Consider the following 144,179-nt stretch of genomic DNA (forward strand, 5'->3'; position numbering starts at 1 on the left):
ATGTGAGCCATTAACTAATAATACACTTTTTGTGCCAAAGCACTCATTGCATGTTTGAAATTGCTTGTTCTATGTCTAATCATTTTCTTTTGCTGACAGTGCCAGTATCTGAAACAAGTTTCCTTTGTGCAACTGACACAGATTTTGAAACGCATGCATATTTCAGCCAATGTATGCTATTCAGTCAGTTGAATAAAAAAAGAAGTGTACATTCTTCTCATTTGATCCTCTCCCTAACTGAACTGTGATTTAGTCTTGCTTATATGTCAGTATGATGAATAATGCAATCTTAAGGAGCTTGGTGACTAACCTATATCAATTTCAAGTAAATAAAATGGCTTTTTCAAAAGAAAGAGGTACAAAATCAAAGAAAGTCCAAAACATTATCAGCCAAATGTACTGTCCCTCTTCCATGGAAGAAGCTATTACAACTACAGTAGCAGCAACAACAAACTTTATTCTAAGAACAGACTTACTGGCTTGGGTGGTCCCACACCTTTAAGACAACGTTTTACACATTCTGAAATCTACTCTTCTACACAACTCTTGTTTTGTATCTGGCCTAATTACTAGGTCTGGTTTATAGTCATCCTAGGCTTGGCCTACACCCTATTGCAGCCAACAGGCAGGATATCATAGGACAAACATGGACAAAGTGGTGTCCTCCCTACAATTCCCATCAGCTCAAACCCAATGGTCAGGGATGCTGGGAGTTGCAGTCCACAATCTCTGAAGGAAACCACATTGGCTATCCCATCATAAGAAGTGCGCAACACTACAGTATGCTTGGGAATACACACTCTTTAGTCCTTGCCAATCATGCACAACTTTAAGTAGTCTGAAGCTGAATACAGAGCTGAGCCGTAAGAGTGCAAGCCTGTGCATGACTCTGCAAAAGTATAGTAAATCCCACTGAGTTCAATGGGCCTTATTCCTGGGTAAGGGCACATAGGATTAAAGCCTAAGGCTGCCATCCTAAATATACTTACCAGGGAGTGTGCATAAGTGTTATTGGGCACAGTGGAATTTTGCTACTGAGTCATATGCATCAAAATATTATGTAATCCTTTAGACAATACCCAGTATATGCAAATCATTAGCTAATAATGCACCTTTTGTGCCAAACTACTCATCAGATGTTTGAAGTTGCTTGTTGTATGCTTGCTCATTCTTATTTGCAAATCCTGTTGCTCATTCATATTTGCAAATGTATCTCTCCTAACTCATCTCTTTTCTAGATAAATAACTCCATCTATTATATTTTATGGGGCAAACAATATATTATACACAGTTGCATGCAATGTTTTCTCATTTTTTAAAAACACACACCAGAAGGCTGTCCTGGAATCTGTCATGATGCAGTACTTTCCTATTATGGGGTGACTTGGGTAGTGGCTGCTTGTATCCATGATTTGCTTTGATCAGTAGGAAGTCCCAATGTGTTTTGAGACCCAGATAGAAGAGCTTTACAATACCCACCCCCTCAACCCCATTAGACCGCTTGTTTCAGTTTCAGCAAGGCTCCTATATGGCAACTCTTGCCTTCCTTTATTGAAGTGGTGGTGACTTTGGACAGGCATCACATCTGGTCTTTTGAAGTTTATTTTCACTCTGTACACTAGCACCTAGTGTAAAACAAGGAAAACCAGTCCTGGATGGGGCTGACAATCAGGTCCTCCAAAGCTACTGCTGCTGGATTTTGCTGCCGTCAACACTTCCTTTAAGTCTGCTGCTGGGAATGCATCCAAATATATGTGAGTGGTGGAATCAGAAACTGTGCATTTCCAAAGAGGATCTATTAACTCTCAAGTGGCAGATGATTGTCTGGTTCAGTATAACTGGAAGCTTTCTTACAGTGCAATCCTAAACACATCTATTCAGGAGTAAATACCATGAGACACAGTAGGAACCAATGTCCCCAGTGTGGAAGAACGTGTGGGTCCAGAATTGGCCTCCACAATCACTTATGGACTCATTGTTATAACCGTGTTTATGGAAGGCAATCTTACTTGGCTACGAGTGATTCCCAAAGAAGAAGAATACATATTTAGGATTGCACTGTTAGCGTGGGTAGTATTTTGATATATTTTTGTGACACTAGATTGTAGAAGACTATCTAATGTTCACCTTCATTACAATTGCACCGGATAGTAACAGCCACTGAAGAATTCAGCCACTCACATAATCTGCACACAGGAATGAAAGAAAAAATAACTCATGAAGCAAAGTGCAATGAATCACACACTCTGTTTGGAGGTTGTGATTAGTGTGGATGAAAGCTGAATCCAGCCCAAATCATATATTTTTTCAGACCCTGCGAGAAATTAATTTACCTGTGTGAGAGATGAACTGGCGAGATCTCCATCTCAACAAGTTAGGAGCCTCAGGGTATTCCTCAGCCTGATCTCAGCTTGGATATTTTAGAAGCTGGCTGCTGAAATAACTACAAGTATTTCCTATTTCCTGCTTCATAGGAGTCATCCCTTTCTGGCTCAAGAAATACTTGTCATGCCAATGTACGTAACCTCTGAGCTTCACTACTGCAAGGAATGTTACTTAAGGCTTTCTATGTAGTGGTGATTCAAAAGCCTCAGGAGGTACAAAACACAACTGCCTATTTTGTGATGTATGCAAGTAGTGCATCAATTGCACTGGCTACCAAACGTGCCTTCAGGCTCAATTCAGTGCTGCTGTTGACCCACAAAACTCCTCACTGCATGGGATCTGCAATCCTGAGGAACCACATCTCTCTGTTCCAGTCTGCATATGTGTTATAGTCCAATGATCAAGCCCTTTGCCCTCTTCCTCCCTTGTAAAAGGTTATCATCCTGATAGTAGAAAACATGATTTCTAATGCAATGCCCCACAGGTTTTGAAATGACCTGTTTCTAGACATCATAAATTTTACAATAAATCACCTTTGTTGTGTTACCTGTATAAAAGTGTTTAAGCTTTTACTACTGTCTTCTGTCCATCCAACATTGTTAAAATAATATCATTTCAGGTGCTGTTATGTTATACTACAGTGGTACCTTTGGTTATGAACTTAATTCGTTCCGGAGGTCCGTTCTTAACCTGAAACTGTTCTTAACCTGAGGTATCACTTTAGCTAATGGGGCCTCCTGCTGCTGCCGTGCCACTGCCACACGATTTCTGTTCTCATCCTGGGGCAAAGTTCTTAACCCGAGGTACTACCTCCGGGTTAGCAGAGTCTGTAACTCGAAGTGTTTGTAACCCGAGGTGTTTGTAACCTGAGGTACCACTGTACTCATTATTCTGATTGGTGATGGAGGGGAAAGCAATACAGATCCTGCACCCATCTCCTCCTAGGCAGGGCCTATAAAATGAGATGGCCTACCTTTTGCAGATTCTTCAAAATAGTAGTGATTGACACATATGAGACCCTATGGGGTGGGTCAGCAGTTTTCCAATTTCCAATTCCAATTTCACTCATACAGTATCTAGCAGAAAATTAATGACTTTATACATTTGTGAAATGGGTCAGCGTTTGGTGAACTTTTCTCACAATATTTCAGTAGCCACCGCTAGAGGGATCTTTGTCTAGCAGCTGGCTTATCAAAACCAGAACCTACAGAGTGGAAGAACCTATATTTTCTAATGAGGGTTTTTGTTTTTTTTTTTTTTAAAAATGGAGATAACATGCACAACAAAAATGAAACACAGCATTGAACTGTTTCCATACAAGGATGCATGCAACTGTTAAATTATTTATGTTTTATATAATATACAGTGGTACCTTGGTACTCGAATGGCTTGGCTCCTAAACAAATTGGCTCCCGAACGCAGCAAATTCGGAAGTAAGTGTTCCAGTTTGCAAATGTTTTTGGGAAGTCAAACTTCTGACATGGCTTCCGCAGCTTCCGCGGCTTCCGCTTGAGTGCAGGAAGCTCCTGCAGCCAATCGGAAGTCACTCCTTGGTTTTCAAATGATTTCGGGAGTTGAACAGCCTCCCAGAATGGATTAAGTTTAAGAACCAAAGTACCACTGTATACCCTGTCTTTCTAATGCACATAGTGCATCCTATAAATTCAAACCATGATATAAAACTATAAGAATATCAGCAATATAAAAATAACACTACAGTGATAAAAAAAAATTTCTTTCGGCTATTTATGTCCTGCTCTTAATCTGATGCTCTCAGGGTGGGCAGCAATAAGATTTAATAAAACACTATCAAACAATACAAACACCAAAATACAGAACAAAATACTTTAACCTGGCATCTGGGGGCAAATTTGTCCATCAGCATGATATGTGTCAATCAGCACAGTGTGCTTGATGGCTGCCTTATCACCCCTGGCTAGGAGCAAAATTCCTGTTGTATGACACCGATTCCTAGCCAATGCCGATTTCAGAAACTAGATACGAGAAAGGAAAAGGCAGCTCGCAGAAGTCTGCATTTCTCAGTATGCATACAAATGGTAACCAGATTTCTACGGAAACCAAACTGAATGGGAAAATTAGGTCTGGGACTCACAACCTTTGCTTCTATTTCTACAAAACCAATGATGGTAAAATTTTGTACTTTTATAATTCGCCACCATTTAACAAGGAGTGTTTCCTTTTCAGGTTTAGCTATCCCTTCTTCCTAACAGATACTAAGCTGCAGGAAGCTGGAGCAGGTAATTCCATTTCCCCTTTCCTCAATTTTCCATTCTTATTTTTCAACTGACTCACACTGTCCTCATTAGGCTGTTTTTTTGGTTTTTTTTTTTAAACCCATGTGTGTACCTTTGCAAACTCAAGCATTCCATTCCCTGTTTTGGCTCCATTCCCACTGACACTCACCCCTGGCCACTGCTGCTTATTTAGAGAATATTACCAGGGGAGACATTCCAATACTACTACAGCTGAACCTGAGAGATTTCCCAATTTAAAAAAACAGGATATATATATTCCCTTAAACAGTGCTATTTTTATAGAAAAAAATGTGCTGGTACTCACCATGAAGTTATTATAGTAAGTGCCACACTTTCAACATTTTTTGTGGGGGGGAGATGGCGTGTAGTGGCTGCAGGGGAGGAATCACTATGCAGATCAGCTCCTACTTCTCAGAAATGCCTCACAGACACTTCATACAAGCAACATTTTTTTCCTTCCTGGCCTCCCACTTCAGCTTGTCATTTGAGGTTTCATTCAGCCTGGTGTCAGGTGATTCATGTCCCTGAAACAGAGTGATGTATGTAGGTGGATGTCTGTGGAAAAAACAGAGGGAGAAAAGCACAGAGATAAAAATCCTGGAAAGCTACTGCCCAGCCTGTGTGCTTCAAAGGGAAAGGGATACCTGACAGGCTCAGCTCTTAAGAATGGGGAACTCTAGCCCCAATGCTTGTCTTTTTAGCTCTCTGCCACTTGCATATTCTCATGGCCTATTCAACCTATGTGTGAATAGACTAGGAATATACTGAAGAGCATAGCAGACCCTCCAAGTATCCCTATTTTCAAGGAACGTCCCTGATTTGGAGAAGCCATCCCGGTTTCTGATTTGATCCTGGAATGTCCCACTTTTCCTGGTGAAATGTTGGACGGTATGGAGTTATCCGACCCCCGAGCCATCTGAAAGCAATCCTGTAGATGGAAGTCTTTTAAATGTTCGATTATGTTTTTATATATGTTGGAAGCTGCCCAGAGTGGCTGGGGCAACCCAGTAAGATGTGTGGGGTATAAATAGTAAAATTATCATTATGGAGTGGGATGTCCCTATTTTCATTAGAGAAATGTTGGAGAGTGTGCGATAGGCCAGGTTTGGAGACGGGACAAATGCAGATTAATACCCAGCATCTGTAATTCCCACTTTCTCTTTCTAGTTCATGAAATCAGTAGGGTCTACTTAGTACCCATTAGGATTTCATCCGAGAAGTCATTTCCCACCCTGTGTAAAATATTTCATGTGCATCAGAAATGAAGAATAAACTAGGAGGTCTGCTGGCAGAAAAACGATGCGCTGGGCATCTCTTTGGACCATCTGCCAATCTTAAATGCTTATCTTCATCAGTACCCATGGGCGTTATTAGATGAGCATTCAGGCAGATATAGTTGGCTGAATTCAGAACTTGCCAGTAGATAAAACTGTAGCTTCACTGGCTCGCTAAAGCTAACAGCATTAGGCATGTTATTGCCACACCATTTGGCATTTTCTATTGCACATAAATGCTCTGACTGGTATGGAGACTGCAAGCAGCTATCTCCTACCATAATTCCTAAATGCTACAACTATTATTGTTGTTAGGATCAGAAAAGAAACCTATAAAAGAAAAGAAAAAACCTAAGCAATCTCCCCATCCCGTCACCTGACTTCCATTCCAGCGGATCCCCTGCCATGGCTTCCGCTCATGGACATAGCACCTGGACTCTTTGCATGGTTATTCCTAAAGGTTTTATTCCAAAAATCAACACATGGCCTAAACTTAGATCAAGCTACAAGTTGCACAGTTCAAAAGTCTGATTGTTCCATGCCTTAGTCTGCCTTATTCTGCAGGAGAAAAGTAGACCATTCACTTGTATTTTATCTTGTGTTTTGGTAAATCAGCATGAAAACCACTAGGCAAGTGGGTCAATGATACGAGAGATGCACCATGTTTGGAAGATTCTGCCTCCTTGTTGTAGAAAATTAACAGTGTAGTATGGCCTGGGGTAAGTATTTTATTTTATTTATTGCAAAATGAGCTACCAAACTCATCCAGGCCAGAAGCCCTGAAGTAATAGGCAAAGAAAGCTTTTGTAACCTGTTTTTGATCCTATGCAAGGCTGCCTCCATCCTGTTTTATTTTTTATTTTTTAAAAATTCTCTACATCCTGTATCTTTTTCAAAGCATTGGCCGGGAATTTTGAATTCCACTTACTCACCATAAAATCTTTGGTTAACGTTTATTAAAGATTTAGCAACCTTAGGTGGATCTAGGGCCTGTTGGGGTCCTCCCCCCCCCCCCAAGCTATATTGTTTCCATGGATGCTGCCGTATAATCTAATTATTCCTGATGGGTTGTCTATTGTAGCCTAGGATTCTTCAAAGGAAAAGAAAACAGCAAGGTAGATCATTTCAGCAAAATTTTTTTATTTGTTAGGGACAATGTGTCACAAAAGCTCTAGCTGGGAGGGGACAGAAATCTCTTCTGAGCCTTTTTTCTTTGAGAATCCAAGTTTCTATACTCATGTAAAGCAGCTCTGTGTACAGTATATTTTATTCCTTTCTTTTCCTGGACGACAGAAGACAGTCCTCTCTCTCACCCTATGAAATATTTAGGCCCTTGTATTGTAAGATTTACTGTAGACCAGGCGGAGTTAAAACAATCTCAGGCAATGCAGCCCAAGCCTTACACCTGCAGCTTGTGAAAGGGATAACGCCATTCATCCCAGTAGGGTATCTTTTCTTGAGAAAGACATGCAGGGGTTGCAAGGGAAGGGATGTACACATCCACCTCATTAAAGTTAATCAGCTTTCTGTTATTAACACTGGGACCTCAAAGCCCTGATGAAAATCAGTGCGGAAATCTTCCCGATCTAAGAGTTACCCCACTGCTCTGTTGTTGACCTCACCCATTGTGCTGGCTGGTCTTAATGCCAGCTGGATACATAAGGCAGTGTTCTTAAAAACACAAACTTATTCATTTAAAATATTTATTTGCCACCTTTTAAGGTAATCTCTCCCCCCAACCCCCCCCCAGCTTTTATATACAAGATAAGATATGACATTACAATCTCATATTTCATTAAAATAAAGTCACTGAAAGTAGCAGCAACAAATCATTTCATGATCCAGCCACACACTTGAATAAAACTAGTTCAAACCATTTAAGACAAATGGAAAGTATTCAAACCCAGAAATTCTGCTTGGCATCTTAACTAAAAGGAGCTAAAAATGTAAGTTTTTGACGCCCAGTGTAAAGCCGATTCAGATGTAGCTACACATCTATTCCACAGATACAGAGGCACCATAAAAAAACCGCATTTCTAATGGTTGTCTCTCTGATTCATTTTGAAGGTGGCCTATGAGAGGACTTCTGAAAATGATATCAAAGCCCAGGCTAGCAGTCACATAAGCACATTTTGAACTTTCGGTACCATGGCAGCATTAGTAAATATCTGTATTGTAGCTGAACATATGTAAATGCTTTATACTGAGGGTTTCATGTTGTTATTTATAAGGTTGTCGATGTGGTTGATATCATAAAGCTAATGAACATGGAAGAGACTTTGAGGCTGCAATCCTATACACATTTTCCTGAAACAAGCCTCACTGGGACTTACTTCTAAGCCTGCTCTGTGTGGGATGTAAACAGATGTATTATACTGACAGAGTCTCTGATTTTAACAAAAGGACCAAATTGCCAAATAACCAAGTTGTTAATTGATTCCATTTGTTTGGCAGACTTTGAATCACAAACCCACAGAACAAAGAAAACTCTGAGAGAAACTATCTGATTAGCAGATTATATAGCTATATCTAAAATGATTACTTAATGTGCATCCTAAGCTTTACATATATGAAGAACCATATCTGGAAACTTTCTAAACCATTCCTAGCAGTTATGTGGTTTGTAATCATAAAGCTATACTTATTTTGATACTGTGCATCAAAATATTACATAATCCCCAGTATACACAAACCATTATCTAATAGGACACATTTTGTATAGATATCCATAGAGCCCTGTACTTTGTGCACACATACATACTGTGTCCATCTTTCCATAGGCAGCACCTGTAAAAGAAGTTTGAGTCACACTTTGCCAGGGTTGAAGGGCAGTGTCTTAAAATACTGTTTTATTCTCTTTTCTATAGGAATATGATAGCATTGAAATGCATGGGTGTAAATTGTTCCTTGTGGGTTTGCAGTTATATTACATTCTTAATCCAAATTTCTCCTGTAACATTTACATTGTAATAGAAGTATCTGGTTGAAAATTCATAGATACATAGTATTTGTGAAATGGACCAACATTCAGTGAACTTTCCTCTTGACATTTCATTTTCTGCCACTAGAGGGATCTTGCCTAGCTTATCAAACACAGAAGTTTCATTTTCTACTGAAAGGGAATGGTTATTTATTATTTTTTTGTAAAGGTGTAAGATGCACAACAGAAATGAAACACAATATCAGATTGTTTTACATACAACAACACAGACACATGTTCAAATATTTTTTTAAAATAATTTATGCTCTGCTTTTCTAATGCACTTGGTGTTTCATGTCAATTAAAATCACAAAACAAAAATGTAATCACTTTACATGATGTCATATAACCTTCCTGCAAGCAAATTCAAATGTCCCGTTTGAAAAGCTCACAGAGGTTGTCTAGAAACAGCCTCTTTTTAAAGAGTTCCTAGAAGTAACAGGGGTACGGGCACCCTTGCACTTAGATGGGGATTGCGTTCTGGGGGCCCCATGGGTATAAGTGAAATTACGTAAAGTGGAGGGCACCCCACTTTAACAGGATGGGTGCATGGTGAGGAGAGGGAGGGAGAAAGAAATTGTTAGGTTTCATTCCCCGTGCTGCAGTCATGGGATTGTTTATATCACATGACGGTGTATGTTTTCATTCCACATTGTGGGAAGTGACAGAGACAGGATATTTGTATTACTGTGTTTCCGTGATGTGCGATTTTTGTCCTTTGTCCTTTCTCTTTCCTGTTTGATGCTGATGGAAGGAGCTGAGTTAGATTGCTCCGAGTGTATTATATGTAAATAAAGTAGTTTAGCCAAAATGCTGCACTACTGAGACTATTACACTGACTGCCTCTACTCTGCTAATCCTGGTGTGCTGATGCCTCTTGGTATCAGTCGCTGTGATGTTTGGGCTGGAGAAAGCTTTTGAAGCTCCTGAACGACTGACTAGGAGGGAGAGAACACGCCAGTCGGGCATGTGTCTCTGCCGGACGCCACTCGTGTGTAGAACCTCCTGACAGTAATGGCCCTCCAAAAAGTGTTGGACACCAACTGTCATTGGACCCAACTAGTATGGCAAGTATTCAGGAATGATGAGAGCTGCAGTCCAACAATATCTAGAGGGTCATGGGTTCACCATTGTCAATATACATAGATGAAAAGGAAGGAGAGATATAAAAAGGTGTGTTTCAAATTGCTGTTATCTCATGCCTGTTGTTAGGAACGGCATGCTTGTTTTTCTAGGATAGGAAAGGGTATGACTTAAAGTGTGGTTTATTTATTTTTATCTAAAATAGTATTTTTTACAGGTGCCAGAAACTGACAATTGCTGTAAAGGCATACTCATTTTTCTAGTGTAGAAAGGGCTCTGAAATATTTATTTTTAGGTCTCTGAAAACCTTGTTCTTTACAGGTGCAAAAACTGACAGTTCTTGTAAAACAAACGGTACATTTTGTGCTGCTTACAAATATATTTTTGGTAGGCAGCTGATGCCAGGAGGCTGATAGAGATGTCCTGAGCTGCGTGAATGTAAGATACTTGAATACAGCATTCATGAAGTGCTTTATCAGTGACGCTACAGGCTTTGTGGCAGGGGCCCTTCTCTCTTCCTTTGTTCTGCTTGCTGAATAGAAGCCTCTGCTTAAATGTGACTGTCCATGAAGTGTCTTCCCATGGCGTGTAGTGGCTGTAGGGGAGGAATCACTATGCAGATCAGCTCCCACTTCTCAGAAATGCCTCACAGACACTTCAGACAAGCAGCATTTTTTCCCTCCTGACCTCCCACTTCAGCTTGTCATTTGAGGTTTCAGTCAGCCTGGTGTCAGGTGATTCATCTCCCTGAAACTATGGGTGTAAAGGTAGATGTCAGCGAAAAAATGAACAGAGTGGGAAAAGCACAGAGATCAAAATCCTGGATAGTTACTACACAGCCTGCGTGCTTCCAAACCTGACTGGCTTGGCTTCTGAGAGTGGGGAGCTCTCGTCCCAATGCTTGCCTTCCTTCAATTTTTAGTTCCCTGTCGGTTGTGTTGCAGCAGATAGCTTGGCATGCAAAATGGATAAGATTTTAAGAATTAAAATGAAGCACCTCTCTACATCAGCTCTTCAAAAGCACTGGAAAAACAGATATCCCTTTTGAGATGTCTTCAGGTCCCTCATTCAGTCTTCACCTAGTAACCTACTCCAACCTGTACCTGCTGCAGTTTCTGAATAGTCTTCTAGGATAACCCAATATACAATGCAGAAAATACAGCAATTTGTCCCTCCTGAAGATGTTACCTATAAACACTATGTTTACTGACCTGGTTTTTAATATCTTATTATTCCACAGTAAAATTCACTGCTGCTTAAATAAATTTTTTTTGGGAGGGGGTGTTGCCCCTCATTCACTCCTGCCAGATTGCTGGGAAACAAAGCCATAGTCAAGTCATCTGAACTCCAAACAAACCATGAATACAAAGTGAACAACAAACCCTGGTTGCTTGTAGAGAAACATACTATGAAACTGGGTCTGTACAACATGACAAACCAGACCATAGTTTTTTTTCTTAGTAGCATGACGATAGAGGAGTTTATCTTATCTATGATTTAATAATGTGATGTGTGAACCAGGCCAGTTTGTGCATGCTTCATTTGCAGAGTACATGTCACGACTTTTGGCTTTTTTGGGGACCAAGCTTTGGAAAACCAATCTTTGGGATCAATCTCTGGAAAATGAGAGATTTGGCAGAAGCCACCCCAAGCACACTTAACCAGTCTATTTGTCGTCCTTTGCCATCTGCAATCATGCATCTTAGGTATGCTTTGAAATCCCTTGCACAATTTTCAGCCAAGAATTCTGAACAATTTGATCACAGGCAACATGCTATTGATATCTTTGCCTTATAAAATATAGCCAGTAGGTGGCAATACTATCCTAAACATTATTGTTAGAATGTGTTCACAAATGAAAATCGAAATAAATGCATGAGAATAAATACAATTGATGGTAATTTGCTACAGCAATCAGCATTAATACGTCCTTGTGCCTTTGTTTCACATTAAATGCCTCTAGCATTCAGCTTTTTATCTGGCTATTTCTATTTAAGGGTATGATAACAGCTGCATAACAACATACAAACATATAAAAATAGCTACATCAACAGTGCTGGTCTACAGATGTGTCCTCTTAAATGCACCAAAGGATGGATGCAAGAGCCAATCACGGCACTGGTCATGTATCATTGTTAGCATTTCACTCAAGGGCAATGCTGCTCCATAATAACAATTTGTTCTCTGCTGTGTGAATGTACGTATATGTTTATTCACTCATAAACAAGTAGTGGCCATAATGGTGGACAAAAATCTCTTCTTTGTTGAGCATGGTGTAATGCACAATGGAGATAGTAGCTGGTCCCTTAACAATCAGCTGTAGAAACACTTTGCCTCTTTGTATGTGAAAGCTACCTGAAAGTCTAGTGTACTTTGTAAAGCGTATAAGCTGGCAAAGGTGTTTTGCAATAGAGTTGGAAGCCAACGACTCATGTTTGTTGTTCCTGAAAAGTAGTGTTATGAGTTTGGCAGGGAATAGGCTGTATGCTGAGGCCTAGGCCTCGCTTCTAATTCCAGGAATAGCCAAAATTGCTTCCTGGTAGGGTGATGGGTAATTCAGGGGACCAAAGAAGGAGCTCTGTGTAAGATGGCAAATGGGCGAGACCCCCTCCCCCAACTCGTGGGAAGTTAGAAAGTCAAAACCAGAGTTGAGAGCAGAGAGGACAGTGATGTGAACTACAGTGGAACCTCGAGTTGCGGACGTAATCCATCCTGGAGGTACGTCCGCAACTCGAAGCATTCACATCCAGAAGCACTGCGTCTGCGTACACATGTGGCACAATTTAGCACTTCTGCGCATGCGCGAGTGGCGAAACCCAGAAAGTGTGTTCTCATTAAAGGAGAGCACGTGTTGCGGATGGGGCCGAGCAAAGCACCCCATAGTTGCCAGGCAGGATAGATTGATGGGGCTTGGATCGGATTGGTGGTTGGTGTTACTGGGGTAAATTTGATGTTGCCAATTTAGGGGTGGGAACAGAGGTTATTTAAACAAGGCTCACAGCATGTTCCTTTCTTTTTCGCTGTGGGCACCGGATCACCCACCCGCCTTCCCTTGATTGGGCTTGTGCTTTGACCTTGCTATGCCTGTCATGGGGTCGTCCGCATTGGTGTGGGGGCCTGGTAGGAATTTTTCCTTTTGGCTGATTAGTGTGTGCCAATTGGTTTTTGTCTACTGCGTAGCAAATCATCACAACTTGTAAGGTTGGCGGTTAGGCATTGGTTTAAATTGGTTGGAGGAAGGGTATGGATTGGCTGTGCCTGCCCCTCCAATGCTGCTGCTGCACGGGAATTCCATTAAAGGAATTCAGGGGCTTACCATCCTCTCGTCCAAACCCCTGGAATCGGGTTTGGGCCGCGTAAGCTCCTGGGAGCATGCGGGGAGAAGCTGAGGGTCTGTGTCACGGCTCCAGTTATCCCTGATCTTGTTCCTCCACACTGGCTCTTGCTGGAATCCGGGAGTCAGTGCTGTCCCCAAGGTGGGGGGGACAGCTAGTCATAACCAATGCCTAAGCAACCACTCACAATTTGTATTTTAATAAAGTTGTGGCCAAAATTATGCCAAAAACCTTAAACAAAAATTATTTGCGATGTGTGAGTTATTGGGGTAGGGGTGTTTTGGGGACCTCAGCACGCAAGTAACTATTATGGTACTTCTGGGTTGCCACGGGACGCAACTTGAAAAGATGTAACCTGAAGCAGACACAACACGAGGTATGACTGTAGAAGCAAAGCAGCAAGCTGGAGAGGAGAGAACAATGCTTGATTTCTGTTTGAATCCAAGGCTGCAGCTATGGAAGAAGCAAGACCTTCTTGGGAGGTTAATGCTGTGACTCCTCCATCATAGGCGCAGGTTGTATATATGTGTAAATAAACCATGTATCATAAAGACAGCATAGTCTCCACTATGCCTCATTCCAAAAGAAAACACAGAGCCTGGGTAAGTGCCTTGAACTCCTGGAATCTTGCACTGCTTGGAGATTGGGGTGGTGGGAAACAGGCTACAGACAGGGTGTACTGTATAACCAATACATTTGAAGTGCATGCACAGAGAGAAAGAGAAAGGGAGTGGGGAGAGAGGGTGAGGAGAGAGAGAGAATGCAAAGCATCCTGAGAACTGTAGCGTGTTAAGAGTGCTGAGAACTGCAGCTGCCAGGGAACCAGGCAGAAAGCCTTCTTGGTTGTCACACCCGCCTTGTAGAACACACTTCCATCAGATGTCAAGGAAAGAAACATCTATCTGACTTTTTAAAGACATCCAAACCAGGAAGGTTTTTAATGTTTGAAGTTTGTTGTGTTTTCATATTTTGTTGGCAGCTACCCAGAGTCAGATGGCTGACATAGAAATGTTGTTGTTGTTATTGTTGTTGTTAACCACAGTTCCCAGGATCCTTACGGGCAGATGTGCTTTAAATGTGTAGTGGATATACCATGAAACACAACTTTAATGCTAAACCATTTATGAAGGGGAAAGCTATGCAGCAGGTTGCTGCTTGCAATGCAAAACTGAAACTAAAAACATGGTGTGTGACAGCTGACTAGGCCAGTTCCTGGTATGGCAAGCCAAGAAGTCCAATACACTGTGGTTCCTAAGAGTGAAGAAGAATCTAACTTCAAAACATAATAAGGATCCTTTTTTTTACCAATAAGTTCCTCTCTCTTCTCCCCCGCACTTGTTGCCTAGCCATTCCTCACCACCACCCCATTTCTCTTCAACTTGCAAAAATGGCCTGGTCTGGCAATCATATAGAATTCATGAAAGGAAAGAACTTGGATTTTGCTAGGCACATAGTTAATAGGGAGCTGATCTGCAAAAGGCAAATGAGCCGCAGATGCTTGAGAGCTAACTTTCCCCGCCCCCACAAAGCATATAGCCACTGGGCTGGGATATTTGGGAACTGAAAATTGTCCAGCTGGGAGCCCCTTTCCTGCTGATACTGATCTGAGGAAAATGAAAAAGGCAAATGTCCGTTGCTGCATTTCAATCATTCAGTTAAAAAAGAAAGAAAAAAGAAGTCAGAAGAAGCCATCATGGATATGCTGCATGAAGTTTAACCTCCTACACCAGAGCTTTCCAAACTGTGTGTTGCGACAAGTTAGTGTGTTGGTTGCAGTGTGTAGATGTGTTGTGTGAATGCTCCCCATGCTCCCACCAGGGCTGGAAAGAAGTTAGTTTAACCACTGGTTTACTAGTAAAACTGAATTATTGTATCACAAAATGATGCATGTCTAAAAAATGTGTCACCAGCATGAAAAGTTTGGAAAGCTCTGTCCTACACTAACAAATTTTGGTGTGGTTAAAGATGTTACCATACATATTTTGAATCTTTTGTTCTCGATATCAAGATAGCAATAGCTGCAGAAAATTACCTACATATTAATTTAAGAAGAACCTGCTTGATCAGGCCAGTGACTCATCTAGTCCAGCATGCTATTCTCTCAATGACCAACTGAAAGCTTGTGGCAAACTGGCAAGCATGACGTGAGCACAGGACCCTCTATCCTTCAGTAGCTTCCAGCAACTGGTACTCAGAAGCATTACTGCCTCTGACCATAGAGGCAGAGCACAGTCATCATGGCTAGTAGCCTTTGACATCCTCCATGAATTTGTCCAATCCTCCAGTCATCCAAGTTGGTTGCCATCATTACAGAGGCAAGGGCCATATGTAGGTTATTATTCAGCACATGAAAATCCCAGGCTTTCTTTCTAGCTGATGGAATCAGCGGGTCTACTCAGTACACATTAGGATCTTGCCCTAGAAGTCATTTCCCAGTCCATCTTAAAAACATCTCATGAAAGATGAACCAGGATGTTTGCTGGCAGGAAAATGATGCACCGGATGACATCTCTTTGGACCATCTGTCAATCTTAATTGCTCATCTCCATCAGTACCCATGGGCATTATTGGAGAAGCATTCAGGCAGATAGAAATAGTTGGCCGCATTGAGAACACGCCAGCAGATAACACTGCAGCTTCACTGGCTCGCTAAAGCTAACGGCATTAGGCATGTTATTGCCACACCATTTGGCATTTTCTATTGCACATAAATGCTCTGACTGGTATGGAGACTGCAAGCAGCTACCTCCTACCATAATTCCTAAATGCTGCTACTGTGTGCAGGGAGTGAACGAGACTAGACAATAATAGCTGATGTGACATATTATCTCATGTTTCGTTGGGGGGGGGGAACTCTGCTATTTAAAAGTCACACAATAAGGATGCCTTAAGCAAACGAGCTAATTTGCAAATTGACGGAATTCAACATTTTGCACTTATTTATTTATTTATTTCTAACATTTAAATCCTGCCCTTCAATGGTCGATCAGCATTCTTAGAGTGGCTTAAGAAAGATTAAAAAGAGGGAAATATTGCAAAACAAATGAAATAATAAAACAGGAGCACAACACAGGATGAAAATTCCAATCATTCCTATCACCGGCTGGCCTGAGATAAGGAAACCAATGATACTCAAACACATATCACTCCATTTCCATGAAATAAATGTTAATGATATTCAAATGTCCAAATATAATAATATGTCACTGATTCGTACCTTCATCACACTGAAACATGATTTTGAAAACTCCAGGTTGTAATGGTAACATACAGAAGCACAAAGTAGTCTCATTGCATGTCAGCACTCCTGACAGAGATGCAACATAGCAGTTAACCTGCACAGTTACCTATGAATATGTTACTATTGTGATGTAGAGACATCACTATGGGAGCATTTTTATTTGCAACCAATGGTATTGGGCTATGAGCAGGACTTGATGGCATGCTAAAGTCTACATTACCAGAGAATCAAAATATCCAAATTCTAAATCAGTAGCCAAATTAAAACACACAATTCTCTAACTTAGAATTACTGGATGACTATATGTCGTTTTCCAGATGTAGAATACTCTTCTAGCTGCTTCAGAGGAAGCCACTGTTTGCTCTATTATGGCTACAGTTAAAGATGTCCCCAAGGCAATATCTTCATTGTTGTTGTTGTTGTTTAGTCGTTTAGTCGTGTCCGACTCTTCGTGACCCCATGGACAAGAGCACGCCAGGCACTTCTGTCTTCCACTGCCTCCCGCAGTTTAGTTAAACTCATGCTGGTAGCTTCGAGAACACTATCCAACCATCTCGTCCTTTGTCGTCCCCTTCTCCTTGTGCCCTCCATCTTTCCCAACATCAGGGTCTTTTCCAGGGAGTCTTGTCTTCTCATGAGGTGGCCAAAGTATTGGAGCCTCAGCTTCAGGATCTGTCCTTCCAGTGAGCACTCAGGGCTGATTTCCTGAAGAATGGATACGTTTGATCTTCTCGCAGTCCATGGGACTCTCAAGAGTCTCCTCCAGCACCATAATTCAAAAGTATCAATTCTTCGGTGATCAGCCTTCTTTATGGTCCAGCTCTCACTTCCATACATCACTACTGGGAAAACCATAGCTTTTACTATACGGACCTTTGTTGGCAAGGTGATGTCTCTACTTTTTAAGACGCTGTCTAGGTTTGTCATTGCTGTCCATGGAGTTTTTTGGGCAGGGATACTGGAGTGGCTTGCCGGTTCCTCCTCCAGGTGGATCACGTTTGGTCAAAACTCTCCACTATGACCTGTTCATCTTGGGTGCCCTGCTCGGCATAGTTCATAGCTTCGCTGAGTTATTCAAGCCCCTTCACCACGGCAAGTCAGTGATCCATGAAGGGGAATATCTTCATTACCATACTTTTAAAAAGTTCCCTTCATTCTGAGGCAGCCATATACCAAGTCAGACCACTGGTCTATCCAGTCATTTACACTTAACTGGTGGGAGATATTCAGGGATTCAGACAGGAGTCAGTTGAACTTGGGATCTTCCACACAGAATGCAAGTACTCTTCCACTGAGCTATGTTGCTTCCAAGGTTTATTAATACAGATTATGTTGAGGAATGCAGTTACTTAAATAAAAGCAAATTCCACTGATTGGCTTATCATGAATGATAAATAAAGAGGCATTCAAGGCCATTGTTCCTTTTCTGATTACTTCTCTAGATTTATTCTGTGTATTAGTTTCCAAGCAGGCTGGATTACTAGGATAATCCATGCAGGCCGTATGTTCTAAAATTTCAGCAGTTGTGCATTTTAATCCCCTACAAATATCTAAGAGAACGATAACATGCCTCCACTCTCCCTCTTTTATTGTATTGCTTCCTTTAAGCCATGAAAATGAAGGCAAATATTTTCCAGCTGGTCCACATAGAATAATAGAGTACACATGTGTTATAATTAAGATAATATATATTGGGTGTCAACAGTGTACTGTGCGTTATACCAAACATTAAAAACATTCTGATTTGTGCCACATTGGATTGTTGGCATCTGTCTGTCTCGAGAGACAATGGAGTGGAGGGTGAAGTCAAACTGCTGGGTAAGCAGCACTGAAGTGACCTCCCTGGGGAGCAAATCTAAGCAATGTGTATGGAGATTCTGGGCTGCCAGACCAGACCTCCCCCCCCCCCCCCGTCTCACTGATGTGGTTGAAAGAAAAGCAGAGCAATATGTTTGGCACTAGCTTGACTGCAAAAATTGCTGGCAAATGAAGCACCATCCATCCGTTTTAGGGACTCCAGTCTGGATTATTGTTGGTTTTACTCCTTGGGCTTTTCTTCTCCCAAAGATGTCCCACAAGGCAGCAGAGGCTTAGGATCAGAGTTTTCCTTCCAGATGGGCTACCTTCCCAGGTTGACAAGCCCTACCTGCCCCTTACCTCCCTCTACAGCATGTGAAGGAACCACCTTCTTAACTGTTGGACCCACTATTGGTCTTGTCCGCTCAATCTGCCGGAGCCTATCTTCACATGCATGGGAACTCCTTAACTCACTGAGAGTTTGAGACCCATAGGCTACCCTCACCTTGTTTAGCTGGCCAGATGAAGCCATTCCTGAGGTGTGGTTCCTGTCACATGCTGATAGCTTCTAGGAGCCACATATGGAAGCTGAAAGGTGCTGAAAGCCTACATCTCAACAGGAAGTGATCTGACCATAACAAGGGATTGATGTCAACGTCCCCCACTTCCAGATCATCTTCCTGTCCAGTCTAGAAAACATGGTCCAGAATGTGACCTGCCACATATGTTGGACCATTGACATGTTGGGACAGCCCCATGTCATAATGACAGCCATGAAGTCCTGAGTCCACCTCAAAGCCAGTTGTCTCAGCATGGATGTTGATGTCTCACAAAACCAGGAGTCTGGGAGTCCTCAACATAGCCTTCAAGACCAGCTCTGTCAGCTCACGTATGTAGCAAGGCAAGTGGTGAACCATCAGAATCCCTGACCTTCTGCCCTGATCTGCACCAAGTACCAGGTGGGCACAGCTAGGTCAGACCAATTCCACCCAGCTCATGCACCCAGGTCTCAGAGATGCAGACCAGATTGGCCTCCTCATACACAATCAGATAAACAATGTCTTATTCAGAGCTGACCTATCATTCAGCAGCAACAACCACAGACCTGAGGGTTGCCTGATACGACAACCACAATTCCCCAGGTTGGAGGAGGAGCTGGCACACAGCAGTCACTGCCTTCCTGTGCTGTATGCCTCTTACCTGGCCTGCCCCACCTGTCACACCATACCTCTCCTTACTTTGAACTATTGCAATTTCATGCCCTATTATCCCCAGCTTCTCTCCTCCCAGACAAATCTCTCCTTCCTCAGTAAAAACAACAACAATCCACACAAACGAAAAACAGTTAACCCGCCAACAATACCCAGCTCTACCTCTCTTTCAAATCAGAACCAGTGAAGGCGGTGAAGGTCCTGTGTGAGTGCCTGGAGGCGGTTGGAGGATGGATGGCGGCTAATGGATTGAAGTTGAATCCTGACAAGACAAAAGTACTGTTTTTGGGGGACAGTGGGTGGGCTGGTGTGGAGGACTCCCTGGTCCTGAATAGGGTAACTGTGCCCCTGAAGGACCAGGTGCACAGCCTGGGAGTCATTTTGGACTCACAACTGTCCATGGAGGCGCAGGTCAATTCTGGATCCAGGGCAACTGTCTTCCAACTCCACCTGGTACACAGGCTGAGACCCTACTTGCCCGCGGACTGTCTCGCCAGAGTGGTGCATGCTCTAGTTATCTCCCGCTTGGACTACTGCAATGCACTCTACGTGGGGCTACCTTTGAGGGTGACTCGGGAACTACAACTAATCCAGAATGCAGCAGCTAGACTGGTGACTGGGGGCGGCCGCCAAGACCACATAACACCGGTCTTGAAACACCTACACTGGCTCCCAGTACGTTTCCGAGCACAATTCAAAGTGCTGGTGTTGACCTTTAAAGCCCTAAACGGCCTCGGCCCAGTATACCTGAAGGAGCGTCTCCACCCCCATCGTTCTGCCCGGACGCTGAGGTCCAGCGCCGAGGGCCTTCTGGCGGTTCCCTCATTGCGAGAAGCAAAGCTACAGGGAACCAGGCAGAGGGCCTTCTCAACCTAAGATTGTGAAGCTGGAGTCAGTCAGGGCCCCATCCTTCAGTCAGATGGGAAAAGGCATGCAAGACAAGAAGGAGTTCCCTCAGGACTCATAGCCAAGATGGTCTCCAACCTCTTCCCAGAAGTATAGTTTCCCAGCTTCCATTATAGTACCCTTTTTCAGCTCTCTACTTGTAAGCTGGTTTCATTATACTGTCATACTTCAGGATAAATATGCTTTAGGTTGAGCGCTTTCAGGTTTCACTCCGCGGCGACCCAGAAGTAATGGAGCGTGTTACTTTACTTGCGCATGGGCAGACGGTCAAAATGTTGTCACGCGCATGCGTGGAAGTGGCGAAACGCGACCCATGCACGCGCAGACGCGCTGTCGCGTCTTACATTCTGTTCAGGATGCGAATGGGGCTCCAGAACAGATCCTGTTCGCATCCCGAGGTACCACTGTAGATGTCAAAACCACTGTTGTTAACAGTCAGAATCTTGATCTCTTCAAGTCAGACCTTTGCACAAACAAGTCCCATTAAATACAGTGGGGTTTACTTCCTGGCTGTCATATTTCACCAACAGTGCCCATGTAGAAAATGGGTTAATTTATTGTTAAATCAATATGCTTCCTAAGGGAATCTTCCAAATCATTTACAGATAATGGCTGCGCACCTTCAATCAGAGATACTGCACACAAACTGAATTGACGTTATTGATTTCAGAAGTCCTCCTCCAAATTTACTGAGAGACAGATTTGACCCTATTGCTCAGAAACTGCTTATGCTGGAGATTAATGCTTAATACCCCTCGATTGGATGTTACTTTTTGCATATGCTTCAATGATCTGTTCCCTGGTTGTATTAGACTATAAAACCCACTGTATCTGAGCATTAAAAAGGAAATACCAAGGCAACTATGGTACATCTGAAAGATTTTATATTAAATAAAACACTGTCTCCAGGTTTTGTTAGTAGAAAACCTTGTTTGTAGTCACCAACCTGATACCCACTAAAAGGAAGCACAAAGTAGGTTATTTGATACTGTTTAGAATCATCTGTCTAGTGTCAGTAGTTGATCCAATAGCAAAAATGATTTTGCTTACACGTGTCTCCCCTGATGGCACTATATATCTCAAACTTCTGTTCCCATCTATTGCCTTGCTTTCCCATTCCCAAACTACATATTTGTCCGATGGCCAGGTATATTCCAATCACTTCTCTTTTTCATTAGATTCTGGTGAACCCATGTAGATCCAAAAATGAGAGATAGACTGGATGGGAGCCAACAAACTACAGCTCAGGTGCGCAGAAATAATTGTAGAAGGCATGCCTGTTCTGGGAGGTATCAACCAGAAATTCAGATCTGTAAAATCCTTTCCCCTATTTAGAGCCTAATGTAATACCATGTCATAAAAGCTCGTTCCTGATTCTGCTAATTGTATACATTGGTCCTGTCACTGAAGTTTCCTTTATATCCAAGAAATTCACCACATGCTGTTTTGCACCACTGTGTAAAATCCTGTTCTAGCTAACCATGTAGATCTAAATATCAACCAATGGAAAATTACACTTCATGTAGCTAATGGTGGACTGTAGTCCAAAAGGGGAAGGGCACGATAAATCTGTTAGTCTTCAAGGGAGCCCTTTATAATAACAGCCAACCCTTTGAAATAATAATGAAAAACACAAATCAGCTCTCAGTGCCCCCCTTCACCATTATCCAACTGCAAGCAGTGATTTTCCACTGCTGTGGTGCATGATTAAATGTAAAGAATCCATTCAACACACTATACACCATTTCAGTCTCTCCACAGGGCACGGAAAATCCCACCCCATTTGTTGTCTTGATACAGATATGAAATAGTAGGTATCTTCAACAATTGTATCTTCTTTGTGCAGACAGGGAAGTTCAGTGGAGTCCCATGACTGAAACTACTAGAGCTTTGAAGTTACTGAATTCTACGCTTACCTGAAACATTCTAGCTTTAATTACTTTGGAACTCATTGAAATTAGTTTGTGCAGTTGACACATAAAGAAACCATAGAATTTTGCAGGGTGGTGAACTTGCTGCTTTTTTCATCTGTCTCACTGCTAACAGTACACTCAATAAACAGCTTGGTGGCCCTTCAGCTCAATGCCCAAGGCTAGCACCCAGCTCTGCTACTACTGTTTCCTTCTCTCACTGTTCTGATGCAGAAATACCGTGAATTATCCATCCTTCCTAACAGTATATATAATACATAATATCAGTCTCCACCCCCATTGTTCTGCCTGGATACTGAGGTCCAGCGCCAAGAGCCTTCTGGCAGTTCCCTCACTGTGAGAAGTGAGGTTACAGGGAACCAGTCAGAGGGCCTTCTCGGTAGTGGCGCCCGCCCTGTGGAACTCCCTCCCATCAGATGTCAAAGAGATAAACAACTACCTGACATTTAGAAGACATCTGAAGGCAGCCCTGTTTAGGGAAGTTTTTAATGTTTGACATTTCAATGTATTTTTAATCTTTGTTGGAAGTCGCCCAGAGTGGCTGGGGAAACCCAGCCAGATGGGTGGGGTACAAATAATAAATTATTATTATTATAATTCACATTTCAGAAAAAATCCAATTGCTTAGTAAGTGTGAACACTGTTGAATTTAGCAACTGTCATTTCCTTAGCAGCAGCAATTATTAAACATTAATTGCATTTAAACTGCATCACTTTAAATTAAGATGTGTCTTTCTGAGTTTAAGTCCCTATAAAAATTCTGGCATTGGTTTTAAGTAAGCTTTTCTCCCCCTCTTTAAAAACCACTTTATTTTCTTTTTGGATTCAATTGATAGCCATGTGAATGGCTACTAGTGCAATTCAAAGTGCTGGTTATGACCTATAAATTTTCGTTCAATTTTTCATTTCACTTTTAATTTGTATACTGCCTTTCTATATTACTATACACAAGGTGATTTACAAGCTGAAGAAACAGCAACACATACAACAAAGATCACACACCTTATAACAATCTGCATTCATTTTGGCTCAGGTCAAGTTATCTGAAGGACCATATTCCCTCATATGAACCTGCTTAGGCTTTGAGATATTTGGGGAAGGTCCTTCTCTCGGTCCTGCCAGCCTCACTGGCACACTTGGTAGGGACATGGGAGAGGGCCTTCTGAGTGGCTGCTCCCAGACTTTGAAACTCGCTTCCTAGAGAAGCTAGACTGGGTCCCTCCTTGTTGTCCTTCCGTTGGCAGGTGAAGACCTTATCTGTAAGGCACCTTGAGTCCCAGTCAGAAAAAAAAGCAGGACAATAAACAAATAAATACATAAAGTGAGTGATGGTAAAGAATGGATCTGTGGCTCACAGAGATTTGTGCAACTTGAGATAAATTAATATCAATTCATCACTACAACTCCAGCAGCCAGTGATTGTATTCACATGTAACATTAAGCAATGGTTTGGAGATATAAGGGTGAGCTTCTAGAAGCTCAAGAGAAGCCTCTGTCTGTCATGTCCCCTCCTTCCCTCTTCTCCTTTCACACAGCTGGGAGGATTCCTGCTGCGTTTAGTTTCACTTTTAATGAATATTGGCTTAGCATTACATATGAACCAGGTAACCTGGTTTAGAACAAAGCATTTATTTTTGATTACTAAAGAAACCAACTTCAAACAATAGATTCTGAAGTCGGCTGGCATAACTATCATTTGTTTTAAAGCATGGTCTATTGTTATGTGGAAACCACATCAATAAATTGCACAGGATGAAGACCTCACTTCACAACAGAAGCAGGCAGCATGGTAGGGTGCTGCTCCTCACCGGACCTCCAGCTGATCATGTTACTACTGCTTACCAGGAGGTAGAGGGGGATGGGTGAAGCAGTCCTGAGACTGGAGCAGTGCAAATATACTGGTAAGCCAATCTAGTCCTCCCAACTGCAAGTGCAATGGCACCATGCCTGACTTGTGCTACCTCACCCCTTCTTCTTCATCGTCTGGTAAGCAGCAGCAACACGATGACAGCCAAGTGAGCAGTGCTGCCTCATCACACCAACCGATTTCAAAACTCTGTCTGAGGAAAATCCTTGTTCCAAGAAAAGTATCTGGCATCATTCCCAGTACATGGATTTAGAAGAAGACAAAACTAACTTTTTCTTTTTTCAGCTCACACAAATTTGGTTTTCTTAGGACATTGAGTTGTTCATAAAAAAATATCAGAGTATTGTTTGCAGTTCATGGGCTATTAACCTCACTGTTCACAATGTTTTCGTTTGTACCCAGACAGCTGTGTTTGCAGATATGTGTATCTGCAAACTGAGGCTATCACCTCATGCATCTTGTCCATGAAAGCTTCTCTCACAATAAAGCTGTTTTTAAAGTTCCACAAGATGACTTCTGTGGAATTGTACAAAGAAAGGTACCTCTTTAGAACTAATCTAACATTATCTCAAATAACTCTCTGCTACTTTCTGCTAGCTTGATTCTTAATGTCATAATTATTATTTTTGAAGAGTTGTGGCTGATTCAAGAATACTTTGTATAATAATTTCTAATCTTATGGTTATGACTCATCAGAGCTGTACATAAATACTCAGAATAACCCTAAGGCTTTTTTCTCTACAGTAGGAGCAGAAAACAATCATTATTATTTTCAGAAAAAACATGGTATAATTTTAAAGAAACCATCATACTATATTTTCCGCCCTGGTACACTTCTGTCATAGTCAGCACTTCTATGTGATAAGCCATGTGGTTCAATAGGGAGCCATTTGACATCTGATCTTGATCCATATGGAGAAGAAGTACTTGTAGCAATAGAATGGATTTCATGAAAAGCTACAATGACCCTGAACCAAAAACAAAACATTAATCATCACCCGTTTGTCTGTTCTACAGAACTGGATTAATATATATGATACTCACAAAGAACTTCACATTTTATTAGGCTTATGAAACAAAGACTAATTTGCCAGGGGCAAATTAGAAAGAAAATATAAGCTTCATTAAGGGAGATTAATTCAGAATAGACAAGCAGCAGTGCTGGAAACCTCTCAAAGTAGAGAATGAATTACTGTGTTGTCAGCAATAAGCCAGCTGTCAGATCTCCATCATCCAAGTCAGTAAACAAATGAAAACATACATAAGGGCTTCCATCAGCTAGCTGACAGTGATGTCTGAGGCATGTCTTAACACACCTTAAATCCCTAAAGTTAGCATATGCAAATCCATAGAGAGTTGCTTAACATTCACATTCCTAAGCAAGGATATATTTAAAACCACCGCAAGGGAGGGGTAAAACGCCTTATTACCATAGAATCATCAGTGCACAGGGTTTATTACAGAGTAACATAAAGACCATGAAAGCTGATTCGTATAGTCAAATTTACAACCTAAGTGGGAGAAATATCAGAGGGAGAGACAAAGGATATAAGAGAAATGAATTGCCATGACTAGAATTACACTCCCTTTGGTTTCATGTAAGGCTGCCTCATGGGATGAACATGGAACATTTTTCTGTAAGTGAAGCATTATTGGCCTCTGGACTGGCCCTGCCCATCCAGGCAGACCGCTGGCCCCTCAAGAACAGGAAGGGGGTGGGTTGTAGCTCAATGGTACAACACATGCTTCCAGGCAAGGTTGGGAAAGATCTGAAACCCTGGACACAACCTACTTCCAATCAGTGCTGAACTAGATAGGCAAATTGTCTGACTTAGTATAAGGTTCCTTTCTACGTTTCTATGTAGGGGCAATAAATGGCTCCCTTATGGACTGGGACCTTTCCTAACAAGTTCTTACTCGGACTAACGCATCCCAGTGTGTTCCTCGGTGCTGAGCCTTGACGATGTGTAAAACAGGCTTTCTTTTTGTTTACAGTGATAATGCGTGCGATCTTTTGTTGTCATTTGTCCATGTTTTCCTAACTCTACAAATGACAATATCCTGGAGGAAATGTTGGAGAAAGATGCCTGCAACATCTATAGCTCTGTTGCTTCTTGAAGCCATAATCTAAAGTGCATAGAGATATACTAAAAAAAAACCAGGTGCCAACATGATCCTTTTGATCTTCATAAAATGGCATCCTTCCACTGTTGCTCTTTGAATGACACCTATAACTACCTTCAGGAGATGGCTTTCCTATTAGAGTGAGGCATCTGCCTCAGTGGATGCTGAGGAGCAGCAGCAAAGTGTTGGAGGACAGACTATGTGGACTGCCATTTGCCTCCTAGAACTGTTGACCTTAGGTGCAATGAAGGATACCGTCCTGCCACCAGTTTTGAAGTTTGATTCAGCTGCCAGTCCAGTTAGTTTCTTAATATGAAAGGAGTGCCATCTTCTCCTTCATTTCAGGCCACAAAATGCCTTGGGTTGGACCCTGCCTACCTCTGCAGCACATGCTGATCATCTCATTGGTTTGGCCCTTCCTCCTCCGATGCTTCTGGTGAGTTGTGTGCCAATTGCTTGTCGGTTCATTTATGTTATTATACAAACATCTTCTGTATAATTAAGGGTTGTTTCTAATTCTGCCATTCTGCTTGTGGAATAGATTTGTGAGTGCGCAACAGAACTTCTGCTCCACGCGGCTCCTGCAGGCTTTTCTACAAGGAGGGAGAAGGGACTGACTGGCCGCATCAGTCCCTTCTCCCTCCTGGGGAAAAGCCCGCAAGAGCTGCACGGAGCTTGTGTGTGGCTCTTGGGGGCTTTTCCTGCCTTCCTCCCCCCTGCATTCGCTCCATAAGATGCACACACATTTCCCCTTACTTTTTAGGAGGGAAAAAGTGAGTCTTATGGAGCGAAAAATATGGTAATATCGAAATTTGGATTTTGAATTGTGTTTTTTAAAAAATGTATGTTTATATTTTTAAAAAATCAAATGATAAAAATTATAAAAAAGAATGTGATGTTCTGTCTCTGCAATTTGTGTATGATAAAAAAAGTATACAAACCTATTTTTGCACCTGCATGGTTGGCATGACTAAGCATCCAATCCTGGGAGTATCCACTATATTTGTGCATACTCAGAGGTTGCTAACTTTCATCCTTTGGTTATCCCAGGCCTATCTAATCAGTTTGTAAGCAAAACAGATTAAAAAATGGTCAGTCAGAGAATGATGCTTTGTGATAAATGATCCTGTGGGCACATGGACAGAAAAGGAATGTTGCACCAAAAAATAAATAAATGAAAGTTCCCCAGGTGCACTTCAGAAGCATGTATGTGCTAAAAAAAATGGCAATGATTTGAAAGCTTGGAATATAGGAGACCTATTTGGTTCCAATTTTTCATTCATAAATCTCACTCAGTTCCGAATTGCAGTGGGGCCATGCCTCTCATCATTAATTTAGATTCTTCCGAAGATAATTACCTCATGTTAAATTATACTCACTGTAATTGTCTGAGCAAAATTGGTAATTGGGAAACTTGCTATACTGTAATTGTAATGCATCTCCCAAGGTATGTTAAAAGTATGCTTTAAGCTGTCACAAACAAGCAACACCTTTTCTTACCTTTCAATCTCTTTGATGTTTACATACCTGCTAGAACTTATGCAAATCTCTGTTTAAAGACACACATCCTGGCAACACCCCCGAAAGCTGTTATTAGTTTTAAGCATCGATTTAGAAAATGACTTAAGACTTATTAATATGCTCAGTATTACACAAATAGTTCATGGCAGCAAAAGGAGTTAAGTTTAGTGATGTAATTTTGGGGAAAGAGATCTAGCTTTCAAGCTTTCACTGGTTTTGATCATATCCCTCTCTCTATTTAAGTCACTGTTTTTAGGCCAGCTAATCAAAAGTAGCAAATGTTTGAATGTGAAAAAAATGTCAAAAAGACAATAAGTATTGTGGGGTGTAATGAATATACTCAATTATTTTAGATAGAGCTTTGACCAAAAATCCACATCAACTATTGGCTGTAAACAAAAAGTTATCAGTTTTTCATCTTTTAACAGTCCTGTTGTCTGCCAAAAAAGTTGAATGGTACAAGGACAGAAGTAGTCAGTGGGGGCTTCCTGTAATTGAATGGATAAGCAGAAATGGGATGCAGTCAGCATTTCCAAGCTATAGAACGTGTAATTCAGCAGGCAATACTATGTAACTTCTGCAATGTGCCTCTAGCACTACTACTTGCCTGCATTTTGTTTCTTTTAATCATTTAAAAATATTTTTGTTTTGCAATTTTAGTATTTATAATTTGTTAGATGTTTTGAATATTTTACATGGAAAAGAGTGATGGAGTAGCAAATATCAAAAGCTATCCCAGAAACATTACACCAGCAGGTACAAGGAAACATATAACCAGGAAACATATCATCTGGCAGAACAGAAATATTTTTAATTTATGTCCAAAAGTGGCCAAATAAAATGTCGTTCATATTTTGTAGGGGCGGGGGCTAGTAACAAAATCATCCAAACAAACTCGAATTATTCATAGGGGGTACTACTGGTGGACCGACATTTGGGGGGGCTGAAAATTGAACTGTTATGAGGCGCCCTTCGCAACCAGCAATGAGTTCTGGGTAACCACTGTTATCTTCTTCAATGGAATTGTTCCATGACGGATCACCACACCTTTACAACATCTGTGCCACTGAATCTCAAACTATGATATTGTTGAAATCTATACAACAAAAAATTGATCAATTTCAATTGTGCAACTAAAATTGGGTCTACTAGACCCAATTTTGAATCTTAAGCTTCATTAGTTTCATAGTAGATATGCCCCCCCGGGGGGGGAGGGTACTTGACTACCAACAAACTGATAAGTGAGAATAAATGAGATCACATAACTACCTACAAAACAAAACCTCTCTCCCTCTCCCCAGGCAGCAGCCTAAAATTCTCCAATATAGGTAAGGAAGGAGATGAAGGAATAAATAAAATCACATTTGGCATCCCCACTCCAAAAACAGAATCTGTGAACAATACCCAGTATCAGAGACAGCAGTGATTCCTTTTTTTAGTACTTTTTTAAAAAAACAACAACCCTCTGCCGATTACAGTTGTGTAATTACTCTCTGCAGCTCCCTGTTCCTGTAACAGAGTTCGTGGTACAGTTCTGCTTCTGAACAGTGTGTGAATTGAGCATGTCAAAGTTCATTTTGATAAGGGGGAGGAAGGGGGGTGCGGTCGGCTGTCATCCCTGAGGGGGGTGACATCGCCGCCCCGCCCCCCTGGGACGTTCTCCCTGTCCCTGCAGGTGGCTAGCCCCGCCCCCGGGTGCACAGCATGTGTGGCGCTCCAGGTGCCGGAGCAGCTAGCTCCGCCTCTGCTTACATCACACACAAAAAATGTCAAAAATTAAATTAAAAACATGAGAAAACCATGGCATTTGTTGTCCTGGTAGCTGAATCCAGTGCATACTCTTTCCACTTGATGGTTATGCCAGGTTGTCTGTGGATGTTGCATTAATGCTACTGGACTCGGTTAACTTTGGGCTCCTTCCCACTCTATGATGAACATGAGCAACTTAAAATGCAGCTAGGTCATTCTTTTTCTCAGTTCAGATCGAACCTGCTTTGGGGCGAAATGCGTCAAAATACAGTATTTCATAAAGAACCCAACAGGATATATATGGATTGTGCGGCCGACCTCGTGTGTAAACTGCTTCCCAAACCAGTGTTGGGAACACTGTGGGTGCAGAGAAAACAGGACTGTGTACACAGCCCAGGTAAATGATTATCTTGATTAACCAGGTAAATGATTATGTTAATAGAATTAAGCAATTATAACTACCAATGTTTCCAGAACACTTTAGTAACGATTGGGGGAAATTTATAGTATAAATCAGAGTCCGTATCAAATCCTATTTTCAGTGTCACTAGAAACATATTATGCAAACAAGTCTTTAGCATTCTGAATTTCAGTATGAGGCAGTAGTTTCGCTAGATAGTAGTATTTTGGAAGGCAATGACGTAGGTGTCTGTTCTTTTTTTGGCTTGATCAGCTTTATCACATGCCATTTATGGAGCTTTCCCGGAATTCCTCTGAAGGTTCTTTCTGAAAGCGTGTGGTGATACTCGTCAAGAACAGTTTGGGAAATGACTCAAAAGCGGCACACAACTGATGCCTTGTTCTAGCAACAATGTTGGGACACACTTCGGAATCTCTCCAGTATTCTGCCTTGATGACTTGCTTAATTCCAGTTATTTAGTATGTGAGACGTGTATGACAAATACGTCATGGACAAAGTTCATTTTGCTAATTGTTTGTCCTTTGACCAAACCACACACACAAGTGAAACTGCAAATCATTTGGCAGCGTCAGGTTTCTCTTTTATGGTATGTTTTCTTTGGATTTAGGTTTCCTGGTGGAATAAGAAGTACAGCTACACCTTCCTTCTAGAGTCTGTAATAAATCCTTTGTCCCTTTGCTTTCATTCTTCCTGGGTTCTTTTTCAGCTATTGTTTGGCTAGCTAATTGACCAGACTAATTTCAATTTTTTTTGTGGGAAATGAGATCCCTCAATGCCAATCTTTGATACAAATGATGTATTTTAAGAACGTATGTTGTGTATGTGATCATAACACTAGATTTCCCTTCCTTTACCTTGCACCATCCAGATGTTTTGGGCTCCCATAAGTTGTGTTGCCTGAGTGTGATGGAAGTTGGGAGTCCAAAACATCTGTATTGGGCTGGGTTGGAGAAGGCTGCTGTAGATAGAACAAAACAGGGTCAGAGTTCCAGAATACAGTGGTGGGTTACAAACACCTCAGGTTACAAACACTTCAGGTTACAGACTCCGCTAACCCGGAAGTAGTACCTCGAGTTAAGAACGTTACCTCAGGATGAGAACAGAAATTGCGCGCCAGCGTGGCGGCAGCGGGAGGCCCCATTAGCTAAAGTGGTGCTTCAGGTTAAGAACAATTTCAGGTTAAGAATGGACCTCTGGAACGAATTAAGTTTGTAACCAGAGGTACCACTGTACCAGGTACTGTATTTTTATTTTTTTTATGTGTGCAAGGCCTCTAAGTAACCTTTGTGCATACTCAAAAATCCAACATTTACCGGTTGGTGGAATGACGAAACGGAAGGGGTGGGACTATAGGCACATAACTGTTCTCAATCTGAACACTTCATGTCATTGGCATGATGGGGAAAAGTGCAAACACTCTCTAAAAAACAGTAACATGTGATTGGTATGTGGATAGTCCTCTATAATTTCATTATAGGTTTTCATTTTACAAAAACATCATTAAATATAGCACCTATAGCACTATAAATGGAAGGGTCCATGGTGACAGCACTAGAAGAATAGGGAAGAAAAGAGCAAAGTCAGTTCTGAAGAGGTTTGATGCTGGACCTGACAGGGAACATATACACGCTCTAGTGAGAGGCAAAGGATAAACAACTGCTTGGATCCATTCTGATTTGGATACTATAGTTGATATACATTTGGTGGATGTAACTTTGGCCTCTGCTTGGGCATGTTTAATGGATACTTTTCAATTTGTACAGCCTAAAGATGTGCATAAGGTCCTTGGTAATGCGAGAGCTACCTTCCTGGCTCATCGAAAGGGCCAGTGGAGGTGTCGCTGAGTGGGTGAAGGGGGTGGTCAATGACTCCTTACAACAAGGCAGGGCTCTGGTGAGCCCAAAAGCGGCAGTTCTGTAATAGGGGCTGGGAACCCTTAACTGGGTGCTCTTAGTACTCATACCAGTCTATATTTCCTAGGAGGAATTTAAGAAGCCCTTGCAGTTAAACTGATAGAGTTCTTTACAGTAGACATACTCAATGTGGGAACCAGGACATATTTGGAAGTAACTGCTAAGAGAAGTATTCTGCTTCCTCACCTATTCTACTTTGCAGAATGGTCTCTTCCATTGTTCCAAAAGCAAAATATTTGCATAAGCCAGGGTTCCCTAATGTGGTGCTCTTGCATACCCTCCAACATTTCTCCAATGCAAAAAGGGACATCCTAAGGAAAAGTGGCACATTCCAGGACCAAATCAGAAACCAGGATGGCTTCTCTAAATCAGGGACCTACCTGGAAAATAGGGACACTTGGAGGGTCTGCTCTTGAGGTTTTTGCCTGGTTCCTACAAAGCTCCTGAGCCCCCCACCCACTCACTGCCCCCTAAGCATAAGATGGTGAAGGTCATTATCTTCCTCTCCCTTGAGAAGCACATAGAGCTGAAGCAGGAAACGGGAAGACTGATACCTTTTCCCACTTCATTTTTCAATTCTGTTTGCTTTCCAAGGCTCAGATTAGTTCTTCTGGAGTGCACTTTTATCAAGATTGCCTGGAAAAGCAAAGTACTGTATAATTGTGTATTTGCATTGGGGGCTGACCTAGTGATGGAGGAGAGAAGTGACCAGAGAGGATGGTGCCCACAGCACTTGCTCAAAAATCGAAATCTGCCCATGGGCCTAAAAAAGGTTAGCCACCGCTGGTAAACTTTCAAATTGTGTTGTGCTCTTTAAAACCCCTGTTTTAGATTTAATGCAGGGAAACAGGGGACCTTCAAAGAAGGACATTCCTTAAATAAACCAATCTGAATATTTAAGAAGGAATCCTTATTGCTCAGCATCTCTGTGACTACTTAAAACAATTGAGCTGGCATCCATGTTGACTCAAATGCAAATGGTCCCTGCAGGCTATTTCAGTTAAAGAGCTGCTTGTTTTATTCAATTGCACTTTGGATTTTTATTTAGTTCCTCCCTAGGGGATACTGGGTTGATGTATGCTTGCTTTCTCAACTCATTATATTCAGCTATTATACATTCACTAATCCTTGTGTTTTAATTAGTAATTGCGGAACTTGGTGTAATTGATTTTTATTGTATTTTTCAAATCATTGTAACTCTTCTATTTCACATTTTTATTTTGTGAAAATGGTTTTGAAACTAGGTGGGGCCTGCTGACTTCTGACCCTAGAAACTCATCCACAGATAGCGTTCTTACACACAGGAGTTAGCATGTTTGCTGGCTGTCATAATCCACCAATGCTATGACAGTCCCAACACAGAAGAATCTGAAGAAGGGTATCTGAAGAAGGGTATCTGAAGAAGTGTGCATGCACACGGAAGCTTATACCAAGAACAAACTTAGTTGGTCCCTAGGGTGCTACTGGACATTTTTTTATTTTTTAAATATATTTCAGCCCCAACACAGTAAAACAGTATATTTTGTGGAGATTAGTCTAGCCTGATTGAGGCCTATTGCTCATGATGAACATTTTAAAACCAAGGAGTCTGACTGCATTTCTTCAATATATGGTTATTTTAATAGATATTGCTCTTATTGTGCCTGGTAATGAATAAATATCCAAAATAATGTGCAAATTGAATTGGTTTGGAAGAGTCATTCATTTATTTCATCACAAAGAGCTTTCTGATGACGAATGTCTTGAACACTCTTTCCAAATAAACTCTTCCACTAGTCATGAATTTTAGGGGCTGCTTATTTATATTTGTAAGAGCTTTGATTTCAGCTTCAAGGCCCACAATCATGTGCATTCATATTCTTTCTGTGTTTTTCTTGGAATTGTGGGAATTGAGTAGCCCTGAGCCACTTTTTTTCATTTTATCATTGAAGCATCACAGGGACAAAGCAAATGCGAAAGGCTTGGAGCAAATATCCTTCGACATATATTATCATTTTTTAGATTTTCCAAACAACCCTGTAGCATCTGATATGCCTTTGGTGTGGTTATGAGAATGGGTTTTTACATTAGATGTACAAGAAAAGTTGTGGGACTTTAGGACATACTATACAGTACAGCTTCTTGCTTAGGTTGGTAGAATTGGAGTAGTTTTACAAAAGCATTGTTGAATGTTTGTTGCTTGCTGCCACACAAAAAGGCACATGAGCAAAGCTAGCTTGTACAACTATTTTTATTGACTCAGGTCTTCATACTGCACTAGAAACAAACTGTCATTATCGACTGGAATTCTAAGACTAAGAAATCATAAAAATCATAGAAGAATAGACTACTTGCCGGAACAGTACTGTAGTCTACTTCTCTAACATAAGCCATGGCACACAGCAATAAGGAACCATATTGTGCTGGATTCTTCAGAGGCAGGACTAAAGAGCTGTTATCTTAACACATGCTTGTACAGTTTCCCAGCTGTGCTGCTATTATGAGGCAAGCCATTTTGAATCTGCATCCATTTCATTGTAAATTAACAACATGCTGCAGGAGATATGCTTGAGAAACCATCTCACACAATGCAAAACAATTCTGGAAAGTGTCCACAGTATTAAGTGAACACCCATAACATCGCACATTTGATCTTCTTATGTGAACTACAAAGCTAAACATATATAAGGCTTGTCATTTTGAGGCATCTTGGAAAATAATTGATAACACTATTACTGATGATTGTAAAATATTTGGGTGAAATTATTAATTTATTCATCATAATTTATAGGCTATTTAATAATATCTAAGTGCTTAACATAAAATAGCAAAAACATAAAATAGCAAAAATACTGTTTGTTAGAAAACAGAGAGGCATGCATGCCATTGTATTGGCTGGAGAAATCAGTATTCCCAACTCCAGTTTTCAGAGCAACTATGCTAAAGAGTGACTTTGCTTCATTCCTGATGCAATCAGGATTGTAGAGCCTTTCGTTTTAGATGGAGCAGAGGCTATGGGAGGAATCTGATAATTAGGTCTGACTTCCTGCCCTGAGGCATGATAACTTTGCCCAAAGAACTTGTTTTCCAAACTATTTTAGAATGTTTGTAGCTCTCTTCTGAATCTTTTCCACTATAGGCTCTATAGGTCAAAACCAGCACCTCAAATTGGGCCCAGAAAACAACCAGCAGCCAGTGCAGTCATGCTCAAACTGTTTTGTCCTGGCTGCCAAACTCTGCACAAGCCAGTTTCTGAACTGTCTTCGGAGACAGCCCCACACTCTTAATTCTGTCCTATCCTTTCATTTTAAAGATAAGTGTCTGTAACCTGGCTAGAATGAAAATTTAGCATAATGAAACTTTGCAGCTCAATGTTGGAAATAACAAGTTAAGCCGTAGCAAGTGCTTGGCAACCAAATAGTAGAAAGGATACATTCAGGTGTGTATGTTTGATTGGCTTTTGCTTACAGAGACTGAGAGCACCAGCTGAGAGCACGGAAGTATAGAATCATGAGTATTGTAGAGTTGGAAGGGATCTTGAGGGTTATCTAGTCCAACTCCCTGCAATAAAGGAATCCTGTCCTGAGTGGGCTCAAACCACCAACCTTCTGGTTAACAGCCAGATGCACTGAGCCATTGTGCCACAGGAGTCTTAAGGTTGGTGGATATGAGCTTTGAAAATCAAGCTGGAACAAGCAACCTGAAATTTTCTATTTTAATACCATATATGGAGACTCTGGGCCTACATAACTCATGTTCCCATGTTTGTGAAGTGATCAATACTGAGACCTTTTTTGATAGCTAGAAAACAGATTTTGGCAATGCCATTCTCGATCCTGTTGGGTAGGATTTTGCTCTCCAACCCATGTACCTACAAAAGGAATTCTTTCTCTGTTCCAGTTCAGAGAAGTCTATGTGGTGAACTCCCAAAGAGGAAATGTGTCTGCAGTACAGTGGACGCTTGGGTTGCGAATGTGATCCGTGCGGGATACACATTCGCAACCCGCAGAGTTCGCAACCCGCAGCGGCGCATCTGCGCAGGTTGCGATTCGGCACTTCTGCGCATGCACAAAGCGCGATTTAGCGCTTCTGCAAATGCGTGACCACCAAAACCCAGAAGTAACCCGTTCCGGTACTTCTGGGTTTCGGCAGTCCGCAACCCGAAAAAACACAACCTGAAGCGCCTGTAATCCGAGGTATGACTGTACTTCCTTCTCACACCTCACCCTTTTCCTATTTTTGCTTGCTACAAGGATTCCTGACCAAGATAATTGGTGTGACCATCACTCCATCCTTGCTCTGTGTGTGGGGGGGGGGGGAGGTGTTTAGGGTTAGTCTTCTTAGATAGGATAAATCTTTTCTACAATGTCTATTCCCCTTTTCATAAATATAACTTTGTGTTAGGGAAAGGATACCCTAGCTGTGTAAAACTTTGATTAGGAAATAAAACTTTTAAACTTTCATTTTTGGTCTGGTTATTTGCCCATATATTCCAATGTGAAGAAGGACCTCAGGCTGTTGTTATTTGTAAAGAAATCTACTGGGCTGTGTCTCAGACCTGATCACTTTGGCACATACAGCAAGGCTATTGTTTAATAAATTAGCAATCCAATTCTGGCCCCAAACCTGGATCCTAACAAGTAAACTGAAGAGTGGCATATATACTGTGATCTATTTTGAAACTCATTTGGGCCTTGAGAATTATGAAGGAAAGGAATGAAACATTTTTGCAGAATTGATGACACATCTATTTACCATTCGTTTTGAACTGTGGATTGGTTTCACTTCCTTATTACTAATCCACTAAAAATGATTCTTCCATGTGTCATTTCAGAAAATATAAAATTATTAGAATGCACAAAGAAACCAGCAATGAGCTATTTTAAATGTGGGATTCACAATTCAGTTTGTATAAAAAAATTATCTCCATTGCTTTCTCATTGCCTATCCTCAATAACTGCTTGAACAAAGGTTCACTGTAAAGGACTATGCAACCCTTTAAAAGGAACCTTATCTGTCAAAATAAGGTATTGTTTAACCTTGCAGTAGGCTTTCCAGAGTTAGCATAATACAGCAGACTGTCGAAACCTGCCCAACCTGTTTTAAATGTTTTGAAAGCAGTTTGCATAGCTTGCTCTTTAAATACACATGTTGTAAAGGGTTTCAGAAGGTGTTATTTCAGAAGACAGGTGCAGCAGCTTAAAGAACAAGGTGTCTTAGGCTATACAAACTTATCTGAAACTGCCATTGAACTTAATAGTATTTATTTCTGAGAAGATTTCTTAAGTAGACATGTATAAGATTGCACTTATAGTCTGTTCCTGATAAAGTAAAACAAGTGAAGTGACACTCTTGAAAGAAAATGGGTGATCACAAATTTTAAAAGTATGTGTGACATTTAGATATAGCTAAACAGTTTTATTATTCATATACCCACTTATCTAAGAATATGTACCATTGAACTCTGGTGCAAAAAACTACTCATTGTGGTTTATATGTTGTAACACAGGTTAACATTTAAATTCTATAAAACAATTACAAAAAAGAGAAAGGGTCCACATTTTTTTTTTAAAAAGCATAAAACATTTGTCTGCCCCGTAAAATAAAAGCCTACTGTAATAAAAAGGTTTTTATGTAGCTAGCAAAAAATAGGGAAGGAGAGGGGAGCCAACCACACTTTATGGGGCAAGGTGTTTCGCAATCTGGATGCAGTCGTAGAAAGGGCACTGTATTGTCCCTCCCACCAGCTGTACTTCCTCTCTAGCTCACAGTCCAATTCTAGCTTGTTTCCTTGGCCTGAGACTTTAAGTGAAACCTACTTCCTATTAGGGACGCGGGTGGCACTGTGGGTTAAACCACAGAGCCTAGGACTTGCCGATCAGAAGGTCGGCGGTTCGAATCCCCGTGACAGGGTGAGCTCCCATTGCTCGGTCCCAGCTCCTGCTAACCTAGCAGTTCAAAAGCATGTCTAAGTGCAAGTAGATAAATAGGTACCATTCCGGCGGGAAGGTAAACGGCGTTTCCGTGTGCTGCTCTGGTTCGCCAGAAGCGGCTTAATCATGCTGGCCACATGACCCGGAAGCTGTACGCCGGCTCCCTCAGCCAATAAAGCAAGATGAGCGCCGCAACCCCAGAGTCGGCCACGACTGGACCTAATGGTCAGGGGTCCCTTTACCTTTACCTACTTCCTATTAAGTGCGCATAGGTTTTCTTTGCCTTGTGGCCTACAGTCTCACTTCTGAAACTATGATCCACGGACTATTGACTTGTTTATTTCTGCTTCTTTCAGCCGCACTGTTTGACTGATATATGATCACTTCACTTTCTTACTACACCTTTGGCTTTTATGAAATTATGTAATTGGGGAGTCATTAATCTCACACTGAATTCTTGTAAAGTATTCATCAGATTCTAAAGATGTTTCATCATAATCAGACCTGAGCCAAGTATCATTTATTCTAACCACGTGATCCTTTCCTTGGAATAGACAAGTTGTGGTTTGCTTTCATGCCTATTCTTAGGTACGGAGTTTCGATAACTATAGTTCAACTGCAGAAACACTGTGGGGTTTATTTAATTAATGCTTGCTCCATGCTAATCACCACGGTGCCTTACTGTGTATATCAGGCATAGACAAACTCTGCCCCCCAGATGTTTTGAGACTACAACTCCCATCATCCCTAGCTAACAGGACTAGTGGTCAGAGATGATGGGAGTTGTAGTCCCAAAACATCTGGAGGGTCGAGTTTGCCTGTGCCTGGTGTGTAGTATTGCAGCCAATATTAATGGAGCTGTGTTCTCCTGAGAGATGCTGCTGCTTGTTTCTCTCTTTCTCCCCCCTTTCCTGGGAGAGTAAAGAAAGACTCTCCTCTTCAAAAGCCTAAAACTAAGTCATTCCATTTCTTCTTACCTCAGACTCTTACTTTCTTCTTTTGCTTTTTGGCAGTGCAGTGCTGGAAGGCACATCTCCCTCAATATGACAAGTACTTTTTCCTCCACAGGACATTCATACTTTCAGGGGATGGGGGCAGGATGGACACCTGTGTTTCCACTGCTGTTCCTCTCAACTGTATGACCAAGTATAAGCAACCTGTCTGTGAATCAGAAGTTCATCAAATCCCCCAAATATGTACCATGCAGATGTGCCTTTATCCACTCATGGCTTCCCATTAGGCATTAAAAACCATTCAGACACCTTTCTCTTCCAGTAGTGTTCATCATTTAGCCAGTCAAAAAAGAGAGCAGGAGAGCCAATGCCTGTATCACACACTTGAGAGTAAACTGAATAGACATGAGAGTAGACTGAGTAGAATACAGGTGAGTAATCAGACCACAGGCTCCGAACTTCATTTTATGCAACCCACAAAGCTCCTATACCTTCATTTCCCCATTTTCCTTACTTGTGTTTGTCCCTTGTTTTCTATGTAGAAGTTTGTTTTAAAATGTTTCCCCTTGTTGTATGGCTTTAGGAATAGAAGTTTTCTTTTTCTCCTTCAGCTGTGTGTGTGTGTGTGTGTGTGATATCGAAGTCAGAAAGGAATTACCTTCACTGACTTTCCAGAGCAATGGCTGTACTGGTTCGTCAGAGAACAGGGAAGCAATAGTATTTCCCCTTTTCTTGAACATGATGTATAAGTGACCATGATGGCTACAATAAGCAATTTAATAATGAACAATGATGTTGATGTTTAGGTTCACATAATTTTACAGATTTAAGCCCCCTAAAGATATCTTGTCTAAACCATTTTGTAAAGAAGAAAAGACTGCACTAAATTCAATTAGCTTTCATCTTTTTTCCATAAAGCCTCTTAATTTTAGCGACTTGCTGAGATACAAAGATCTCATTTCAAGCCAACAGGAATATCATTTCCCATTCACTCCTGGGAGCAGATCTGTGAAGTCTAAACACAAGAGTTTCAGTTTCCAAAATGCTGTATAGTATTACATAAAATTACTAGGTGGTGTTATGTTGCATAAACATGAAGACCACCAATCTAACAAAGATAGCTTTTTATTTTTCTGTGCAGGGTATAATTACCTGATTAACTATTCCATCATGTACAATTTATGTCAACAGGCCACGCAACCAGGTTTTTCACTCATCTAGTCTATAAAAACAAATTTAGACTACTACTGGTCTTCAGAACATCAAGGAGAGTGATGTATAGTCAAATGTATATTTCCAATCATGTATGATCACTCATATTAAATAGAAAAATACCACTGCAAATCTGCCTAACGTAATTCGCCCCCACTCTCTAAACACCCAGGCTCTCACCCTGAGTGGTGTCACAAGCATCCATAGCAAATGACTCTCATTTCCTATCCACATTCAGAATGGAGCACAATACATACACAAAGGAAAAGAGAATGGCAGTATGCCATAGATTGTGTTCCTCTCCCCTTCCCAGTCCTGGGGAAGCTCAGGAACCTCAACAAGAAACATGCAGATGGCTTTACTGGCTACCCGCATCTCTCTTCTCCTTAGCAGCTGACACAAATAGTGTTCAAGGTCCTAGACTGTATGCATATAATCATTTGTACTGGGAAATCAATGTGTCTTGCCTCCTAGTGTTCCCACTGTCCAAGGACTGATCTGAACTCAGAGCACACCAATTATTAAGGTAAGGTAGCCATATTAGGCTGCAATGCCAAAAACAGCAACAAGTTTTATTGCAACACAACTATAAAATTTTTTGATTCTATGATAAAGACTAGCAAATGTCTCAAACCAGGGATAGCTGCCCAGATTTTGCTGGACCACAGCTCCCATCAGCCCTGATCATTGGCCATTCTGGCTGAAGCCAAAGGGAGTTGCAGACCAGGAACATCCACACCATGTTGGCTACACTGTTGTAAATTTAATCTGATGGTTGGCACTAATCAACTGAAATTTATGCTATAGTAAATGTGTTAGGGTTGTAGTCAGCATTAGTTCTGCTCAGAGTAGACACTGAAACTAATGGACCTATGTTAGTCGTGGATACAACTTTTACTCTTCAAGGTGCCACAATAATATCTGTTGTTTATCCAAGTTAAAGAGATTCATGTTGTTTCTAAAATGGCTAAAAAGACGTTGGCTTTAGGGCTTGCTTAGTAACAAAGACTCATGATCAGTCTAATTTGGCAAGCCACAAGTGCTTATTGTAATCTACCAGACTTTTCTTTTGGGGAAAAAACATACCTTTTAAAAAGCAATGCTAAATATATAAATAACCCCTTACACAAACATTTGTTTTGCCTGATCTGGAGGAAAATCTGAAGAAGCTGTTAAGCACAGTGATTGCCTTTGTAAAGGGTAAACAGTACTTTCAATTGTACTCTCAAGGAAAAAATGACATGCATCTACTGCGTCCCCTGTAATTTTACCAGGAAAACAGAGACTCAGATTTGGCAGGTAAAAGCTGTAGCTTTATCTATGGTAATATAACTAATGATTTCAAAAGATATAGGGCACATTTACATATTCATTATTTCAGCAGAAATGGAGGCATCATGATTCTCATCAGTGGGAGCCATCTACCACAGCAAGTGACTAATAACCACCTTTTTGTTAGCAAGAAGAAAATACACCCTCTTAGGTAACAGCCCATAGGCTCTATTAATGTCCATAGAACGCATAAATTAACTTGGGTTAATAGGGCTAGATTGATACTACGAAGGAATACTCTCAGACTCTGCCCAGTCATTAAAACTCACTTTAGTAACCACAGTCACATTGTTCTCTGTACAATGCTGTTTCTCCCCACTGCAATTTAACTAAAACCCCATTCCTGAGACACTTGCATGTTTTAGACAAAGTCCCATGCCTTCAGCAGAAATACAAAATGATGCTTGTGAAAGACAATCCAAATATATGGAATTCATCAGTTGTGATACCACTTCAGTTTTTCAAAGTGCCATGCTGTTCAATTGATTTTTTGCAGCTTCAGACTATATATTATTATTTTATTTACTTTCCCTGAACAATTGTGTCTCTTTTTTCACCATGCTGTCTGTAATTTACAATTCATGAACTCTGTGTATTGGGTAAATCCTCCTTTAGTGTATGCGTAATTTAATTCAGATCTTTCCTCTTCATAGGATTTCTTCCATGCAGGGACCTTATTGGGGATGGCCCCACAAGGTCTTTTGCACCATAGCCCACATTTCCTGGTCCGCTCTCTGCCTTTTAAAAAAACATATTTTAAAAATAGTTTACTTGCAGAACAGTTGAGCATCCTGCGAAGCACAGTACAGTTGAACCTTGGAAGCTGAACGGAATCCGTTCTGGAAGTTCATTTGACTTCCAAAACGTTCAAAAACCAAATTACGGCTTCTGATTGGCTGCAGGAAGCCAGTCAGAAGCCGTGAAAGCCCCGTTGGATGTTCAGCTTCCAAAAATAGTTTGCAAACAGGAACAGTCACTTCTGGGTTTGCGACGTTTGGGAGCCAAAACCTTCAGGAACTAAGTTGTTTGAAAACCAAGATACAACTGTACTAGTGAGACTCCAGCTACCTGTCTTTTTCATTTGCTCAGAGACATCTATCCATATAAATTAATATATGGGTATTTTATACCAATTTGTGTCATGCCTGGGCCCTTAAGTACCTAGCTATTCCCTTACTCCCATTTCCTCACAATAGCTTTTCTTTTTAAATTCTGTGAGGATTTTTTTTAAAAAAAGACACTGTATATACAGTGGTACCTCGGGTTAAGTACTTAATTCGTTTCGGAGGTCTGTACTTAACCTGAAACTGTTCTTAACCTGAAGCACCACTTTAGCTAATGGGGCCTCCTGCTGCTGCTGCGCCGCCGGAGCACGATTTCTGTTCTCATCCTGAAGCAAAGATCTTAACCTGAAGCACTATTTCTGGGTTAGCGGACTCTGTAACCTGAAGCGTATGTAACCTGAAGCGTATGTAACCCGAGGTACCACTGTAGTTCAACATTTCGCCATAAAGTAGACCCAATCAGCCTCCAGAAATCAATCCACGTAGACAGTGGGCCACCCCAAGCAAAGAGCATTCTGTGAGGGTGTTTATAAAGGAGTAGTTGCAGGTGACTCTTGACAGCAAGCCAAAGCACTTCCAATTAACCATAGCACACTGTTTCATAATAAATTATTACTGGTTGAGGTATTCAGTTTTGTGGGTGGATTTTGGCATAGTTAAATAATCAGTCGCTTGAACTACAATATGAAATTGTTATAGGAGAGTTAGGGAGTTCGCAAACATGAATTTAAGGAGTTGCTGTAGCTGAGGGACTTTTTCAGCTGAATGCTTTATAATTGTTCAAAACATATCACAATTAGAATAGGGTTTGACCCCCTGTGACAGAATGAAGAAATCTCTTCAATTAATACACAATCCCATAGCTGTCAACTTTTCCCTTTTCTTGCGAGGAATCCTATTCGGAATAAGGGAATTTCCCTTTAAAAAAGGGAAAAATTGACAGCTATGCAATCCTTCCTCCTAATAAACTATCCTTCTCAAGCAAACTCCTATTAAACTGTTTCTCATAACATTTTAAAATACAAATACACTTCAAATGTTCAAGGTTTAGTTAACAATGTACCATCAGCTATCTCTATCTACTTGTCAGCAAAATTATATTTGCCAAGCTCAGTGTCTATTCTGAGAATGGAGATAACTGGGCACATGCAAACACATTCCAGTCCTAATCCTTCTTTCCAATGGACATTATCATCCTTCTTTTGTTAATGTAGTGGCTAATGTTGGCCTTTAACCTTATTCTTTTACCTATTAGATTTCTTACCTGCTCTTTACTATCAGGTCCCAGGGAAGGTTATAATGCTGAACTATACAGACAGACAGACAGACAAACAAACAAACAAACAAACAAACAAACAAGTTACAACCATAACAGCATAGCCTGACACAAGTCATTGCAGCTCAATCTGTCTAGCTCATAGCACTGCTGTTAAGGTGAAAATGACATCCTGAGCTCTATGGAGAGAGCCAAGACTTTAAGTAAGTAAGTATGTAAGTAAGTAATAATAAAGGCTTGTAAATAGACCACACTGCTGTATAAAATCCTGAAGTCCTGATCAGAGTTTAGAACTGTTCAGACAAATCAGCAGCTCTAGTTTTTAAACGTTTGAGTTCTCACAATGAGTATGATAACATTTCTAATGCACTGTTACTGCAACTGTTTAACACGAGTGTTGGTTGGCTCTGCAAATCCACTGAAGTGGTTAACAAGTGCAAGTGTGTTGGGGTTTAACAGAGCAATCAAAGCTCCTCTTATGCTGGCTGGGGAGGAGGGTTGGATTGGGTGGACGTTTCCCTCCGCCCAGTTCTGTTGACTAAACAGACCTGTTGGTGGAGCAATGCAGGTGTCATTCTGCCAGTGCAGAATGTGGGTACCCTATCTGTGGGTAGGAGTGCTGTTGGTAGGGTAGGCAGCAGAAACCCCCCCAAATGAGGTGTTCTGGAGCAAAGAAGGAGATGCTGAGCTGGCCTGGGATCCACTGGTTCTGTGGGCCCACTTGCTGTAGTAGTAGCATCTCTGCACTGATTATTCAGCCCCTTCTTTCCCTCCTGGCCACTATGAGAGGTAGAGCTGTAGATGCAGCAGTAGCCATGCGGCTCTCTTAAAGCCCCAGCAGTAGGAGCAGAAGATCTGGATTGCTCCCTTAGACCTGGAATCTTTTTTCACTAAACAGGTTCAGTGAGGAAATGTCTAACAGTTCCTTAAGGCAGGGATGGGCAGAAGGTATTTTGGCATCCGCTGGTAGATCCCTGATAATCTGCTATAGATTGGGAAGGGTTTCTGACTCCCAATTGCTTTACAGTTGCAACAATACAACTTTTTTCATCTAGGCTGCTGAAATGAAGAAAGCCAACAAGGCTGGCCTTACCATTAAGCAGAATGAGACAACTGCCTCAGGCAGGAGATTTAATGGGGCAGGTAGCATGGGCAAAGTGTTGGAAGGTAGAGCTATACCCTGCCCTGTGTCTCTTTAAACTAATCAGCTGTCTTCAGGTGCTGTGGAGATGTTGTCCATAGCCAGTGCTGGGGTAAGAGTCAACTATCAGTATATCAGGGTTCCATATGTGGAGTATCTTTCCCCCCCCCCCCTTTGCCTAGGGCAGGAGTCTGCAACCTTTAAGACAAAAAGAGCCACTTGGACCCGTTTCCGAAGAAAAAACAACTGGGAGCCGCAAAACTCGTCATAAATAACTTTTTTTGTCACTTTTTTATTATTTCTTTGTTTGACCAGTCAGAATTACTCCTCCTCATAGAAATAAACGTTAAATTAACAAGTTACCTTTTTGTGTGTGTGTGTTCTTCACTCCCCTTCAAAACAGTGACCAGCATACATGCCCCCTTTCAATGCAGTGACCAGCGTACATGCCTCTTACAATGTAGCGGGCGGATGGGCGGGAAGGTGACGTCGGGACGGTGCGTGACTAACGCACGCACCGCCACCATGCGACGTCACAGCCAGTACAGCGCCCGCCACAGTGGGGAGTGTCGGGGCGCACAATGCGCCTCCTCCCCTCACTAGTATCCGCCCTGGAGCCGCGGCAAAGGTGTAAAAGAGCCACATGCGGCTCCGGAGCCGCGGGTTGCAGACCCCTGGCCTAGGGGTACAAAGTATCTTGGGAGCAGAATTATGTGCAAAAAACCCAAGATCTTCAGTCATATCTGGGGCTGAATTCAAACGCCAACATGTGCTCAGAAGACCCTGTTCCTTAATTTATGGTCATACCCACACCATACGTTTAAAGTACTATTATGACACTTCAATAATTATGGCTCCTCCCAAAAAATCATGGGAACTATAGCTTGTTAAGGGTGCTGAAAACCCCTATGCACCTCCCAGGGCTACAGTGCCTTATGTAAATTTAGTTAAAATGGTGTTGAGTGTGGGTCTTTGTGCTGTTTGGTTGGGAGTGTTGCTGTAGCAACTGCAGCTTAGTTAGAGCATACCTACCTGAGTGTCACATGGGCAAAAAACAAAACATGGGGATTCTGCGGGAAATAAATCGAACTCGCACTCCGTAATGGAAATTGGAATGGCCCCACTTCACTCATAAACAAGATATCGAAAAGGGGCAGGGGAACTCACACCGTTTTCTTTTCTTTTTAAGGTGCTAAGGAGCAAGCAACCCTAGGTATGTCTACTCAGAAGTAGATCTCATTGAATTCAACGGGGCTTACTCCCAGGTGAAGAAGCAGCCGCGCAGCTCTTGCAGCCATTGTTGAGAGAAGAGGGCGCGCGCTGAAAGTGCCCGCAGGGGTGTGCGCGGCGCTGCCTCGCCCGGCGGGCATTGCTTGCTCGGTGGGAGGCTGCAAGGTAGGTGGGTGTGAGCTCAGCCCAGTCAGACGCGCAGGCGGGGAAGCCCGTCCTCCGCGGCGAGTCCAGCGCCTGCTTCAGCCTCCCATTTGTGCCAGCGCAGCGGAGCGGGCGGCGGCGGAGCCGTGGTCAGGCGGAAGTGACGGCCGCTTCACCTGCTGGGCTTGCGAGGGTCGGGCCGCAGAGTGTCCGCCGGGAATTTACTCGGGAGTCGCCGCTGCTGCTGCTGCTGCTTCTCCGGCTGACTTGTCCCCGCCATGGAGTCGCTGCTGCTGGCGCGCTTGCTGTGGAGTCTCCTGTTTCTGTGCGCAGGTAAGGAAAGGAGGCGACGGAGCCGGCGCCCTGAGGGGAAAGAGACCCCGCTTCCTCCCCCCCCCCGCTTCGCTTCGCTTCCCCGGCACTGTTTTCCCTGCGCCCCGCTTCGTGGCGGCCCCCGCCCCACCTTCCGCGCGCGCTTCCCGGGCGCTTCTTCTGCCGGTCTCCGCGGGAGGAGGTGGGGGAACAAAGAGTCGGAGTCGCGGTGGGCAGCACGCGCGCGCGGGGGGGGGGCTGATTTTCGCGAAATATGACTGGAGGTCCTCAGTCACTCAGTGCTTGGGCTGCTCCAAAGTATTGCCTACAGATACCCGCGCGCACTTTCTGAAATAAAAATGTTTTCGGAACTATGGATAAAAAAGAGAGATACGAGCGTCTGAGCTTGGCGCGAAGTACTTCGCCTGTTGGCGGCTTCCCACGTAGCTATAATGTTTTAAAATGTGATGTGTGCAACTTCTCTCTCTTTTAAAACCTTTTTTGTGGGCTTTGTTCCTTGGTTGGGGTTGGGGGGGGGGGCGAGGGCGCGCTCAAACCGGACTGGTCTCAACCTGGGCTGGCCGAGCTCCTCTCTCTGTCTCTGGTGATTCACCCGGGCTGAGGTCGAAGGCTTTGTTGTGTGTGCTGAACGTCCCTCCGCCGCCCTTCCCTTCCCCACGCCCCATAGCGAAGCCCTCCCTCCTCTGGACTCGGCTGCCAGCCGGAATTTGTGTGTGTTCTTTGCGTGGGATGACTTCTTCTCTTAACAAAACAAATAAAAGCAAGGCTTCTTCCAGATCCTAGCACCGCCATCTCAATCCGCAAAATCCGAACGCGGCAGACTGGCTGTGCCTTGGAAGGTGCAAGGCAAAAAAGGAAGGGAAAAAAAGATTTTGCCAAACGTGGGCTCTTCGACAAGCAGCCAAGCCGGCAGCGCCAGGAGGGCTCAAGGGAGAGAGGGAGGAGGGGCAAAGCTCTCCCTGCAATCTCTGTGATCTGGGCAGCAGCGTGGTCCTTTCTTCTACTCTCTTCCCCTGTGTTTCTGGGAAAAAAAGAAAAAGACACCGAAGAGCTTTTTAAAAAAGCAAAATATTGTGCTCTTCAGTTTAGGATTAATTTTTAGCCTCTCTTCAGAATTGGACTCAGTGACTGTAGATTGGGAAGCTAGTTGAATACTGGAAATAAATAGGATTAATAGCTGCATGTAGAGTAGGTACATTATTATTATTTTTTTCCTTAAAGGCTGAGGCTGTTTTGCGGCTTGAACATGTGAACTTAAAGGCTGCCTTCACCACAGTGATTTTTTTCCCCTTGGTATCTCTAGGAAAGAAAACCTGTATTACCGGCTGTACTGAAATAAATCCATAATGCATGGCGAATGCATGTCTTTTTACTTTGGCACAATTCACAAAACGGGCAGGACTATTTCTTAGTGGTTTGCTACGACTGTTGTATGTAGAAGATTTAGTTTCTGAAATCTGCAGGAGGAACAAGACTGGCTGGAGTGTCTATGAAGAAGTCTGGCAGTCTTGAGGCAGTTGCACAATGCACAGATATTAGTGCACATATGGTTGGTTTGTTTTTAAATGGAAGTCATATCCATAAGAAAAGTGAAGTGGCTTTCTTCCAGTGTGTCGTCTTGTATTGAACTTGAGATACTGATGGAGCATCTTTGGAAATGAATTGATGTAGATGTTCTGCTCCATGAAAAATGCTTTGCCCAGCAAGTAGGGGCTGGAGCATAGGATGGTGGGAGTGTTGTGTGTGTTCTCCAAGTTGTAAATATATTTGGAATGCTAACTTTTAAATAACCACAAACTAAATTATAAATGTAAGTTTGCAATCTGGATACCTTTGAAAATATAAAAGCCTTTTTGAAGGTTTTCATAGAACTAGTAATGTAATAGTGGACAATTCTCTTCATTTTGAGAAATTGCTTGTAATTATATCCTCTTCTCAAAACCTAGCTATTAATTTGCATGCAACAATCAGAATTCAATGCATGCAACACCTGTGGGGTTAAAAGCTATGCAAAATAAAAGCTTTTCAACACTTTTCAGCCCTTTGTTTCCTGTTGAAATGTTTTATGCTATTGTTGATGTCATACATGCTTTGGAACATTACTCATGGGATAAAAATCCTGTCCAGTCATCAAATAATACTTTGTTCAAAGTACATAGAAGTAAAAAACTGATTCAAGTTTTAAATAGCAGCCTAGAATCAGACACCTGTTTTTACTGTGTGGTAATAAAAGTGACGATTGATTAAATCTCATTTATAAGAGATTTTAACTTTGGTCTGATGTCAAAAAATGCTTTCATTTTATCCGGAAAACCAGTACTTATAAAATAGATGGTTAAGAAATGGATTTCTTTCCCAATTGTCACAGAATTATACCATACACAGATAACTTAGGTTGCTCATCAAGTGCTGCACTGAAACTTAATCATCATAATTCCTCATGTAACAATGAAGGCATATAATAACACTGACCACTAGTTTATAGTTTGTTAGCTGGTAATTAAGAATTTTCAGAATTGAAAACAGGGTTGTACAGTTGAAGGTTTGCAAATTTTGACTTGGATTACTAGTTAAATTATTGTTTGTAATCTTCATAGAACTCTCCCTGTAACAGAACTTTGGAATTTGCAGATACATTTAGGAAGAGCAAGTGCTTGCTTTCTCTTCTGCTAGACTTTTGCAAATGGAGAAATGGGTTCTGGCACTGCCAGCTTCTGCAAATTTCTAATGGGGAAAGGGAGGGAATCCATGTCTCCTTTTCTTCCTCCCAATTCTCTGTGGCGGAACAGGAAATGTTGGTAATCCTATAGTAAGAAAAGCTGCAAAATCCTATAGTAACTAAAGCTGGGGATATAAGGGGAGGGGAAAGGAGTAGTTTTCTGTTTTTTTACTTACTACAAAACCCAGAGGTGGGACAGAACTCACAGCTTTTGCTCATTAAACTTTTATGGGGAGAAAAGGGCAGGGTAGTTAATGTCTCATGAATGGAAAAGCAGGGATTGATTGATTGATTGATTGATTGATTGATATTTATTAAATTTGTATACCGCCCTTCATCTGAAGATCACAGGGCAGATCACAACATTAAAATACATAATAAAAACAAAAGCAAATCAATAACCCCTCCTCACGCAACACATTTAAAAGGCCAAATTCTGAGCATTTGTAAGGTCTTACTTCAGTGTGCATTCTTTTATGTTTAATAAGATCAAATGGAGAAGTAAATCCCTTGTCGCAGTCTGAGTGTTCTTATGTCCTCTCCACTTCATGGGTTCTGTGGTGTGCGATAAGCTGTGTGCTGCTCTGGAAGCCCTGCTCACATTCCAAGCATTTATAAGGCCTCTCCGTGATGTGGATGAGTTGATGTCTAACAAGGTTTGATTGAGAACTATACCCCCTACCTCATTCTGAGCACTTGTGTGGATTTTCCCTTGTATGTCTTCTCTAATACACTTTAAGTATGTTCTTCAATAGAAGCTCTGTCCACATTCTGAGCATTTAAAAGGCTTCTGTTTAGTGTTGGTTCTTTGATGCACAGTAAGGTTGGAATGAAAAGTATACCTCTTGCCACAGTCCGAGCATTCGTATGGCCTCTCCCCTATGTGGGTTCTCTAGTGTGCTTGAAGGCTGGTGCTGTAATTTAAGTTCTGCCCTCGTTCTGAGCATTTATAAGGCCTCACATGGGTTCTTCCATGTTCAGCAAGCTTTTCCTTGTAACAAGCCTTTCTCCCCACATACTTGGTACACGTACGGCCTCTCCACAGTGTAGGTTACTTGGTGTAAAGTAGGGCTTTGCATGAAGCTTTTTTTCACACAGTTCACATTTATAGAGATGCTCTTCAGATGTGGGAGGGTGGTTGCTAGTAGCAAGCAAGTGAGTTAATGTGCGGAACCTTATATATTAGAAAGAAATTAAATTGGGAACACCTAATAAACAGTTAAAGTAAGTCAGAGCAGGCTTTGTAATTGTCCTTGTTACATCTGTTTAATGCAATGGCTCTCAGTATCTTAACCACATTTGATTTCTGATTTCCACAGTTGAGGGCTCGACCACATGTTGCACAGATTCTTGTTCTGCATCCTTCTTACTAGTCGAGTCCCTGGAGCATTTCAATGCGTGGAAATGAACAGGATAGTCCATTGGAGGTGAAAGGGTGTCTCCCAGGAAGTGCAAAGCATTCCACTTCTACTACAATGCGGCTCACTTGTGGCCAAAGCACCTGTCAGTTACAGGTGGTTGTGATTGGCAAGGAACCTTCTTTTTGTGGGAGGAAGGATATATGTGAAGACAGATTGTGCCTACTAAAAAGTTGTGAATTGCTGGATTGAATGATTGTTGGCTTCACTTTAATTATTTAAAGGATTTTTATCCTGCCCATAAGCTAAGACTTCCCGAGCAGCTTACAGATCATTTAGTTAAACCCAACAAGACAGTCCCTGTCCTCAGGCTTTCAGTCTTAACTTTGGGCCTGTACAGATAATGCAGTGCAAATCAGATCTGATCCCATGTGATTAATCCTAGACATTCAAACTAAAATGTGCACACAGTTTTCAGATGGAAAAAACACATTTCTCAGCAATAATAATTTTAAAAAAATTAAGATGTACACAAACTGTTCACCAGTCTTTGTGTCTTAATTTTTAATTTCATTATTTGTTAATTAAGGAAGAATGCTAAAATTCCCATTTTTGCAGTTCTTGTCTGGCAGGCATAGCATTTCTTAAGTATCTGATAGCTAAATATTTTATTAGTTTTTGAATTTTGTTCTAGCCTTATGTGTCTAAAATAACGAAAAGACGCTGCAAGGTTTTGTTTTAGAGTTTGTCTTCTCTCTCTAGCATTAGAAAACAAAAATTTAATTGAGTGTTCTATGTTTTAGAAACTTCCTTTCATTTCCCTCAGTAATAGTCTCTAGAGGTCTCTGGAAGTAATTATATATTACAAAGGGAAATGTGGTGGTCTTAATTCTGTGTTTTCTTGTAACATCAAAGCAGTGACAGGGTTGGCAGTTGCAGTGGTGTGGAGATGGAAGGAGGTGCATAAGCTTTCTGCTTCCTACCATTCTCACTGCAAATGCCCAGCCCAGCAAATGTTTACTGGTTTTCCAAAGATGTGGGTAGGATGTTAACTAGCTACCGTGTAGTTCTGCTCTCTCATTGTTAACCACTTTCTAGGTAGTGTTTTCTAGGCAGGCACTGGGCAGCCAATCTGTAGTGGCAAAGGTTTGTGGCAACACCTATATAGGAGCTGGCTGGTGTGACTACAACATAGTCTTCTCTAGGACAGTCCAGCCTCTCAGGCCAAGTGGGTTGGGCTGCAAGAGTACTTTGACACAGAACCTGCGAGCCGCACACTGAGTTCAAATTGTAATACAATAAAATACAATATATACAAAATAAAAGGAGGAATTATAATACAGTTGCACCTTGGTTCTCGAACGCCTTTGTACTTGTACGTTTTGGGTCCCAAACGCCAAAAACCTGGAAGTAAGTGTTCTGGTTTTCTAATGATTTTTGGAAGCCGCGTGTCCGACGCGGCTTCCACTTGAGTTCAAGAAGCTCCTGCAGCCAATCGGAAGCCGCACCTTGGTTTTCAAATGGTTTCAGGAGTCAAATGGACTCATAGAACGGATTAAGTTCGAGAACCAAGGTTCCACTGTACATAACAGCTTCTAACACAGCACATTATTAATGTTTACAACAACCAGAAAAATCATTAAGTGGTCCACCAAAGACCCTCAGCAATTTTCAAGTGGTGGTGGTGGGGCGAAAGTTGGGGAACTACTGGTATTGAAGATTTACTGAGGAGAAACTACTCAGGAAGAAGACTAGGAGCTTTAGTTGACTGGAAGTTTTAGATCAGAAATAGCAGCAGTGGAGTTTGTTAGCACTGTCTCGCCAACAATTGACTAAAACATCCACGGATGTAGATCTATTTTCTCCTTATTTAACTGATACCGCAGCTCCCTTCTTTTCTGGGTGCAAGAAGCTTGTATGTATAGTAGTCACCTTCTCGGTAGTGGTGCCCACCCTGTGGAACGCCGTCCCATCAGAAGTCAAAGAAATAAACAACTATCTGACGTTTAGAAGACATCTGAAAGCAGCTCTGTTTAGGGAGGTTTTTAATGATTGATGTTTTAATATATTTTTAATCTTTTGTTGGAAACCGCCCAGAGCTGCTGGGGAAACCCAGCCAGAAGGGTGGGGTATAAATAATTACTACTACTACTACTACTATCACCTATTGTCCAATCCTATAATGATGATGATGATGATGATGATGATAATGATGATGATAATAATAATAATAATAATAATAATAATAATTTATTTATATCCCGCCCTCCCCAGCCAAAGCTGGGCTCATTGCCATGTCCTTTCTGCTTCCAGAAAGGTAGCAAATATCAAGTGTTGCTCAGTTAGCTCCCTTAAGTGCAGACCATTTCCTATGTAGGATTGTTTTAAGGATTGTAGCATGGATTTCTATAAAATCTGATTGAGGCAGCCTAACATTTCTCTAGTATTTTGTCCTATGCTCATGATTCCACTAATGATATGCTCAGTGCCAGAAAACTCTTGACAGTGTGGATGCCGTCAAAAGAGTTTCACATATGGTTAGAATTCACATTGAAGCAAAGACTTATGCTGGCCACCACTGATCTCCAAATGCCCACACTTACTGCCTCCACCAATTCCATAAATGAATAAATGCATACTTCCTAAGGGCAGGGTCATGCAGCTAAAATACTTTTTTTAGGTCGTTATCATCATCATCCCTTGTCCTAATTTTCCATGTGTAACATTCTCTACTTAATGGTAATAGGGCATTGTTAGGTATCTATTTTTTTTAAGGTGTGGGAGGAGAGAAATGTCGCCCTGCATGACTCTCTAGTAAAGTGGCTGTTACTGCCCAATTGGAACTGCTACAGCTTGCACTGCGACATGGGGCAGTTGGCTTGCACGGTAGCGACATGCAGAGTCTTCAGCTACTGCGAGCCAGCTTGTTCGTGCAGTACCACAGAAGCAAAGCCCCCCCCCCCCCACAGCTGTCAGAGAATGGGGAGAAGGCAGGTCAGCTGATGAGGGAGGGGAGTGTGGACAGGAGGCAATGGCAGCACACAGTCTGGAACTGTTCCCTGGTGCGTTGCAGAAAGGATACTAGGAGGAGAACTTCCCAACCTCTGCTGCAGGTTTGGCTTGGCTGTCCCCTCCCAGTCTTGCCCACTTAATTCTAGAGTGGGGGTGCCCCCCTTTCATGCGGACGCCACTCTGTATACTCCTTCCCATCTCTCTGAGTCCCTTCCTCCTTCCCTCTCACCTGGCTGCTCTTGGCTGGCCCAAAAACAAAGGTAAAAATAACAAAACCGCAATCCGAGACCAAAAGAACCTCAAACCAGCAACCACAAAAAGGGGCTGCTTGGGAAAGCCATCTCTTAGCATTAATAATAAGGACGATAATGATTATTATTATCCTATTCCAAGTACTTCCACAATTGGGCCTTTGTTTTTTATTATTCTGCTGAAAAGTGTGAGTACCTAGGATTTCAAGAACTACGCTGTCAAGGCAAGTTTTCCTAATCTGCAGAAGTTTACATTTGCAGCTAAACTAAAAAAAAAATCTTCTCTTTACCTGTCAGGTTGCTTAACAAATACAGAGACTCTCTTTGGGAGCTGCAACTATATTTAACATAACTGCAATACAATCCTCCTCCTCATAGAGGTGTCATATGTCCTTGGGAACTGCTGTTAAGAGAGTTGCCTTAGAAACATCTTCAGTCTCTCCCAAGTGGCACAATAGTTGCCTGGATTCTGTTTGGCTACTATATTTACTTTTCCAGCCAAGAAGGGATGGAAATAAAAGCATGGTCACACAGAAGTATATTATATCTAATCATCCATCCCAGGTTACTTCATAATGTATGTAAAGTATCAATTTCATTTTTTGGGGGGAAACCCACTCCATTTATCCATTCTACAGTGCTGGCCAGTATCTTCAAAAATACCTTTAAAAGCTTAGTGAAAGGAGGTTTTCAGCTGGTGCCTACAGTCAGATGATATCAGTGGCAGTCAAAGCCCCAGGATGGAGGATGTTCTGTAATAAAGTTGTCGTTTCTGAGAAAGCCCCTGTCAACTAGACCTGCAGATTACAGAAAAAGGGGGTTCCTCCAATTGATTCTCAAAGCACCAGCAGTACAGTATGGGAAACACATTCACTCAGGTAATTTGGTCCTAAGCTGTTCAGGGCTTTTTTATATGTCAAAACCATCACTTCTAATAGGGCTCCATATGAAAAGGCAGACAGTGCAGGTCTCCCAGCACTGTCATTCCACAGTCCCAAGTTGTTAGGCCTATTAGACCTCCAGCAGCTGCCTTCCTTATGCACTAGCTGCAATCATTTCAAGGGCAGCTCCACATAGTACAACAAATGAAAATGGGTAAAAGCCCTGCTAGATCAGACCAAAGGTCCTTCTAGTCTAGCTGCCTGTTCTCATTGTGTCTGTTCACAAGCCAGAAAATGAGCACAATAGCACTCATGATTCCTAGCAACTGCTTGTCCTTGAAGTCATGATTAGTAGCCACAGATCACCCAAACCTCCATGAATATGTCTAATTCTCTTTTAGTTGCTGGCCACCACCTCATCTTGTAGGAGTGAATTCCATAGTTGTACTGTGCACAGTGTAAAGTAGCACTTCTTTTTGTTAGTTATTCAAGAGTCTTTGGTGAGAAATTTTATTAAAAACTTTGACTTAGGTTGTGCTGCGAACTGCATGTCTTGCAGTAGGGTGCATGAAAGACATTACTTTTCCCACAATCCAGAGAAACCTTGTGAATATCAGAGTCCTCCATTCTTTCTGGACAACCCATAATTACTCCAATTTGTAAGTGTCCTAATGGGAGATAAGACAGACTTTTCCTTTCCAATAGAGGCACAGCAATGTACTATTTCAAATGCATCTCAAGAGTACAAGCAAAGTACCATTTCAAGCAATGAACTCCTCCACCTTGATGCAAGACTTGTCAGCATCAAGACAGGGACTTCAAATCAGTTTTGGACGATATATTACTATATTGCCGAGCCCTACACTCCAAAACTCAGGAAAGGCCGTGACATTCTAGGGGCAGGACAAAAAATGGCCGGGGCAGCAAAGCACCAGTCACACTGTTCTCAAGTCAACATGTTGTGTTACAAATATGATGTTGAATTTCATGCACTGCAGCACAAACTAAATCTTAGAACCACAAGAGAATGTGAAGTCAGTACACAGGGGCCAGAGTGTTGCATCAAACAGTCAAGTTGGCAAACATGCATTGCTGCACATGTCAGCAACTGGTGAGATAACAAATAATGCTGATGCCATAGGCTCCCTCATTCTGTTGATAATTCTTTTGACCACAGGACTGACTGGCTGGTGCTCTCTTTTACTGCAGCTGAAAGAAAACACATGTTTTCTGAATTTGATAAATGTGTCTCAGTAGAGCAAGGCCATCAACTGTTTGTTGCTAGGAGAAATGTTTGGTTAACTTTTAATTAAATTAGATTCTGTATTTGTTCAGAAAATGCTGTGAACACACTAGTTTTTAATAATGGAGATATATTTTTATTTATATATTTATAGTTTTATTTTTTTTATGAGAACCAGGAGTATATCTGTTCAACTGCAGAAAACATTAAAGCTGTTCTGTGGAGTAACTTGTTAAAAAGTATTTGCTATGACATAATTTACTGTGAGGACTGTACTGGTAAGGACTCTATCAAACAATGTATAGTCCCTGGTAAGGACATACATCAAACAGTGTATGTTTTCCAAGTAAAATAGACAACAGCTCATGCAGTAGGATTTGACTTTCCTTGCCTCTGCCCAGTAGCAGGTTTTCGGTGTCTGCATTGGAAGGTTGCTGGGGTAAGTGTGGGCTCTCTGAAGCAGATTTTGGAGATCCCCATTGGGTTGCAGAAGGTGAAGTCTTCTTGCATAAGTAATTCTTCTCTTCCAACGTTGGATTCCTCCCAAAACTTATACATGAAATTTCAGTTTTAATTATGTGTTTGATTTATTTATTGCTATCTTGACTTTAAAGATCTATGAAGATGCTGAAAACAACACAGTTTGGTTCTGTCCATGCTAGCTTAAGAAAAGAAATAGATATTTGTAGTGTAGACTATGAGCTTGAGTTAATTACAGGCAACAACTGTCTGATGCACGTCTGTGCATGTGTACATCACGGCGAACTGGAAAAGGAGGTGGGGTGGTCTTATGTGTGCTCCGTTGTTGCACGCATTGGCCTGGAATGCAACCTCCACACAGATTGGCTGTTGCCTGTATTAGAATGTGGTTCTCTGAATATTTTACTTTTTAGTAATTAAGTAGTACCCTAATTTTACATGAAGGAAACTAGTGTGAAAGCTCTTGTGGTGGTATGCTTTTTCATGTCTACCTGGTTTGCTCGTATATCTAGCCCAGTGTGGTGCCCTCCAGTTGTTTTGGACTACAATCCCATCAGCCCTAGCCAACATAACTGCTCTGACTGGGGTAGTGAGAGTTGTAGTCCAAAACTTCTGGAGGGCACTAGGTTGGTAAAGGCTGTTTCCTATATAGCTATTAGAATTATAGAGTTAGAAGGGACCCCGAGAGTCACGTAGTCCAACCCCCTGCAGTGCAGGAATCTTAACATGTGGTTCTCCATCCAAGTTGAAAACATACAGGACCCTGCTTAGCTTTGGAATTGTGCCAGCAGTTCTATTGCTGCAACACTAGGGAGATGAAGTCTATAGGGAAAGTCAATGCATCACTTACCTTGAAAATTGCCCTACACTGGTGTTCATATGACACTTCTGTAAATCATGTAGACTGAAAACAGAGCCTGGTGAATTCTTCATTGTGACCCTAGTGCTTCTGCAGCACCGGGCGTATTGATCGTTGCATTATAAGCACGAGTTGAACCACAGCTCTGGCACAAAACCAAGAAAATGGATTTGGTGTTTGGGCTTGCATCTTTCTAAGATGTGCATCCTGTTCAGCTCTAACATTGCAGGAGGGAGCTTTAGAACTGCAAGATTACATTTCATGTCTAAGTAACACATTCTGTCTACAGAAAACCCACACTTCCATACATGTGAAAGCTCATGTGAGCTGTCCGAGAGAATGAGAAGAGCACCACGGTACCACCAAAACACTATGGAAGAATTTCATGTTGGAATGTTGGATAAATTTGAGGGGAGGGGAGGGGAATAAGATTTCTATATATATCTAAAAGGGCTTTTATCCCAGATATTTCTGGCAATATATCTGTGTTTATGTTTTATTTCCTATCTTGTCATACCTTTGTAGAAAACAGTATTGGACAAACAAAGATCTGTTTTAAATATAAATATATATGTTACAGCATATGTTATGGATTAGTGGCATTTAATAACTCTAGTACTGTATGGTGGTATAGCAATTCTTGCGTGACTTATCCTTTGTTACTTGGATGTTAATGTAAAAACAGTAGAAATCTGTCATAAAAATCTAATTGGTAGCAAAAAACAGTATAGGAACAAGTTTGTTTCTTTTTTAAGCATTGCAGAACACACCTCACCATTTATATGGAATAATTTTGAAAACTACTTTTCACTTTTTTTTTTAGAGTTGAGAACGTATATTCTTATTTAGAATCCCCAAATTTGTACAAACATTTCTCTTGGTCTTTACTTAACTATCTCTGAAAAAGTTCTTTGGCCATTATGCAGATGTTGTAATCATTTGCTTGCCTAAATGTGTGTGTCAGAAATTTATTGTCCTTCTGAGTATAGCATGCAATTGAGGATTATGCTGATGTTCCAGGAGGAGATGAAGCAGAAAAGGCTGCCAAAAGCATTAGATCTGAAAACTCATTTGGGATTTTATGAAAATGCTAAACTACACAGTTGTTTAAAATTAAGCTGTCTTTGTCTGAAAATGGGGCTTCATGATATGGCTGTAGATTTACTGTGTTCTCTTTTGAAGAACGATGTGAGAAATGTCATATGAATTCACTGAGAAATAGCAGTCATATGTTGATAGTCCTACACTTAAAATTATATAACTTTTGTGAAAAATAGGAGGAATGAAGTAAACGTTTCCTGATTCTGGTGAATTGTTTATCAAACAGTGGCCTGTTTCTCGTGTTACATCAAGCCATAGTTAAAAGAAACGATGGTTTAATGTGAAGAAGCTGCATGTACCACTGTCCAAAAGTCCACACTTCACTCCTCCCCTGCTCCTGCTGTGCTGTAAAATAAACAAGCCAGAATCTCGCCTTTTCATGAATGAAAACATGAGCTTGTGGTTTTTTTTCTAAGCTAGGTTTGTTTTGGGGGGAGAAACTAATGATAAGTCCGTGTTCGCACATGATGACAAGCCAGACTGTGGCTTGTTTCATTTCCAGCAGGGGAGGAATTGAAGTGCAAATAGAAGTGCATACAGCATGGCCACATAACTGGTTTACCATGTGAATTGGGCCAATATGTCAATACTAGATTATTGTCTGAATTTGGACACATGGGAGTCTCAACATTTGACATTACCAACTTACGCCCCCCCCCCCATTTTCGTGGGAGAGGGGGTAGTTCAGTAATAACACACAGAGAGTATTATGTACTGAAGTTCTCACCCTGGGCCAGCAGGGGGATACTGTAGATAGTTTTCACTCAGGTCCACATATGCAAATAAGAGATTGAAAGTGACATTCAGTGATTGGGTAGTTACAGAAAATGGTTACTGTTGCGTTCTAGTGGAGCTCTATATAAGCAGGCTGGCTGAACCCTTCAGTTCAGTTCTTTTCTGGCCTGCGAATAAACAAGAGCTATTTGAAGAATCGCTGTGTCGTCTGATATGCTCACCCACAACTTAACAGAGAGAGATTTATGGCTGCTCAGAATGACTCCATGAAGTTATTGCAATACAAGTGCTCAACTTTGCCTTCCTCGTCCCTTAATTTTATAGCGTGTCTCTTAGATTGTAAACCATTATTGTAAAATGGAAACTACTTTTGCTGTGATAAAAGGAGGTAGATAGTATACTGTTACATCATCGTTACGCAGGTACCGTGGTTGTAGAATTCAGTCCTACTTGCTTTAGCCTGCACAGCATTGCACTGGCCTTTAAGTATAGCAGAGTAATGAAAAAGGCATGCAACATCTATTTAACATAAAAAATTCTTCAAAAGATATGAGTAATGTTTTTGTCCCTAAGGGCAAATAGCTAATGTAATCAGTGTGTCCTTTGTACCTTGCAATACATAGAAATGCTAGAGGTTTGCAATAGTTGGTTCCAAGTCATGTGGTTTATTTAGATGTCTAAAAGAGAAGCTATTCCTATTTTCAAAGTTGTGCATACAATATGTTTTCATACTTTTTAAACTTCTAAGGTGTTAAAATTTTGGTTTGCTTCTAGATCTCACTGAGGGTGTAACAATAACATCAACTGAACAGACGATGGTAACAAAGGCTCTAGGAGAGAAGGTTACTTTGCTCTGCCAGTATACTCTTGCAGCAGGAGATGAAGGACTACTTGACATTGAATGGGTTGTCTTGGAGCCAAAAAAGGAGCAACCAGTAAGTGAAAACCTTTATTAAACTCCTAGGTCTTCCATATGTTTCACTTCCATTTTGAACGTAGGTGAGCCCAAAGCTGAGACTAAGAATTCAAATGTTTAACCTAATGTCCTTCCAGAAAATAGTTCTAGGACATATTTATTTACTACTGGGAAAAATCGAAATCATATTGGATAGAACATACATAACTGTAGAGCATGAGACTCTTAATCTCAGGGTTATAGGTTTGAGCCCCATGTTAGGCAAAACACTCCTGCATTGTAGGGGGTTGGACTAGATGACCCTAGTGGTCCCTTCCAACTGTGATAACTCATATACAAGATAGCCATCTGTCTCTTTTCCTTTCAGGTAATTATGTACAGTCAGAACACGGTTTATGACAAGTATCATATGGCTGGGCGGGTACAGTTTGTTAATCAGAACCCAGCTGATGGAGATGCGAGTATTGATATCCTGAACTTACAGCCGGCTGATAGTGGCACGTACCAGTGTAAAGTGAAGAAGGCTCCTGATATGCAGACCCACAGAGTTCAGCTGATTGTACTTGGTAAGATATTTCTAGTTTTGCAATTGCATAAACTGTACATAGTGCAGGCTCGTGACACTCTTTTCTGTTGAGAGCTGTATTTGCTTGGAGATACGTGTTTGCTGCATGTTGGCAGGGGGCAAGGCTGCAGCAGCAGCATGTGGAAATGGGGCCAAAAGTAGGCGTGTCTCTCCCCCCCCCCCCCGCTTTCATCCCTTTTCAGCAGTCTGCGGAATAGGGGGAATAGATAACTCTTTGCTTGCAGAGGTCTTCCAAAATTCTGAGCTGCAGGTTGCCCTGCTTTAGTGAGTTATTAAAGGTAAAGGGACCCCTGACCATTAGGTCCAGTCGTGGCCGACTCTGGGGTTGCGACGCTCATCTCGCTTTATTGGCCGAGGGAGCCGGCGTACAGCTTCCGGGTCATGTGGCCAGCATGACTAAGCTGCTTCTGGTGAACCAGAGCAGCACACGGAAACGCCGTTTACTTTCCCGCCGGAGCGGTACCTATTTATCTATTTGCACTTTGATGTGCTTTCGAACTCCTAGGTGGGTATGCATACAATTAATATTACTTTTTATCTGATTTTATAAAGTGGCTGTAAGTATTGGATGAATAGTTGGAGATTTGCTAGTATTTATTTTAATTCATATAATTTATATATCATCCTTCATCCGAGGATCATAGGGCAGTTTATAGTATTAAAACACAAACAGAACAATACCACCACCCCTCCCACACAGTTTAAAAGGCCACAGTCTAAGCATGGTAAAGAGGAGTTGTTAGATGGACAGTGTTTAAATCAGCCCCCATATTATCTTGCATTAGCTGGGCCAGGAAATAAAGCATTTTGCATGCCATATTTCAGATTAAAGGGCACCATGACTATAAGTTTGTTACATTTTGAAGCAAGACATAGTACAAACTGGTGGGTGGGACAAATATGTGGTGTGATATGCTAAGAAATGGCTCTGTAGTTGGTCTCATGGAAGAAGTAGCTTAATCTTTTTGAAATTGTAGTAACAATTTGTTGGCAAACTACTGATATTTGAAAGAAAATAAAATATGTGTATAAAATGTCTGTGATGTATGTATAGTTTATGTTGCGGCTACATATACCATTTAATGAGTACATAGTTCTAAGTTTGCATTCATAGTACAATAATATTTTTTTAATAGAAAAACCTCAAAAGACCAAATGCTATGTCGAAGGATCACAGGAGATTGGAACTGATGTTACTCTGAAATGTAAATCCCAAGGAGGCACTCCCCTTATAAGCTACCACTGGGGGAAGATGGGTAAAGAAGGACTTCCAGACAGATCATCACTGAGTATGCTTCTATATTATTACTGTCTTTTTCATATTTGAACACGAGTGTCTGTTCCCTTCTAACTTCAAATGCTAAACTAATTACAAGCAGAGCTTTGAATTTTAAAGAGTTGATTTTTAAAAAATTGAGTCTGCTCTGCTGAGTTTCTTTAAAGAATTTTCCAGAGATGTTTCCTTGGGCCATGAAGGTAGTTAAAAAAAAAAAAAAGCCCCCTGGTGAGCTCTGGAACTTGCTGAAAAGAAGAGTTATACAGTGGTACTTTGGTTTAAGAACAGTCCTGTTTATGAATGATTCAGTTTACGAACTCTGCAAAACGTGGTGTTCCGGTTTGCGAACTTTACTTTACTCAGTCCAAGAACGGAATCTGAATGGTGGAAGGGCACAAAAATGATTTCTATCATGCATTTTACTGCAGTGATTTCCAACCTTTATGAGGATGCTTTTTTAACCTCAAAAAATTAATGGTCCCCCACATGCTAATTGTTGTAATTTTATGCAACTTTAAGTCGTATAATGAATAATGAGCAAAAAAAGTATGAACACAATAATAATAATAATAATAATAATAATAATAATAAATTTTATTTATATCCCGCCCTCCCCAGCCGAAGCCGGGCTCAGGGCGGCTAAGAACAATAAAACAGTACAAAAGTACAGCACAAACAACACTCTAAAATCATTCATTATAAAATTAATTAATTCAAGCCACTGGCAACCATTGGGCCAGAGCTCCGCAAAGATTGCCGAGGGAGGGAGTCAGGCTGTGCCCTGGCCAAAGGCCTGGTGGAACAACTCTCTCTTGCAGGCCCTGCGGAAAGATGTCAAGTCCCGCAGGGCCCTGGTCTCTTGTGACAGAGTGTTCCACCGGATCAGAGCCACGGCCGAAAAAGCCCTGGCCCAGTTGAGGCCAGCCTAACTTCTCTGTGGCCTGGGACCTTCATGATGTTTTTATTTGAAGGCCGTAAGTTTCTCTGTGGGGCATACCAGGAGAGGCGGTCCCGTAGGTACGAGGGTCCTAGGCCGTATAGGGCTTTAAAGGTTAAAACCAGCACCTTAAACCTGATCCTGTACTCCACCGGGAGCCAGTGCAGCTGGTATAGCACCGGGTGAATGTGATCTCGCAGCGAAGACCCCGTAAGGAGTCTCGCTGCAGTATTCTGCACCCGCTGGAGTTTCTGGGTCAGTCTCAAGGGCAGCCCCACGTAGAGCGAGTTACAATAATCCAGTCTGGAGGTGACCGTCGTGTGGATCACCCAAACCTCCATGAATATGTCTATAAGGTATTGCATATCAATTTATCTATAAATTCATTTATTTCTTCAATATGCCCCTTGATGAACCCAATGAATACATTCAAAAAGGTATGATAGACACAAGATAAAATTATTTATTTCCCCAGCACACCCAGTGATCAACAACATAACTAATCAATCAAATTGAACCAAATATTTATTTCTGAGTAATACCCAAAAGAATTATAAAGAAAACTTTAATTGCCACCAATGATATATATGGCAATTTATAGAATCATGACTCTCTTGTATTCTTCGGTAAGTTTCCTAATCACTGTAAGTAAATCTACTTATATATGCAGTTAATTTGATTCTATTTCATTTATAGTTTTGTTTGTTTTGTTTTTTTAATAAGGTGGCAGGCATGAGCAGCAAATGCTGATCAGAACAACAGGCAACCCTAAAAGGTCTGATGCCCAAATGATCTCTAAGACAGAAAACTCCCCCAAATCCACTAATTTTATTCTTTAATAAAGCACCAAAAGTAATCTCCACTGCTGCCGTAACTGAGGAACTCAAATGCAGCCAATAATTAGTAGGCAGAAAGTCCACAGCATGGAGATCACTAAAATTAAATTGAGGGTCTACAGCCCTCTACAACTGTGTATTTCACCTTCTACAATAAGCCCTAAGTGTTGTGCATCATAAAAGGCCCGAAAACGCCAAATGCAACATGCCTCTGCTATGTTCTTGCAACTTGCCACCAGGTTTTCCCAAGTACACCTCACAGCAACAAAGGAAAGTAAAGAAGGCATAGACCAATGCTGTTGAACCATGTTCCCACAATTTCCAGCGGTCACAGTCTCCTCAGGGATAACATGGCACTCCTGGGAATGCTGCTGCAAAGAGGTACAGCAGCATAGGAAATCATCCGACTGCAGACTTGGAGGAGCGTTACCCATGGATCCCTTGGGGGTTCCTGGCCCTAAGGTTGGGAAACAGTGTCCCAGTTCCTTAAATATTTTGTTAATTTTTCCTATTTATAAAACTATAAAAGCAGGCTGTTCTCAGCAGTCAGTTAATTAATTTTAATAGAAATTTTCATCGGATAATACTAATAATGTGAATTAAAAGCTTGGAAGAAAATGGTATTCTCTTGTAATACAGTGGTGCCTCGCAAGACGAAATTAATTTTTCGTCTTGCGAAGCACGGTTTCCCAAAGTCTTCAAAATCACCAAAGTCTTCAAAAACCTCAAAAAAGGCTACCACACCGCGTGCTATGAGTTGCTCCTCGAAGTCACCCTGGGTATTAACGGTTTTAAGAAAAAGGAAACAAACTTGCAAGACGTTTTCGTTTTTCGTCTTGCGAAGCAAGCCCATAGGGAAATTCGTCTTGCGAAGCAACTCAAAAAACGAAAAACTCTTTCGTCTTGCGAGTTTTTCGTCTTGTGAGGCATTCGTCTTGCGAGGTACCACTGTACTATGAAGCTTATCCAGGCAAGGTAGAAAAACCCAAATCTCTAGATCAACCTAGATTAAATGGGTGAGTAAATACGTGGAGGCAGGAGTTTTTCCAGACACCTTATGAAAAGTCAGTTTAAGTTATAGCTAGTAAACATCTAAATAGCAGTAGCAGATTTGGTTGCTAATCAGTTTGGTACCTCATAGCTACTTCATCTTGATTTGGAGGGTGATTATAGCAGCAGCCCCAAGACTATTCCTAATAGGAATGGGGTGAGTGAGTTGGCAGAGTGAGTGTCTCTGAATATGTTTGGAAACCAAACTTCTTCTGCACCTTAGCTGTGTTGAATTATTTTGTGTAAGTAATATGCACAGTCAAAAGTTAAACACGTAAGAACATAAATCCATGCTTTATTGATTATTCCTACCAATGCTACTTTTGACAAATTCTAATGAAGTTTATATGTATATATATATTTACAGATTCAGATACAGGTGATCTTTTGATTAAAAATGCTTCTCGGGCTTCCTCCGGCACATACAAATGTGTAGCTTCCAACAGAGTTGGTGCAGATGAGTGTTCTCTTGTGCTGAATGTCACCCCTCGTAAGTATTATGTTTTGAAAGCAAAAACATAGAAATAATAATTTGGTAAGGCTTTATCATTAAACTGAAGAATTAATTCCTGCCATCTCATACATCATTGTTCTCTTTGTTTTAGCGGTGAATAGAGCTGGAACCATTGCTGGAGCTGTAATAGGGACTCTTTTAGGACTCTGTTTATTAGCTTTTATCATCTTCTGTTGCTGCAAGAAACAAAGAGAGAAGAAATATGAAAAAGAAGTGCATCATGATATAAGGTGTGTCACTCTGGCATGAGAAACTAGGCATGAGCTCAAAAATTTAATTGTCAATTTTACAAAATGTTTTGACAAAGGCATATAGTTTAACCAACTTGCATGAAATACCAGAAACGTTGACATCTACTCATGTACTTCTTTGACTTCATACTTTTCCCTTGTCCTGCCCTCAGTTTGAAAGCTCAAAGTTACTTATAACTTATACAAACAATTTAAAGAATATTAAATATATACAATAGTGTGTATTGGGTTTATAAGACTAAAATATCCTAACAACTTGCCTGGGGAAAGTAGTACATAAGCTACCAGTTTGAACTATTTCACTAAAAAATCACCACCTTGCTTAATCTATACGAACATCCTTTAAATGCAGGGGAGACTATGTAGTGTACGTGCCAAAGTTGGCCCCTAAGAGGCAGTTTCATAAATGTGTAGTCATCCCTTGGATCAAGCACCTGGTATAGTAATTCATGCTTCAGCTATTTAGTGGTAGCGACAAAGAAAGTTTCTTGGCCATCATTGCATTCACAAGTATCCATCCAACACACCATTGCAGAGTTACCTGACCAAGAGAGCCTTGCTTTGACACCATTGAAGGCCTGCTGTAACAACTCTGCGAGGCACTTTAGGGACAAAATCACTTAGATTTCAGTGGCATTGGATGCCACAATAAGAGCAAATCCGACTGAGGGGTCTGCAGCTCCATCTATACTGGATCAGTTTAGGTAGTTGCAGCTTGAGGATGATGTGGACAAGCTGTAGGGGTTGACTGGGTGAGTCCAGAGGGTGATTAATCAGCAGTGGTGCTCCCTCTCCTTAAGAAGATATCCCTGGACAATTATCACCCAGTGGCAAATGCCCCCTTCCTGGGCAAGGTGCTCAAGAAGGTGGTGGTGGTCCAGATTCAGGCCTGCTTGGAAGAAGTTGATTATTTAAATCCATTCCAGTCTTGAGTTCAGGCTTGGTCATGGCACTGAAACTGCCTTGGTCTCCCTGGTTGATTACATTTATTGGGAGAGAGCTGGGGAGAGTGGAACTCTGCTTGTTTTCTTCAATTTCCTGGTAGCTTTCAATGCTGTTGACCACAGTATCCTTCTGAAGTGTCTCAGAAGGTTGGCACACTGTTTCAGTGGTTCCACTCTTATCTCCAGGGCCATTTTCAGAAAGTAATCATGAGAGGCTACTATTCAGTGCCATGGGAGTTGTCTTGTTGGATGCTGCAGGGTTCAATCTTAGCACCCCACCCCATGCTATTTAGCATCTTTTGCAAAACCTCTGGGAGTTGTCATCAGGATGTTTGAATTGTCATCAATATGCAGTTGACTCCCAGCTCTGTCTCTTTGTTCTAGTTGTGGTGTTAGATTGGTGCTTGGATGAGGGGATATGCTGGATGTGGGCCAATAAACTGAAGCTGAATCCTGAAAAGACGGGTGTTGTGTGTTCCAAGTTCTCATGTCCAGGAGGTGGGGAGATGGCCTGTCTGGACAGGGTTGCCCTCCCCTAGAAGGAGCAGGTTCACAGCTTGGAGGTGCTGTTGGATCATTGCAGGCTCAAGTGGATTTGGTGGCTAGGAGTTCCTTTTTTCACCTCTGGCTGGTTTGCCAACTCTGGTCCCTTCCGGACACAGATAACTTTGCTCCTGTACTCCATACACTGGTAACTTCTAGATTGGATTGTTGCAATGTGCTCCTTGTGGAACTGTGCTTGAAGGCAACTTGGAAACTGATTGGTCCAAAATGCAGCAGCTAGACTTTTGGCTAGGCTTCTGTTTATGTCCCATATAACCCCTGTTTTGAAACAGCTGTACTAGTTTCCAGTTCATTGCTGGGTCCAATTCAGGTGCTCAGGATGGTGCTTAAAGCCCCAAATACCTTAAAGACCACTTTCCCTACAGACCTCAGGTGCCAGGATTGGCAGAGGGGGGCCTTGAGGCAATGTTTCATTGAAATAAATGGTACCAAGTCAATATGGATAGGGATGTTTCTAAGTGTTTGGGTTTTCCTTCCTACAAGACTCTTAAGTAATTTTAAAAATCTGCTTAATTTTTCAGAGAGGACGTTCCTCCTCCGAAGAGTCGTGGTTCAACAGCCCGAAGCTATATAGGGAGTAATCGCTCTTCTTTGGGATCAATGTCTCCTTCCAATATGGATGGATATGCCAAGACTCAATACAACAAAGTACCAAGTGAAGACTTTGAGCGTACTTCTCCTCAGAATCCAAATTTTCAACCACCAAAGGTAGCTGCACCTAATCTAAGTAGAATGGGAGCAATTCCTGTGATGATTCCAGCACAAAGCAAAGATGGTTCCATAGTATAGTACAGCATTAATTTATACTTTCTGCAGTTCAGTGCATTAACTTGTTCCAGTTCTACACTTTTAAATATGCACAGAATTGATCTCGAGCATTGACAAGTGCGCTTTGTTTACCACCTTTGTACCAATTTTGACCATATACACTAAAAACTGAAACTTTTGAAGAAAGTTTTGTCATCTCTGAGTAAACATGAAACACTAGCAATATTTAAATTCTGTATGGGTTGTTAAATGAACCCTTTGCTCTGAATTTTTGATAATATTAGGAGATATTGAACTGTATGACATGAATTGTTTGTCCTTACATTTTTAGAGTGAATGAAATATATTCAGCATCTGTTACAGTGATGGAAATGTCTTGTGTAAAAAATGGACGTAAATTCTTGTAATATAGACCCCAGAATATTTTTATCAACAACTTTAAACTGAATGAATTGTCAGTTCCAGCTAGACACAACCAGCTTGGTTGATTTTTGATCTCAGTTGTTCAAATGGCACTACCACTGGTCTCTTTCTCTTGTAGGAAGATAGTAATTTTCTATGACCATTCAGCCACTAAATATATCTTGTACTGCTTGCCCCATGAGCATAAACCTCTTTATTTTTGGATACATAACACTGTGTGTGTTTGCACAATAAGCACCTGATTTTTTAAAAAAGAAAATTTAAAACTGAAGTCTTATTTCTAAATTAACACTTGGCATTCTGTAACCAATACTTGCTGCATGTCAGACACTCTGAATTTCTGCGGATTTGTGTGTGCAGAAGTCTAAATTGCGGGTTGGTTGGTTCGTTTTTTTAAAAAACCCACTATCACTTGTGTGTTCTTGGGATATTTAATATTGCTCTTTATGTTTATTAATAATAATTTTTTATTAACCGACCAATCACATCAAATCAAACCAAATTACATAAATTCCAAATTACACAGCCGAATTTAAAATTTTTGTTGGGGGTACCCATATTTCAAGTTCCGAAGGGATCCAATCAACTTCTTGCTTCTTACTGCTGTTTTAATGCCCACAAATCTAACCTTATGATGTTCACAGTACTATCCAGTCCTTTCTTATTATTTTTCCACATCTCTTGTTGTTATTTTCATATATTTTTCCTTTCTCTTTGTGACCTCTGATATTATTGCTCTTTATGTTGTGTAACGATAGTGAAGGACTTAAGGATTTTGTCCCCTAGCTTTTCTGCAGTATTGATACCTTCAATGGCTCTTTCCAATACCTTCTGATAATATTTTTTGGTTGTTCCTCCCATCTGTGTTCCTATTCTATTTTAATTAGAAAACAGAAAAGAAAAACCTAGAAGGCCATAAAAGTGAAACCTCTACTTAATTTATAGTCTTTTATCTGTTTATTTAAATAACCAGATGAATTACTAGGAAGCCATTGATACTGAATTTGTATAGAAATGTTCCCTGTCAGAATTACATGAATTTAAATATCAGCAGATATTTAAACTGCCATTGCAGTAAGCTATATTACTGTGTATTATTTTCTCTGATGTTAGTAAAATACAATGTCTGCATTATCTGCTCTTCCAACTTGAAGAAATTTGGATTACCTCTGTGTGTAGCTATGAAAACTTCAGATAAAAAACCAATGTTGTAAATATCTATGATTTTCTTAACTTAGGTAGATCTGATATTTTCATGTATTATAGTGAGTATTGCATAACTTCACATCAGGACTTTTATGTGAAGTACATACGCCCTGATGAATTTTGGTAGTGAATAGATTGTAAGTGTGTAAATAGTATTCATATACTGCAATGTTTTAGATTATCTGATGCCGTTGGATTGAATATCCTTTTTTTTTTCATCTGTGCCTTTTCAATAAACTTTACATCTGATTGTAAGTTAAGTTTCAATTATGGAATATTCTGGTGCCTGACTTTACTTTTCTTAAAGGTGCTACAAGATGAAGGTATAGTTTTCAACACAACACTGTGACTTAATTCCTTCTTACTTGATGTTTAATTTTTTTCCCTTGCCAGTGTTTTGGATGTTGCTCAATTGCCTGCATAATGTCATAATGTCCTGTATTTCAAAATGACTCCTTTTTGTTTGTTGCTGTGTCTATAATACCTTCATGGGGATTGTTACTATTTCCTGTAAAACCTGTTTATCTACTGTGTTGCACCAGACAGATGGATGATTAGGAATTTAACATGTGGCTTTTGAAAAGAGGAGGCAAATAATGATGATGATGATGATGATGATGATGATAATACCTAAACATGCAATATGAAAGCAAGCCTCCTTTAAATATGTAACATGGTATATCCATTTTTTTTAGAGGGCGGGGAGCACACACTGCTACTTAAAGTCAGGCTTGACATTATACACAATAGATTGGTTGAACTCTGGACTCTTTTGCTTCAGACTGAAGGCAAGCTATTGTATTTTTGCATGCTTTCCCACTCAAACAAGAAATACTAAGTGTGATAAACTGGCACATCAGGCAACAACTAATAAATCTATGTCCATGATCTGCAAATTTAGTACATACAGAGGGAGCATTTGTAGGAATATTCGAAAAGGTTACCCTACTGCACTGTTTCTGAAGTAATACAGTCCAGATTCTAGAATTCTGCCACACTGCTAAAGCAGATTAACTCTCACTGAACGATTTAAAAATGCTGTGTTGCACAGTTGATGAACATGGGGTATATTCATATAGCATTGTCTCAGTACTCTCTACTTGTGGTATAAATGGGCAAAAGGCATAATTGTGTGGTAGCACACCAGTCAGAAGAATTTCTGCATATTTATTAACTTGTCATCTCACATGAAAGTAATAAATGGGTAGAATGAAGGATAGCACGATGAGCCTTCAAAACATAGCTCTTAGGCTTTGGGACCTTGACAGTGTCTGCTTGTTTATAAAATTGCATGGAGATTGTAGTAATAGGAACTGACAAAGCAGATCTATATGTTTTAGGTAAGAAGTGACTTGGGACAGACTTTGCTCTAAGCACTTAACTTCTAGACCCTACTGAATAACCAAAACACCAGTCTGAAGGACACTGCTATTATAAACATGATAAGGTCCGAAAAAGTTTCCCGTGGTAAACTGTCGGATTTTCTTTAGGCTGTGTGTGTTGTTGTTTTGACAAACCAGGAAGCAGGAGAAGGGAGAGAGGTCATGGCCTGGGATGGCACTGTGCCCCTGCAGACCAGTAGTCAGTTCATTATTGTACTAATTTACCATCTGGATGCTGATGATCTGTAGAGAAGTTGTGGAACAACAGGACAATCAGTGTTTGAGAGGGGGGAAGCTGGTATGTAGGGATTAAGGTTAATATGGTCTGCATTGATTTGACATTTAAAAAATAGATGTCAGATACTGAATTATGTAGAAGAAAAAATAATGGCATCCCAGTTGCTAGATGGGAGGAGGTAGCAGAATAACCTAAGTAAATGTCTTCAGATGGTAACAGTACTTCTGCTAAACCCCTCTCTGAAAGGCAGCAAGCAGTTAAATAAAAATATTAGGGCCATCTGTAAGTTAGTTCATTCACAGCAGTTTTGTATGTTGTTGATTTTAAAATGGCAAGTCTTTTAGCTTAAATATAAAATGGCAGTCTTCATGAAATACATTTGCTTTCAATCAAAAGATGGTACCTAGAATGATTTAATAATTTTAATGTATTACCATACATTTAAGCAAATAAATATTTAACAGTATCTCTGATTGGTACGCCCTCATAAGATTGAACTGATAATAGTTTTTAAAAAGGGATTATTTTTAAAAACGTCAGTAACAAAGTTTTGAATATCATCTCCTTGGGTTTGAGCCTCCTCACTGTTGATAGAGGCAATCTTGATATTGTACCTCTTACGAAATAATTCATTTTTCTTGGCATGTACAAGTTGTTGTCGCAGAAAGGGTAATTCATTTGTTTAAAGGCAATGGGATAAATGTACTTGTGGACCTTCCTAGTTTTTGCTCATGATTAAAAATGCTTAGGCCCATTTGGTGTTAGTGTATAACTCAGCAATTGAAGCAATAATACAGGACATTAATGAGGCACCGTGATAGGTTTTGGATTTGGCAATGAATGCAGTTTGTATGCAATTCGCTTTTTCAGACTTCTGAAGTACAAGCACTGAAATTTGTAGGACAAATCCCAAATTGTTGTAGTTTCATGACTTATGTATTACTTGAAATAAAGTTGTTAGTGAAAACCATTATTCTGATACAGTGTCTGAGTGTGTGTTCTCTCTGTACCTGCCCCCATCTTCTCCTGTAAGTAATTTTGAAAGGATAATTCGTTTTTGTGAAAGCTGTTAGTGGTCATTCTTAATATTCTGCTTCTTCCTTTAAAAATTAAGATAAAAAGTAAAACCATGTGGAAAGCTGGGGCAGTTGTCCTGTTTATTAGCATCTAACTGTTGAGGAATAATTTGTGTCAGCATGAAAGATGTCAGCTTATCCACAAGCCTTTTTGCAAATGTATTCTAACACATCAGACAGCAAACTAGAAGGAATTGTGGGTTTAGGGTGGCTGTAAGCTATATTGATGCACACTTTCTACTGTGCTAATGCAGTTGCCTTTGCATCCAAGGGACAGTGAAACATGGAATTAAACCTTAACACTTCCCAAGTAGGTGCCTAAGCATAATTTGGACCAGACGCACCACGAAAGCAGCCAACATTAAGCTTCAATCATGCCTGGCTGTGTGTGGAACTTCAGCTTTCAATCTGCACGTAGTCCAAAAGGGAAAATCGTAATAACTGCACACTCAATATGGCCAGCAACCTTGGGTTTTTGTTTTTTTATCTTAAGTATTTATACTCCTGCATATTTGTATTCCTGAATATGCTCAAGACTTAGTTGATGTGTGCTTTCTATATATTTAGTAAGTTTTATGTTCTCCCTTTCATGAAAAGGAAAATCACATAAAATATTTTTAACGCAATGCAAATCACATGAACTTCGTATTTCCAGAGGATGGCGACATGTTTTATGAAAACATAAAGATGGCTTGTAAAAAGTAATTGCTTTGTTATTGCATATCTGTTCAGCCTTGTGCTTATTATTGGATTTTAGATATTTTAACTACAGTATAATGTATGTTGTCAGACAGATGATTGAATGAGTAGGTGTGTGAACATTGAAACTATTGAGGTTTGGTTTTTTTTGGTATACTGTACCTTCATTATATAGAAAGAGCAGGACTATCAAGAATGGAGTCTGTAGTAAGTGTCTGGATGTTATTGTGTATATAGTTTAATTATATTTTGGTTTTTTACATTTCTGTTGTGCAAAGCGCTTGGAATCACTTCTTGGGAAGCAGTTTATAAATCCTTCATTAAATCTCTTTAGGATTTTCAAAAATTAGTAGCAGGCATGATAGTTTATTTTTTTTTTCCAGGTTTTCCACAAATAAGAGTCTGGATTCTTGAAAGTAGCTAACCCTTTTCATTGGTGTAACTGGAAGAGAGCTTGGTACATTATTTGCTTTCAGGATTTATAAACTGCTTCCCAACAAGTGTGTCTGTAGGAAAGACATGTAAAAACAAAAATCCATATGGAATAAAAATAAATTGATACATAACAATCTAAAACCACATAGTAAATGCATCAAATCATACAGATTCCACTTGCTAGTAGTATAAAATGGCTGAGCCTCCCCTAAGGGAAAGTTTCAGTAACTATCTAAAAGCAAAATACTAATATTTGTTCACAACAGGGGTTCCTGTGGTGTTTAAGATTGGGGTGAAACTAATGATAAGATACTTTCCCACCAGTATTACAGATATTTGGAAAACTAGAGAACATGAGAAAACCCTAAACTCATTCATTTTTTTGTAATATAGTTTTTATTCATTTTCATCTGTTTAACATTGTTGCAATGAGATATATATCCGCTTACATTAGAGCAACAATTACCTAAAGTTAAAAATAAAACAATAAACACCCAGATAAACATTTCTGAATATATTCACAAAGTTAACAATTGTTACAAATATTACAGATATGAAATGTTTACTCCAATTTAACGTTAATAAATTGGAGACCATAAGCAAAAGGTACTTCGTATCAACAACAGTTAGAATTTATAGGGAGGAGAGAAGGGGAAAAAATTAAAATAGGCACTTCGTTCATGCCAGACTCTGCTGTAAACTATGGGTACTGTTCCCAGACTGCATACAAATTCTAAACTCATACTTTTAAAATTCTCTTTGTGTGTAGAAATTTGTGTAGTTTTCCCATTCAGGTTATGATTGCAAAAGTTCTACTTTTGATTTAAAGAAAAACATGTCGTCGTAACTTCTGAAGCCAATTTTAAGATTATGGGTTGAGATAAGAATTCACAAAGCCCAGAAAGGCTTGCCTTCAAAGCATACAAAGGATAGTTAATGATGCTCAGAAATCAAAACCTGAGAATACTATAATTGTTATACTACTGGTCCTGTAGTATAATGCAGCTCTAATAATAAATTATATCCCACTCTTATTCTAAAAATATGAAGAGTAGAATTTTATTGTTGTCGTGTGATGCCTGATAAAATTATAAATCAATTTAGGACTTTCATTCCCTTTCTGCTTATACCTTTCTTCTGTTACTTTTATCTAATTCACCATACTGAATCATACGGTGCCAAGTTAATAAAGCACAAAAGCTATGCAAGGCTTTGGACTAGTGAATGATTACTTTTGAGGCTGAAGCAAGCTGAAATCTCTGGGCACAGCTGGTGAATTGAAGAACTTAGTTGAGAGCCTGTGTTGTAGCTGCCAGCTTTCTCTGTGCTAGATGCTACTGCTTTCTGGTAGTAAATAGATTGCCCTTTCCCATCACCTCTAATTCTATAACCATCCATACTGTAGTATTTCCAGTAATACAATATGCTTAACAAAACAAACGAAAGTATGTGTGGCAAGAGGTAGTGCAATTTGTTAGTCATGGGCAACTTAAAACCATCAGGAGCGACGCCTCATGCCTTTCATATGGACTAGATTTTGGGTGTCACGTAGCAGTACAGAGTTTCAAACAAATATGTGCTCTCCCACATTCCAAGCATGTTTGCACTCCTTTCTCAGTGACACCTATGCTGGCTTGGTCGTGTCCACAGAATGGAAGATGGCAGGATCCCCAAGGATGTGCTCTATGGGGCTTAAGGCACCAGGTTCATTGGCAGACCAACTGCGTTACGAAGATGTCTGCAAATGTGACATGAGGAATGGCAACATCAACCCTGCTGTGTGCAGGCAACCACAGTGCCTGGAGACAGTCAGGTTGTGTGTCCATAGCAGTGACCAGAAAAGGAATGACCGCTGGGGGGAGCACAGAGAGAAGAAACACCATGATTCATCTGCAGCAGCACAACTGGGTGCCTTCATTTGCTCCAGCTGCAACAAAGCAGGTGTCTCTATTATCTCTCTCTACAGCAACAGCAGGCGCTGCAACCTTCCAACAGTTCAAAGGAGCAGTCCTCCAGTGTCTCCTGGGACAGACGGATGCCAACAAATATTTGTGGGACTTAACACCTCTCTGGCAATAGGAGTAGAAGCTTCAGGGAATGGAGTGACAAATGTTGGAAAGATTAATACTTTCCCCATTGAACTGCAAGTTTTATTTAACCTTGGGCTACACTGGTTCTTCCAGATCTTAACATAGCCTAAGCATTGTGGCTCATGCACTGGTAACCTTAAGGTTGGATTTTGGCTGGGGCGGGGAACTTTCTTGTCACACCAAAGGCCCCATTCCCATCTGGGCATCCTTCTGTGGCCTCCATGCCAGAAAGGGCCAAAGGCTAAAGTGGGCCAAGCAACTAATGCAAGTTTTTCCTTGGTACAGAGAGTTGGTTTTTACACCCACCAGCCCTCTTCTCCATCCAGACCACAGAGAGGCAGAAGTTAAAGGACACATTCCAGCCAAACAAAAACATTCCAGCCAGACAAAAATCCCATCCAAAGCAGGAAATTGATCAATTATCCAGATCAATTATCCACACAGCACTTCTGCCTTTACCATAAGCTTCAGTTTGGACAACAGAGTAAGGCAAACTTTGGCTTAACTCAGAACAACAGAGAAGCAAATATGTTGTGAGCCCACATGTTTTCACAATCTCACTAAACCAGTGTTTGGCTTAAGTGTGTCATGCAAACCAGGCCACCAATAAGTACCTGGACTGATGTTAATAACCAGAATTAGAAAGGGGTGGAGAATGGAGGAGAATCTGAATGATGATTGAAAATGAATTTCCCAACATGAAGTAAATGTTCTTGTGATCTTGCCTGTTCCGTTTCCAGGTATAATATCACAAAGAGTAGGCTGAAAACTGGATCTTGGGTTGACAGCCTAACTGCAAAATATTTTTTGCCTGGGGGTAGGGGGAACCAAGCCGTGCTGCTTAGTTTATATATATTTATATAAAATACAAGTAGACAGGTACTTTCTTTTAGAACGGGGTGGCCTAAATAAAATATAAACCAGACACTTGACCTCTGTAGTAAAGTAAGTAGCTCCTCATTGTTGCAGTAAATGTTGCTTAATATTGGTTAGAAACAGTAGAAATGCTTTTTAGTTTATACTGCTTATCTCTCACACACGTCTTAAAATGGTGAAAAGTTTAGATATATGACATGACCCATTTGTATACCCTAGTGTCTTGATTCCTTTTGACTTTGGTAAATGTGTAAAAAATTCCCTTCGGGGGGGGGGGTTGGTATAAGACTACTCAAAGACTACATAATCTCATAAAAGAGTTTGTCTATACAACATGCACCAAACGTTTCCCAACTCAGCTGCTCATAGCATTACTTAAAACGCTTTGTGAAATACTTAATAAGTGGAGGAGGAGGGGTGCTTTGCAAATGCATATTGTCCTTTAAATAGGCTGACACTGCCATACCTGAATAATAAAACTGCATTGATAGAGAAAATAATTCATTCACCCTTGTGGCATAAATTTCATTGTTTTACTCTTTTTGTAAACAATTTTGAGGTATTTCTTACAATCAAGTGGTATATTAATTTTATGAAAAGATTTTTCTTTTAGTGATTGCATATCGCATTTTTGAAGCATTCTATACCACTGCTAAAAGTTTTGATTTAGGAAGCATTTGGCTTGGATCAGCCAGGATTTGTTAATGTGTAACAGACTATCTAAAATGTTTTATTCCCCTTCATGATGATAAAGCTTTGTATTTTCTTCCTCTGAGTGATGATACTTTATAAACTTTCTTTTAAAAACTGCATTGGTTCTATAAAACCAATTTAAGTTTCATTTCCTGTTCATCCCTATGGAGTTCCTTTCAATTCCACATAGCAAATTTCTGTATCTTGAATATGGAACATCCTTGGTTAATAAAATATTATAAGACGTAATTATTTCACAGCATTGAATTTTGAAAGAGTTTTGGCATGCAGCTGTTCCCATAGTGTGTGTGTGTGTGTGTGTGTGTGTGTGTACATACATACATACACACACTATAATGGAACTAAAGGGGCTGATATTTCACCCTGCCATTATTGAGAAGATGAGTAGTTCAGTTGAAAACATACTGTTCACCAAACCCCTAAAATTCCACTGTGTGAAGTAAGGGACATTTGTGTTTTTTGCATGAACTGATCTGTTGTTCTCGCTGTGTTAATATAAGCTTTCCTGATATACCAATAGCTATAAAGTCCAAAGTTAAATTCCTTTTATAGCGAAGCTGACATGTCAGTTCATCAAAGACCAAACTTATCTAAGGCACTTGGAAAAAATCTTTTTTGGTTCACTGCCCTTCTAGGGAGATATAAATTCCTGGGACAGGTCTTAATGCATCAGATGAGAAGACTCTGGAAGCAGGAAAGAACACTTCTCTAGAGCAGAAATAGTACACCCTGATCATGCCAAATCATACAAAAAGTTGAGACATCAATTCTCCCTTGTTTCCAGTGATGATGTGCTTATAAGGGAAAGAGGTACTTTTGTTGGCTGAGAAAATCCCTTGGTTTAAGATTCCTTGTGACAGGTAGTCTGTTAGTAGACCTAAATTGAGCTAACCAGGGCATTCTGCTTTATTTGCTTCCAGTACTTCTAATGAATACTTGCAACATTAATATCCTTTAAAAGTCTGTTATGTATCAGACAGAGGTTCCCTCTCTTATATTTTTTATTCCTGCTGAAGGCCTTCCTTTTCCAGCCAGTATTTTAAATGACTATCTGTATTGTACTTGAACTTGTAAAAATACATCTTTTTATTGTAGATGTTTTTCTTTTAAGATTGCTTTTAAATGCTTTATGGCAAGCAGTTCATAAATGGAATAAAGAAAGATTTGTGGCTATTTCTGCATATCCATTGTTTCTTATGCTATGTAGTTCCTGTACGAAGTAAAAAATTCCTTTTCCCTTAACTGGCATCTATTTCTGAAATATTTATCATCTATGTTTTTCCCATTACCACTGTTTTGCACCTGGCTCTGGTTGAGGAATTTGGGTGTTACAGAAGAAAACCCCCCCACTAGATCCCACAAGCCTAAATTCTGCTCACCCTTAGGTCAATGAGTTCCTGCCCATACTGAAACCTGGGACATTGTAGCATGCAAGTTAGTTTTATGTTAGTGGGCTCTCATTAACTACCATATTTATGCAATTCTAATGCGCCAGTGAATGTAATGCGCGCCTCAATTTTTTAAAAAAATATTGAAACCAAAGAAGTATTCTCTGGCGCCATCAAATCTAATGCACACCCTAATCTTTGTGACGTAATTTGGTCCAAAAAGGTGCGCCTTACATTCGAGTCAATACAGTACATATCTATTTTTTAAATCCTAAGTCAGTTGGTAAATATACACAAGGAGGGTTTAGGACTCACTTTGCATATATGCAAGGGATTTAAGCTGTAAACTACTCTTGAGAGCACTGCAGTGTTGAAGGTGTGAGATACAAATAAAATGTTAAAAGTACTGAATTTAGGGGAAAATAGGAAATGATTTTGTGCAAATGGTTCGGCAAGTGCTTGCATAATCAGAAAAATATCTTCTGGATAGTCATTCTTCTGTTCTTTAGCTAAGCTGGATGCGTCCCTCCCACAAGTGGAATCTTAGATCCAGACCATTGTGGCAAATTCAGAAGGTTTTAAGGCTTAATAAAAGACTGTCTGAAGCTTATAACACTGATTCCTCTGGGTTTCCCCCCCTCTAAAACAGTTTTTTTTTAAAAAAAAAAGGAAAAAAGAATGATCATTAAAATGATAACAGACTTAGACCTAGAGATGAAAGCAGAATGAATAAGAATTAAAAGAAGGCAACAGCCTTGGACACAGTTATGTGAATAATGTAAATGGAACATCAGCTTGCAGAACTTGATAAGAATTTGGAGTGAAAATTTGGGAGGGAGATGCAACAGTCGGAGAAGGAAAGGTTTAAACTAAGATACCTACACAAATTAAAAGTAGGGGGTCAAAAATGTCAATTGTTTTGTGTTTTTGAATTCTGCCTCATACTCGTAACCTTGAGTTCTACATCTTGCTTCCCACCTGCTCCTTCAGTCTTTAGAATTGGGAGTCAGAAGTACAAGCGATTCTCCAGTGTTTCTTACTTTTGTAATGTGCACCATCTTGTTCAGAATGATTTGATTATATGTAAAAAAGAAAATTCATGTATAACATATTCCTAATCTGGGTTGGAAAGAGTAGTAGCACTTGTGTTTGTGAACTAGGTTTGAGGTACTCTATATAAAACAAACATACAACAGAAAGAATCCTAAACCACTTAGCTTGATTCTTTTTGAATAAGTAGAACTGGTTTTATTGAAGGGGAAAATTTGGATCCTAGAGCATTTACACAATTTTAATTTCATTGACTTTACAATTTGAATTAGACTTGCAGTTATCCAGCCACGACAATTTTACAGCTCAAGGGTGTCTGGATTAATTTTTTTATATTCCAGTTCAAATTGATTATTTATACTTGAATATACTAGAGCTCTGTATTGATTGATAATATTTTCTCTATTTATAGTATGGCCACGCAAGCAGGATGGGTGACATAACAGTGGTATAAACTTGAAGAAACAACTTGTTTGTCATGAATTTCAAGTTACGGAACAAATGAAGTACTCTGTATTTTGTCATAACTTTTAGAATCTACAGACAAGATGGTAATGTAGACTAAATTTATATTGCAGGTAGCATTTTGCCTGCTGAATGTTTACAACATGTTTTGCTTTAAAGATTTCTTCCATTGTAATAGTGCTAGACATGAATATGTGGGAAAATATGAAGGTTAACACTGGATCTGCGTGCAAATTCAAAAGATCAACCCAGATAACAATGTAGCTCATATTTTTTGTGGTTAATTAATTCAATCTGTTTCTTAGATTTGTATGAAATTACACTTAGCAATGAATTAGTATGTTTGAAGCAACATGTGCCTTCCATACTGTATATTTTGGTGCTGTCTTTTTTAATCTTCTGATTTTTTAAACACAAACACACCTTTTTTTAAAATACTTGTGCTTTGTAACACTTAATAAAATTTTGTACGATGATACCTTACATGTACAGCAGATGTTTATCCATTGAAGTTGGGAATTGTAATCGCCATTGATTTCTATGATTTGCATGGTGGTTCAGTAATTTTAAGTGTTGTGCTCTTAAGATTTTTTTGCAGTGAACCTGCTGACTGCTTCTTAGATATTGTCATTACTAGCACTTCGATTTGGGTCTTGAAACAAATAAGAAGCCATTGCAATTGAATAATATGTTCACCACCAACTTTCCTTCTCAGGAGGGGGAGTCCACAGAATTCTGTATTGACTGATATTGTGATGCAGGAAGAATAGGCTGGAGTGGAGAACATCTGGCTTACAAGACATATAAAAGCCACCCATTTACTTCCATTGAGAAGCATTTTTCCCAAGCCTAACGCCCTCCCAGAGGGCTATTTAGGAGGGTTACAGCTATAAAGGCAAGGCTTAGTCCAGGGGTTGGCAAGGTTTATCTCACCTGGGCCAGTTCACTCCAGTGGAGATCCCTCCATAGGCTCCATTGTGTGTGAGGCCGCAATTTCTGGCGTCTGCATCTGCACAGATGCAATTTCCGGCACTGTGGAAGCGAGTCCCTGCACTGCACTGTGCTGCTTTAGCACAGCGCGTGGGGACTCGCCGAGCGGGCAACTCGGTTCGGGGGCCAGTTAAACGACCCCCGTGGGCCACTTGTGGCCCATGGGCCTTAGGTTGCCTACCCCTGGCTTAGTCCTTCCCTCCTTCGTCCATAAAGATCGCACCGCCCTCTGGCAAGACTCCTAATACAGTTTTCAATACTTTGTATGTATAAGAGAATATGAATGGAGGGGAATGGAGTCACATGATGTGTGGATGTGTGTGAATTGGTGTGGGGGGGAATAGAGGAGAGAGAGAGATGGTAGCCCTGCCCATTTTAGTACCATTGGCATGCAGTCCCAGAAGTTCATCCATAAGGGAATTTGTTCCTGAAAGATGTTTCCACCACACTTTGTACCTTGCACATTCATCTAGATGGGTAGATCTGTTGACTCTCTATCCCTACACTGACCCACTACTATAGTTTCTGTCTTGCCTGGATTAAGCTTCTGCTTCTTAGCACTTAACAGCACTTAAATTAGCATTATGTGCTAGATGTTGGCCTCTGTTAGCTTTTAGGGGCTAAAGCTCAGATTGAGATGGAAACAAGACCTCTGCTGGTTCAGTCTTATCTAAATTGCCTTTAAACTTTTTTATTTATTTATTTTTTGGTAAAAAAGTGGCAGATACATTTAATTAATAAATAATGAAATCTAAAATTAATTTATCCCAACAGACCTTTTTGTGGGATGTTAATGACTTGGTCAGATTCTGATACTGGTTTACTGGTACTACTGACTTTGCCATAATTTTTTATCTGTTTCTGTTTTATTGTTTGTTTGATGATTTGTAATTGATATTTTTTTCGCTTTAATTTCTTGTACCTTGCCCTAGTTTCACTGTGTGAAGAAAGGCGGGCTAGAAACATTTTTTTATTAAAAATTAAAATAAATAAAATAAGATTAAAATAAACAAATTCTGTTCTTTTAAATAGCTTCTGTAAATAATAACAAACTGAAGGACCACATCTCAGTGGTAGAGTATCTCTGGCTTGTATGTAGAAGGTCTTGGGTTCATTCCTTGGTAGCCCCAGGTAGGGCTGCCTGAGATTCCTGTCTGAAACCCTGGAAAATGACTGCCAGTCACCGTCTTGTACGGTGTCCAAATCGATAGAAGGCAGCTTCATATGGAGTCTCAGATTACGCTTTTAGCAATTTGGATGCCCCTGTACACATTTTCTATAGTTCACATAGCAACATGATGTTATCTGCTACTAGACCTTGGAACTTGAAAGATGTTGTAGGAAACTGAAAATGAACTCCTTTTCAGTGCCTCTTCAACACTTGTATCTTCCATCATACTGAGATTTCAAGCATTTTTTTGCTCATTTTATTTTACTGTAGTAGTAATATTCCAGACCCTGAGCCGATATAAACTAATTTTAGCATGACCTTTCCATCGAATGCTGGGGGGATGCTTCTATTTAAGCTCATAAGGTATCTCACCATTCTCTCCCATCCTTCAGTACCAGTAGGGACATTGAGGTGTTGCCAGTTTGCAACATTGTTAGGTTGATTTACGTTTAATTTAAATCCAGGTGATTAATGAAGGGAGGAGGAAGATTGGCAACCTGTGCAATACTTCCCTTGAAGCTCTGTGTTGGGAAGAGGTTAGAAATAAACAAGAAGTTCTTGGTATGTGAAGCCTGCTGTGTGGAACAAAAAGTGCCTTGCTGGCCACAATGTTCATTCTGAATAACAAATAAAGAGGTAGTTTGACATAGCACATAATTTGACCCTAACATTTCTACTATAACATGTAGGTGCTTGGAATGGTTTATGATGATGTGCCGTCAGCAAAGCATCACTAAATGCTGTTAGATCTGGGTTTTGGAGAAAGGAATATCAGTAAGAATATTTCAGCTGGGGTGTTAGGGCCCTCTCAAATATTACAAAGCTAACACGGGTCACTAAACTTGAGTGCACTGTGGGCTGATTTTATGATTGTGTAAAAGCAACAGAGAAGTCAGAACAATATGAAAATATCAGAATAAATACATCCACTGTGGTGATCAATACCTCCTGAATTTTGAGGGATGAAATTAGTTTCCCAAGGAGGCTTTAGGCAGCTTCTAAAAAAAAATAAAGTTTTGTATGACTTGCTGAAGAAGCAGGAGATTTTGATCGAATGTTATATTATGGAAAGTATAATTGAATATTTGATGCCATGTACAAAGTATTGAAAATGACACTTGTAGTTTAAAAATTATTTTGGGATAATTGCTTTTATTGCTCAATCTCAGATTTCCTGAAATAGATTGCTACACCAGCAGGTCAGCTAAGACAACATTCTTTCATTCTGTTAAAAACAACTGGTAGTTGCTCTTTCTTCCTGCAAACGGTGTGTGTTGCTCTTTCAGGCAGAAAGCAGTAGTTTATTACCAGGGATTATCTCTTTCTGTGGGCTGGCTGACTCACCCACAGAAAATGTGCTTATTCAGGAAGTCTGCAATCCTTAAACCTCTTGTTTGGAAACAGATCTCTTGGAGGTAATTGAACAGCTCTGACTCAAGAGAATTGTGGGTGGCTGTTGTAGTCTGGAGAGGATGGGGGGAATGTGAAAACTAAAGAAGTCAAAATAAATGGTTAATGCGGAGAATTACAACAAAGATCACTCAGAGACCTAAAACATGGAGCAATTTGGATCACAGATAATGGTGCTGCAATTGCAATTAACTGTTCACACCCTGGGACCTTATGGTGAAGGGTGGCTAATTAAGAGGTAAAAAAGAAGGTAAAGGGACCCCTGACCGTTAGGTCCAGTTGCAGACGACTCTGGGGTTGCGGCGCTCATCTCGGTTTACTGGCCAAAGGAGCCGGCGTACAGCTTCCAGGTCATGTGGCCAGCATGACAAAGCCACTTCTGGCAAACCAGAGCAGCGCACGGAAACGCTGTTTACCTTCCCACCGGAGCAGTACCTATTTATCTACTTGCACTTTGACGTGCTTTCGAACTGCTAGGTTGGCAGGAGCAGGGACCGAGCAACGGGAGCTCACCCCATCGCAGGGAAGGGTGGCTAATTAAGAGGTAAAAAAGAAGGTAAAGGAAAGGACAGGACCCCTGGACGGTTAAGTCCAGTCAAAGGCGACTATGGGGTTACGGCGCTCATCTCGCTCCCAGGCTGAGGGAGCCAGTGTTTGTCTGCCCACAGCATTCCGGGTCATGTGGCCACCATGACTAAACTGCTTCTGGCACAAGGGAACACCATGATGGAAACCAGAGCACATAGAAACGCCGTTTACCTTCCTGCCGCAGCAGTACCTATTTATCTACTTACACTGGCATGCTTTCAAACTGCTAGGTTGGCAGGAGCTGGGACAGAACAACAGGAGCTCACCCTGTCACAGGGATTTGAACCACCGACTTTCTGATTGGCAAGCCCAAGAGGCTCAGTGGTTTAGACCACAGCGCCACCCTAAACAACACCACACTAAAAACCTACATACCAAGACACAGTGTGTTCATGACCCATCATACATGTATCATGAACTAACTCTTTTTACTTCACATCAGCTGACTCCAGCTTCCTCCCCAAATGTGTTTTAAGTTTATAACTATTTCTAACAGTAGTATGAGGCTTTGAGGTGGAAGCTGCTTGAAGGCTATCTGCTAAAGGAAATTGCTGCTTTTGCAAAGGAGTTATTTCCTCGTCTTCTTTTCCCCCCAGCAGCACCTCTATCTAAACCTCCTTTTTAAACTTGGAGAAGCATATGCTTCTTCCAAAACATGTGGCTCTCCAGTAAATATAAGTCCACAGTAGAAAGGAGAGGACTGTACACGCTTGGCAAAAATGCATAAGCTGGATCAAAAGGTGTGGTTAAAGGCCCATCCAGTACAGTAATTAGATATTTGGAAAAGAATCAGGGAAATCCAAGTTCCGATCCCCACATGGCCAAGAAGCTAGGTGACCTTGGTCTGCTTGCTGTCTTTCAGCCTAGCTGCCTCGCGACAAGCAGGGGTGCTGTGCTGAGCTCTTAGGATAAAAATGTAATAAATGTGCCCCCTCCCTTGGATCCTTTGACCTGCTGTTTTGATTGTCAGATGCTGAGGAATAACCAAAGGAGAGATTTCTCCCACACTCTGCTTGCCACTCTGCGGCATTTGCTAACTGTCACATGGAATATTTAGCTAGCTAGATCATTGGCATACTTTTACATTCTTAAATATTAGCAAATGGTGTTAACCCAAAGAAATCACAGTTTGCCTCTCATATCCAATTTGTTTTCAGCACAGCCTATGGCTAAGGTTTACATTTGTGTGCAAATGACTTTTCTGGCTGTTTTCAGAGGTCATGAAATGGGGATATTCAGAATATGGTTCATTTGTCTGAACTTTTGTAACGTCCTTTGCTTTTAGGCTGAGCTGACAAGTAAATATTTAAAGAGTTTGTCTCATGAAATGTAATCTGCATGCATGGAAAGTGTTGAGAACAACTCAAACAAGACATGGGGGGACGCTGGGGATTTTGGATAATTGACTGGGGTGTGTCTAGGTTGTCATTTTGACTTGCTCTTCAGTTAGAAGTAGCTTAACATTATGTGAAGTGAATTTCTGAGTTCTAGTATTCTTTCCTAAGTGTCTATTCAGGGTAACTGAGACATGGAATTATTATAAGAAGAAGAATAAAAAATACCCCAAGCCCAAGTAGTTATAATGTTAGTGAATAGTCCACGACATGAACTAGTGTCTGAAGGGGGTGGCAGGCTCAAAGAAGACTGACAGCTGATAACAAATGTATAACAAGGTGGCAGAGCATACATAATTCATCTTATCAAATTCACTAAGAAGTATAAAGATAGAATTCCAAATATTGAGTTGGAACAACCTAATTAATCTCAAATGCGTGTCATATGGCTAATACCCTGGGATCTGTGCTGATATACAGGATAATCACCTCATTAATAGTATTTAGCCAATAATGTAATGAGATAAAATGAGTGCTTAGAGCAACTAGATACCAATCAAAACCAAGAAGAACCTAATTCCCTGTATTTTTCTCATACCCTTCGTTTATTTCCTAGCTGCTACAATGGGTATTTAGAAGAAAACCTTTTATTAAATTAGGCCAAATGCTAAGTAATGCAGGCTTGTAATTTAGGATTACAATTAAATGTTCGTTAATGTTTCCGCAAGTCTGTTGATAAAGGGGGGGGGGCAAAGAGGCGAATAATAAAAATGTGCCTGTGTCTCTACTGAGGTGAACAGAATTATTTTTCCTGCTTGTCTGATCTAAGTGGAACTGAGCTGTAGCAACAACAACAAAGAGATCCATGCACAAAGGTACGCAGTGTCTCAGTTGTCATGATGTGGTGTAGAATGGAAATCAAAAGCACTCTCCCTATGGGAATCCAATGTTTTTCTTTTCCTTGAAACTGGCCTCTGAAGCCTTGTGGAAAACCTCTTCAATGCTGTGGTAACTTTCTGAATTCATCTATCACAGTCAGAATTCAGTAAAATGACACTGTGGCCATGCTTAATGGTTATATGGTGAGTTACTGTGTTTGTGTCTTTGTGTACGCAGACAAACAAGCCTAATCCAGTTCCATTCATTTCAATAAACTGAATCAGCATTTAGTTCAGCTGCCTGTAGCAGCAAATTGTAGATGGTTAGGCTGAATGTCTCTTGTTGTGAGCCTCATTCTAATCATTGGGAGGCAGAGATACACATTGATCTATCCCCCTTATGTTGTTTTATTTATTTCAAAACAGCTATTGAATTAATTAAAGAAATTATGCACACCTTGTATATTTAAAAGGGAAAATTATTCGTTTTCTGCTTAAGGGGGAACTAAGTCGGATTAAATGATGTAGCAAAATAACTTGGAAGGTAAGAAGCTGCTTTGCAGGCCTCTAATTAGATGCTGATGCAGGTGGCGCTGTGGTCTAAACCACCGAGCCTCTTGCGCTTGCCGATCAGAAGGTCGGCGGTTCGAATCCCCGCAACGGGGTGAGCTCCCATTGCTTGGTCCCAGCTCCTGCCAACCTAGCAGTTCCGAAGCACACCAAAATGCAAGTAGATAAATAGGTACCGCTCCAGCGGGAAGGTAAACGGTGTTCCCATGCACTGCTCTGATTTTGCCAGAAGTGGCTTAGTCATGCTGGCCACATGACCCGGAAAAACTGCGGCTCCCTCGGCCTGTAAAGTGAGATGAGCACTGCAACCCCAGAGTTGTCTGCGACTAGACTTAACTGTCAGGGGTCCTTTACCTTTACCTTTTTAATCAGATGCTGAAGCAAACATGAACTTGTCATATCAGAAATGGTCCAGATATGCACTGTAGTCCCTGGAAAGACTGATTTAAACTTTATGATGAATTCCGTACTTGAAACAGGTGGAAAGGGAAGATTGTGAGTGGGAGGAGGTCAAAATGAAGTTTCTGAGCAGAGTGTGGCACTACTTTTGAACCACTTTGCTATGCAAATTAGATGAGAGGTGAGACATTGATCTGAAAAGCGGATTGCTTTGGATTAGACACCCACCAAGACAGCAGTTTAATCTGGCAGCCAATTCACAACCAAACTAATTTTGCAAAGAACCTGCAAGTGAAGAACAGGCTGTCGCATTGTAATGAAAACTAGGGTGGCAGATTTCCTAGTAAGTGACAGACTGTGTGTTCACTCATATGAAATTCTATGGCAGAGAGCAAGGGGAATGAAGCATCAGTAGTAAGCAAAGATTCCACCCCTGCTTTTCCTATCCTTAAACAGAAGACATGTTGACTTATTCCCCCCACCCCACCACTCCCAACAAAGGTTACAGAAACAGAATTTTGCTCTCTCCTTATATTTATGGTGCTGAACAAGGAGCTACTAAAGAGGATTCTTTAGCACTTATTTAACAAGATTTATGCACCTCTTAACCAACACAAACCGATAACAGAGCAATCCTAACTACAGAGAGACAACGCCATCTTAAATTACAGTCGTACTTTTGTTTTCAAACAGAATGCATTCCGGAAGTCCGTTTGACTTCCGAAACGTTCAGAAACCAAGGTGCGGCTTTCTATTGGCTGCAGCCAATCAGAAGCCATGGAAACCACTTTGGAAGTTGAGCTTCTGAGGCAAAGTTTGCAAACCAGAACACCTACTTCTGGGTTTGTGACGTTCGAGTTCCAAGTTGTTCATGAACTAAGCTGTTCAAAAACCAAAGTACGACTGTACCCTTATGTCAAACCCAGTTTAGGAGGAATTTGTTTTATACTACTCCTTTTGCCATTTAAGCTCCACTAGGTTCCTAGGTCACATAACGTGAGTTGAAAGGGGTTTGGAATAGGTGCAAGCCTCTCCTTGTTCTGTCACTTGGAGTGGAGGGACTTGCACTGGCATAAACCTTTCTGAGCCCCCAGTGAGTAGGGGTGTTTTATGCTGCATATCTTTGGCTCAGCCAAGGTGAAGGACCTGATACCTGCTGAACCCAGTCTCAGCTGGGAAAGCCCAAGATCCATCCAGTCCAAACTCTCACCCTGGTGGATCTTGAGTATGGATTGCCCTATGAGTGGTTTACATAAAACCACACAAAATATTCATATACAAACAAACTTTAAAAGCAAGTAGACATAACACTGATCAAGATATAGATTAAAAACGAGCACCTTTAAAGCATATACATCATAAACATTGCAGAGAGCTAGTACAAGGAAATAGATATGTTTAAGAGGTGTGTGTGTGTGTGTGTGTGTGTGTGTGTGTTTGTGTTTGGTGTGAGGGTGTGTGTAATAGCATTCTTTCTCCAAGGTGATGCAAGCTTTGCAAAGAGTGGCTATAGGAATATGAAAAATGACAGGTGGAATTAAGACTCCAAGCTCCTCAGAAGGAATGAGGTCATGTTTGGCAAGATACATTAGTATCACCTTCTGAGGCCACTAGAAATAATAAAATATGCTTGAAATCGTGTACACAATACATTACTACCTGTTATTTTAAAAAATCTTTGGTGATTTTAAAAAATGCATTATATGAAAAACAATTCTGTTATCACGTGAAAACTGATGGGGAAATACAAAGTTTCTTCACACACATGAAAGATAAGTAGTGGCTGGGATATAATAATAATAATAATAATAATAATAATAATAATAATAATAATTTCTTATTTATACCCCGCCCATCTGGCTGGGTTTCCTCAGCCACTCTGGGTGGCTTCCAACAAAACACTAAAATACAATAACCTATTAAACATTAAAAGCTTCCCTAAACATGGCTGCCTTCAGATGTCTTCTAAAAGTTTGGTAGTTATTTTTCTCTTTGACATCTGGTGGGAAGGTGTTCCACAGGGCAGGTGCCACTACCGAGAAGGCCCTCTGCCTGGTTCCCTGGAACTTGGCTTCTTGCAGTGAGGGAACCACCAGAAGGCCCTCAGTGCTGGACCTCAGTGTCCGGGCAGACCGATGGGGGTGGAGATGCTCCTTCAGGTATACTGGACCAAGGCTGTTTAAGGCTTTAAAGGTCAGCACCAACACTTTGAATTGTGCTCGGAAATGTACTGGGAGCCAGTGTAGGTCTTTCAAGACCGGTGTTATATGGTCTCGGCGGCTGCTCCCAGTCACCAGTCTAGCTGCCGCATTCTGGATTAGTTTTAGTTTCCAGGTCACCTTCAAAGGTAGCCCCACGTAGAGCGCATTGCAGTAGTCCAAGCGAGAGATAACTAGAGCATGCACCATTCTGGCGAGACAGTCTGCGGGCAGGTAGGTTCTCAGCCTGCGTACCAGATGGAGCTGATAAACAGCTGCCCTGGACACAGAATTGATGTGCGCCTCCATGGACAGCAGTGAGTCCAGAATAACTCCCAGGCTGCGCACCTGGTCCTTCAGGGGCACAGCTACCCCATTCAGGACCAGGGAGTCCTCCACACCCGCGTGCCTCCTGTCCCCCCAAAACAGTACTTCTGTCTTGTCAGGATTCAACCTCAATCTGTTAACTGCCATCCATCCTCCAACCGCCTCCAGACACTCACACAGGACCTTCACCGCCTTCACTGGTTCTGATTTGTAAGAGAGGTAGAGCTCATCCGTATACTGATGAACACCCAGCCCAAACCCCCTGGTGATCTCTCCCAGCAGCTGCATGTAGATGTTGAAGAGCATGGGGGAGAGGACAGAACCCTGAGGCACCCCACAAGTGAGAGCCCAGGGGTCTGAACACTCATCCCCCACCACCACTTTCTGAACACGGCCCAGGAGGAAGGAACGGAACCACTGTATAACAGTGCCCCCAGCTCCCAGCCCCTCTAGACGGTCCAGAAGGATGTTATGGTCGATGGTGTAAAAAGCAGCTGAGAGATTCAGCAGAACTAGGAAACAGCTCTCACCTTTGTCCCTAGCCCGCCGGAGATAACCAACCAGCGCGACCAAGGCAGTTTCAGTCCCATGATGAGGCCTGAATCCCAAATGGAAGGGATCCAAATGGTCCACTTCTTCCAGGCGTGCTTGGAGTTGTTCAGCAACCACTCACTCAATCACCTTGCCCAAGAATGGAAGAATGGATAGATATAATTATGATCTCCTGAAAGCTAGGCAATATCCTGATGTCCAGGTGATACAGATTATTGGTATGGGGGGGCACTGTGACTCAGTGGGAGAAATCTGCTCTGCATACAGAAGGTTACAGATTCAATCAAGGTGAGTCAATGGTCTGACTCAATATAAAGCAAATTCCTATAATTCCCACTTGGTCTTGATCCAGCATGGTGGTTCTTGTGCATCCTGTGACGTCTGTGTTGCAGGATGTTTCTAAATGTTGCCGAATAACCACAATGTTAATTTAGGGAAAACATGCAATATACTTTTCCTTCTCAAAAAAAATAAATCCTGGTCCACTATTCTTTTACCTTTTAAAATGCAAAAGTTAACCTCTACACTGACTTTTAACAACACTTCATTGCAGACAAGCAACAATGAAATCCATTTATGACCAGCATAAAATGCAGATGAAGACATTAAGTTGTTTCTACATTAGTTTTTGAAATGTGATAAAAACTGATATGGATTTCCTGCTAACTTTGATTAAGAATGTAAAAACAGTAAGATTCGCGCAGCAATAAAACTGCTAGCACATTTGCAAAGCTAAGTATGATTTCAAATTGGATGGACCGCATGCTGAGATATCTGCATTCCAGGGGGTTGGACTAGATGACCCTTGGTGCCCCTTCAAACTCTACCTTTCTATAATTCTATGTATCTGTGATAATGGGAACTGGAGATGCAGTGGGTCTTTAGTAGATAGAACTGCAGATATATAATCTGCAGGCCTGAGATATTCTTAGAAGAGAGAGGCTGTTGGAATAACCAAGGTTAGGATGTGAGAAGAGGAGAAGCATTGCTGGGAGCCTTCTATACCCACAAGTTCTCCCTGCATGGTTTAAGGTTCCGTCAGGTGCTATGGCCTGAAGAGAAATACAGGTAGAACAGGCCTGTATGGTTTAGCTCTATCACCCAGATCCACTCCTCTGTTCCCTTCAGGAATTTTCAGCTGCTGTGAGGAAACTTGTGTATCTGTGGAGGCGTCCTGTATAAGAGGGATCAGGGTTCAGAGAGCTTCAGAACCCTGAATAAAAGGGGGTCTTGAATCATGGGGGAAACCTTCATAAGTACAGGATGCTCCCCTGTTCAAGCTCTTCATGATTTGGGGCTGGGAACAAATAATTTAGCTCTCCCTTTTGATTTTACACATGAGCTTCTGCATAGGGGTTGACTAGTTTATCTCAGTTAGTTGATCATGGGTTTCCATGATAACACTTTGTGTCATCAGCTATGCTTCATAGATTAAAAATGCAGACAGCCATGTTGGTCTGTGAGGAAAGGAATGGAAACAGGAGAAAGTATAGTGATGCCTTAATGAGGAGGGCCAAGTGAATGTCACAAAACAACGGTGTAACTTTCATGTTTCACAGAACTTTCTCAGGCTGGGTGCTAAAGAAAAAGATGGTGTGAGTCAGTGGAGCGACAATTGGGAAAGAGAATATTAAAGGTGCTGTTTGTAAAGGGAATGGTAGAGACATGTCTGTAATGTGCCCAGGCTTAAGATGGTGATCCAGGAAGCTCTTTACAGAGCAATTATGTTCTTTTGTGCCAAGTGTAGAAGATCTCAGGTGGCATCAAAGTGTACAGGAACAGCAAAGCAATGATTGTTTTCCTTTTGAAAATAGAGAAGCACCCAGTTTCTCAGATCTACAGCTTTGCTAGCACAAGTGGCACTGATAGAGAGCACTCCATCTTTCAAGCAATTTCCTAAAATGTACTAGCCCTCTTACTGTCTTGCACACCTATCTGTGTAAATTTATTTGTGGTCCAGATCCAACCTGTGTCATTCTCCAATGATAATCTCCCATGTTCTTGGAAGCAAAAAGTTTGCATAGTGTATTTCCAACTGTTTCTTAACTAATGAATGAGAAATAGTAGTTCCTGAGGTCTTCCACTAGGGAGTACCATTGCACTTCTGAATGAGAAAGGCAAGTTGGCAAATGCTTCCAAGGAATGTATGTACCAGAGTGCTTTTGGATTTTTCTGTTCTGTAAAATATCACCACCAACAACATCTTTGATAGCTATAAATAAATTTGTTTTTTTGATAGCTATAAATAAATTACTTTGTTTACTGTTCCTGCCAGTGCCTGGTGGTTCATCTTAAAGTAAAAATAAACCACTGAAATGCCAAATTTCAGAGGGCTTGTTTGTTTTAAAGCAACTAGCATAATCGTAACTGTCCATAACAATGAGTTAATCTGAAAATTATTGTAATCACTGCAAAAAAAAGCAATGTAGAGTCATCACTCATCACTTTACCAGAGTATCAAATTACTGCTGGTATTTTTGTTTTAGGGTTGTTGTAAGGAAGAAAAGGGCAGCAGGAGAACCACATATATCATCCACCATAGGTTCCTTGGAAGAAAAAAGTAGCATATATATATATATATATATATATATATATATATACACATGTAGAAGGTCCTAAGTTCAGCTTCCAGTGTTTCCAGTTCCACATAGGGCAGGAAAGACTTCTGTCTGAAACCCTGGTGAACTGCTGCCAGTCAGTGTAGACAATATTGTGCTAGATGGACCAATGGTCAGATTTGCTGTTATGCAGCTTCCTGTGTCTATGACAGTTATGCATACCAGAAATCAAATAAAAACAAAATCCCTATGAAGTTTAATGAATAATTGTTCAGATTTATTGAAATTTCAGATCTCCTAATTTCTTATCCTGACTTCAGCTAGTTTAACAGTACAAAGAGCAGAATCCTACCGCTTTTGCCAGTGAAACAAGACATCACTAGTTCACATGCCTTTGTGTAAAAATCTTGTCTGATCATCAACATAGCTCAGTTAAGTGCACAAGTCTTCTAAGAATTGAAATATTTCAGCACTTCTCTGGCGATCGGTTTCTTCCTGTTCTCTTTTTACTGATATGCACTTCATAAAAGTGACACCCTATCACAATCAGTCATTCTTTCTTAGGCAGCTATAAAAGTACATTGGAAACTGCAGATAAAAACTGGCCCCAAGATCCACTCTGTTTAAGTGCTCATCCTGGGAGCACAACCACCACAAGAATCATGCAACATTAACATGTCTGCCCTTGCGTCAGTGTGCAGCCAGTCACACTGGCACTACAGGGTGGCACAGAGTCACTCTGTTGGAAATAGCCACCAGCAGCAGACATCCCATGAGGGCATTGGGCCAGGTAGGATGCCATTCCAGGTAGCACAATCACAGCATCACACATTTCTTTTTAACGAAGGTATTGGGCTTTTGAAAGAGCTTATTTTGGCTCAGAAAAGGTGGCTGTTTCCACTTCTGCATACTTATCCACAGGATCAGGAAAACAGGTTGATAAGGTAATTCATTGTATTGACTGGAGGTAGAGTTTTTTATTGTTTCATGCTACCCCAATCTCTGAGCAATATGAGATTTCAGGGGTTCCATGTGCTCACCCGAGGTTCATATTTCTTTTGGGAACAAGGCACAGAGGAGAATGTGGTGTCTTCATGATATATGGTTTATTTACACCCATATATAACCTGAGCCTACGATGGATGTGTTTGTAGCATCAACACCCCAAAAAGGTATTGATCTCCCATAGCCACAGCCTTGGATTCAAACAGAAATCAAACTTTGCTCTCAAACATTGCTCTGAGTTTTTCTCTAGCCCATCTTGCCATCTCTCATATAGTCCCTTTGCTTCATTTATCTTAACTGCCCATCACCGAGGCTATCACCTCAACACAAGAAGTAAGCCTGGCTTATATTTTAACACTTGCTGGAAAATAAAAGAAATTACTAAGATAACGTAACACCTCCTGCATTAATGCTTTTTTGTTTTAAATGACTCACATTACCAAGAGCTTAGAGGCAGGCAGTTATGACAGAATGTTTCTTTCAGAAGAAAAACAAGACTGGAAACAAGACTGAAACAAGACTGAAAGAAGAAAAACAAGAAGAAAAACAAGACTGAAGACTGAAACAAGACAATTTCCTTGTCTTCAATTTAAACTTTAAACCATGAATTAATGCTGCAAAGGTAGATAACATTATTATGTTATCCTTTAGTGGCTAGGGAATTGCCAAGTGCTTTAGTTCTTTGTCTCAGAAGAAATGAGACATGTTAAATTAACGAGACAATGACTTTCTTTCTGTGAGGTATAAAAATCAAAGACTATTTTGCTTTACAATGTAAATTAGTGTCACACAGATGTCATACCCCAGAAGAACAGCTTTATCAGAACTGCTTCAACTGTTGCTTTGCCCTACTCATGTTCTGAATATGTGTTGGGACATGGCCAGAAATGAGAAATGCAGTGCATGAACACAGACAACCACAGCAAGGGGTTAGCTTACTATAAAGTTCTCAAGGGCACTTGATAAGCTAGTGGTCCAAACTAAACCAGACCAAAAGAAGTCCTATGCGAGTTATCTATTGCAGGACAATAGCATTTAAGTGACTTCAGGGTGCTGGTGCTGGTGTTTGGAATGTCACCCTGTTTGGAATGTCACCCTGTTAAAATATTGTCGACACCAGGGGTAGCCAATGTAGTGTCCTTCAGATATTGTTGAACTCCAACTCCCATCAGCCTTAGTTATTCTGGACAATGATAAGGTACAATGGGAGTTGCAGTCCAATAACATTTGGATAGCAACATGTTAGCTACTTTCAGTCTACATTCTATGCAATTATGGACTATTTGTAAAGAACTGGAGCCATTTTTAAAGTGAACAAGCTATTAAGGTCCAGAACATGTAATATATGGTCAAAATGCACCAGAACAGTGGTTCCCAATTAGCTAATTACTGACGACTCCCTATTTTTCAAATCCAAGCCACAGACCCCCTACTTTGATCTCTATGGTAGTTAAACAATAACTATAGTAAACTACAGTCTTCATAAAAGTTTTCAATGGAGTGCATAGCACCTGCAATAAAAATAAGAAGCTACAGACAACAACTGATTGAACAGAATTTGATCTGAAGCACAGCTTCTTTTTAATTATTTCCCCCCTCAGTCAGTCACTATCATTCTGCCACTCAGGCTCATGGCTTTATTATAAATATTTTTAAGACACTGCTAATTACAAATTATATAAAATTAAACCCTGCAAAGCCGAATGTATTGATTTACGGCAGATTATTAGCGTGCAAGCAAATCGGTCTGTGTTTCTAGAATAAGACTTGCACCAGACTTTCAGCTTAAATGTTGAATCTAAAGAATGATGATGATGACGACGACGACGACGACGACGACGATGATGATGATGATTTATTATTTGTGCCCCGCTCATCTGACTGGGTTGCCCCAGCCACTCTGATCTCCCTGCAGAGTTGTAACCAAACTGACAAACAGCTCTCAGCCAGCAGCTACTTACATGTGAGGGGACTTTATATTTGAGAAGCCTTAATTAAAAAGCTGAAGGGGACTCTTGTTCCAACAAATTTCTATCTTCTTGGCTAAATATGAAACAAATATTTAGAAGAGGAAGCATATACATAGGGGTGGGGGAAAGCCAGAAGTAAATTATCTACTTTAAAGAAGTATTTCAGAACAGGTGCTGATGTATTTTGAAGTAGGCATTTGCTCATTTCTACAGCCTTCTACAATGGAAGATCAGATTATATGGAACAGCCAGCATTGGCTTTTGTACTCGGCTCCTGTTGTTCTGTTGCACAATGGCTGCTGGGTTTGTTTTCTTGTTCTATGCATGTCTCTAATCCTTTGAGTTATGCTAGCAGCTGGGCAAGTTCAGAGAACAGTGAACAGGCACACACATGGCTTGGATGCCAGGACTCGCCAACTCATCCTTCATGTCTCTCTTCTCCTCCACCCCCATCCTTTCTCCAGGTTCTCCAGCCAAAGATTAGTGTAGAGAGTTAGAAGCAATGTGAGCTAGAAGCTTAGAGCAGAGTTAGGAGTGATGCCATGGAGAAGGCAGGCAGCAAGTGCAAAGCCAGAGAAGCAGAGCACAATGTTTGATGTCTGTTTGAATCCAAGGCTGCAGGTATGGGAGAAACCTTTTGGGTTGTTAATTGCTGTGAGCCCCTCCATTGTAGGCTTCAGGCTGTGTATATATGTATGTATAAATAAACCATATATCATAAAGACACCACAGTCTCCACTGTGCTTCATTTCCAAAATAAAACACACACCCTGGGTGAGCGCTTGGAATCCCTGGAATTTTGTACCGCTCTGAGATTAGGGTGGCATGCAATAGCGTTTTAGACCATTGCTAGGAATGTTTATGTTTAATTTATGCCTGTAGAATTAACATTCTCCACATCGAGTGTGTATTACATGGCCTAAATATTTTAAAATTCACTAAGCAAGTACTTAAATTCTGTCCTCCTCTGAGGTTCTATCCTGATATGAAAACAAAACAAAGCTGTTTGACATGCTCCCTATGTTTTCCTGTGAACAATTAACTGTATTTAAGGATTTAAAAGCTTTGTGCCAGTTTTGTTTGGCAGTCATGACAAATGTCTTTTGCATTTTTAGCACTTATCTAAAAGCAGGAACACATCCTGCCTTGAAGCTTTTATTCATGACTCCAAAGTCATTTGGAGCCTGTAGATATTTTTCCTAACACATTTTCCTAATATGGTTGGCACTATGTGGGTGCTAATCTGGAGTAGTTAAGAGGCTCAGTTTCATCTCCCATACAATGCACTAGAGGTATACTTAAGGCTGATAATGTCGTTTGGCTAAAGCATCCTGTTTAAACTACATTCAGGATATGGTTTGGATTACTCAGGGGCAACTATTCCAAATAATGTATGGTGATGATTTGCAGTTGATCCGGCTGCTAACATAAAGGGATAGTTAATTAATGAAACTCCACAGCCTTTGTAGGCAGATGGGGAAAAACATAAGCAGTAAACTATCTCGCTTTTAGTCTGCTCATTAGATATTAAGAGTCCATTAACCATGTAATGCACTCATTTAAATTTTGGTTAAGGCCTTCAAGAGATTTGAATTACTCTGTTTAAAAGCCACAGAAACTAAAACCAACATACACAGAGAGAGTGATCTGCCTAGAGAAGAACAAACACTCTTAGCTTGCCAGTTACTCACCTGTCCCCCAATTACCGAGTAGGACTGTGTATACACCATATATCTAAGTCACTACCTGAAGAATTATTGGAAGCAGAATTTGCTCAGGGGGCTGGGAGTTGTAGCTCTGTGCAAAGCAAACTAGAGTACTCTCCCCCTTTGTGGGGGAGGGAAGAAGAGATGTCCTTTAAATGTATGGTGTGTATGCAGAATATAGACACCTGGCCAATATGTGGCTGTCAGCCTATGTCTTGAGGACCAAGTCTACTTCTATGTCCACTAAATCCACTAGATCACACTAACTCATGTTAGGTCAAAGTCACCTCTAAATATACAAATAACTTTGCTCACCTTGACAGGACCAAGAGACGCACAAATGCTTGGCCTCTCACACATTTCCCCTTGTTATCTTAGCATTAAAACAGAAAATAAGGCTAGCTGCAGTGAGGGAAATGTACTTAGCACATGTTCAGAGCCAATCTAGGATCCTCTGTGTAAATGCTTGCAAGTATTTCTCATTTCAACATAGTATTTTATTTTACTGTAAAAATGGTTGTAAAATCAATCCAGAGGGAGTGTTTTCTGATGATACATAGCATATGAAATGTTGGAAATACGTTTTACCAAGTGCATGGTCGTTTTCAGTCATCAGACATATCAGTCCTGCGGCCTATAAAAAGCCATGGCAGTATATGCCACGTTTAGCTGAGAGAAACACATGTTTTCTGCAGTGAACTAAATGGAATGTAAAGGCTGTTTTTGATTGTGTTTACTTAATTAAGATTAAAAAGACGCACTGCTGTATGTTCAAGCTGAGCCTTAGTCTGTGGGAAATGTCAGGCAGCATTAGGCTCACTGTCGACACTGGCCTAATTTCTGTTGATGTTAATTAAAAAGTTTTAGTTCGCCAAGTCAAGGAGAAATAGTGGTTGATGGCCCTGAAATTAATTTAGAAAGTGGCAACTTGCTTTGTCAATCCTCATGTACTTGAAAATAACTCAGCAGGTTGGAGGATATAATCCTTCAGTTCAGATGCTTCCTGACTCCTTTTAACACAACACCATGCCTGGCCTTCTTCAAAATCCTGCCAGTGCAATTCTATACATGTCTGCTCAGAGGTAATCCCCACTGTGTTCAATGGACTTACTTCAAGACTAGGATGTAGATTTGTAGCCTGGCAGCATAATCCTCTGCATATTTTACCCAGAGGTAAGTGGTACTGTGGGCAAACAAAACTTGATGAATTTTCACTAAAGTCCTCTGGAAGCAACACGAAACTATGAAACCAGGGAAATCCTGGCTGTGAGTCCTGGAGGACCTGCTTCTTGCCTGGCAGACCTTTTCCCCCTGGTCTAGGAGGGATGGGCCCTGACTGACTCCAGCTACAAAAGCTGAAGCTGCTGAACAGAATCTTGGACTGTGGGGTTAACTTGTGTGGATTATTTTTCTGAGGGAGGGGAGATGTGCCTGGGAAGAGAGGAGCTAGGGAGAGGAAGGGGACAGTTGCAGTGGTTCAGGGAAGGAGGAGGTATGGTGTGGAAGGTGAGACAGCCCGGGTAAGGGGTACACAGCACTGACAGTGACTCTGCCGTGTGCCCATTCCTCCTCCAGCCTGGGAAATTGTTGTCCTATCAGCCAGCTGTTGGGTCTGCAGATGCTGCTGCTGCTGAATGCCAGGTCACCTCTGAACAAGACCTCCCTCATCCATGATCAGATTGTGGATGAGGAGGCTGATCTGACCTGCATCACTGAGACCTGGGTGGGTGAGCAAGGTGGAGTTTTTCTCACCCAATGGTGCAGAATCAGGGCAGACTTGAGGGTCTGGGAGGGGGAGTTAGGTAAAGGTAAAGGGACCCTTGACGATTAGGCCCAGTTGTGGCTGACTCTGGGGTTGCGGCACTCATCTTGCTTTATTGGCCGAGGGAGCCGGCGTACAGCTTCCGAGTCATGTGGCCAGTATGACTAAGCCGCTTCTGGCAAACCAGAGCAGTGCACGGAAACACAGTTTACCTTCCCGCCAGAGCGATACCTATTTATCTACTTGCACTTTGACATGCTAGGTTGGCAGGAGCTGGGACTAAGCAATGGGAGCTCACCCCGTTGCGGGGATTCGAACCGCCGACCTTCTGATCGGCAAGTCCTAGGCTCTGTGGTTTAACCCACAGCGCCACCCGCATCCCGGGAGGGGAAGTTACTGTGGTCTACATAAATTCTCTCTCCCCCCCAGTTGGTGGGGGGGGGGGTTTAGAATGTGTGCTGGTCAATCAGGACAGATTAGGGATTCTGCTGGTTTACCACCCGCCTTGCTGTTTAGAAGTCTCCTTACCTGAGCTGACAGAGCTGGTTTCAGAGGCAGTGTTGAGGACTCACAGCCTGCTTATTTTGGGGAACTTCAACATCCCTGCCAAGGAGACTGGCTGTGGGGTGGCTCAGCACTTTATGGTTGCCATGAAGACCCAACATGTCACGATCCCAACACATGCAGCACACCACACTCTGGACCTTGTTTTTTCAACTTGGTAGGAAGAAGGTGGTCTGAAAGTGGACTTGCAAACTCCACCCATTTGGATTTCTTTATAGAGAAAAAAATAAATCACACCATGAAACTTTATGAAAGAGGCATTTCTATGAGATGCTGACTTTCATCAACGTTTCAGCTCATTTCTCCCTGTAATTCACTTCTGGGATATGTGAACAAATATTTTTGAACTGAGTCCAGGATTTATTATCTCAGAATAGTTGATTATGTAAGCACCCGCCCTTCTATTGCCTCACAGGAAGCTCTGAGGATCATGCCATAAGATGCTTGTTAATCAAACAGAAGTATGTTATATTTCTGTAGCTTTGCAGTTTAGATTGCCAACCCAGCGCCAAGTTCAGCAAGTGCTAAGCCAGTCTCACTGTCACGCTGAATGCTAATTAAACCGAGTTGTATCATGCTTTTCTCTTTTGCTTGCCATCTGTTTACTCTGATCATTTTCCCCTCAGAAAAATCAGCTTTCCTTTCCTACTTTCATTTGCATGATCAAAATGCAGCATGCTTAATTATGAATTATAACTGTGCACATTTGAAAACTAAATCAAGGGAAAGCAACTCCAAAAAGTGTTTCTTTTGAGGAGAACTGAAGATTTGGTGTTCATTTCCTTCAGATTTTGATTAGTTTAAAACGTGAGGTAACGTGCGTGTTCATCTCACCAAATGATGTTAATTTTTTATTGTCACACAGTAAACAAAAGGTAGCTGTGCTGACCAGAAACAAAATGGATTAATGAGAAGAAGGCTGACTTGGGGTTAAAGTCACAAGGTCTCCAACTCATGGATTATGCAGTGGTTTTCAACCAGTGTGCCGTGGCACCCTGGGGTGCCTTAAATGATGGTCAGGGGTGCAGCGGACAACACTGGTCTCTGTCCCTCTTTCCTTCCCTCCCTTCTCTGATACCCTCTTGCGTCTCTGCCTCCCAAAGGCGTGCACAGCTGTTTGTTGCATTAGCCTTGGCTACAAGCTTCCCAGGCGAATGGTGCCTCTGGACCTGGCCAGGGGGTGCTTCCCAGGCCCCTGTGGGGCAGTATGAGGAGACACCTCTCTTTGGGGCAGAGGGGCAACTCAGAGACCAGGGGCAGCAGCTGTGGCTGCCCAGAGGACTCCCAAGGAGAGGGGAGAGAAGAGGAGGCTGAGGGAACACTCCACAAGGGAGGGTGTTTGAAAAATGGTGAGAGGCTGCCAGCTCTGCAGGCAAGGGCTGACCCAACTAGGCTCCTGGGCCCCACTGGGATGCCACAGAACAAATGTAGTTGGTCAAGGGAGCCATGGAGTCAAAAAGATTGAAAACCTCTGGATTATGGTACAAACTAGTAGATTTAATAGGTTAGGCTCTTATAAGTTTCCAAGGCTTCAGCGTTTAGCTGAAATTTTTCTCCACCCAAAACCTGTCTGCCTTCTTTGCTTTACACCCAGCCCAACAAAGAGTTCTGGAGAATTCTAAAGTTTGCTCACTATTTTTGTTATTTTTGTGGGCTTAACAGACATCCTGACACACTATAGATTATGGATATAGATTATACACATTTTTGTACACACTATTTGGCTGGAGATCTGTATCCCCAAATTAGATGAACTACACATTTCAAAGGAGCATTGTGTTTCAAGTTTGCATATTGTTTCAATGAGAATTAAGTAGGTTCACATTAAAATGTAGACCAAGCCAAATTCTTCCCCACCCCTACAATGCATAATGCCTGAGAGCAATGCTACTTTTCGAGATAAAGAGCTGCCGGAACTCACCATGAACTCCTCCCTCTTTCTCATAGAATAAAAACGAAACTCTCCATGTGAGGAGATCAAGCTTTTGTAGTCTTTTTCGCAGCCAGTAGTTTCTTTGTTTCATCAGTTGTTTGGTTGTTGAGAGGTTATATATATTTTTTAAAAACGTGGGTGTTATTTAGAACTACTGCCCAACAAAGTCACCTTTGAAATCTAAGTACCATTTTCCTTGTTGCTTTTGAAATTCAGGTAACCAAGGGTTGCCTCACAGCCAGCAGTGTAGCCTATGCTGCATTTAGAAATGGGCAGATGCTTAACTTTTAAAAGTCATTATTTTCTAGTAGATTCCTGGAATGTAAATTCTTGGCTTTGCAACTAAAATAACAGAAAACCAGTTGTGGCAATAAGTAAATATATATAAAAATCCCATTATCACCACAGCACACAGGAAGAACTTGAAGAATGTATGCACTGTGTTAGGCTACTTTTTTTTATATAAAAAAAAAAGGTGAGTGTTTCAGAAATCCCTTTGCCAGGAGGTAATGAAGAGGACCCAGTGGGTCGGCTTTTAAAGAGGATTAGGCAAATTCATGGGACGCAGGTGGCACTGTGGGTTAAACCACAGAGCCTATGGAAGACACAAGAACTTCCCACGCTGGAGGAATGGCAGATGAAACTGATGGACTATATGGAACTGGCGGAAATGACTGGCAGAATCCGTGACCAGGGAGAAGAGTCGATGGAGGAAGATTGGAAGAAATTCAAAGACTATCTGCAGAAACATTGCAAAATTAAAGAATGCTAGAGTGATGTTGGATTGAAAATAAGTGGCTCCCAGCTGTACAGGATTTAAAGTTATATACTTTACAATATTTCAATGAATAGCTAGCATTGAAATCCTCTTCAACTGTTGCTTTTTATGCTGACCTCTAGCGGACAAAATGAGTAATAAATGGAATAGAAACAAAACCAGAAGATTACAGATTAGCTGTGTTCATATATGAATCGATACATAGCACCATTTTTTAAGCAGAAGACTGCAAGTCCTTGCAGGGGACCTAGTCCATTTTGAAATATGGCCATTTGTTATCTTATGAGAGAGGGCTACTTTTTAATCACATTGAACCTGTTTATAGTGAAGTGTATATAACTGATCTACACCAGCAAGTATTTAAAAAGCTACGAAACATTTGAGGACAACTAGTTTATTATGGCATAACTGAAATCCTATGTTACTTCACCGGGTACATGAAATGAATTACTGTGCCTTATGGAGGATAAACAGAGCTGACAACCTAGCTAAAAGCTAAATATAATGGGTATGCAAAACACACCCTCATTTTTGGAGCATTAAAAATATAGGATCATTCAAATGTAATGCCAAACCATGGGTTGTTGGTATGAAAATGAATCCTAAGAAGCCTTAGTGCTTTGTGTTCATGTCACAAATGATAGTCTGCCCTTTTTTTTGTAATTCTGTATACTATGGTTTGCCGCAAACTGTGTTTGAAAGTTTCCAACTACCATAAAGTTTCTAATTACTACACATGATGGCAGAATGAAGGTGGAAGAAAACAGTACATTCATAAAACTAAAAAAATTCCTTCCAGTACCACCTTAGAGACCAACTAAGTTTGTTATTGGTATGAGCTTTCGTGTGCATGCACACTTCTTCCGATACCTTCTTCTTAAAACTAGACTGTGTGTGGTATCCAAAAAAGGAGTTAATTTATCACAAGGACTTCTGGCTGCACAACAGAACTCCTCCCTCTCTTCTTCTTCCACACCCCCTAACACTGTTCTGAGTCTTTCCCCAGCCTTCTATAGCAGATTTGGAGGTGGCAAGGGGGCAGGTGGGGAGATGAGAGGAAGGGTAAGTTCTGTTGCTCAACAAAAATCCTTGCACTAGCAGAACTACTTTGTTAGATCCCACCCTAGGGTTTACAGTCTTATAATAGCGAATGCAAGGAACAACCAGGTGAGAAATGGCTTATTTTAAAATATATATATATGAGGGAAACACTCTCAATTCTTTCTCAAAGCCCAAGAAACATAATCAATGTATAACATTTAGGTCACTGAGCTTTGCATACACCCCAAAATCCTTAAAGAATTAAAATGTTTGGATGACGACAACAACAACAACAACTCCTAACTTAAACCAAGCTCTTTTTTTTGGAAGATTAGAAGGCAGTTAACAAGCAATCATTTTTTGAAAAGGTATCCAAGATGGAGAAAAATAGGCATGCATACTTATGGTACGACAAGGTTAAAGCTAATAAGGCCTTTAAGAACCATATTGTCAGAAAATCACTGTTTAATGTCTGGACAAAATATAAAGACTTGTTGGAAAACAAAACTCCAAGGTGGCTTTCACCTTTGGAAGCTAAGGCCCGAAAAAGACCCAATATGGAGGCTAAATGGCCAAAATATTGGGAAATACTAGAAAAAGATGGAGACAATTGGAAATTGCAGAGTTTGGAGAAAATGAAGGATAAAGTGCGAGACTGGTTACATTACGCTCAGATTAAAGAAGTTTTTAAAAATGATAAGAAACTAGGGTTCCAGGTGGAGAAATCGAAACTAGAAACAGAACTGTTAGAACCAAAGTCTAAGGTACTTTCAAGGATGTATAACTTGCTGCTAAAATGGAATACACAAGATGAAATGGTTAAATCGGCTATGATAAGGTGGGCACAGGACATTGGGTATAACATTATGTTTGAGGACTGGGAAAGGTTGTGGAGCACTGGGTTGAACTTTACTGCATGTAATGCTTTGAAAGAAAATGTAATGAAAATGATATATAGATGGTATATGACCCCAGTCAAACTTGCAAAAATATACCACCTGTCTGATAATAAGTGTTGGAAATGTAAAAAGAGTGAAGGAACATTCTTCCACCTCTGGTGGACCTGCCCTAAAGTGAAGGCGTTCTGGGAAATGATTTATAATGAACTGAAAAAGGTATTTAAGTATACCTTCACAAAGAAACCAGAGGCCTTTCTTTTGGGTATTGTCGGCCAAGGGGTGGTAAAGAAGGACTTGACATTTTTTATGTATGCAACAACAGCAGCAAGGATACTTCTTGCAAAACACTGGAAAGCTCAAGATCTACCCACACTGGAAGAATGGCAGATGCAACTGATAGACTATATGGAACTGGCCGAGATGACCGGCAGAATCCGTGACCTGGGAGAGGAGAAGATGGAGGAGGACTGGAAGAAATTCAAGATTTATTTACAAAAATATTGTAATTTGAGTGAATGTTAAGCAGGATGCTAGATCATAAATAATTGAGCACCACTAAATTGGATGATTTAAGATAATAAGTGAGATTGAGAAAATATAAACTTTTTTTGAGAAATACAAGATTATAAATATACAGATGGGACATAAGAATGCAAATAAGATAATAAACTGCTGGCAAAAAGTTACAACGATGAAAGTGGGAGCGGGAGATGTGAGGAAGTCCAAAGAAAATGTGAAATTATGTTAAGACATATGTTATATCGTTTATTATATCTACTTCTATTTGAAACCCTAATAAATATTTAAAAAAAAAAAAAAACAAGATGGAGAAAAATATTACAGGCCAGCTAGCCTAACGCCTCTTCTGTCTAAACTTATAGGCAGCATTGTTAAAGTATAATGATTAGAAGGAAGAGAAAGCCTTGCTAAGGAAGACACCACATGATTCATTTATACCCCGTCTCTTAGCCATGGGCCAAAGGTTCCCCACATTGGCATAGTGGGTGAAGTTACCATGTTTCCTACTTGCATGTCATCTTGTTTTAAAGACATGCAGACATTAAAGTGGTGCCAGCAGTTTGCATACTTGAAAAAAAGTATCTGAATTGACCTCAGAAGGCCCAGCTAACAAGGTCAGCCAGACTACCAAAGTTGGTAGCGACTTTAATAACTGTATATGTAGTGTGCTCTGAAACAATTACAGTGGTACCTCAGGTTAAGTATTTAATTCGTTCCGGAGGTCCGTTCTTAACCTGAAACTGTTCTTAACCTGAAGCACCACTTTAACTAATGGGGCCTCCTGCTGATGCCGCGCCGCCGGAGCACGATTTCTGTTCTCATCCTGAAGCAAAGTTCTTAACCTGAGGTACTATTTCTGGGTTAGCAGAGTCCGTGACCTGAAGCGTATGTAACCCCATTAAATATTAAATAGCTTTTATGCTCAATGGATAATTAAGTACTGTATTTTCTCAGTGGGATAGCAATCTGTACGTCAGAACCAGTCTGTGCACAGAGTCATTGTGTGGACAAATCCTGAACTTGTGGATTAGCTGTCTTGAACCTGGTTTTAATTTCAAATCCTTTTTTTGGGGGGGGGAATAGTCTACATGCAAGTGCATGGGACTCTTGCTCTTTTGCATTTCAAATTGAAATGGTGCAACAATTCATGCTTGTCCACAAGAGGGTAGCAAGATAACATAGCTGCTAATTTATGAAGATTTCAAGAATATGCTTGTTGTTAGTGGTGCTTTTTTTAGGGCCCGTTTTTCAAACAGGAACTCTGATCTAAATATTGGTTTTCATGTGTCATGAATCAGATTCTGTAGTGTAAAAGCCATTTAAAAAGATGTAGGTCATTGATTTAATTGGAGACATCCTATTTTCATTAGAAAAATATTGTGTTTTCGGCACCATGTGTCTTACAAACTGGGTTTAAATTTATGAAAACTTTTTACAGGAGGAAGAGATGTGTGTCTCCACAGAAACACGGAGTGTCAACACCATGTATTACAAATAGAGTGGAGGTGAGGAACAGGGTGAGGTACTTGCCTGCTCCTCCACCATGGCAGATGTTATGTCCAAGTAGAATATATGGCATGCTCTCCAATATTCACAGCCCACTGACCAGCAGAACCAAGAGATGTGATCTGATCCTTGATGATTCCTCTATCCCCCCATAAGTGCCCCATCTACTCCAATCTGCTTGAGGGTTGGAGGATCCTCTGGAGTATATGGGGTGCATGTGAGCCATGGGTTAGAGAGAGCACCTAAAACTCCCTCTTACCCCATTCTTCTGATTGATTTCCTCCACCAGGTAAGAGTCACCACTGGACACCACGCATGAACTGGGTCAGAAAACCATAATGAAGTATGAATATATTGGAGTTATGATAACTTTAAAACAAGATGAAAGTGGAGTAAAAACTAAGCACTTCTATAAACTTGGAGTTAAGAGGATTTTTTTTGACAATTAATAATAAATGATTCCCAAATGTCAAGTTACTTGGATGTAACTCAGCAGAAACTGTAGCTATTAGGAACTCAAAAATCTGTGGCATGAAGCCAGTGAATGAAGCTGACAGACTTGTGGAAGAGACAAAAACACAATTAGTAGAGAAACATGTTGATTTTTACCCCAGCTTAGTAAAGAAAAATACTTTAGATTCATCATATCCCATTTACAACAGTTAGACAAACATCTATTTAAATCCAAGTTTGTGAACTGGGCTGCTTGACTGGAAACCTGATTTCATATGTCAGCTTCCGGTAGAATCAGGACCACATCACCTTCTCAAGGTAGAATGGGAAAAATATCTATGTGAATCAGGTTCTGGTTATTTTCTTAAAATATAGCAGATTGTTCAATGCCAATAACAAACATTTGAGAACACTGACTTTCCCCACATTGCCCCCAAATAAGCACATTAAAAAGTACCAGGGGGTTCACAATGTATTTCAATATAGCTTTATTAAAATACATTGATGTTAATTTTTTTTAGAAAAAACATTTTACTATTTACATGTACTGTACACAGCATAATACATAAATATAAGACTGTGCCCATTGTAGGGAGTTTTAAGAGAATATTCTGGCAGATAGGCCCATCTTAAATGGAAGTAGAATCTATTTTGGTCTTCTCATTACAAAACTGCAGATATTTACCAGCAATGTAACTACTGCTCCAGCAAAGAATGTGTTATACTTTCCACAGTTGATTAAAGCATTTCATCAAAAAGCATCAGTTTTAGTTTCATTGCAGTTTACTTTGTTAAAGCATGCTCCAAGCAGTTCAGGGCATTCAGCTTGTTCTTCAGCAATTTGGTTGCATTTCCAAATCAGACTATAATTCACCTCTTCAGTAATCACACTGTCATTTTTGTATGCTGGGTGGTTAGTGACAAACTCTCGCATCCATCGAGCAGCTGTCATTAACTCTCCTGATGCCCTCTTTTTAATTAGTTTCAGGTATTTTAAAATGCTGCACCTTGTATCCACATCCACTTCCATACTTTCAAGGTAAGAGTTTAAAATTGGAAGTAATCCAGGAAATGTTCCCTTCTTCCCATTGATAATTGTATCTATGCTCATTAAGATATACTCTTCGGCATCTGTTTCTGGAACATTCTTAGCTGGGCCACATCCACCCACTGTAACATTTCCACATTTATAAATATCTTTTCTGAAATAAAACATGCCTTGCCGGACAGCATCTCGTTTCTGAGCTACTTTAATGTTTTCATCCACCTTGGACAAAGGAATAAGAAAGTCTAGTTTGTATGAGAGAATGGCTCGTGTCAGCAACACCACAAATACAACATAAGCAGAATTTTCAAAGTCTGTTAACTGGACGTCCATTGGTCTGAACTCAACCCTCCATCCAATATCTGAATTGGGAGGAGGAGGTTTAAATCTCATTGACTGCCAATTCGTTGATTGAATATTTTCAAAGTGGTCAGATTCATTTGCATCATCCAAGTGTATTTTCTCTTCGAAGAGCACCAATGGATCACGAATAAATAAGTGAGCAATGTGTTGGGCCAAAAGATGGTCAATGCCTTCTTTTACCAGCTGCTCATAGATTTCTTTATCTACTGCCAAATCAATGTCATTGTATTTTTCACCGCTTTCAGAGAGGTAAGCGTCTATGGAATCATATCTGGATTTGTTGATTCTGTAGCGGTTGTTCTTTAATGGCTCCAACCCCTTTTCCTCCCTGGTTCTATCGTCTACCGATGCAGATATTACTCCCCAACGGCAGTCAACATCCGTCACATAGCCCCGGTAGAATGGAGCTGCAGCACTTAATGCCATCAGAATGGGACACATTGTGGCTAGCTGGTCATAAAGGTATCTTGCTTCAGAAATGCTGCAAGCCTGAAATGTTACTTGAAGGCAGCAGTTGCCCATTCCAAACCCCATAGCATCCATATATACATGGTCAGGCAGGGCTGCTTTTGCTGCTTCACCATCATCATTAGGAAATGTTTCTATAAATGGCGATGGGGTATTCCTGTCCTTAAATATTGGTATGTTTATCACTACTTTTTCTCCTCTTCTGTGACGAATGTTTCTCGTTAAGGTACCAAACCTGGGGTGTTTGCTGATGGCTTCATCTGGGAAGAAGAGGGACTTGGAGGCTCCCGTCTCAACAGGCGTTGGGACACACTCTGGTACCGTAAATCCCGGGCAACCTAATCTTGGAAATGATGTTATAGTGCAAAGAGCTTGGTTTTGTTTCAGCACTGATGCCGCTTCCTGCCGACGCTTTCTCATGTTCTCTTGCACAGTGTTAAATTCAGACATTGTTTCTCCATATGGCTGTCCAGGAATCCCTTCAACCATATAGCGTCCATATTCTGGCTTCCACAGAGTTGGATGGTTTGAGTCTACCCTTTCAACCTTGTCTTGCAAAGTATGTGCAATTTCTTCTCCAGTTAAGGACAATCGTGCTCTCTTATTTTCATGGTCAAAAGCTACCACCATGTATTCTACCTCATCCCCCCACTGGAGCAAATCCTTGCGCCTCTCCCCGACAGCTCGGTAGATGTGCAAAAACTGGAGGATGCCATGCTTGTGCACATGTTCCGCGTGCTGCTGTGTCTTATCCCAGCTCATCGGGGAGCCCTGTGTCAGAAGCCCCATGGCCCTCAAGGGAAGCCGTGAGGAGAGCTGAGATACCACAGGAAGGAGACATAGGGAGTGGCTGAGGGGACGGAAAGCTGTGGCTGCCGAGAGGGTGGGGGAAAGAAGCAGTCCAGCCGTGATGAAAATTATTTCAGATGGTGTAAAAGGCAGAAGAATTAGGAGGAGGGAGAGAAAGGAAGATATACTATTATTCTCTTAACTTCTCTTTCACTTCCATTAAGCTGCCCGGCCCCCAGGATGGAACAGTCCCTGGTTCATGCTCTTATGCCTACACTGGAAGAAGAAAGTTTTGAGGAGGCTGTCAGCGACTGTGTCTGTGTATAGATGTGTGTGGTGGCGGTGACTGTGTCAGCAGCAGGACACACGTGGTTGGGGGTAGAGGAGGGAGGTTGGTCCTTTATGTTGAATTTCTGTAATGGGATTTGTCCTAGGTTGAAGGAGAGAGCATACACCATTTTTTATATACAAACGAGCTGAGTGGGTTGTTGTCCTCAGTGCAAAGCCAGCAATGGCAATCCACCTAACTCACATGCGCAGCGGAAATCATGTGACCTATCTGTGGTATTGTCAAGGAGCATGGCTAGTTGGAGGCCACAGAAGGGCAAAGAAGTTCTGGTCTGCAGGGCAGGAGTTTGGCCCTTTCCGAGCCGCAGTCTTTAGACCAAGGGGGTGGAGCTTGGGAAAGAAGGACATGAAGAAGAAGAGATGCATGTAGTATATAGTAAAGGAACACAATGGTCAGGAAGATGGAATACTGGAGAAACAGAGTCATGGCAACAGGTGCTAGGCAATGGTTGTTAGCAGGGAGGCGTGGCAGTTGGAAAATGTGTTTGGAAAAAATGTTTGTCTGTTTCAGTGTTTGCATTGGTGCCTTGAGCCACATCCCAGAAGGAGCTCCCTGAGCATTGATAGTAGGACAGGTACCTCTAGTATACTGTTTTTGACACCTACCAGAAACATTGCATAAGCAAGTCTCTCCGGCCATGTAGATCTGACATGTATTTGAATATGTAAATTTTATTTTATAAAGTATGCATTTAAAACTGTTGATTTTATTTTTTTGGGGGGGGGGGAAGGCTAATTTGTTTTTTAAAAAATCTCATTTTGTAGGTAATTTTAATAAATATTTTGTGTAAACTGTTTAAGGTCCTGACAGTTAAATAAAAAGCAATAAATCACAGATTCCTCTTCACTTGAACTCATGGCTTCATAACGACTCAAATGCTGGGCTGTGTGTATGTGTGCTTATTGGATTGAGCAGAGCCAGCCCTCTGTTAGCTTCTGCCATCTCGGATGGCCTCCTGCCTGCCACTGCTGACACTGCCCAAATATCCTCATTCCTAATGTGAGTGCAGGTAGAAGGCCTACTGGCAATATTTTCACCAGCAGAACTTTGCAGGTAGTCCTTTAATGGGCACCCTCAGATAAGGGTAGGGCCAGCCAACCCAGGACCTACTGAGCTGCTGTCATAACTGGGGCTAGCTGGATCTAAGCCAAATCAAAGGCCTAATCAATGCAGCAGCTGGAAGCTGGTGCAGCAGTTGGGCCCAATCTGCCTACTTCTTCACTTTCTGCTGCCACTGTTATGAGTGGGCAAGCTGGAGGTATAGCAATAGCTCTGCCACTCTGCAAACCACAGTGGTTGCCACAGCAGTGAATAGTTTGCACTGTAGTCCAATCCACAGTCCACACTATAGATGTCTCCCTTGAACTTAATCTCATTAGTACCCTTGTAGAAAAACCTGAAGACAATTGGTTTCTTCTGCTAGCGCACACTGTTTTGAAGTTCTCTGGTGATCTCAAAATTTACCCTGGTCTTCAAGGTACTGGTAGTGATCATGACACTGCTCTCAGTGTATGTGTATGATAGCCTGTTTATGTTCCTACAAATTTTGCTCCAAGGGGAAGAAGTCCTGAAGGCTGGTGATAACGACAGGGGCAACAATGAATCTAATGGTCAGCTGAATAGAATTATGAATGTTACTCAGGATTTGGTGTATTACATGAGCAGAGACAAGAAATTGACTCCTAAGCATATTAACTTTCCTCCACACTTCACCAAGCAAAAAAACAATAAGTTAGTGGAACTTTTTTTATACAACTGAAGAATAACATGAATTATGAACTATGAGCATAACTTCAGAGACAGCACATGTGTTAACAGATCAGTGGACTGAAATTCAATTTCTGAGGTGGTTGGTAGTCAAATTTTTAGATGTGCCAAAAATGCCACAGACAACAATAAAGCTCATTTTAAATAGGATAGTATCATACCCAGCAGCAAGTCAGTGTGTCAAGTCCAAAGTTCAAAGTCCAGGGATCAGTCTACACAAGCAAAGTCCAAAGGTCAGGAAATCCAGTTCAGGGTAAATCCAAGTAACCCACACTTGAAGTCCAGCAGTCAGGATACAGTCCAGAGTCAAACCCAAAGGACAGTCCTGTAGAAATACAGGAGCATCCAAGCCAAGGCCCATCAACATGGGCTGTTGAACAGACATAGCACCTCAGCTCTGCTTCCCATTTGTACTTTGCATGCTGACTTCAGCAACTGGGCTTGATGAGGCATGTGACCCTCACCTGCTCCAAGCCACCTCCAGCTGAGGAATCACACCCCTCCTCTCAGAGCTAGTGAGTCCCACCTGGCTAGCTAGTCAGCTGGGCTGTGGGTCCTTGCCTGCCTCAGCCTCTTAGAGCACCCATCCTGCTGCTCCCTACACTTCAGAGCCCAGTGTGTTCGTGGAGAGAGCAGCCCTTCTGCCACTGGTGATCAGCGGCGTAGCGTGGGTTGTCAGCACCCGGGGCAAGGCAAGTAATTTGCGCCCCCTAACCCGGGGCAAGGCAAGTAATTTGCGCCCCCTAACCCGGGGCAAGGCAAGTAATTTGTGCCCCCTAACCCGGGGCAAGGCAAGTAATTTGCGCCCCCTAACCCCTAACCTGCCGCCGCTGCCAGCTTCTTCTTGCTGCTGCCTGGTCTGGTCTGGTGTGGTTCTCTCCCGCACTCAGCGCTGCGCTGGGCGGCCGCTGCACTGTCCCTCCCCCAGATAGTCCCTCGCTCTCTCTCCGCACCGCACGCCTGGCACCCACCCCCTCCACAGTGGGCGGCGACCCAGCAGCTCGGATCGGATTCGCACAGCCAGCACTGCAGTGAGAGAGAGTGAGTGAGCCAGGTAGGGGCAGAGAGCTGCGAGTGCGAGCGCGTCCCCCCAGATGTTGCGCCCGGCCCCCCTGCACCCCCCACGCTACGCCACTGCTGGTGATAGTTCCTGCTGCTCTGGTTCCTGTGCATTGGCTCCCATCCTCTCGCCATCCTTCATCACTCTGTGAGTACCTCCTTCCCCAGCCCCTGCTTGCTATGTTGTGTCCCAGTCCTGGCTACACCCTTTGCCAGGTTCCTTTTCCTCTTCCCCATTGTCCTGCCAGTTCATGACATAGAATCATAGAATTGTAGCGTTGGAAGAGGTATCCCAAGGGTCATCTAGTCCAACCCCCTGAAACGCAGGAATCTCAACCTTCAAGGAAGGAAGGAGAGTCCACCACCTCTCATGGGAGTCCGTTCCACTGTCAAACATGTAAAAATTAATAATTTTCCCTTTGAAACTACATTTTATGTACTTTAATAGTCCCCCTGAAAAAAGTTGTACACCACAGAAAAAATTGCAATGACGGTTTTATGAACTGATTTCTTTTTTTAAAAGTTCACGGTAATCCTTGGGAAAGTGGCTACAAAATCTACATGAAAAATGTGAAGCGTTTGCTAGATTGTACACAGTAACCAGAAATGTGAGAAATTGTTGCCATTTTCCAAGATGGCAGCCAAACTAATGAGAAAAAAATGCTTTGTTTCTAATATCCAGATTAAAATGTCATAATTTGTACCCAACATTATTGATGAGCACATAAGCCTGCTTAGTTAATTTTGCAGATATGTGAAGGGTTCTCATGTAGCCCTGAATATCTGTATGTGTGAGCAAATTGGAACATCACAACATTTAAAAATCTGTTCCTATTTACATATAGTTAAAATACAGCTCTGTAGTTTTAGTATAATGATTAACCATTACATATATTTGATTATATGTAACTGAAAACAGCAGGAGACTCCAAAATAGAGAAGCTGTGTGTGCGCATGTGTATATTTCTGTTGTATGTTTAGTTTCCAGTGATTTATAATGCTTTGAAAACCTAATAAAATAAACACAGGAAAAAGGAAATTAGAAGCTTATTAATTTATTGGTAGGAAGCTATCAGTGGAATGCATTCAAAAGGAAATGTTACTAGTGACAATATGAAATAAAAAAGAAGAAACTCTAAGCATTTTTTAAAAGAAGAAGAAGAAAGCTTAGAATACTTGACATGTTTTTTTTAAAGAAACATATCAGGTTCTTTTCTCCAAAGAGAGACTTTGGCAGATACCTGCCTAAAATGTAAATAGAAATATTCTAGAATCAAGTCAAAGCTTTAGAAGTGTAAATAGAAAGAACCTGCTGAAAGAATTCCAGCAATGCATTTTTTAAAACAGTACAAAATAAACATGTTAAAGGCATAACTTGGGATAAGTTTACGCTGCTTATGCACCTCTTATCAGAATCCTATATAATCGATGACATACTGGAATCAGTTACAGATAGGTAGCCGTGTTGGTCTGCCACAGTCAAAATAAAAAAATCCTTCCAGTAGCACCTTTAAGACCAACTAAGTTAGTTCTTGGTATGAGCTTTCGTGTGCAAGCACACTTCTTCAGATACACACTTCTTCAGATACTGGAATCAGATTTGCCACTAGGTGGAGACTTTTGTCTAACTTCTTTTATTTTAAACCTTGTTTTTCAATCTCCCAGAACCTGAAGATATATATTTTTAAAAAACTACTGTTGGCTGTCTTCTGACAATGCTATTCCTTTTGCTGTTACTGTCACTGCATGTGACAGGAATGGGTTGTGGCTATAATCCAATCTTTTTTTGGCAAAGAAGTTGCCAACTGCTAGTTGAATGGAAAAGGATCAGATGGAAAGGGGAATACATACTGCTTTTCTCCAATAACCATTCCTAATATCTTGTTTAGGCATTTCTTTTGAGCATATGGAGGAAGGTGAATCCCTTTGAACAAAACAGGAGATGAAATTAAGACTTGGCAGCAACACAGACCTCTGAACTGATGACATGCCAGATTTTCCAAAGCTGCATTTTCATTGAAATTCTTACACACTCTCCTTAAATGTGAGCAGAACTTCTAGACAAACAATAGTATATCAAAGTTGCAAAAGCAGAGTAAAGCTGAGACAGCTCTATAGATAGCTGAACCTGTGGGGCTGTGCAAAGGCAGACCAGCTGATAAGAACATAAGCCTACAGCTGCACCTTGGAAGTCGAACGGAATCTGTTGTGAAAGTCCGTTAGACTTCCAAAATGTTTGAAATCCAAATCACAGCTTCTGATTGGCTGCAGGAAGCTCCTGCAGCCAATCAGAAGCCTCACAGAAGCCCCACTGAACTTTCAGGTTCTTCCGGGTTTGTGGCATTTGGGAACAAAAATATCCAAGTTCCAGTGCGTTCGACAACCAAGGTACGACTGTATAAGAAGAGTCTACTGAATGAGGCCAGTGGCCCATTTTTCCAGCATCCTGGACAGAAATAATAAGAAAGGGGCAGAAATAAGAAAGGGTTCTGTATGGCCACCCTAGAAAACAAGGGGAAAAAAGAAACTGAGAGGAACAGGGGCTAAGGGTTGGTTGGGGCATTGTTCCACCTTACACAACACAACCCCACTGGCTTTGATAAGTATTGGCAAACTCTAGCATTAAGTTCCAAAGATGGTTAATGTGGAGTGGTTCAGGGGAAAATTCAGTTGTTGCATCAGAATGTCAGGGCTGGGCTATGGGCAGTAAGTCACAAGCTGGGAACTGGGAGTCTGGACTGAAGAGTGATCAGGGTCAAAGGGCAAACCAGGAAGAGCAAGACCAAAGAGCAGGATGTGAAACACAAGACACACGGGGGCTCAGGTGAACTTTGTTGCTCAAGCAAAACACCACTGGGACACGAAACCCTCTTATTCTCTTTCCTTCCCAGGATGAACCATTGTCCAGTCTGGCAGGCACAGCCAGTTCAGAGCAGAGAAAGGTTTTCATTGAGAGAATGCAGCTATGCACTTTACCACATGGGGCAGTAGTCAGCAGTTGCTGACACAGAAGCTGTACAAGCCACACATTTGAAGCACCTTTAAAACATTTCTCCCGTCAAAATCCTTTGAACAGTAGTTTACCCCTCAAAGAGGATTCTTTGGGAACTGGGAGCAGGTGAGGGTATTAGGACGATTGCCCCTGATGAACATAATGCTACCTGGTGACCAGATTTTTTTACTTGTCTGCTAAATTGTAGCTCCTGCCCATCACTCAGTCTCTGCTTTAGCTGGCAATTCAGTTCACTTGTCTCTTTTTATACCTAACCATTTTTGCCAGTAAATCATGGTGTTACTGAGAGAGACTCTCAGAACCTATTGTTGATCTAATAGGGTTATTTTGTTTCTTGAAAGTATTTTTTAACCAGCTTTCCACTTTGATATGTATATCCATAATTTTGTTAAATGGACAGGCTCTTCACCCACGAATTCCCAACTCAGTTTTCATTGTAGCTCATATTCTCCATTTATATTTCACCCTTGGTATGCATTCTTTATCATTAACATATGTATTGAAAAAGATTTGGCTGAATAAAAAAAGCACAAACCAGAAGGAAAGCCCAACGGGGGACTAGAAAAGACATGCTTGGGGAAAACATATCTTTATAATGAGCTGTGATCAGGAAACTTTGTAGTGTGAAGCATCATTTGGGAGAGATCAGAGTGGAAGGATTAATTCAATTCTGGCCAAGTGCTTTACTCTTCTTGCTCCCACTTCTTCTATTTCCTCCGCACATTTTATGGAAAATTAATTTTGCACATGTTTCCAGCCTCTTATTCACAGACGAGTGTGACATAGTTCAGAAAACTGAGCTAAGAAACATCTTTAGGCTGTGAGATATATATGCCAAGTATAGTTGAATACTGAAAAACAAAGGTTCTTTCTTGAATTTCTCCCCCCCCCCCCAATAAATTGGACAACCCCCCCCCCCCCGAATCTGACTTTGTACTCAGGTCTAGAATGTAAGCATATTCATTTTGTGAGCATCTCATTTTGAAGAAATCTCTACAGAGTGGAGTGGATGTCTTGTCTTATTTGAAAGGTAGTGAGAAATGGTCTTTATTGCCATAAGTAGCATGAGTTTGACCAAACTGCGGGAGGCAGTGGAAGACAGGAGTGCCTGGCGTGCTTTGGTCCATGGGGTCACAAAGAGTCAGACACGACTAAACGACTAAACAACAACAAGGGACATGGGTGGCACTGTGGTCTAAATCACTGAGTCTCTTGGGCTTGCTGATCAGAAGGTCGGCAGTTTGAATCATTGCAATGGGGTGTGCTCCCGTTAATCTGTCCCAGCTTCTTCTGCCAACCTAGCAATTCAAAAGCACATCAGTGCAAGTAGATAAACAGATACTGCTGTGACGGGAAGGCAAATGGCGTTTCTGTGTGCTCTGGTTTCCATCACGGTGTTCCGTTGTGCCAGTAGTGGTTTAGTCATGCTGGCCACATGACCTGGAAAGCTGTCTGTGGACAAACGCCGGCTCCCTTGGCCTGAAGCGAGATAAGCGCCACACCCCATAGTTGCCTTTGGCTGGACTTAACCATCCAGGGGTCCTTTACCTTTTATTGCCATAACACATAACACATAAACCCCTGTAACAATTATACGAACATATCAGGATTCTTTTGTTTTGTTTTGCCTTTAGAAATTGTTTATGAGTAATTTTACTGGTTCTACTTCATTGTTTTTGGGGTGTGTGTGTGTGTGTGTGTGTGTGTGTGTGTATGTATGTGTGTATATATATATATATATATATATATATATATATATATATGTATATGTATATATGGCATTGTTCTTCAATGTTATTAACCCTTTCCCCTATACATCCTGCATGAGGGAGTCATAACACTTTATTCTGGTTCATTCCTATCACTATTGCTTTCAGCAGTCCTGTTTCATTCCTAATATATCTATATCTATGAGTCCTAGAAGATGGGGAAACCAACTATCTCTGTCCTAGTCTTATGAGTTTCTGAGAGGCATCAAATAGTCTCCAAAAGTGTCCAAAGGGCTGGTGTAGATCAGCTCCTCATCTGCTCTGGTACAGGCTATTTCAATGTTCTTAACAAATTACCTACTGCCTCTGAATCTCAAGGCCACAGAGGAAATAACTCTGGCTTGGAAATGGTGTCTAGAGCAGCCAGATGTTGGTCTTCTGTAGGGTGGGGCTTCCTTATTCAGGTTGCTGTTGCCTCTCTTGCAGTTTTGGCTCCTGGTGGCAGATTCAAGGGGCAGTAGGGGAGAAAGGTGTTTAAAGGTTTCCTCCAGTCCACAGATGTAGTAGCTGCTGCCAATCTCCTGGCTAGTTTTGGCAAATAGCTAATAAGGAACACGAAGGATCTAGAAACGAGCATTGTTCTTGCTTCTATTTGCAGCTTTGTTGGAGTGTCTCTTTCTCAGGCTTGTCAAATTCCCCAAGGATGCATTTCTCCCCTATAGCCTACAGATATTTAATCAGAGAAAATACAAGTAACGGATAAGATTTTTCAGCAGGGTAGAAGAATGATGTAATTGTTTCATTTGAGCCTCTGAGTCTGGAGAGATTCATACTCGCTTTGATTGTGTTGAGTTGCTTGAATCATATGCAGGTGGGAAAGACTCTCTAATTTCCATATGGGAAGCCCTAGATAATGCGATTTAACCTAAGAAACAAAATAGAATCCACTCTCCCCTTCCTTCCTCCCTATGTGTCATGCTGTTTTTGATGGCTGGACTCCTACTCTTCTACCGTACATCTATGCTAAAAGTTAGAATTTATATAATGCCTTCCACACACACTGGGTTGTATTCAGCTAAATCCTACTTAGAGTAGAACCACTGAAATTAATGAGTCAAGTTAGTCACATCCATTAACTTCAATAGGCCTGCCTAGCATTGGATATCATCCATCCAGGATTGTCTACTTTGTCTGGCAGTCTGACTGATAGGATTCTAGGAAGAGAGGTGTTAGAAATGTGCTTTTCCTAAGAATGCTCTTGACATAGACTGGTTGTACAAACTGCAGACATTATCTCTCTGTTCCCCAGCACCAAAATATTCCCTTGTTAATTCTAAGACAGAGAGATATAGCCACATGCCACATGCCCTATCACTTGTATTATGGTCTCCCCATATGAGATTTATACACTGGTGGTAGGATGCTGTGGTTGGGTGTTGAGTGGCAGCATCTCCTGTGCTCTGTTGTGGTGACAATATAATCTTGGAGCAGTGCTATTTTTCTAGAAAAAGAGGTGCTAGAACTCACCATGAACACCTCCGTTGTTCTCTTAGAGTAGCAATGGCACCCACCTGAGAGGTGCTGGAACTGAGTTCCGGCTGGAAAAAACCCAGACTTGGAGTAATTCACCCAATCACTTCCCCCTAAATGAGATTTTATCCTTGAATGGTCTCATAATGGTATCATAAAGGTAAAGGTAAAGGGGCCCCTGACCATTAAGTCCAGTCGCAGACGACTCTGGGGTTGCAGCGCTCATCCTGCTTTACTGGCCAAAGGAGCAGGTGTTTGTCTGCAGACAGCTTCCGGATCATGTGGCCAGCATGACTAAGCACCTCAAAATGGGTCTTTTAATGTGCATTCAGGGTGATTTTGTGCTTGACAGTATCAGGGGCATCTTGGAGTGGAATGACATTGTAAGACCAGTGAAGTCTTTTTATATATCCTGGCCCTGATGACTTTTCAGGCTCCACTCCCTGGTTGTGTATTCTAGGGCGTTAAAAGAGGCAGCTGTGGCCTGGAGCTTAACGCTCAGTCGACTCTCATGTCAGGTATGTCGCCTTCATTGGCACATTCACACTGAAGAGTGCAAGACCCAATTATTTTTTTTTAAAGAGTACAAGGCTGTTGGAGGTGAGTATGCTGGCCTGCGACTCGGAGGCCGCAGTGTCTGAACCGGATCCAGGCCTAGGGGTCTCTGGCATCTTGGTCTAGGACTCTTTAGAGTTTTGGGGTTGTGGTCTCAAGTTCTGTGATGCTTCTTGGGCCCAGTTCCTCCTAATCATCACCACTTGCCTCTTGGCCTCTATGTCATAGCTGTCAACTTTTCCCTTTTCTTGCGAGGAATAAGGGAATTTCCCTTAAAAAAAGGGAAACATTGACCGCTATGCTCTATGTCTGGGTCACTGCTGGATTCTGGGATTGTGACCACACAGCCATTGCTGACTGAGCCACTGGGACTGATGAAGTGGGAGTGCTCTACCATCATTGTGTGTGATGTGTGTGTGGCAACACAGGTGCATGTGTTAGGGATATCTCTTCATCATGATGAATTAATTGGCTTCATCCAAGCTTGGATGGCACGAGGATGTAGCTGCCTGAGCAGGCCAGGATTAGTGGTGTTTCTAAGGACATTTGGGGGGGGGGGTGCCTGTCATTCTTACAAGGATTTTTTCTTTCTTTCTGGTTTTGTGTATCCCCGTTGTATCGTGGTGAGATTAATCTCCACATTCTCCTGGCATATAGGCTTGCTTTGTCCTGTTCTTGTGCCTTTTGTATGTTGTTTTTGGTCACCAGGCTTCCTAATATAGCTGTTCATTAGTTGTTAAAAGAAATACAATAGGCCTAATGTAGAGACAACAAATCTCTCTCTCTCTCTCTCTCATCTATCTATCTATCGGTTTAACTATAGATACTAATAATGTAGCTCTAGCTAGCATTTTAACTTTTGCTTTTTGACAAATATATGTGCATAACATTGAGTTTTGGTGCATGTCAAAAAAATAGCAGGGGAAAATACAAGGAAATGGACATGGAAGCATAATTTCAGGCACCGCAAACTTGTGAATTTATTTGCATATATGCCCCATTAAAATCATTCTATTGTATTCACCACATGGGGATTTTAGCTTATTATGAGTAAATTGTTTCTGTTAAAGGTATATCAGGACATAGCAGACTAATTATAAAGGGATACCTAAATTCCCAGACTCAATTACATTCATGTGCACCAGTTATGCTTATTGATTTACAGCTCAATTCTATGGATTGTCTTAATTTTATTTCTTTAAGTTGCTTACTAAAGCTGCTGTAATGAACCCTTCAAGCATTTGGCCTAAACTTCATCTTATGCTTACAAAACACAACAGTATAAAGCTGCTTTGCCCTATTCACCAGGTACCCTTCTTTGTTCCAGAAGCAGTTCAACATATATCATATTCCATCTAAGTTTATACACCAACATTTTATTATATGTGTTATATGACACAGAATGATAAACTCCAGCTGTGAGGGCCCACTCAGAATATAGTAGTTCCTCTGGGAATAACTAAAATAGTGAAGCAGGCATATCATGAGCCGCTAAAAATCATAACCAAAACGGACTATTTAACCTGGCATTTCACAGGGACAAAGGCTCTCATGGGGGGGAGGTCATCATTAGCTGAATCATCTTCTCTTACTGTGTAGATTTGTGGAGACTGTTTAACTAATTATGGAGTCAATGGCTGTCAGTCTTTTCGTGCAAGTGTGCATTTACGTGATTTGAAACCTGTGGTGTCATTATATCAAATTGCCTGGGATGCTTTTTTAATAGACTGATTATGCCAGTGGCTCACTTCTGAGGAGTCACGATCTAATTATTGAAAATACATTTTGGATGACTGCAACACAAAATATAGGGCAGTGTTTATAAACAGGAAAAACATAGATGCCATACATTTACGGTTGTGTATGGCTTTTGTAATGTATAAAGCTATAAAAATCATGTTACATTGGGATACAGTGCTACTCACAAACAAGCCCACTCTATATTTTGTCTGTGGTACATGTGGGTACTTCAAGTTATCAGTTTAGAAGTTAACTTTGTTTTGTAAAGGGAGCAAAGTCTATAGTTGACACACCAGTCCAATTCAGGGTGGATGTTAGGCTTCTGGTTTGTTACTCCAGTCTTATTAAAGTGCTCCTTCTCTCCCAAAACTAGTTGCTAACTATGACAATGTGTCCTCAGTTTTTAATATTTTATTCAGCTTGAATTGTCCCCTAAGCAGGTACCAGTTATGAGCCAAGAAGCCTGAAGAATAATTGTCAGGAGATTGGCATAGGGGAGCCAGACAACTTTTGGTTGTGTTCAACCAGTGCTTTTTTCTTTAAAAAAATGTTTAGGGGTACTCTCATTTTCCCACTCATAGTGACATACTGCCCCTCAATGAGGCCAAACTTAGATTCACAAAATGTTTAGGGGTATGCGTGCCCCCCCCGCCAGAAAAAAGCACTGTGTTCAACTAACTTTTACTCAGAGTAGTCCCATTGAAATTAATGGGCTAAGCCCCACTGTACATTTAAAGCAGTATCATACTATTTTAAATAAATAAAAATATCTGAAGAAGTGTTCATGCACATGAAAGCTTACACCCAGAACAAACTTAGTTGGTCTCTAAGGTGCTGCTGGACAATTTTATTTATTTATTTATTTATTTCGACTGTGTCACACCAACACGGCTACCTACCTGAATCTAGAACTATTTTAAATAGTTAGTCTTCCCACAAAGAATCATGGGAACTGTAGTTTATTTAGGGTGATGGGATTTAGGAGACCCCTATTTCCCTCACATGGCTATCATTCAGAGAGTTCCCTGAAAAGAGGACCTGAATGTTCAGCACTGTGCAAATTGTAGCACTCCTAATGTACCTGCAGCTCACTGGTAGGGCATCTGTTTTGCAGGCAGAAAATCCCAAGTACAATTCTTGGCATCTCCAAGTCAGACTGGGAATGTCCCCTGTCTGACACCTGAAGAGCTGCTGCCAGTCTGTGTAGTCAGTATTGAGCTAGATGGACCAAGGGTCTGACTCAGTATAAGGCAGTTTCTTATCTTCCTACTATCCTGCCCATAATTTTAAGATTCGCTTTACAGTCTCTCTTAGTGTGCTCGCCCCTTTAGTGAGGGAAATGTTCTTCTCTATGGTGACCCCATAAGCTATGGAATTCTTTTCCACAAGCCCTGCATCAAAATTCAGGTTTCACAGAAGGCCCTGAATACCATATCTTTTTCCAATTGACTTTCCAGGTGAGATGACTATGAGCTGCCTGCTGGTCTAGTTGAAAAAGTGAGAGAGTAGGACTTCCGGGACAGCGCCATCGGCAATGGCGGAGTTCCTCTGACAGAGAGGAACCCGCTCCGTGAAAATCGGGTCTTGCCGCCGCGGCGAAGGCGGAGACCCTTTAAAAATCCCAGGCGGAGGAAGCCTGGGAACGTGGGATTCGGCTGACACCAGGAGCGCCTCCCCTACTCGCAGGGAAACCCTTTTTCGGGGGTCCGAAGCGACGTGGGGTGAGCGGCGCGGTGTTTTGAATCAACCGCTACTTTTACGGAGTGAAGCCGCACAGCCGTTGCCGGAGAGCGCTGACTTTTTCCTGTGGACAATTGGACTCTAAACAAGTACCCGTGAGTAGAACGGAAAATTGGATTAAGTACTAAGAAATATTTTAATTTGGCACCGAAACGGGAAGGTTCTAAACAGGAAGTCCGCCTCCCGTTTTTTGTAAATAGATTGAAGCAAAAACTTTGTAAGCTAAAGTCTGGAAAGTCGTATATAAAGTTCTAAATTTCCTTCATTCATCACCATCAAAACCCCTCTTGGAAGCAGGAGAAAAGAGGGGGATTTTTGACTGTTTAAGCCTGCAGGAGAGAGAGTAAAGAAAGATAAATTTTCCACTGCCTCAAACCTGGGAACGGGGTGTCAGAGACAGAAATTTATGGGGAAAGTTCATCTACTGTGAACGGAATGTCTTTTGACAGACAGTAAAAAAGAAAAAGAAAAAAAGAGAAATATATTGATTCCAATGTTGCTTCTTGCAATCAAAAGAAACAAAGTATTTGAAAAGTGAAAGTAATTTTTCCTTGTTGGTCCTGTTTTTAAAAGATGGATACAAATAGAAATTGTCTCCTCTAGAGGGAGCTTGTTAATTTGTTGCTGGAGCTGATCTGGGGACCTCACAGCTGTATGATTAGGATCGTGAGACCAGACTCTAACCTTGGGGGGGGGGGGGAAGTGTTTACAAGAAGTCTTGGTGCTTGCTTTTTGCAAGACAAGTGCCTTGCTGGAGCAGATGCATGAGAAGATGGATTTGATGAGTGTTGCAGTTAAAAACTTTGGACAAACGGCGAATACCCATATGGAAACCATTCAGGAACCAGCTCAGGAATTTGTTTTGATAGGGCAAGCGCAAGGGCAGAAGAAAATGGAGGAGGTTGTTGTTGAATCTCAAATAACACAAATGGAGAGACCCGAGGCCTTGCAGGAGTATAAGCCGCTGTTCTTGAAGTTCGAATCTGGAGTGGACCAGGGGGGGTCTGGAGTTGTGAGAGCTCTTAATTTTGGAAAGACTTTAAAACATGCTTTTAAATACTTTCTGGATTACAGTGTTGACTGTGGGGAATGGGACTGTGGGGAATGGGCTGATCTGCTGAGGAGAGATGGAGATACTTTTGGATTGGAGTCCTCCCGAGACCTACCCCCCAATGAGAAAGGAAAGAAAACAAGAAAAAGATCAACAAAAGATAAAGTAAAGGGCAGGTACAAACAAGAAGAAGACCTGCAGAAGGGACATGGAAAAGATTTAAGAGCCTCGGACATAAGAGCACCAGGTTGATGGATTAGATAGACGAGAAAGGACTGACAAAACCCGAGACCAGGAAGAAGAGATGATGGATGAAGATTGGAAGAAAGTTTCAAAATTTATCTAGAAAAGTATTGTAAAATTAATGAGTATTAGAAAAATGTTGGAATGAAATTATTTGGCTTTAGCAGAAATGTCAAAAAGAATTATGAAAGAATATGTTATGGCTAAAAGAATTTGGTATATATAAGTTTTAAGTTTTAGGGTTTTTTAGGTAAGATAAGGTTAAAATAGATTGAGGTAATTTAAATGACAGAATATTGTGAAAGATGGAAAGGATTTGCTGAGATAATTAACAACTAGAATACAAAAAAGGGAGGTGTGAGGAGGTCGTTGAAATAAGTTAATGAAAGTTAAGGATTTGGGAATATTAGACTTGTTTTTTAATTGTTTGTTTATTTTTGTTTTTTGATCTAGATGTATTGTGTGTTTTGTTATTATTATTTTTTTACTTTGGTTTTTATTCATCTGTACTGTTTAATTGTTATGTTTATCTACCTCTTTCTCTCTTTTTCTCCCTCTCTTGTCTTTTCTTTCTTCTTTCTTTGTAACTTTAAAATTCTCAATAAACATCATTTTTAAAAAAAGAAAAAAAAGAAAAAGTGAGAGAGTAGAAACCTCAGAGCCTTGAAGCAGGTTGAGCGCTGCAAAAGAGTTTCCTAAGAGTTAACAGGAAGTGTGCAAAAACACTACCGCATCTCATTCATTTGAATAGGACTTTTGCAGCAAAATTTCCTGCTGCATTTGCCTCCCCCACTTCGCCCATACAAAAAACTCTACAGCTCTATTGATGAGCTCTTAACTTTTATAACCAAACTGAACAGAAGGTGGCAATAGAAAATTCTCTTTAAAATGTGCTCGAGTAGCACTGCAGTCTGTCATTTCTTTTCATTTTTTTTAGTCTGCATAAAGAGCTGGCATGAAACTCACATATTGCTTCTGTTGCACTGTAATTGCTTATATGCAGGTGGCTATATATTATTTTTTTAATCATTGCTCCCTTCCCACCAAATGTTTCGCCATTAGCCTAGCAGTGCAGATGTGTTACTGCCAGCAATAGCAGAAATTTAATAACTATGCCCAGCATAGGCAATAATATCTTCAGATACCTTTCTATCAGAACCTAAAGTTCTCCAGTGAATATTTTTGGCATGAAAGTAAAGGCAGACAGTTGCTCAAAAGACTCCTTCTTCAGAATTTTATTTTGGGAGGGGATGTTTGCAGACCTGTTCAGTTCTGGTTTCTGTGCCAAAGTTTTGTGTTGTTTTAAAATCACTTATATTTTTCAGAGTAGCACTTACATTGTCAAGTAGCTAATCTGAAGTGGCTAGGCTACATGATAATATTCCTGAGGGGAAATGGAGCTAATTCAGTGTGGACAATGCCTATTCAGGAAGTATTGCCTTCAACTCTACTTAGCTATATGACAATGCCATTGTTACTGGTGAGAAGAAGAAGAAAAAGGCTGTTTGAAAAGGAAAACGTGGTTGTTAACGGGATGGCAGATATGAGAAGCATAAGTTGTCTGCATATATTTTGGGGTGGAGGTGGACAGTCTGAAAATGTCCATGCCTTTGCTCAGCAGCACCCCACTGCAAACACACACAAATCCCTCCACTAATCAGCCCCCTGAAAGTCACCAGAAGTGGATGCTTTTTCGCAAGAGTGGAAAACCTGTACAAAAAGCAGCCACCTCCCCGTTTCACTTTATCCCCATGTAGCAGTGCAAGTGTAGGATATGTTGTTGTGCCTTCCAGATGTTAGACTCCAACTCCCATCAGCTCACAATGAGCATAGGAATGCTCAGGAATGATGGGGCTTGTAGTCCAACAACATCTGGGAAATGCTCCATTGGCTGCCCCTGCTGTAGTGTATGGTCCAGTTCCCCAAGGCAGGTTTGCATGCTAAGTTTTGTCAAGGGTGAAGGGGTGTGAATCAGTTTAAAATGTTTGAGAGTCAATTACTTTCTGGCAAGGGGACTACTGATTGAAGAACCCAAGGTCCAGGAATGGTGAACAGGTGGATCTCCAGATGTTCTTGAACTCCAATTCTCATTAGACACAGACAGAATAGCCAGTGGCCAGGGATGATAGGAGTTGGAGCCTGAAAGCATCCAGCGGCCACAAGTTCCCCATCCCTACACAAGGTCAAGTCTCTGTGGGCATATGGAGTTAGCTTTGTGGTTCTCTGGATCCTAGCCAGCTTGTGAGGCCACCAACCCCACTGATAAACTACTAAAACTAGAGGACCTAGGCTAATTTGTGGCATATGACAAATTAAAGATCCATGTTGACTCATTCTGAATGTCAGTTTCAGACAAAACCACTTGTTTGGTATGTTTATAGAAAAAGCTGACCTTTTTCTAGTTTCCAAGTAGCTGGCAAGTGTTTCGCTTAGAGACAGCCAGCCAGCTTCAAATCCCTGTTGCCTATGAAGCCACTTGGGTGGTTTTGGGGCAGGTCACTCTTTGTCTGTTTCACTTAACCAAGGAGTTTTATGACGCTCCTTGGAGCTCCTTGGCAGAATATTTTGCAATAAATCATATCATGAAAACAACAGAATTTCAGAAAAACCATGTTAGGGCTTTCCTTTCAGAAGCTCAAAGGTTGAGGGGTGAGCCAATTTTCTGATTAATGTCAGAGGTTGCAAAGGAACTGTTTTTGCCAAAAATGCTGTTAAGAGAGGGGAGAAAAACAAAACAGGTAGAGACTGAAACTTATAGTGGGTCTGATTTGCAGCTTCCAAGCCCTGCAATGCAGCAGTGACAGAACTTCTGCATAGTCGGGGAGAAAATGCTGTTTAATGAAACCACACATCTCTCTATCTCAAGGAAGCTTCCTACCGGGGTGAATAACATCTTCATGGGAAGAGGGAATCCTCATAGGATTGTGGCATTAAAGTAGGATCAAACCCTGTGCACTGCAATCTCAGTCCTGATTCCCACCACCCCTATTGCAATCTTTTTAGATTTGCAATTTACATCACCTGTAGGTTGGTCCTCAGGGCAGTCCTCAAAGTTACAACTATATTTGTAGTTTGTTCTCACCAACAAAGCCAACATTCAAGGCTCCTCATTCTGAGGACTCCACAAAAGAACTGTCTAATACCTGCACCACTTTTATTTCATTTTCCTGAGTTTCACACCAACTTTGGGTTGCCATTCATCTGAATTCTGCATTTACAAAGACTCTCATTTAAGTCATTTCTATCTCACCTCTCAGCCCAATTTAGATTTAAAATTGGTTTCCTTGATCAACGGCATAGGAGCATACTTTTGTATTTTGCCACCACACCCTGTGGATGCATATGTATCCCTGAATATCAGCTAAAATTAGTCTCCTAATAAAACCACAACATCAATGAAATGAAATGGAGTAGAGGATGGCATGACAGAGAAAACAACCCTTCAAATTGAAACGTTATTCACCCAGCAAGGCAAAAGAATCTTGGAATAGAAAGGTCTTCATGAGCTGGTGGAAGACAGTAATTAGTGGGTGCTGGGAGCATCCAAACCTCCTGCAACAAAGGGTTTCACAAACTTGTGCAGCCAAAGAGAAGGCTTTCTCTCCAGTCATCATAGATCATGTTTCCACCATAAGAGATATACAGACAAGTGCCTCTGCATCACAGTTTAGGCAGTTTAAAGACGGCTTAAACGTTTCAGCCTCTCCAAAGACATGTAGCCAATATTTAGGCAATTTTCAATGCTTCCAAATGGGTGGTGGCTCTGTGTGTGTGTGTGTGTGTGTGTGTGTGTGTGTATTTTGCAGTATGTGCACAGAATTGTTGGCCCACAGTTTCCCCCTATTTAATCCAGATTTACTCTCTCTGGGAAACCAACCACCTGTAACCAATGACCCATTTGTGATATCTCAGTGAGCCATTTTCAGTATTAAGGCCCCATCTGGAAGTAGCCTTTTATGATAAATCAGGTTATTTTTCTTTTCCTTGCAGCTTTTATGAGCTTTGGTTCCTCTGCAATGTTATTACACTTAAGAGGAAATCTTCCAAGTGCAAGTTAGAAATCACTGCAGTATATTTGAACTGTAAAAGAAAAAAATTGGCTTAACTTACAAAGCTATTAAGTTAATTGACATACTGGGCCAAACATAGATGAATTTAGCCCAATCCTTGGGGAGGTGTCACTTTTTGCAAAATAATGGGTGCCTTCAAACCTGATAGGGAGTTAATAGCAGGTACTTAAGGTTTTGGCAGGGCCTTTTTTGCTTAGCAAGAGATTTTTCTGACACTGTGGCACCAGCCCAGGAACCGTGCTTCCCAGATTTGAGTGGCATAGGTTTTCAGGCAACTAAAGCACAAAAAACAAATTAATATAAATGTGACTTGGGTACGTTTGACTGCAGAATTGCTTGGCATACATTTTAAAATGAAAGGTGTAGACATCTGAGGATAGATAGAGCTGCTTTTATAATTATAAGTTGGTGTATGCATTGTAGCTTGTGAGATTTTATTTTTTGCGTTGCTCTTGTTTAAATAAATGATGGAAATAAAAGAATAATTGCTAAGGTTTAAAAGTGAAATGGGATTTATTTATTCCTAAACAGTGCAATTACATTGATGATGGAGATGTTCGCAATTGTTCTAGAAACGCCTGTCACATCAGTGGAATTTGCAGTAACAAAATGTCTTGGCAATATAACAGGGATAACTTTTGCTACATTCACACACCATAGGTTGCGTCTAATGAAGTTGTCCTGGCAACTCAAGGACTTCAGACTACACACAATGAAACTTCCTCTTCCTCTCTTCTCCCTGCCCCACCTATCTATTTGGGGTTTTTCCCCAGTCCCTGCATCCGATTGAAGGAATTGCAGGGAGAATAGAGGAAGAGGATGGCTCATGCACAGGTTGAAATCCTTGTGCAAATGGGATTACCTAAGTGAATATACAAGCCCATGTTTTGCTGGTTAAATTCAAAGCGAAATTTGAGCTCAGAGGGCACCACCCTCATATGATAATGTGATCTGTAGAATCAACAAATGTTGAATCATCTGCCCACCATCTAGGCAGCATCTAGGCTCCATTTTGGAGCTCTACCCCTGAGCTACAGTATTTCCCTCACCTAAAACAGTAGAGTATCTTTCTCCATGGAAGCTATCCCATTTGAGCTTAGATCCTCTTTGTTATGTGGGAGAGGGTGTCAGGTTATTGGAATGTATCTTCATATATCGTGGGGATGTCATGCAGTTCTGGAGACATTTTTAATTAAATTAGTGCTATTTCAAGACAGGCTATACAACCCTCTCCACAATGAGCTTTAAAAAAATTATTTCTAGGGCAGGATGGAGATCTGAAAAGTAGGAAACTGATAAGCCCATTGTTATCAGTAGCCAGAGTGTTGGTGGCACACACCTGGCATGATTTCTGTGGAGTCACTTTCCAAAAGTTCAGTGAGGTATCTTTACTTGAGAAATTAGGACATAAGTTTAATGTGATTCAATTTTGGCAGTGTGCAGAGGCAGATTTAGGGAAGTGCAACAGGTTCCCCCACACAGGGTGCCAAGCCAGGCGGGCGCCTTCCTGCCTCCTTCCCATAACCTACTAAGTGCTTGCTTTCAGTAGGAGGTGTGAGGGCTCTGACAGGGTCCTAGAGCCCTCCCATCTCCTTCCCAAAGCCTAGTTAGTACTTACCCAGCTTGGTGTGACGGCTGGCGGGTGTGTGTGTCAAACTTTGGCCTTGCACAGGACACCATATTACCAAGGTCCACCCCTGTAGTGTGGCATGATTTTATTGTTTTTACAAACATGGGGTGGCTTTCCCTGATGTGTTTCTTCACTGTGGGTGAGAGAAGGGAAAGGGTAGGAAATACACCAGTTTACTATAACAGTTCACAACCATTTCTCTGTAATTGCTCTAATACTTTTTTCCCTGGGATTATTTATTCTTTGTGACTCATATTGGCTCAGATGTTGATGATGATTTAGTGATTTTATATTTCAGATTTTTTGTTTTGTTCTGACTGTAAAATTATTATTATTATTATTATTATTATTTAAAAAATGTATATGGGAACATCTGTATTACTTTTGGATTGCAACACACAGTTTGGAAAGTGATAATCTGTGCTTCCAGGGACTGCTGTACAATTGTACCTTGGTTGTTGAATGCCTTGCGACTCAAACGTTTTGGCTCCCGAACACCGCAAACCCAGAAGTGAGTGTTCCTGTTTGCAAATGTTCTTTGGAATCTGAACGTCCGACGCAGCTTCTGTGGCTTCCAATTGAGTGCAGGAAGCTCCTGCAGCCAATCGGAAGCCACACCTTGGTTTTTTAATGTTTTCAGAAGTTGAACGGACTTCTGGAACAGCTTCTGTTTGAAAACCAAGGTACCACTGTAATTGGAATTGCTTTGGGCGTCAGTGCTGGATGTTGTGAATGTGATCTAGAAACCTATGTACACAAAATGTTACCCTTTCCTCTATGAGCATTTTCTCAAGAACAAAATGAGGCCTTGAAATTAGACAACATTAAGCCATCTAAATCACATCATGAAACTTTAGTGACAGCTTCCTAACTACAAGATAGTCCTGCAACAAATAGAAGTCCTCTGGGATAGTTTTGGAAGCTCCTTCCTTTGATGTTTCACAAAAAGCTTAGACAAGCATCTGGTGGCGATGTTCCTAGAACAGATTATTGCTACACATCCTCTCCATATTCACCAATGAATTGTGCTTCCTGAATGGACATTTCATTATTTAAGATATTTATATATGACCTTTCTGTCTTGCTTCCAAGATGAACTAGGCACATAACATCACGAGCATGTTAAAACAATCACATATCGTTCCTAGTTACGGGGAAGATTTGCTCCTAAAGTGGATGCAGCAGACATCCGTTCCTGAGGAGGAAATTCACTCACTTTGGATTTTAATGGTACCCTTACATTTCCATGATGACAGAGCTCACAATTCCTGTGTTTTCACACTTCATTAACATTTGAAGCCACACTTAGGCCTCACCTACTCAGAAGAAAGGAAAGCTGTGTGAACCATTGTGTTGCAGTTGGGTGTAATGTTTTTGATTCAATTATTTAGATACTGTAACACATATCTACATTGAGTCCTTGTTCCCTACACTCCTTTATACACATCATTTCCTGTTTCCAGGATGTTCAGTTACTTGATGTAATGCTGGGCATTTTGCTAGCCACCCAGTTAGACTAGGTGTTCAATGAATTCTGAGAAACCTGGAAGCCATCATGTATGCCCTTTGTTACATAAACAAGACATCATTTGCAGACATACCTAACAAAGGTATCTCTGGTATTTCTATACAACCTGGTATTTTGTCTTCTCACAAAAATAATGGATGGTGATTAGGGCAGGGTTTTTTCTTCTTTGACTTTCAGACACCCAACAGGCAGCTGTTCCAGCAAAATCTTGAAAGCAGCTGTCTCCAGATTTAACAAGCTGAGTAGGAAGCACACTTGTGGCACTGGAACACTGCCATTTCATTCTTTTGTGCCTGCAATCATGCCATCCTCACTATAAAAACAAACAAACAAAACACCCTCCCAAATAAATCTGCATTGTTTGCTAATTCAGATTTACAGCCTCTCCATAGCTTAATGGGAGTAACCACATTCCTTAACTTGGTTATCTTTGCAATATCTAGGAGTGCAAAATTGGGGTGCTGTCAATTTCTAGAGGAATGCATGTTGCCTGTTTTGTTGAATCCAGTGAATTGATTGTTCCTTGATGAGCCTACATGTTACTAAGTGCAAAACTGTTGCTTAGTTGGTTTTTTAGTTTTATTTACAAAATTTATATACCACACCATCAACTGTCCTCTGGGCAGTTAACCTCAGGCTAGGTTGGCAGGGTTGTGGGGAGGAGGGCGCTCAGGTCAAATGCCCTCTAGGCCTACTTGAACTCTCCATAGGACACAACCTACACTATTGCTGCTTTGCGGGCTGTAATTTGTCTTTGAACTCTGATAATGCACCTTACTTGTCTGGGTGAGGGACAGAGACTGGTGCATGAATATGTTTAGAAACTAGTTTACTGTACAAAAAGGTAAAATTTACCTTTTATTCTGCCCCCACCCACCCCTAGCATGTGGCCCTCAGAAGATTCTGCAGAAGTGAATGTGCGTTCACCCTACATGTTGCTTGAATGCCGAGATAGAACTAGTGAGTGGAGTTCATGGTTCAGGGCAGATGTGAACTGACGTCTCCTCAATCCTAATCTGACACGCGCATCACTGCAGCACACTGACCCTGTTATGCCTAAAGCCAAAATAGGAGACACAGATTAAACACATCTCCTAGTTGGTTGGTTCTGCTGTGAGGCAAGGGTAGAGTATGTCACTATTTTAAAAATAGGTGTAACATTTTGGCACATTATGCTAAAATGAGTTCAGTTGGACAAGACAGGTCTCGCTGTGGAAAACATTTGGCTAGGTACAGAAGCAAACAAATCCCAGCCAGAGATATCTGGCAGGTTTTTTTTAACTTAAAATCTCTAAACAGCTTGAACTGTTTCATCAACAAAATCCTTTGTATCTTGTAGTTTGTGGCGTATTACTAGCCAGCTGACTCTAAAAAGACACTGCTGGGCATCTTAGCTATAGCACACAAATTACTGTGGTTTTATTAAGCCTGTATTTCCTTACTCATTTGCTCCTGCCCTTTCAGGGAGTCTGCCTGCCAGTCTTCTCCCCGCAGTGTCCCTTTTCCTTTTCATGCATTGTTATCTTTATAGAGAGGATGAGACTCTGTACAAAATCCACTTTAAAGGTCTGCCTTATTCTGGCTTACCTCTGAGGGGATCTTAGAACTGGCAGCAATTTACCAAAGCATTGTGGGGGGAGGGAAGAAAATCAATTTTAATTAGTATTTTTGGCTTTAATGAAAAGTGATTACAGAATTGGCATTTTAGCTAATACTGTGGAGATTTATGGCAGGGTGATGCTAATTAATTTTCTGTTGAATTGCTGTCGGCCATGAATAACTGCCATAAAATGGCAGTTTTGCTGATATCAGGACTATATCAGCACTTCAGAGCTTCTGGAGCTAAATAGGTTGCAGGTATACTTTGCATTACTTCTCATAAATGGCACATTTCTTTATAAAAATGTTCTGGAGAACCCAAACCTTTTGCATTTTTTATAATTAGGGAAATACCTTTCCATATAATTTGTTGCCAGAATATATACAGTACATTCCTTTCTTTACAAAAAAGAGCATTCTCTCAGCAGGATCAGGGCAGGTTCTATAGATTTATAGAATCATCGTCCCCTGTTGCTTTTGTGCTTCCTGACTGAATTTATGCAGCATTTATTTATAGTTGGGTTTGTTTGTTTTTTACAAGATGCATACAATGAGATATGTCACTTGGATTTACGTTGTTCTAAATTAAGAAACTTTTCAGGAAAGGAACCTTTCTTTATGCCTGTTGCTGCAGGCATTTGTAGAACAACGTTTTGGCAGGAGATGCAAGGTGCAGATTGCAAGGCAAACAGACAGCCCCATAGAATCATAGAGTTGGAAAAAACAAGGGTCATTTAGTCCAACCCTCTGCAATGCAGGAATCTTTTGCCCAATGTGGGGCTCAAACCCATAACTATGAGATCAAGAGTCTCATGATCTACTGACTGAGCTATACCAGCAGAAATCAGTCAAGGTTTGCTTTTTAAAAGGAGGGATATTGTGTTGGTTTCAGAGCAGCCAAATAAAAGGGAGATCAACAGTCTGGCATCTGTACTCAATCCTGGAATCCATGCAGTCTAGCTAGATGAAAGTACCCCTGGTCAGGTGCCAAGTATATTTTCCCACCACTGAATACTACAAGGAGTTCCCACACATCAGAAATCAGGGAGAAGGAGTTCCTGATCAGATGGCAACATTTATCAAACAGACTTGGATCCCAGCACCTCATTTCTCCCTTAGAAATTAAGCATGGGGCAGTGGTGGTAAGAAGCAACTTCCTTATGGAACAAGGGAAGCCTGTCAGACTAGCTCATTTGGAAGTTTTCAGGTGCTGACAAGAGATAAACCGTTATTATTTAACCAGAGTTTGGGACCTGAGGTAATCTGCTGTGGTGTGGTTTTGGTTTCTCTCCACCGGTTGTATGATTTTTGGTTCTTGTTTTGAACTGTCAAGTGTGTTTATCTTGTATTATCTGTGTAATCTGGAAAGATGCCTTTTTTGAGGGTAAAGAAAGGAGTACAATGGAATGAAGGAAGGACTGAAGGAACTGTTATTTAAACAGGAGTTCAAACCACAGCTACCCACCTTTGTGCTAGGACAAACTAGTCTGCTGAAATCTTGAGATTGGGCAGCTTTTGAAAATTCAAAGGTCGTGGATGAATGACAACTCCTTAGCTCCTACTCAAGGTACATGACTTGCATGGGAAAGTGAAACCAAGAAAAGCAGGGTTATTTTAGCACTTGCCACCCACTTCTCACATCTTACGTTTACTTTGCTAACATGGATGTTAGTATGATAGTAGGGAATTGTTAAGTGGTTTCACTCATGCGGATGAGAATTAGATGCAATTTTGAGGGTTTTCTGGGAATTAATGACACACCTACTTTTACTTTGGTTAAGCGCCAACAGCCTAGAATGTCGTTTGTTTTGACTGAATTTTCTCCTTCAATGATGCACAACTTCGATTTTCCCCACTGCGCGGAAATTGGATATACAACAGCCGCAACTAATACACTTGTGGGAAACTGAGGAGGAGTTTATGAGGCTATGAACTTTGGATGACACTATGCTCTAGCCAAAAGTTGGCACAACTGGCTTACGGCAATTTTATCCTTTGTGCAAATGTTAGCCTAATGACGTACTTGAGGTCAGTGACACATGTGGGCAAAGTATTTTTCTGAAACTTCATGGGCTGAATCCAGTTGTGATCTTGCAGATGCCTCCACTAATGGGAGGGCGGGAATCCATTTCCCCTTTCCCCTCCAGCCCTTGAAAGTCTGCTTCAGATGATTGGGGGATCCTCTAGACTATCACAGAAGCCTGGAAGATGGTGTGGGTGGTTTTAAGGGAGAATCCATGGAAATCATTTCACTTCTCCCTCCCATTGACATCCAAAACACAATTGTATTCAAACCCTGCTCGTCTTTACTATTCTCTTCCTGCACATTCCTCCTGACAGCTTGCACCACTACTAGACAGTCAGTTTAATATTCTTCTCATTTTGAAAAGAAATATCATACACTTCTCAGGTGCTTTAAAGTGCAGCAATAATAGCTTCCAGAATTTTCATATATCAAAGGGGCCACAAGCTCATTCACCCAAGCACCAATCATCAGACAAGATGAGGAAGAAGACTGAAGTCAAGAATTGACAATGAAAAGTGACAGTAAGGTCTTGTGGCAGCAGAGGAAGAACCCAACCAGTGTTACTTGTATTATACAGAGTAACAGAAAGTGAGAATAGGACTGTTTGTGGAAAGCTTTCTGATCAAGATGGGCCTTGAGGGACTTCAAGGGCAAGAAGGAAATGTCTTGAGTTCCAGATATATGGAGAATCACAGCAGAAAACACCCAGCTGGGGAATGGAAATTGGGGGCAAAGCAGACTGATGGGCAATAGCTAGTTTTCTGTGGTGTAGAAGGAAGGAGAAGGAGTGACAACGGTGGAGAAATAGTCAACTCAGCCACAAACAGAGTCAAATTTCATTTTTCTTTGTGGCTTGGTTGAATGGTTCAAAAGATCATAGGTCTGTGCACGCATAGCATTTCATCAGACTGAATAGCAGGGGAAATTTAGTAGGATGGTGTGCCTTGTCAGCATATCCGAGAGACTGTTTAGTGGACATAAAATAATCCTTTATGTGTGTAGTCCTGCTGGATGAAACTAAAGGGTCATCTTTTTCAGCATTCTGTCCCCACAGTGGCCAGCCAGGTGCCTGTGGGAAGCTCACAAACAGAATTTTACTTACTTCTCATATTCTATAGAAGATATGCCTCCTCTGAGAGTGGAAATAATATATAGCCATCTTGATGATTTATTTTATTTAGGAATGTTTTAAACTGAATCTATATCTATATATCATCTATATCTATATCTATATCTATTATCTATTTCCAAAACAGTATACAACCATAAAATATGCAATAAAACAATATAAAACCATTATATAAAAATTCACAGCAATGCAATACCCATTGGGGGTAGTAGGATTTGTAGTCAGTAATAACAGTTAGGAAATAACCATGCACCATTCCATTTCTCTTTATACCGTATGAAGGTCCTTCAGGATTAATCAAACACTCATTTCCTATTATGGCATAATTTCGATTGTAAGCAAGCATCTTCCTCTGGAGGAAGCATTTATTACAATAGTACGCTGAGTGGTTCTTTGGCAGCCCAGTTCTCCGAGGTTTCCTATTGGGCTCTTCCTGTTTCCCACAGCAGCCATTACAAGTCTGTCCAGCTCTTGCTTCTCCAGTGAGAATCTCAAATGCAAGGCCCTCAAAGATGCCTACTGGCACATAAAATCAGGGATGCAATCCAGTGGACAGTTTATAAGCACATTAAATTTCCTTTAAACCTTGAGCACAAGAATTAAAATGTTTACCTTAAAATATTTATTTTGCTTTCTGGTTTATTTTGAGCCAGTACAGAATGTAAAGTTAATCAATCATAATGGAGTCAGCTTCTTGTTCCATGGCACCATTGTGCTCAGCAAACAACCCTTAGGAATAAGTGAATTGCTCCAAACCTTTCATAGCAATTGCTATGTGTGTTCCAAGATGACTCTTGGACTCTTGGATGTGTGTTCCAAGATCCTTACTACATCATCTGGCATATCTTTCACTCAGGAATAACTACCATTGCTGCTCATGTCTGTGGAAATTTGGAAGAAACTTTTAGAACTACCTTCCACATAGTATAAGTCTGTCAAGACCATATAATAATTCTATTGTTCTCATACATTTATGAACATACTGAATTTGCCAGAAATCTCCATTCACCAAGAGCTGTGAATCCTCTAGATTTCCTCTTTGTTCAAGCAGCACCGTGTAGCCTACAGACAAACTAAATGGATGTCAGGTTTTCAGGAAATATTGCAGATGTATGTTAGCATAAAAGCTTGATATATTTCAGCAGGAAGAGATTTTCCAAATATTGCAATTCAGATCTTTAAAATCCTATTAAGGAGGCATGCGAGAAATATAAGATAAGGCAAATATAAGTCTTTAGTTACTCAGTCAATTTTGAAATGACGACGGTGGGGATTTTCTCCATCCAGAAATCAGATTAGGAAGGCCATAAAATAAAGAATTAGGAAGGGAGAAGATAACGTATGAAAAGGTTATTAAAAGATTATAAAGACTGATAATAATAACACCAGGGCTACTCTAGGTAGATCACTAAGTTCAAAGGAAAACTGAAAGCAGCAATAAATTAACTTGCAAAACAGATTTCCCAGGAGCCAGAATGTGTCTTCGGGGGAAAAAGTAATAACATACAAAGTATCACCAAACAGTTATGCATCAAATATGCTTTGCACTAATGTCTTAGAGTTTTCCAAATGTTTGGCAGTCTTCAAAAATAAAATGCCCACCTCGGTATAACTGTAAAGCTAGCTGGTAAGAACGTGTAATATTATTAACCATATGTTTTTCTTGCAGTTTTGAAAGTAATTTCCACAGCTACTGACAAGTAAAGATCTATAATTGCAGAGGTGTGTAAAAAAATAAAATAACAGCTCATGCATATAGATGTTAAATTAAAGAAGGCAAGTCACAAAATAAGAAGGCAAACCCAAGGAACATTAGAAATCACTCTTAGAAGTAAAGCTGATGGAAAATGGGCTTCACACAGTGCATAGTTATGTAATTCGCTCCCACAATGAAGAGTGATGGCCACCAACTCAGATGGCTTTAGAAGAGGATTAGACAAATTCCTGGAGGGGACTTCCGGGGGCGGCGCGAACGGCAATGGCGGTCCTCTTCTGAACGGGAGAGGAGGCTCCGCAGGCAACGGGTCGTCCGCTACGGCGAAGCGGAGACCCACTCTGGAAAACCCCAGGCGGCAAGAGCCTGGGGTCTTGAGGCTCGGTGGGCGCCTAGAGCGACCCTCCAAGTGCAGAAGGAACCCCGTAAGGGGCTCCGGAGCACGGAGGGGGGTTGCGGCGCTGTGAGCTGTTTCACAGCCTGAGGAGCGAAGACGCGCTGCTACTGTCGGTGAGCGCTGATCCCTTTTCCTGCTAAATTACGGATCCGGACGAAAAAGCAACTAACTTGTGAGTAAAAGACTGAATCACTTGAATTTGAGACTTTAAAAGGGAAACTTAAATTGGCTTGAACTTGGCTGAGAGCGGAGAGACGTGGAAGCAGGAAGTCCGTCTTCCGCAGCCATTGAACTTGAAAAAAAAGCAATCAGCTGGAGGAGTGGAGGCTGAAAGAAAGAGACTCTAAGTTTTACAGATCCAAGCATCTATTGAACTTGCATCTTAAAGTAAAGACTTTAAGTTAAAGATTTGGGATTTTTACTTGCACTTGACTTTCCTCCTCTTATTGGATTACAAATTAGAAGGTGAAACCCAGAGTCAGGAGCTGCCTGAGTACTAAGGGAGCTGTCAGCACTGCAGATTTGGATACTGTATATTGGAACTTGAAACAATCTGAGGGTATTGAGACCTTTTAAATTTGAAACATTCTTTTTGGAGATAAATAAGCACTGTCTGCAACAAAGTGACCATTTATAAACTCTGCTAAACATTTGTATTTGAAGGTTCTTGGACATTAAATTAGACTCTGAAAGACAGATTAAGCTCCCTCTAGAGGATTGGATTATAACAGTGATTTTACATGCACTTTTTACTTTTGATTCCCTTGCTGTTTGCTTGCTCTGGGCCTTTCCATTCCCATGGGAACAACTCAGTGTGACCTTGACTGACAGATAACGTTGGAATGAGTGGCACAAGAAAAAGAGGGAGAGCTAAACAAACAACTCTAACAACTCTAACCTCAGCCTCACAGACACGCAGATCATCTGTGCCTACTTTGCCCTCAGAAGTGGAGGGAGAGGGCGAAGCAGAGCAGTTACAACTGGAAGATATGGCCTCAGGAGCATCTGTTTCTGTACTAGACAAAATTTTTGAAAAATTGGAAGCTTTGGACAAGAAAGCAGATGCGCAATCAGCAAAGATTGATAAAAACACAGAATGTCTAAATAAATTAACCACACAAGTGGTACAGAATGCACAAGCAATTGGACAGTTAACGGAGGCCTCAGCAGAAAATCGGAAATTGACTGAGGACACCAGACAAAGATTTGAAAATTTAGAGCAAGAGGTAAGACCACTCACTAAACAAGTCGGGGAACACCAGATTTATCTCTCGATGATAGAACTGCGAAACCGTGAGAACAACTTAAGGATTAGATCACTACAAGAGGCAGAAGAAGGACATCTAACTGAGTTTTTGACCAAAGAATTCTCCAAGTTCTGGAACCTGGAAGAAAAGGACTTTAAAATTGTGTCAGCTTTCAGACTTGGAAGATTTATAAAGAAGGAGAGGCCCAGAGACTGTTTGATAACATTGAGATCAAAGGAGGAAAGGGATAAGATTTTGGGACTACACTTTGTAAAATCACTGGAGGTGTTGGATAGAAGAATTGAAATTTATAAAGATATCCCAAGACTACTGCTTGATCTTAGAGCCGCCTATTCTGAACTTGTTAAACTACTAAGGAGCAACGCAATTCCATTCAGGTGGGAATTTCCCCAAGGAATATCTTTTACCTTTAGAGGGAGAAAGGTCAAAGTGAGAACACTGGAAGAGAGAGATAAATTCTTGTCTACACACGGAGAAGACCTTCAAAAAGGAATTGAACTACCTTCTGGGCCTGAGGCAACGCCAGTACCAACATCAGCATCTGTGGAACCTGAAGACCCTGAGAAGATACCACCCCTTGAAAAATAACCAGATAGTTCAGGATGTCTCTGCAACTGTTGAGCTGGAATATTAATGGTTGTAACATTCCGGAAAAAAGGAAGAAAATATTTCATATATTAAAAAAAGAACAATTGGACATTATTTGTTTACAAGAAACACATGTGACGAGGCTCCACAGAAAAGTGTTAATAAATAAAAGATTGGGCCAGGAATTTGTATCGTCCGATAAAGTTAAGAAGAGAGGTGTGGTGATATATGCAAAAGAGAGCCTGTCACCTAAATTCCTATTTAAAGATGAACATGGAAGAATTTTGGCTATTGAGATACAACATCAAGGTGAGAAACTGCTGATATTAGGAATCTATGCACCTAATGAAGGGAAATCGGAATTTTACAAGAAGTTGCAGGAGACAATGCTGGACTACCTAGATTATAACAACATCATAATGATGGGAGATATGAATGGGGTCGTATCAACTAACATGGACAAGTCACAAAGTCAAAATGTTACAAAAGACGGCAGACTACCTAAAACCTTTTTTGAAATGACTGACAATATGGATTTGATTGACATTTGGAGGACAAAGAACCCGCTAGGAAGAGAGGGAACATTCTTTTCTGAAGCCCAACTGACCTGGACAAGAATCGACCAAATATGGATTTCCAGAGGCCTGGCACCTAAGGTCAGAAAAGTGGAAATCTGCCCAAAGACCTGCTCCGACCATAATGCAGTAAAGATGGATATGACATTATTACCAACTGGATCCTTTAGATGGAAGATGAATGACAATTTGTTTAGAGATCAGGAAATTACCAAGAAGGCCCAAAAAGTTCTGAAGGACTATTTTGAGATAAATATGAATAACATGGTGGAAAAAAGAATAATCTGGGACGCAAGTAAAGCTGTAATGAGGGGATTCTTGATACAACAGAATGCAGTAAAGAAAAGAACACAAAATGAGAAAAAAGATAAGATCTTGGAAAAAATAAAAGAATTAGAGAAGAAATTAAGAGTGAATCCGAAGTCACAGCCAACTCTGAGAGAAATTAAACTTTATCAAACACAATATTCTAAATTGATAAATCAGGAAATTGAATGGAAGGTTAAATTAATGAAACAAAAAACGTTTGAGTCGGCGAATAAATGTGGAAAACTGCTAGCTTGGCAGTTGAAGAGAAGACAAAGATTAAATACTGTTACAAACTTAGAGGTTGATGGAAAAAACATCCAGAACCCAGTGGACATTAGAAAGTGTTTCCAGAGATACTTCAAAAAATTATATACCCAAGGGCCGCAAGATGATGTTGAGATTAAACAATTTTTGGTAAAAAACGGACTATCTAAATTGTCACAAGAAAATAGGACAATCCTGAATTCTAAAATAACACGACAAGAGATTGAACAAGCTATCCAGAACATGCAACTTGGCAAATCTCCAGGACCAGATGGGCTGACCTCCAAGTACTATAAGACATTAAAAGACTATTTGATACAACCTTTGATGGAGGTCAGCAATGAAATTATGGAGGGGAAGAGGGCACCGGAGTCGTGGAAAGAAGCGTTTATCACATTAATACCAAAGTCGGAAGCTGAAAAGACACAACTTAAGAACTACCGTCCCATCTCTCTTTTAAATGTGGATTACAAAATATTTGCAGACATTCTGGCAACTAGATTTAAAAAAGTTTTAAATGAAGTAAGTCATAAGGACCAGGCCGGCTTTCTCCCAGGAAGACATCTGTTTGCTAACACAAGGAACATTATTGATATCTTGGAACTTTTGCAAACAGACATAAATACAAAAGCAGTCCTAATTTTTATAGACGCGGAGAAGGCCTTTGACAATATCTCCTGGAAATTTATGATGGGAAATTTAAAAGAGATGGGAGTGGGACGGGGTTTTGAGAATGGGATTGGGGCGATATATTCAGAACAGAAAGCTAAACTGATAGTTAACAATGTGGTTACAGAAGAGTTTAAAATTGAAAAAGGGACACGACAAGGTTGCCCTATTTCCCCTTTGTTATTTATTTCGGTTCTGGAAGTGCTATTAAACATGATTAGAGAGGATCGGTTGGTGGAAGGAATTCAGGTCGGTCAGAAACAATATAAATTAAAAGCCTTTGCAGATGACCTGGTTTTGACCTTGCAGAAGCCAGAGCCCAGTACGAAAAGAGTATTACAACTGATTAATGATTTTGGTCGGGTGGCTGGATTTAAATTAAATAAACAGAAAACTAAGGTTTTGGGGAAAAATTTGACGGATACAGAGTCAGAACGGTTTCAGAATGAGATGGAACTTAACGTGGTTAAAAAAGTAAAATACCTAGGGGTAAACATAACAGCAAAAAATCTAAGTCTATTTAAGGACAATTATGAAAAATGCTGGACAGAAATTAAGAGAGACCTAGATAGTTGGTCAAAATTGAAACTTTCTTTGTTAGGCCGAATTGCTGCTATCAAGATGAATGTATTGCCAAGGATGTTGTTTTTATTTCAAACACTTCAGGTCTTGGACAAAACGGGGTGCTTTCAGAAGTGGCAGAGAGACATTTCTAAGTTTGTCTGGCAGGGCAAAAAGCCCAGAATTAAGTTTAAGATATTAACTGATGCAAAACAAAGAGGGGGCTTTGCCCTGCCAGACTTAAAGTTGTATTATGAAGCCGCAGCGTTCTGCTGGCTAAAAGACTGGCTACTTCTTGAGGACACTGATGTGTTGGATCTGGAAGGGTTTAACAATGCTTTTGGATGGCATGCATATTTATGGTATGACAAGGTTAAAGCAAATAAGGCCTTTAAGAACCATATTGTCAGAAAATCATTGTTTAATGTCTGGACAAAATATAAAGACTTGCTGGAAAATAAAACACCAAGGTGGCTTTCACCTTTGGAAGCCAAGGCCCGAAAAAGACCCAATATGGAGGCTAAATGGCCAAAATATTGGGAAATACTAGAAAAGGATGGAGACAATTGGAAATTGCAGAGTTTGGAGAAAATGAAAGACAAAGTGCGAGATTGGTTACATTACGCTCAGATTAAAGAAGTTTTTAAAAATGATAAGAAACTAGGGTTCCAGGTGGAGAAATCGAAATTAGAAACAGAATTGTTAGAACCAAAGATTAAGGTACTTTCAAGGATGTATAACTTGCTGTTGAAATGGAATACACAAGATGAAACGGTTAAATCGGCTATGATAAGGTGGGCACAAGACATTGGGCATAATATCATGTTTGAGGACTGGGAGAGGTTGTGGAGCAATGGATTGAAATTTACTGCATGTAACGCTCTGAAAGAAAATGTAATGAAAATGATTTATAGATGGTATATGACCCCAGTCAAACTTGCCAAAATTTACCACCTGTCTGATAATAAGTGTTGGAAATGCAAAGAGTGTGAGGGAACGTTCTTCCACCTCTGGTGGACTTGCCCTAAAGTGAAGGCGTTCTGGGAAATGATTTATAATGAACTAAAAAAGGTATTTAAATATACCTTCACTAAGAAACCAGAGGCTTTCCTTTTGGGTATTGTCGGCCAAGGGGTGGCAAAGAAGGACCAGACATTCTTTATGTATGCAACAACAGCAGCAAGGATACTTCTCGCAAAACATTGGAAAACTCAAGATCTACCCACACTGGAAGAATGGCAGATACAACTGATAGACTACATGGAACTGGCTGAAATGACCGGCAGAATCCGTGACCTGGGAGAAGAGAGGATTGAGGAGGACTGGAAGAAATTTAAGAACTATTTACAAAAGTATTGTAATTTGAGTGAATGCTAAACAAGATGC

At 41.0% G+C, this 144,179-nt stretch overlaps 1 protein-coding gene, 3 long non-coding RNA genes and 1 pseudogene across 9 annotated transcripts; 2 read left to right on the forward strand and 3 right to left on the reverse strand.

Annotated features, from left to right (window-relative positions):
* Positions 1-4,302: 4,302 nt before the first annotated feature.
* Positions 4,303-19,048, reverse strand: LOC308474916. The gene is made up of 3 exons (XR_013985038.1): positions 18,877-19,048; positions 4,966-5,216; positions 4,303-4,379 (listed from the first exon to the last, which is right to left on the reverse strand). It is a non-coding gene; the product is annotated as an uncharacterized lncRNA (long non-coding RNA).
* A 149-nt stretch (positions 19,049-19,197) lies between these two features.
* On the forward strand, positions 19,198-39,596 carry LOC308476623. Of its 4 annotated transcripts, none has more exons than XR_013986010.1 (5): positions 19,198-19,330; positions 21,667-21,736; positions 24,689-24,824; positions 26,756-26,846; positions 38,995-39,596. It is a non-coding gene; the product is annotated as an uncharacterized lncRNA (long non-coding RNA). The 4 variants fall into 4 exon arrangements; XR_013986011.1 differs by having other exon boundaries at positions 24,693-24,824; XR_013986012.1 differs by lacking the exon at positions 38,995-39,596 and adding an exon at positions 30,354-30,789.
* A 6,691-nt stretch (positions 39,597-46,287) lies between these two features.
* CXADR (CXADR cell adhesion molecule) lies at positions 46,288-80,412 on the forward strand. 2 transcript variants are annotated; one of them, XM_081003945.1, is made up of 8 exons: positions 46,289-46,611; positions 60,025-60,185; positions 60,534-60,732; positions 61,889-62,041; positions 65,219-65,341; positions 65,457-65,595; positions 67,646-67,832; positions 79,882-80,412. In XM_081003945.1, the coding sequence occupies exons 1-8, from the start codon at positions 46,557-46,559 to the stop codon at positions 79,921-79,923; spliced, it is 1,059 nt and encodes a 352-aa protein (XP_080860071.1). In that variant the 5' UTR covers positions 46,289-46,556; the 3' UTR covers positions 79,924-80,412. The 2 variants fall into 2 exon arrangements, with proteins under 2 accessions (XP_080860070.1, XP_080860071.1); XM_081003944.1 differs by lacking the exon at positions 79,882-80,412 and having other exon boundaries at positions 46,288-46,611; positions 67,646-72,120.
* LOC308476399 lies at positions 65,380-99,989 on the reverse strand. The gene is made up of 2 exons (XR_013985852.1): positions 99,881-99,989; positions 65,380-65,541 (listed from the first exon to the last, which is right to left on the reverse strand). It is a non-coding gene; the product is annotated as an uncharacterized lncRNA (long non-coding RNA).
* A 7,529-nt stretch (positions 99,990-107,518) lies between these two features.
* On the reverse strand, positions 107,519-110,798 carry LOC308476436 (glutamate--cysteine ligase catalytic subunit pseudogene; annotated as a pseudogene). Its single transcript has one exon. The product of its transcript is annotated as a glutamate--cysteine ligase catalytic subunit pseudogene (transcript).
* Between the last annotated feature and the right edge of the window lie 33,381 nt (positions 110,799-144,179).

Source organism: Podarcis pityusensis, assembly GCF_964106645.2.
Source record: "Podarcis pityusensis genome assembly, chromosome: 4".
Taxonomy (NCBI): Eukaryota; Metazoa; Chordata; class Lepidosauria; order Squamata; family Lacertidae; genus Podarcis; species Podarcis pityusensis.

What these genes read in the sequence shown, in the direction of transcription:
- CXADR (XM_081003944.1), top strand. Translation starts at nt 46,557, where the DNA reads ATGGAGTCGCTGCTGCTGGCGCGCTTGCTGTGGAGTCTCCTGTTTCTG. An exon ending in TCTCCTGTTTCTGTGCGCAG is followed by an intron (nt 46,612 to 60,024) that starts GTAAGGAAAGGA and finishes GTTTGCTTCTAG; the next exon opens with ATCTCACTGAGGGTGTAACA. An exon ending in TCCAGACAGATCATCACTGA is followed by an intron (nt 62,042 to 65,218) that starts GTATGCTTCTAT and finishes ATATATTTACAG; the next exon opens with ATTCAGATACAGGTGATCTT.